At 40.2% G+C, this 144,179-nt stretch overlaps 1 protein-coding gene and 1 pseudogene across 1 annotated transcript; one reads left to right on the top strand and one right to left on the bottom strand.

The window, feature by feature from the left end:
• Window positions 1–58,666: 58,666 nt before the first annotated feature.
• On the bottom strand, window positions 58,667–130,280 carry LOC148016979 (zinc metalloproteinase aureolysin). Its single transcript, XM_087663298.1, has 4 exons — window positions 129,957–130,280; window positions 128,109–128,438; window positions 59,208–59,270; window positions 58,667–58,969 (listed from the first exon to the last, which is right to left on the bottom strand). Exons 2-4 carry the CDS (start codon window positions 128,171–128,173, stop codon window positions 58,804–58,806), a joined length of 294 nt encoding a protein of 97 aa, XP_087519424.1. The 5' UTR covers window positions 128,174–128,438; window positions 129,957–130,280; the 3' UTR covers window positions 58,667–58,803.
• On the top strand, window positions 87,816–89,925 carry LOC148016980 (uncharacterized; annotated as a pseudogene).
• Window positions 130,281–144,179: the final 13,899 nt, after the last annotated feature.

Genomic DNA, 144,179 nt, shown 5'->3' with positions numbered 1-144,179 from the left:
CACACACACACACACACACACACAATGCAAGGAGGTTGAAGAAAATATATAATTATTGTCAATACAGATACAAGTTTAGATACTATAGCAAATTGATATTTTCTTTCTTTATGATCTACATAGCTGAGATTTTACAAGACAATATACAAAAGCTATTTCTTTTTGTGAGGAACATTCTTTTTAGAAGTTATTTTTTCCTTCTTTGATACTTTGCTTGCCTTAGGTATTGATGGTCCCTCCTTCTCTACTTCCACACTCTCTACTTCCTCCTCTAGGCCCTTCTTATCTATGCCCTCCTCCTTGTCTCCTTGTTCTTGTTGTATGTAATTGACAAGTATGTACTTGAATTTAGTTGCTCATACATACCAAACATGCTCATTGTTATAATGATCATTGAAAAACTGTCATACATTTGAAAGAAAAGAATGTTAGTCCAATGCTATTTAACAATGCACTCTCTTTTGAGTGAAACAATATCTTAAAATCAAACATATTCCACATTTCCTTTATAAATTTGTCATTATTTAGATACATAAATTGACCAATCTCTTGGCATTTACAATTACCCTCAATTAAGGACTCTATACATAACAACATGAAGCAAAATTGGACAACTTATTCATGGTAGTTTATGGAATAAAGGATCTTGATGTATTTGATAAAAAACTTACCACAACTTGTCTATACTCCATTTGTGCAAGTAGATCAAAAGGCATATGAGGTTTCTTTTGTAAAACTTTAATCAATCTTTTTGTAGCTCTATATTAAAAAATACTAAAATTTAGAGTACTTACAGAAAATAAAGGTTCAAATAATCATGGAACCTTTGGATAATTCAACTTATATCTTAGCACTTCCATATAACCCTTTTGAAGAATTGATTAAAAAACACTGCTATTCACATAGTTTATAGTGGCAATCAAGCTCTAATGATATCTGAAAATAATCATGGGTAAATAATTTAGTAGAATGAAGAATTTTGAAACTAGAAAGAATACCAAACAACTTACTTTTTATGGCATGGAATCATAACAAGCTCTAAGATATCAAAATCAATTGTATCGAGCCAATGGTCAAATGCATTTGCTTCAAACTCACTCTCATATTGTGGAAGATTGAAGGATCAGAAACTCAACCTTTGTTGTATATTAGAAGGGAGTTCATACATCATACACCTAATAAAAGTAGTAAAATAGTGAGTATATAGGAAAAAAATTATTACTAGAAAAATATCATTCTTAAGAATAAACAAATTTAAATATGTTGTATCTCAATCCAGTAAGAAGGATGGAGTCATTTACTTCTCTCCTTCTATTCTTAAGGATATGTACACATTTTGAGTCCAAAGCAGTAACATCATTTTTCTTGGCTCTGTCACCAAGTAAGAAGCAATTTGCATTGAAACCTGTTGGGTTGACACTATCAAGTATATCAAAAAGCTCATCTTCTAGAGGTCCTAATTACTTTCTTTCTCTTATGGTCCCTCCATTTCTTAGCTTATTCCTATGTAGCCTTTTCCTCTACCTCATGCCATCTTGTGTCTCTCTCATGTGTGACAACCTCCACTTTAGGACTTGTGTCCTCCTCCTTCATGTATGGTGGTACATTAAAAATATTATATGTCTTCCCACTGTAAGAGGAATCAACTCTAAAACCTCTTAGAAAATCTATATCTCAATCTTCATAAGATAATTGTATCCTTATCCATAAGTATCACCTTATGTTTGTGGGTAACACATATGTATGCATCTTGAAAACAGTCAATTAAGAAATCCTCTGTAGCCTCTTGATGCAAGTAAGGGTACTTCTTGTCCACTTGTGACTATCAAGACTGTGCTTATCACATATCTCCATCACCACCCTTTGGAATGGAAGCTTTGGAATTGCAGTATCAAGAGCTTTCATTACTTTCTAGATCTCCCTAAGACATCTCACACCCTATGAGAGAATCTCCTTTTATGCTCTTTTGGTGGCTTGGATGGCTTGGAGGATTGATGGATTTTCTCAACAATGTTCCTAGGATCAATCTTTTGCTTCCTTGTGGTAGCCTTAGTTCTAGCCATAGCTCAACAAAATCAAGCACAAGAAAATGATAGGACAATAGAGTTATCAATCACAAAATTCTATTGTAACATATGAAATGTAAAAATGTTACAATCCAATAAAAAGAAGCCCAAAAATCACATTTCATTTGACAGAATAGAAAAATCGACCAACAAATGTATGAAATACGAAAATAGAGCACTTGAAGAATGAACTGGGTAAGCAAATTTGCGATTTACATGACAATAGAAAATCAAGTGAAAATCAACTAGACTGCAACGTATTAAATGAGAGCATTATACTGCATGATGAAGATTGGCTAGTATATTGCATTCCATTCAATAGTTTCATATCAAAAGATTAAAAAAATTAGATTTGTGTATGCATACCTAGTTGATTGCTAAAAATTTTAGCTTGGCATATCGAGTTCTATTTGTAGAGGGGGTTGATCTTGTTTGAATACTCTTGGTAGAGATGGAAAGCTTATTGTATTCAAAATGAGTTTCTCTTGGAATAGCTAGATGAAAGTGGATCTTTACTAGACAGGTTGGGATTAAATCTAAAGTTAACATTGTAGTTATTAATTGGGGTGGTACTTAGTAAGACTTGCTCTCATTAATCAATTTTTGTAGGCCCAAAAAGGAGTCTCATATGTGAAAAGTTGCCTTAAAAATAGCAAAAAATTTAGAGCCCTCATTTTGGGTGAAATAATGTTCTTTTTGGCACAAATTTCAAGAACAATGGCTCTATTATTAAATGACTTTTTTGGAGTCTTTTTAAGAGTAGCATCTTGTAATCATCGCGATAAATTTCATGTGTAATCTCTTCTATCTCCATCAAATTGAAGCTAAGACCTTCTATCTCTATTGAGATGTGATTTTTTCAGCCTTGGATGTGCTTTAGTGACTTATAATAGTGTTTCATCTAAAGTTTTAGTTTGTTAAGATGCTTAGGATTATGCCATCTAAAATGCAAATTCAATGGTGTTGTTGTTTGTTGGGTACTACTAAACTCCTGTTTCACATATCAGACCTTTGTTCAATGCATATATAATATTTGATTTTTCAAAAATTTTTGCTCATAAGAGTATGCTTTGTATTTATTTTCTTTTGCAAAGTTAGGATGCTAAAGAGAAAGCTATCTCTTGAGGGAATGGGGCAAGAGGAGTTGGAGGATAATTATGATGATAGGATTTTTGATTTTTTGCAGAAGACAAGGAACTCATCCAAATTTATATATGTTAGGGATATGCTCAATGTCCTTTTTGATTTGCAAGAGCTCCTGGGAGATTTTAATTAAAATCTTAATGACTACAAAGAATTCTATGTTAGACGTGTTGAATTTCCCACAATTGAAAATTATGTTCAATTTAATGATGTGATCCAAGCAACCAATGCTCTTAGGACACCTTTGATTACCATGTATTATCTTATTGATGAAGAGTTTAGAAGTGTGAAACGAACTACTTTTTCCATAGGGATTAGCAACAATTTCTTTTGATTCAAAAAGACATATGTTTTCTTGTGTTTCTCTAATATATGAATGATTTTCGTTCAGAGAAAGTGTAAGAGAACAAGATTGAAGATGTTGCATATATAGATAAGGAGGTTGAAGAGAAGGTAAATAAATTTCTAGAAGATGTTGAGAACTAGCTGGTGCAAGGTTTTGATCCTGCTATGTTCAAGAGTCAGAAACATTACAAATGTAGAAGAAGAGAAGATGGAACTGAATACAAAGATTAAAGAAGGCCCTCTAGATTATATCCTTACATTTCCTACCTACCTTATCAACAAAAAGAGATATGTATTACTCAATAATATTCAACATCTTTTTGATCTTAGAGAAGTTTACTGCTTAGCCATCCTACAACATGGGGCCAGGATGGATAAGGATTTCATAAGTTGTGAACCATGCCCACTAGTAGCTCTAGATATAAAGGTGGAGAAATTTCAAGACAGCTCCATGGCCTTACACACATGTATTAATGAGATTGTGGAAAATGAAAAGAAAGGGCTACCCATAGAAGAATAGTCATTTGGGGCGCAAAAAAGGTGCGGCATTGAGGGCATGGGATATGAAGACACACTAAAGCAACAGTTAGAGGAGAAGCCAAAGAACTCAATAAATCTTTATGATGAGAACCTTCTTGAAGATGATGAAACCCCAAAGCTATTAAAGATATTTCCAAGATCTTCATAGGCTTAATAGTAGAGTTTTGTTGTGCTTAATGAATAAGTGACCTAAATATTTTCATCTATACTAACAAGGAAAACTATTTTGTTTCTTATGAAGATTGAAATTAAAGATCCTAATAGCTTTCTTGGAAAAGCCAAGGATTCTAGACCATTGAAGCTTGGGAAAAATCAAGGACTTGGCTACTATATTGAAAGCTTAAATAATCAAAACTAGTACAATTTATCACAACAGATTCTCAAGTCTCCAAGTTTGCCAATGATGGATTTGAAAGCTATTTCTAAAGTCATTGGATTTGAAGTTTTTAATAAAGGAGCAGAGAATATAATTTTGGTGGAGAAGGAAGAATCCTTTTTGGCTACATGCTTGGCTACAACGGGTCTAGAGCTAGATACTTTGGAGTTCTTAGCTCCTATTTACTCTCTTATGTAGGAGATGCAAAATATTTGAAGCTTCTCACTGGCTATAGAAAGCAAAAGTTTTCAAAATATAGAGGTCCTATTGAGTGGAATAAAGCCAAGGATTCCTTTGCAATAGAAACCGATTGAAGGATCTTGAAGAATCAAGGGTATGTTTTGCCCTCTCTTTGTGTAGTTTATAACCATTCTAAAAATCTCTGCTTTGAAAAAGAGTTTAGATATCCCTCTTTTCTTTTCTGGGTAACCATTCGTATGGATTTTGCCAAAGATGATGTATTGCATGATGTGGTTGTATCTCTAAGCTGAAATTTATGTCAAATTTGTCTATAAGACCATTAAAAGATTTGTAATATATTGTTTGCTTTGAATCTTCCTCATCCATGTCTTGTGTGCCTAAGGTAATTTGTTCTTTCTTGATAATGTGATTTTTCTATGCGTTGGGTTGACCAAATAGATAGGTTTCCATATTGTTTGATGAAATACGGAGCATGGTTGTATAAAATATGTTGCACAGTTTTAAAAAAACAGTGTTAGTTAAAAATATTATATGAGATAGACAATGAAGAAATATAACATTTTCTTATTGTACAAACATAACAACTTCTTACCACATAGGAAGTGAAGTATTGATTACTCCAAGCTTTTATCATTACCTTTTGAAAAGGTTCAATTGATCTTTGAAGTCTTTGAGATCATCATTTTTTCAATCAATTTTATCATAATTAAAAAATATTTTATCTACTGTTTCTCAAACTTTGGCTTTTCTATTTTGGGCCTATCCATTATCTGTACCTTTTTAGAAAATCTTACCAAGATTTCCATGAAATCCTAGGAACCTTCTAGCCTTCACTCTACCAATATATGGCTATTTGGGGACGCGGTTTACATCCTTGGACTTTTGAAGATCTACTTTAATAACAATATTATCTCCATGTAACCCAATTGCAGATAAAACTTGCTCAGTCTTTGCTATAGCACTTTGTCTAACTGATAAGGGTTTTAGCTTCCAAGAAAACTCTATATAAAGATGAATGAGCTTTTCAATTATTCTAGAGAGAGTACATGAAGTGTACATATATGAGCATCGGCCAAAGGAATATAAGAAACTAGCTTGAAGTGTGGGTCTTTGATATGCCTAGCGGGGGCTCCATTCTAGTTGCTTGAGCTCAATTGTGTAGCTGGGAACATGCAATATAGGCAAGAACATCTTGAGTTTGCTCCTCTAGATACATTGTACATGCATTTGAGTTTCTTTAAGCCACCACCTATGTGCCATTTGACCTTGTAGTTGCTAAATCTCTTGACAAATAGATCTTCTCTTGCTTGTTGGCTCTTACTTACATTAGGTATTGAAGTTTGATGGAAAACCCCCAATAAAATATATCAAAATCCTCTATGTCTACTTCAAAATCTCCTAACAACTAGATATTGTGTCAAATCACTACAATGACTTGATAAAAGTGCTCTATTCATCAAGTAATGGAGACCCTTTCTAATTTTGCACACTTTAAAATCTCACTTTCATCAAGTCTAATCACAAAATTGGCTACTCCTTATGCCTCTTCTAACGGTAAATCATAGAATCTGATCATCAAATGTTGAAAGGTAGCTAGATTAAGAAAAATGTTGTTAAATTCATTGTAAAGACTCTCTTTCTTCTTGCTCTTGAAGTTGGCCTTGATATGGAAAGGCTCACCCAAAACTTCCATCACCTTACCATTAACTCTGTGTTTGATAGTTTTCACTATAGATGGCCTTTGGAAGTAAATAGTTGCATAGCTAACCTTGTTCCATATTTGATTGTATTAGATGAAAAATTTGTGTATATGCATATTGACTAATACCAATACTATCCAAAGTCTTCTACACTAGCTTAGAATCCAAAGAATGATGCCTAATAAAAGAATCCAAGCATTGTCTCTTTACTTTTTTAAACTTATTTTTCTTGAGAATATTCTTTGGGATTGTTGAGGGCAAGAGATGATAATAAAATTGAGATGCCTTTGAAGCATCCCTCTTACTTACATTTGGCTCAAGAAGAGACCTAAACAAGATCAACATCATAACTCATATACTATTATAAGTAAATTTATATTCAATATTTCTTAAGTAAAACTATATATCTTGATGCTTAGATTCTTTTACTACAATCACCTCCTCTTGGTTTGGGATGCTTAATATTTTTTAGATTTCTATGCTTAATATTTTTTAGATTTCTATGTCAATTTTGAAGGTCTAAAATAGTTTGTTTTTGATGGTATGCTTTAATGCGTTTTTCTAATGAATGATTCTTCTATTGAAAATTCTATAGTTTTTGTAACAACTTATCTCTATGTTTTTTAAACAAGTGATTCTCAAATCTAAAAACATCCTTCTTTGTAATAAGATTAAGTGTATAGCCTAAAAATCTATTATAACAATTACCAATAAATTGCATTAGTGAAGAGCTATTATAGAAAGGAGTACTATTTTCAATAGGATCTTTGAGGTATAACCTTCCGTTCAACCAAAGATCAAATTTTTTTTCCCTTCAAATCAAAACACAGGTTTCATAGACTTTGGAAGAATATTTTGTTTTGTTCTTTTCCTTATTGGTTTATACTCATGTTTTAGCTCAACATGAAGATGATAGAGAGCTTTTTTACCAGTGTTACAAGGATCATTGGATGATTGATCCATAGCTAAAGCTGTGATTTGCAACTTTTAGTATGAATACTATGGGAGTTCAAAAAAGTAGAAGAATAAGTAAGTAACTAATAAGGAGAAGAAGGAAAAGAGAGAATGAGAATGGATGGAGGTAACCAAATATTTTTTAAAAAATTGAATATTAGATTTCACTTTTATTAAGACAAGGTAAGATCTTCATTAAGTCAATCATCATCAACTTTATGACAGCCTACATTTCTAAGTTTGATGTAAGCCACGAGAATATTACAATAATGACCTTTTAACAATTTTAGATATGTTTATTTATCAAAATATGAAAAAATTAGAAAAAATCCAAAATGATTTTTATTTCCTAAAATATATTCTCTCTCTAGAATCTCTTATAAGGTATTTTCGAGATCTCAAATCTCCCCTAATGAATAGTAAAAAGAAAAACCTACCCAAAAGACGAGACTAGACATGTCTTATATCTTTGCAAGTCCAAAAGATGAGACTAGACATGTCTTATATCTTTGCAAGTCCACTCTCATCCTTTTTTAATTTAGACATAAACTACATAAAGACTTAGTTCTATCAGATTAGTTCGATGTCTACACTAGTTTATCAAATAATTTTAATGTGATAATGGCAGGTTGGTTTCACACAAACCCATTACTCTTCAAGTCACATGAGGTGAGAGAAAAACTTCAAAATCTATGAGAAAATGTCTTCCACAAGACAACTAGCATAGGCTTGGTTAACCACAATCAAATCTATCCAAGATATTTTGAAACAAGCTAAAAAGGAAAAATAATTACAAGGAAAGAGTTGAGACTACAAAAATATTCCTAGGCTATCAAGCTAGAACATGAAATTAGCAAGGGGAGAGTGGATCTACAAAAAGAGCTATTGATCGTTAAAAGATACCTCAGGATCCTAGAAAAAGAGGAAGCTAACAATGTAATACTATTTACGAGGACATGGTAGGCAGCCAAGATAGATCGCCCAACCAAAGAAATGTTCAATATGATTAAGAAAAAAAAGGAAAAAAACTTGGTCATCATGCAGATGAAGAAAGATGGGAGTCTAGCAATAAGAAAAGAAGTTGTTGGACCATGGGAAGGGTTTTGAATTTTCACAAAAGAAACACTAAGATTTTATATTCTTCAAAATAGACATTGATAAAACCTATTATAGACTAGATTGGTGCTTTGCACTTTATTTTCTTCGCGATATGGGATTGGGCAATAAATTCATTAAATATGTGAGTATGCTTTTTGGCAATGCTAATCCCAAAGTTGTAGTAAATGGGGAATTATAATCCTTTTTCCCTCTGTTCACATCCATAATGAAAGAGTGCTCCTTACTCCCTCTACTCTTTACAATTACTCGATGCCATTTGCCGATAGATAGGTAATGCTAAAGCAAAGTCCCACACATTGGGAAGCATTGACAAAGTAGATAGATGAACTAATGCAACTAGAAGTAGCAATCATGCAAGGCCATGGTGGTGAACATGAATATACCTAGCCTAACTATAAACCCTATGTCAAGAACTCTATAAGTAAGCACCTTTTGGGAAGGGAAAAAGATGCAGCTAGTCCTTCCCATTGTTGCATTGGGGATACAATCCAAAAAAGAATTGTTGACATAGGGTCAAGAGTTAGCATTCTTGGCCATACAGTTTTGAAAGGATTAGCCTATCAAATTCGTCAGAATCTAGTTCTCTGTGAACTTCATTGTCATGAAGTGAGTGGACTATAATATCTTGATTGGTCGACCTTGGATAAGGAACACACAAGCAATCAAGGATTGGAGCAACAACCTAATTATACTTGGACAATCACATGGAGGCAGTTAGGATCAAGATAGACACATGGAAAACCTCACCATTCAACCTAGATGCCATCTCTGTAGAAGGGTGATACTAAAAGCATGCCAAACTATGATTTGTTCATGAAATACATATCTTGTCTTGATGATGAGTGCGATTGGATGCATCTACTTACTACAATTGACTTTTCCTTTTCAAATGATGAGGATGACTACAAGAGAGAAGCCAATAAAGTAAGCAATGAGGAAGAATGAAGAAAAGAAACAAACACACATAGCTAAGATCCACCATCAATCCCAATTTGTATGATGGCAAGAAGCACAGAAATAGCTCCTAGCATGACCTATCATGTGCCTACAAACAAACTAGATTTTATCAATATTTTAGAATTCTTGAAATGTAAACTATGAAACAACCTTGGTGCAAACATGAGACCACTCAATGAGCTCTTGGAAGTTCAATATTGGAAGTGGACTAAAGTACACTACCCAAATCTACTCTATAATTGGGTTCTCCTAGAGCAAAAAACTATTTTGAAGAAAGAGGCAATATTTGATAATGAAATTTCCAATGCAACAAAGATAGAAAGCACTTACCCTGTCTATGAATTTGGAGCCTCAAATACTACAAAGTTTGAGATGATTGACTATGACATTGATAGATGCATGCTAGAGTGAACTATTGTTGATTCAAAACCTAGGGAGACATGAAAGGGTGAGCAAAAGCAAGAGAGAAGAGTAAAGAGAAAGCAAGAGCACGAGCTATAAGGGTTGAACTAAAGAGAGCAAGACTAGTGTGTGGAAACTTCTAATAGTCACAATGTGTGACTTGCCTTCCTTTATTATTCTATCAAAATAAAGATGATAATAATGGGTAGTCACCATGTGCAATGTACATGTATACAACACTGATTACAAGGTAAACACATGCAACTAGGCACAAGCGGCATTTAACCCCTAACAACCTCCCACTTAAAGGCAAATGTGCATGAAGTAAGGACATAAGTACAATATATGCATATGAATACAACTCAATAGGGGAAATCATCATCTTGTCCTATGTTGATTGTCCTATGCTGAAGGAAGGCATAACATTCCACTGGGAGACTTTTAAGATTCTCATCTATAGAGATCTTGACAATCTCTATGTGCTTGTCCAATCACCTCTCTAATGAAGTGATAACACACCTCAATGTGCTTGGTTTGTGCATGAAAGACTGGATTGCATGCCAACTGGATGGCATTCATAGAATTTGAATATAAGTTAGAAGTCACAGAAATAATACCAAGGTCTACAACCAAATGGCCTAACCATAGGGCCTCATTGCAAGCCTTAATGGATTAATTTACTACAAGGGAAGATCTCATTAAAGGCAACTTTCTTTTCTTATTTAAAACCCTTTGCAACCAAACGGGCTGTATATGCTAGCTTAGGACGACCAGGGGTGCTCTTCGGCTCTTACACCCACTTGCATGGAAACACATATTTTCCACTAGGTATGGTTTTTCTACAATGAGTTAAACTTAGATTGCATAGCCCTCTCCCAAGAAGAATTGTCATCTGTATACATAGCCTCCTCAAAAGTAAGAGATCCGAAGAAGACATAATTCATAGAGGTCTCATAACGATCACGAGGATGCAAGGCTCCAATAGTTTGTCAAAAAACTAATTGTGGAGTTTATACTCATGTCCTCTATGTTCAATACCAATATAATCTTGTACAATAGGCATATCCTAGGCCATTGGAGCATCAACAATAACTGAAAGTTGTCCAATGGAGATTGGTTGTACATTAACAAGAGGTTCCTCCTAAAAGATAATCCTACACACCTCAATCACCTACTTAGTTTCTTTCTTATGCATCTTATCCTCATGTAACATAACATCATGGTTGTGGATAAGTGTCCTAGTCTACAAATCCCAAAGATGTGAGCCCATCTCACCTGCATCACCAAATCTAAGAAAGATGCATTTGATAGACTTTGAATTTAATTTGTTGCGCTTGTCTTTGGAAATATGGAAAAATGCCCCACATCTAAAGACGAGTAAGTCTGCTTATGAAGAGGGTTTATTAGACCATACCCCCTCCGCAACTCTAGACCAAGAGCAGTGCATGGGGATGTGTTAATCAAATGAATTGTAGTAATATAATTGCCTCAATCCAAAATGTATGGGGTAAGATAACATGACTATGGACCCTCTTCTGATGAATGGCCCTATTCATGCGCTTGACCACACCTTTCTGAGGTGTGATATGAGGAGCAATCAATTAACGCTTAATGCCTCAATCATCATAGAATTTTTGAAAAGCATGGGACACATACTCACCCCTATTATTTGATCTTAGGCGTTTCAGCTTATGCCCATATTGCTTCTCAACCAAAGTAACAACGTGCTGAAAAAGTAGCTAAAACATCTGTTTTTTGTTTATGGGATAGACCTAGATTTTATGTGAACAATCATCAATGAGCATGACAAAATACTTAGCACCAACCAAAGATTGATAGGGCATGGGACCACAAACACCAAAATAAACAAGAACCAGCAACTCACCTGTGTGTGTAGAACTAGACTTATTATGAGCATTACGAGCCTGCTTACCATATAAGCAATGATTGCAAGAATCAAAACAAGAATAGTTTAAGAGTAGAAGATAGCACAAAATAGTTAAAACTTTCATTTCTTTAAGCAGCATGTGCCCAAGGCAACATTACATGAGGAAGATGAATGACGGCCAAAACATGCTCTACAAAGCTTGAAACAAGCAAGGAATAAAGACTGCCAACTTTGACACCTCTAGCAAAAGTGAAGTTGCCTCAGTTGCCTCAAGTAATCTTCCAAGAAGAATCACCAAAAGAGATCATGTTAACGAGCATTATCCAACTACCCAATAGAAATAAGGATTTTCCTTAAAGCCAAGACATGAAGTACTTCTTGCAAAGCGAAAGAAGTATATGTAGACAATTGCAAGTGGAGATTACTGATGCTAATGATGTCACATACACGATCATCATCTAGTTGTATATAATCTGAAATGGTATGGTAGGTGTAAAACCAATTGCGATGTGGGGTCACATAAAAAGAAGTCTCCCAAATGAACTAACCAACACTAAGAGAATGAGGAAGATTATCAGTTAAGTGTGTGATAACAAGTGAAGAAGAAACCAATATGTAGTCATATGTTTGGTACTCCAATATATTAATCTTTAACCTTGATAGTGGATTTAGTGATGCATTGATCATTCGATGATTTATCATGATCTTATAGTTTCCCTTTGCCTCCTTGATCATGCCTATCTTGGTGCAGCATATGGCACCATGGCCATATGTGCCCCTGCTACCCACAATAACACATGTAAGTGAAGACTTAGGATCGTGTGATTTATTGCAAGCCTGCTCACATGATTTTAACTTAGATCTATTTCAATATGGTCTCTATCGTGATGGTCATTACTGCCTCTAGCATCATGCTAGCCTCGAAATATGAGAGCATAAGAGGCATAGGTTGCATCAACATTCCTCTTTCTAACCTCTTCAATGAGTAAAGCTCCCTCTACATATGAGCATGTAAAAGCCACCCTCAAGAGCATTAGTGCTTATGGCAATACAATGTGTCCCATGATTCCGGAAGAGTGACAAGCAAGAACATACACTTAATATTGTCATCAAAGATAATGTTCTATGATGTAAACTTGTTGCAAATAGAATGGAACTTATTTAAATAAGTAGACATATAAATTCTTCCTTGATATGAAGGTCCACAAGCTTCTTAAGCTAGTACAACTACAAAGTCAGGTTTTGCTTATAATAAAGATCATATATCTTTTCCCATAATTACCATGCACCACTAGTAGTCTCATCGATATTGAAATAGACTTGCTCAAAGAAAGAAAAATTAATCGTGGACTTACATAGCTCATGAAGTACCTCCTAAGCATCAATATCAAAGTCTTTTGTTTTTATGCCTTTACATTTCAATGGCTTAGCCTATTTTTTTGGACCAAGACTTGCCAAATATGTGTCTTCCAGTAGTTAAAATTGTTGCCATCCAACTTGTTAATGTTGAAGATAGCACTATCATCAGGAGCACTAGAAGTACCTGCCATAACGATTGCAGAACAAAGAGAATGTGGGCTATTGTAATTTTTGTAAAATAGCTCCAAAAATGAGCCAAAAGTGGATGCAAAAGGAGGAGTACAAAGCAATGCATTGCCTTCCACAAAATAGAAGCGCTAAAGTGACCAAAACAAGTGTCTGCCTTCAAAATCACATCTCAAAGGTAAAGTACAATAGTGGTATCTATACAATTCAATAAATGAGAACTCAACTATAAGAAAATGTGCAAAAAAAGACTTCCACTGCTAGGAAAGTCTAGATAACAACCAGACTTACAATACAACTAGCAGTGAACTAGTGAAGAGCATACAACTCCATGTACCAAATACTATTAGAGAATCAAAAAAGTATTAGATACATAGATGCATCCCAAAACAAGGGGTAACAAGTACATGAGTTAATTGTGAATAAGAGATCTCCAAGCAACAAAGTGATCTACCAAGTTGCAACCAACTCATTGCTCATGAATAGTGAATCTTAGTACATAACAAAGTATGTAACCATAACTGACAACCTATCTAGTAGGGGAAAGTACCACGTAACCAAAAATCCAAGTGAAAATCAGCCCACAGCGATTAGTAATTGCAAAGACAATGTTTCATAAATTAATGAGTATATATGAGAGGCTTCCACTATCTCTAAAAGCTAAGCTCTACAATAAAATCTTAAAGTTCTCCCATTGAAAGCAAACCAAAATATCCATGTTGAAGTTCAACTTGCATCATCCACTTAGTACTTTCCACCTTAGTACTTATATGCATGTATGCATAAGTAATCATCATATGTGAAGTGACCTAGAAACATCATGTAACTTCACTTGAAAGGATGGCACATGTCTTGGTATTATTAGTTGTATCTTTTCAAATATTTTAATTGTGAAAATGATAAGATCTTTAGAAAAATGCTAGAATATGATCGACCACTTATGCCTAATTTTATCAATTTATCTTTGTCTCTTGAAAAATAATGTTGTCTATGTCAAGTTATTCATTCACGAATTGTCATGATGATAATAATCTGACTAATATTTTTCAGGAGAGTGGTGTTTTATGGATGATTATAATATGTATTTTATGTTTGCACCTTGTTCTTGAATATTAAATGCCTAATATGGTGGTAAATTGATTCAAGAAGTTGTCTACAACAAAGGGATATTTTAGGCACGTTGATGTTTCTTGTGTTTCTATTGTGGACTTGAGAGGCCATAACACTTTGGTGATACTATTGGTTTCATGGGCATAATTCTCATGATTTACGCATTAGGCCTAGAAAGAAGAAATTTGCAAGAGTAGCATGTGAAAGCACTGGACTATAATATTTAAAGACTATAATATTTAAAGATTGGGTGCAATAGATGATTCGGATCTATTCAAAGATTTTAGTCATGTCTATAAGGCAAATCATTTAAGTTTCATATTCCTTCTTGAAGTTCTTACTATGAGTTCTATTCAAATGCTCTAATTTCAAGATTCATACAATGGAAGCAATGTATTGTTGCAATGTTTTAGTCAATAGTCAGAAGATCCCAATCTATTCAAGAGTACTCAATGCACTGGGTTCAAAGCAGTCTAGTTCAAATTGAAATCTCATATCTATGACAGCCACAGTAGTTTCAAGAGTTCATTTTGGGAGTTTCAAGATGCAGCCTTAATTTCAAGTCTTGAGGTTTCTTCTTCAAAGTTGAAATGCCAATAGAAGAAGATACAAGAGTAGCAAAAGAGGGTGCAATCTATTGAGAGGCAACTGAAGACAATGAGAGAAACATGATCTTTTTTCTAGGAAGATAATATGATTCATTTCTATAAATGGAGGGTATCGAGCTATTCCTTCTTTAAAATGTCTTGCATTTAGGCTATTTTAGAGCAAACAGAGATTCAGGTAGTTTCAGGGTAGACATGCATTCAAACAAATTCTTGCAATTCAGAGAGTTTCCTGCAACTCATGCATATTCCTACAATTTAGGCTACCTGCAACTCAAGTAGTTTCCTACAATTCAGGAATATTAATATAATTTAGAAAAATTCATATAATTTAGATGTTCAGGAGATGGTGGAAAAGAATATGAAGAAGACTAACAAGAAATGTGCTACCAATAAAGAAGGAGATTAGAAGCAACTTCAAGAAAATGTAATAATAAGGAATGGAATGGAAATAAATACTTTTTAGGCTAAGATGATGAAAATAAGATATAGAAGAAGATAAGCTAAAGTATAAGGAGAAGAAATGATTTTTCTTTCAATCCTAAGGGAATAATCTAAAGTGCAAAAGTATCAAGGATTTGTAGAGATCATAAGAATAACATGAATTGCAATAGTTTTAGATATCACTTGAAGTGTAAAAGTGTTATGAGCTATAGTGATGGTAGGAATAATCTGAATTGTCAAAGATCTATTAGAGACTAGCCATGTAACACAAATAAAATAGATCAATATAGGATTTTTTAGGCAATACCTACAAAATAGTTTTTCAAGTAGCTTGAACTACAAAAATTGTAGGAATAACCTAAATATTATAGGCTAAAAACCTACTACTTCATCATGGCAAAAGTTAGGAGGTTGGTTGAAAGAAAAGTAGGTCATTTGCAAATAGTATGCATGTTTTATCATGGATAAATCTAAGAAGAAGCAAAAGAGATGCAAAGTTTGCTCTTTGAGCATGGACATACCTCAAGATGTTGTTCTCATATTTATGAGTCTTGTGAAAGAGGAAAATCCTATAAGTATTTCTACATGATTGATTTATGTAGGCAATTCAATGCTATCTGCAAGAAGCTTTCTTTGTAGCAAATAAAGGTGTAGATTCAAGAATGGATAGAGCATGGGAAAAGTTGAGTTCTTTTGAGAATGTACTTGATGGTTCTTATGAATGGCATGATGACCATAAAGGCCGTAAAGTTAAATCTTGCTCTAGTTTGAAGCATGTTCGGAGGTTGCTTAGAGTAGTTTGGAAGATCAAGGAGAAATATGAAGATGTTCTAGTCTCAAATTTAGATTCAAGTTCAAGTGATGGTTTTGTCAAAGATTGAGGTTGAGAGAGTGAGAGTGAGAGAGGACAAGAGCCAAAGTAACCAAGGATCCTCGAGTGCCCCAAACCCAACAAAGGAGCTTACCAATGAGAGAGTGGAGAATCATACACCTTGCATCAATAAATTGAAGGTATTTTCCATATTTTGGTCTCTTGCAAACTATCATAATCAATCTCCAATCAGTTTTGCTAAAGAAGGAAGAAGTAATGAAATTATCATCAAGAAGGTTAATCATTTTTGTGTTCTAGAAGATGATGTTGTCATGGATGAAAAGCATGAGGATTATGGCTTTCTCAATAAAGATGCTATTATGGATGATTTTCTTGGTTCTCATTTACTGGCTTTGAGAAGGATATTGCAATAAGGAAATCTGATTTCAGTGAAGAGGCTTTGAAAATACTTAAAATTCAATTACATGTAGTGAAAAATGCATAATTTTTAGATGTAGTTTTTTAGGGTGCCTATATTTTCGACATGTTGAATATTATTTGAAGTCATTATAATATTCAACCTAAAGAAATTTAGCAAGTTTAATATGATATTGTAAACTTTTAGGTTGATTGCTTGGTATGAGCAATTTTTAGGACAACAAGTTTCAATATAGCAAGTGATTAGTTTTTAGCCATGTTCAAGTTTACAACAACAGACTAAATGTTAGGAATTATAGAAATCACTTAGTTTTTTTTTCTTGAATATTTGCAAGGGATATGCTCTATGGATCAATCTTCAACTAAGACGGTTCAATGGCTTTCTTCTGAGTTGGAAAAGGAAAGGAATGCATTAGAAATTGCAATAGTTGAGGCTTTGTCTATTATCAATCAGCTTCAAGAAGATAAAGATTTGCTTTTCAACAAGAGGTTTCTCATGTCAAGAATGCAATGGAATTCCAAGTTTCACATTGGTTTGAGGTTATTAATGCTCTTGAGGAAGTTATTTTGCAGAAGGATAATGAAATTGCTAATTTACATACTCAATTAGCATTTTCTTATGTTCCAAGTCAAGATGTTATTCTTGAGGATCTGTATGTTTGTTAGATGATGTAGAGGGTGATGAGGAGGAGTTATTTCTTCAAGAAAATTCTTCAGTGGTTCCAATGTTTAAAATAGATGTTGATAGAATTATTCAAGGGTATCAGGAGCAGCCCAAATGTGCCAGCAAACGGAGTTTTTGGACATCAAACTATTCAACTTGTAGATAAAGTGGTTCATGACCACAGAATTAGTCATCCTAAATTTGAGTAGCAAGGAAACCCTAAAAATCAAGAAATTGAAGAGAACTAGTGTGTGGATAGTTTAGATGTGCAAGATGAGGAAGGACAGAAGGCTATTGTTTAGAGTGAGCAAAGATATGAATATACTATGAGAAGGTCTCCAAGAGTGGTGGAGGATGAAGTATGGGAGGTCAACTTGAATAAGGAAGGAGAGGCTAAACCCATCAAAATGATCATATATGTTGAGGAGGCATTCAAGAAAGATCTCATAAGGCTATGTAAGGAGTTTCAAGATATATTTGATTGGGATTACCCATATATGAGAGGGTTTGATTCCACAGTTTGTCAGCATAGAACTAACTTGAAGAAGGATGCCAAACGAATCATACAAAACTGAAAGCTAAATGTAGCAATAATTTTTTATATGTTCTCGATCCCATTCATAGATTCTCTTTTTGATGATATCATGGGACATGAGATGCTAGGTTTCCATCAAATTTTAATAATTTAGGAGTATTTAGGTTTTCTAGTAGTGTCAAAATTACAGGATGGATTCAGAAACCTGAATTCTTGCAACTTGAATTCCTAAAACAATAGCATGAGTTCTTACAACAACAATGGGAAGTGTTGCAACATTTTAAAATGTAGGATATAAAGGAGGAAGTGCTACAACAATCTTTAAAAAAACAATTAAAGCAACAACCTGAAGTTGAAAAGTTTAAAGAACCTGGAAATATACTTGAATGTCAACAAATATAGGTTCTATCAGTTTGGATCAATACCAAGCAATACTTTGCAGATGCCATGATGTAGATTGAAACTATGGAATATTATAATACAAATGCAAATGTAGTTTTGTATTGTTTTCTTTTGCAAGTTTTTTTGGATTATCTTGCATATTTATTTGGTGATGCTATTTCTTGTTCAAGATTCAAGTTGTGTGGTGCATTGCCATACATTGCTTATGATATAGATGCTAGAGTGTCATTGACATATTTCTTGATTGATTGTCATTAGCATAGTGATCTACTTATTCAGCCATGGTTCTATATCTTCATTCTCTATGATATTCTACGGATGTCATTGTACTTTATGGTTCCCAACCATGGCATGTTGTTTTGGACTGGTTTCATAATATTTCTCTTTGGATGAAGGGAGTATTCTATGTTTGCACCTTGGTCCAAATATTAAATGCTTAATGTGATGGTAAATTGATTCAAAAAGTTGTCTGCAAAAATAGGGATATTTTAGGAAGCTTGGTGTTTCTTCTGTTTTTGTTGTGGTCTTGAGAGGCCATAACAATCCAAGAGCAAAGCAAGCTCAATACATGTATGTCATAACATCCGGAAGCCCAAACATGCCAAATAATACATTCGAGATAATGTAAATAGCAAAAGCATCTAAGCTCATAAATAAGAAATCCTTGGACCATGCAACCTCTACATATTGTTCTAAGAGATCTTAGAATCAAAGGTTAGGTAGGAAATCACATCCATTCATGACTAGTAGTGTGAAGCATATATACAGTCACATTCCCATATCGCATGTAAGCATAGATTGCGCTAATATTTAAAGCATATGATTGTTGTCCACTATTTATGACAACAAATATCCTTCTAATGGATGAGCGAAATGATCTTTAATCAATCGATAGTGCATCCCCAAGAATCAATATATCCTAGCATTAAAATCTCAATGAATGAGCATCGGTGAAGCATAAATATTCAAATACTCACTTACCCAAATTGTGAACAACAGGTCTATCCACAAATGATAGTCAATGGCTAATGATTTTTTTCCCTAATAATGCCAAAGATGGAGCAAAAGTACTAGAAGAAGTTCCCAATAGTTGAGTAAAGACCAAGAGAAAGTGTTGGGGCCAAATGTTTGATGTAAGAGGAGTAGGACATGCCCCCAAAAATGCACTGAAAACTGCAGATTGCTATTTGGGGCCTTTTCTTACTGCTACTGATCATATTGGTTAGTTGGCACAAATCAAAGAAGGTCCTTTGAAAGTTAAGGAACAAGGTGGGGAGAAGATCTTTATCTCAAATGATTGAAGAAATGGCTACCATGGAAGTTGGGGGTTGAAGCTCTCTTTCTCAAGTTGAACTGAAATAGTTGAACCTCCTCAAATGCGCACACTAATACAAGTTGAAAGGGTGAGCAAGAGTGAGAGAGAAGAGCACAAGTGGAAGCAAGAGCAAGAGCAAGAGCTATGGAGCTTTGAACAACGAGAGCAAGACTAGTGTGTGGGAACTTCCAATAGTCATGATGTATGATTTGCATAGTAAAGAATACGGAATAAAGATAACAATGATGGATGGCTAGTCACTTGCAATATACAGGTGTACATGCAACACTGAGTACAAGGTAAATAAATATAGGTGGCAAGACATAAGCGGCCTTTAACCCCCAATAAGACACAAGCCTTTCTCATTAATGGAATAATTAAAATAGATTGTGATAGAACCTGGCTAGCATATCTTGAAGTGTAGATTATGAGTGAGGAGGAATCAGCCAACCAAATTCAATAGCATTATACGATGTAGGGGTTGAATCCGAGCTATGACTACTAGGGAGAGCACCCTTATCCAATGAGGACTGCAAATTCAACTCCATATTAGAAGTCTGCACTATGACCTTGAAATCCCTTTGCTATCTAAGATCAAACACACCAAGAGGGATCTTTTAGTTCACCTATGGTGCCAAAGACTGAAGGAGGAACGGAAAAAAATAGTAAGGAAGTACAACACTAAGAGATAGAAAAAACCCCAAGATCTCCCTAAATGCTTCATGAAGTTTGAGAAAGGAGATCAGATAGTGGTGCTGCTAGGTATAAAACCTCAAGACTAAACTAGCCAACCATTAGCAAAGTAAAGGAAGTCAATTTAGCTAAAGAGAGTGAAAAGCCTAAACTATTCTTTATACCCAAGGACCTTTCTAAAAAGGATGAAGAAAAAAATCTCATAAATCTATTGAAGGAAATCAATGATGTATTGGATTGGTCAATCAAAGGGCTCAAAAGATAGATCCTAGCATCATCACCCACAACATTTCCAAACATGGTCTATAAACAAGCGATACAAGTTGCCACACTCTCAAGTACCATCCAAAGAGGCCATAGTCAAAGGTACAAAAAGATTTGCAATAATAGATGCCGAATCAAAAAAGCATAAGAAATGCATAGGATTAAAGGATTATTAACCTCCATACCTTTGGTCACATTGATTCTAGTGCAATGTTTTGAAGAGCTATTAAAAGAGCTCAAAGATTAGAGAGATCAATTAGATGTAGAAAGAAAGGCGGTAGTCTTAGTCCCATAAAAAAAGAGAAAGAAACTCATGCAACATATTAGTAAAACCAATGAAAAATTTAGTCTAAAGAAGGAATTGGCAATATTGAAGGAGGGCAATGACAAAGGAAAGGGGTGCGAGGAGCTACAGGAGTAATGTGGAGTCGAGAGAGAGAGTTTTGATTGCAACTCAAGAGTCGATATACCCAAGCCATTAAGGAGAAAACCAAGGTGGAAGGAGAGCTAGATGTATTAAAAGCAATTGCAAGGGAAATTAATTATAGATTGAGAGGAGGAAAGAAAAATAACAAAAAATCCTTGCTTTGGAGGAGCAAAAGCTAGGAAGTTTCTTTTAGCACTCGTTACTGAGAGGAAGGAAATGTCACAGTTCATAGGATGTAAGATTACTTACGATATGTAGAAAAAGTTACATACTATGATTCTTGATTGAAGTAATGGAGGTAAAACAAGTTTAGCTAAAGCTAAGGTTTGGATTAGTCTCAATAGATTCACTCCCTTGCTTTGAAAGATGGTGTTTGATAGGCTAGGAAGTTTCTTTTACACCCATCAGTTGAGGAAGGAAATGTCATTGTTCGTAGGTTGCAAGATTACGATAGGTGGAAAAAGTTGAATACTACGATTCTTGATCAAAGTAATGGAGGTAAAACAAGGTTGGCCAAAGCTAAGGTTTGGATTAGTCTCAATAGATTGGCTCCCTTGCTTTGAAAGATGGTATTTGATAATGGAGATAAGCAAGAGTTTATCGATGATGTGCATAGCTTCTATGAAAACATGGTGGAAGCATGAGGCAAAAGTTCTATCACACATTACATTATGTGTCCTAAGTCAAAAATTTAAAAGTGTATGAATTGTATAAATTATTATGCATATATTTACTCATGTGTGATATGTGCGTTTGTAGCATATCCTTGAGGCACATGGGCTACACTTTGCAGAAAAGGGAAGTATCGGAGTTTGGTCCACACAAGGGATGGAATATTCACATAGGATAGCATATGGTGCATGCCAAAGAAAAACCGATCATGGTGGATGGGTGAATGGCAGTAATCCAATGATCCAATTGCTATCTTGGTGGTACATGATCATAGTAGTAGATGAAGCTTAAATCTCACATAAGTGAGCAAATGAAAGTTTTGATCAATTGGATGCAGACGTGATTGAATCACTTTGTGCCACTAAAAGAGTGGGTTATGATGCTGCAAGTGCCAAAGAAAACCATGCCATGTGGCTAGAAACAAGGCTTCAAGAAGGTAGTAAATGGTTTGAAAAGAGCTAAGATAGTAAGATGAAGAATGTATTTAGTGTGAACATAATTCATTATTTAAGAGAGAAAGAGAGAGTGCATCTCTGCGGATGAGTCTTAAAGTTTAAGCACAATATAAGAGGGTTTCACTTTCTATTTTATTCATTGAGATTTCAAATCTCTTGTTGTGTAGGAGAGATAGCTAGGTCTAAGTAGCTGTGAAAAAGCTTTTCCTTAGAGCCCCATATCATATTCAGTTTCATTGAGTATCTACTAGCTTAGATACAATCTTGGGCAATAGCACTTCACAACCTACAAATGGACCAGCCTCTTCTCAACCTAACCCAGCTTCCTCAAGCCATCCTAAGAAGGGTCCTCCTCAACATCCCCACAAAAAACTCAAGTGGAAGTGAGGTATAGTGGCCCTAAGAGAAATCAAGAAGTATTAATTCTCTTTTGATCTCGTCTTCCAAAGGTAAATTTCTCAAGACTTGTTCGCGAGATTGTACAAGACCTCTACTACATAAAAAACAAGAGATGGTTTTTGGCACAGGGTTAGGATAGACCCGATTGCTTCACAAAAGAATGTCTTCATGCTCTGCAGTGTGCTACTGTAGAGGCCTTTTTGGTAGACTTGATTATTGATGCTCAATGTTGTGCGATACATGTGAAGTGTATCACTGTAACTCCCAAGGACTTCCAACTTGTAAAAAATGTTCAAGCAGTGAAGGATGCATTATTTCCAATGGAATGAATATATTTTGTAATGTTATCTTTTTTGGAATAGTGTTCTCCTTATGCACTAGATGTGTGACTATTCCTAGTGTGAAACTATTGTACTCGCCTAAATCTATAAATTAAGTCTTTGTTCTCGTCCTTTACTCTCAACTTCAATGTGCATCTTAACGCTATCAATTTCAATAGGAAAAACATGTGAAAATTTGGAAATTCTAATTGTAAACTTTACTTCTAATACCTCTATAGTCTATGTGGTGCAAAGTTTCTAAGCACTTGCAATCACAACATTCACTTCTCAATTATCGATCCATCCATAATTTTGATGTAAAATAATTTAAAAACATTAAACTATATTGAAATGCTATGAAATTTCACACCACACTCATTAGGTGGCCAAGAGTCTCTTTTTCTTGGCAAAAAAATCCAGGAGATCCTTTGTCCGAAATTTGGCATCTAGAGCCACTTTTCTGGCCCACATGAGCACTCGTTAAGTGGCCAAGAGCCCTTTTTTTTGCCAAAAAAAAGCCAAGAGACACCTTGTCCAAAGCTAGACTTCAAACGAGGGATCTTCTAACTTTTTTTTGCCAAAAAATATGAGCAAGTGCGTGTGTGAAGTTTCATTGCATTCCAATATGAGGCTATGGATTCAGGATCACATGATGGACAATGCATATGAAGCTGCATTAACCCAGTTTTTAGATTTAAATGGGTTAAATTTTTATTATTCTTCACATGTTCACATCTTGCTTCCATTACTTCCTCCATTCTCATACCCCCAACCTTAGTCTCTCCTCCATTCCACCCTACTCGAGCTTGCATGGCATGCACCAAGCAAGCTACTCATTGTTTTACCTTGACGAAGGCACCATGGCCCACTTAGAGCACGAGGTGGATTCTCCTTTGGTGCAGTAGCAGGTGCTCCACCTCAACCACAAAGACCATAATAGGAGAGGAGATAGAGATGTGGGATTTTTTTCCCTTCGAGAGATAAGAAGAATCCAGCATGGGTATGAGCTTCTCGTACCAAAAAGTTCCTTCCAAAAGGTCATTCAAGAAATATTCCAGGACATGCGGTTAAAAGGACTTGGAAGGTTTTGGGTGTGAGTGGATGATAGCCCATTGCCATACAAGTGGACTGACGTAGCCATGGAGACCTTGCAAATAATTATAGAAGGATTTCTCATAGATTTGCATGATGATACACAACTAGTGGCCATCCATCCAAAGCGCGACAAACAATCATAAATAAAGACATGAACTTTATCGTTCCGCTTTGACACTGCAAGGGGACTCTTCTGTAGGTTTTTCCACGAGTTTTACAGAACCATCTTACTTGGAAAGCCAAAACACTTTATATACCATGTAACATTGAAATATATATGTTTTTTTTCTTATGCAATGTACACTCAATTCAGCTAGTTTAAGTAAAGTTATTTTGTTTTGTTTCTTGAAATGCACAGTGCTTATTTTTTGTTTAACATACATGCACATCAAAAATAATAATAGGTATTCAAATACGAGTTACGTTATCGCCTACGCATGATACAAGTATACATACTACATATTGACATAAGTAAATCAAATTATGTTATTGTATGCGAATGAGTCATTAACATACCACACATTATCATCACACTTACACAAACCACACAATTATTCAATGAATATTAATTTATAGGGACAAAGAAAAATGGTGTATATTCATCAAGAAAAATACATGCGATTTCGAATAATGATGACAAATACAAAGAGCCGATAGCTAGCAATAACTCTCATTTTTTCATTGGCTTTTTCATCGATGAACAGGAGAGGTCAGTTTTCCGATGAAAATAGAAGTTCCTTATTTGCTTCAAAAATGATATGCTTTCCCTTTAACTCTTTCTTCAGGAGAAGTGGATCTAACACATTTGCGAGTTCACCTAATGTAGCGAGCACATACATTGCTCAACCACATGCTTGGTCAAATAGGTAGAGAAGCTTTGATCCCTTCACTAGCACCACCTTTTCCAAGCTAGATGTCAGAGGCATTGCTCGAAAAGGTCTAAACTTGGTTAAGGATGGAATTTTCATGATTTTTTTCTCTCCTTATGGTGAGAACTTCTTGTTGAAGACCATTAAATCAATAACAAGGTTGCAAATGTACTCCTTTAGAGCTGAATCCTTCCATCGATATGCATATTGAGATCCTCCTTGCCTCAGTGAAAACTCATATATAGTATTAGTAATTGATCTAGAGTTATTGGGACACAATAAAACTTGACAATAAGGTGCATCGAGCCCCTCAAGGTCCATCAATGAAATATTGATAAGAAAAGTGGCCCCAAATGCTAGACTTCGAATAGCAAGGCAACTACATGCATCATCTTAGCAAGGAAAGTGGTCCCACGTGCTAGTTGCATGCATAATTTTTTGGCAAGATTTCTAGAAAAGTGGCCCTAGATGTTAGACTTCGAACATGGTAGTTGCACGCATCATTTTTTGGCAAGATTTCATTGATGCACTCCACTGGACTTGATGCACCCTAGGGTCAAGTTTCATAATGTAAAAATGTATGATAGTTAGAAATCCCACCTTTTATAGATCATCATGTATCTTTGTTTCCTTGTGTGTCATCGAGGTACCTCTCTAGGTAGAGGAATCCACAAACTCCTTGGTAGGAAATTGGGGCCTTGGTTCGAATAGATCGTGTTGTAGTGCTTGAAACTCAATATTTGATACAACGTAATATTCTTCAAGCAAGGCAATCTGTTCATGTACTACTATGATGGCACTCACTGCACAGCTAAGCTTGTACCATCATGTCTTCTAGCCTCTACCATCATTGGGTCCATATCCACATAATCATAATTGATGAGATCTTCCATCGAATCCCTGAGTATGATGGAAAGCGACTATTTTTTATTCATTTTCAAGTATTGTAGCACATCCAAGAGAAGCAATTACTACATGCCATCTACTTCAATGGGTGTCAAGGAGGCAAGGTTGGGTTTGTCGACTTGTGGCTCTTCCAAAGAGGATGGCACGGTGAGAGCCAACCCTTGCTCCACCCCACCTGGCATTTCTCTTGAATATTTCAGAATTTATTGGCTAATGGAATATTATTTCTTTTTGAAATCATACACTTGTAATATTTTAACTTTTTATTATATTTTGACTTGTCATTATTTATATAATTATATTCAAAACTATTCGAACATGTGTATGTGTCTATATACTTGAAATTTTGAGATAAGATACATACACCCAATTGCACACTAAAGGAGAGAAACGCCTACCTTAACCTTGATTCTTTTGAACACATGTACACATTTTTTGAATTGAGATAAGATGCATACATCCAAGCATCCACTTGGGGATGGGGAGAAGGTGCTCCCTTTCCATGTTAATTGATAGAGAGTGTGTGTATTCTTGCAATTTACAATGAAAATTTTAAACATGTATAACACCATTTTATTGGCATTTAATATACTTACACATGTCTACGTAATGGGGGACAAGGGGGCTCCTTGTAGATCATAGCAAATACAACATGCAATTGCCATATCGATATGTTACATATGCATGTGAACTTTACAAATAGATTAAGTAAAGCCATATGTAAACATCATATGCAAATAGTCCTTTAATACTTTTAAAATTAGGGCCTTTAAGGTGGAACTAATTTTATTTTTGTTTCTTTGTTTCATTTTACACTTTCTCTCTACATCTAGTATATCCCTTCTCTTGCTACTGCTGCAATGAAAGCTCGCATACAATTTGATGCATGGATCCATGAGACTCTCTTTGCCAGCTAGAGTGACGAGATCTTGAGGACTTCTCAAAGAATTTCAACCTTGAATGTGTACTCTCACTGTTGGATCCCCCCTTTAGGTCTTGACAGGTTGTTGCTATCACGTGCAAGGGAGAAGAGCTTATTATCTTGGATATTACAACTTGTGGAGTTGAAATTTTAAGGATACTCTATAATTTCTAAAATATGTGGAGCCACACACTTTCCACTAGGAATAATACCCTAAACTCAACTTCAAATGTTTCTACCATCTAATTTAAAATAGAAGCTAGCAATTGGATTCTCCTTTAATATCATGATTTCTTGGCATATTATACTCAAGGACCAATCACCCTCCATATGCAACACTTGGGGTTCGTAGCCCTCATAGATGATAGTAACATCCACATTTGTACTTTCACAAGTGTCTAATCAAGGCACAAACCATTCACCCTTGAGTATCCTCCATCTATGATACTTAAACACTAGGCATAAAGTTTGTCGTAATGAATGACAAATATGTGCAATTGGGAAGGAAAGTTAGTTTATCAATCCCAAAGTAAAAAAATGGTCAACCAAGAGAGTAGAACTTTACCTAAAAGCCATGTTCCTTGTTGTGACTCAATATTCTGTCGTGTTAAGACTGTGAGTAATTTTCGATATCCAAGTTTTGCCTAGAATCCTTGTTACATAATCCTCTGATGCACTTTTCATGACGTACATGTTTTTGGTATGTCTTATACCCTCATATTCCTTGAACATATGCACAAAAAGTGCAATTGGTATGAACCAACTTAGGTGCACATTCTTTGAGCTAGTGTTTGGCTTTATAAAGTTCAATATGTCTACCAATATTTTTGTGCTACACATGTGCAAAATGTTACTACTACACAATGGCCATTCTATACTATTGAAATTTGGTACATATATAGACTCAAGGGTTTCATATTCTTGACCCCCCCCCCCCCCCCCCCTTAGGGAATATGTATTTGGAGTCATACAAAAATACAAGGTTCTTTGTGAGTTCCTTGGCTATATGCCCCTTAAAGAGAAATCTACCAATTTCAAGGTGGTAATACGTAAAAGAACATGTGAAACTCTCAATATTTTTCCACTCACAACAATTCAAAGAGTATACTTCTATAAATAGAAGACAATCAATTACATAGATGTCATGAAATCACTCGTTCTCAATGTGCTACAAAGACTTACTATTTGCAATGTTTTATTGAACGCTTACAATGGATACAATATATATTTGCTTTTGCATGAATACATATTGTATCTAGACCTGTGTTACAAGGTAAGAATCAACCTTTCTTTGTTTGAGAACTAAAATTTTACTCTTGCAGTGCTTTGATATATCTACAATTGCAAATGCTTTTACCCCAAAAGTTCCCTTCATACTTGGATGCATAAGCAATGATACGTGTATGTGATTCAATTTTCTTCTTCATCTTTCCCGTTACATACTTCTATCAAGAGAATGCTTGTTCGTCTATCAAGAATTATAACCTAGGCAATAGATATAAAGAAGTATGGGTTAAGTCCTAAACAATACAGTCCATAATCACCAATATGCCATATAGATCAACATGGCATTAAGAGATGTTTACACTTTTGTAAATAGATACAAACATTGATATGAAAACATATATAGGTATGTACATCGATACAAAGTAAGGATTCAGTTTCAGGGCATTGCTTTACTCATATCATTTACGTGAAATAGAATGGAAAGAGTAGTACAATAATACTCATAGAATTTCATAAAAAGAAATTGCATTATAATGAATAGGAGTGTGATCCAACTCAATACATTTCATAAAAATGTAAGTATTAAAGAGTAGTTGATACGAGGATGTTAGCCACATGACATGAAAATGTGAATAGGCACATTTTGGATTGACACCTGAGATATTCTATGACTCAATACACAACATGTAGGATAAAAAAATCAAAGGATTTTTGAACCTCGACTTCCAGCAGATCCATATCGTCCAGCACAAAGAATCACTCACCATAACAAAATAGTTGATCAAGAGTTTTGTGCTTTACTTTAACCTTACATAATACCTTCATGTCATAGAAACATAACACTTCAAGTATAACTAAAATAACTATTTATTCATGAGTTCTTGCAATATAAAAGAGAGAATTTACCTATAATGTAGAATATCTATATTATGGATGGAAATAACAACAACAGATTTGAAACTTATAATCATAAAAGCCATGAGAAGAATATGTCTAGATTGTTGAATAAAAGTAACACAAAATTGGGAAAATTTACCTATAAGCTAATCTGCTGAAGATAAAATTGAATTGTTGTTGATCAAAACCTAGAGCTATAGAATCTTTATTCTACATTTTATATTGTGTTGCAACAACAATTGATCTGAAAGTTAGAACTAGCTTCAAACCCTACTGTAAAGATAGTAAAGAAGGGAAAACATAGAGAGGGAGAAAGAGAGAGAGAGAGTGTGTGTGTGTGTATGCATGTGAATGGGAGAGAGAAAGCAATGAGCACCTATCCAATCTTACCCAAATTGATCTCTGCAAAAAGACAATAGCAAGAGTTAGTATTTACATGAAGGTATACTGAAAAAACAATAGAAAATAGAGAGATATATATATATATATATATATATATATGCCTTCATCTCTTGCTCAAAATGAGCTCTACAAGAAAACAATAACAATTAGAACCAATATCAAGGTCTATTGAAAACACAACAGAAAAGAGAACACACACATAAGAACATATATCTCCTACTCAAAACAACCTCTATAACAAAATAAAAATAATAGTAAGAAACAACAGAAAAGAGAACACACACACATAAGAACATATGTCTCCTACTCAAAACAACCTCTATAACAACATAAAAATAATAGTAAATAAATAGCGAACAAGAGAAAACACAAAGAGAGATGAGCACCTATGTTTTGCCCAAATTTTGGAGTTGCAAGAAGAAGAAAGTGGAGAGGTAAGTAGAATACTCAAAATCCTAATTATTCTCACCAAAGAATTTCAATTACTAGAATGGAGAAGAGAGGGAAAATAATCTACTGCTAAATTTTTTGGTCAGACTGATTTTGTGATGGGGAAAATCGCCAAAAAATAGGGAGAAAATATGAGGTGGAAGAAACTCAAATTTTGTGTTTTATGCATTAACAGTGAAGATATGACGGAAGTCATACCCACTATGCTTTTTGGAGTCATAGTCAACCTCACAGCTTTTGGGATAAGGCATATAGTTGGGATCCCCTCTTTCACAAAAGATAGCACACTATAGAGTGCTACCCATGCTTCCTTGTTTCCATCCAATACATTCCTCCTCCATCTTGGTTGGAAGTCATAGCTCCTCACAATCCTTGGTACCTTAAACACATTGTCCTATCCTAGTAGTGGAGCCCCGAGAGGAACACCAAGGAAAAGGGAATTCTCTTGCAAGAAAATCTATCTTGTAACATCAACAAGCTTGTTTATCATGTTTCATATGATCACAATGAAGAAAAGAACACCAGGCACAACAAATCTTCATGCAGCATCATGTAGATCTCCCACGGATTTTAATAGAATCAACCATATTCTTCAACATCTTCACAAAATCCATCAATGGAACAAAGAAAGCAAAGGAATACACCATCTTAGAATGGAAATACATCACATAGTATTCATCTTCAATATCTTCATAGTCTTTTCTCTCAATCTCTCATATACAATCACTCTGTTTCAGTAGAATTGGCTATCTCTGACTCTCTCTCTCTCTCTCTCCATCAATAATACATCATATCCTCACTACAATCTCTCAAAATTACTCTCAATAATCACTCTTAGGTCGTGGATACCCCTCCCAAGAGGTATGTCTGATATGAAGGGTCACCAGAGCCACTACAGTGTCTCTTCACAGCTCACTACTATCACTTCACTCTAGTCTTCTCTTGAGTCTTCAGCAGCTACTTCTTCCACTTCTTTTAGCTCTTTTGCACTTGTATTCACCACTTTCCAAGGCTAGAAAACTTTCCCAAGGTCACACATACATTCCACAGAACACTTACAGAAGCATACATAACAGTCTACAGAACAGTACCAGAACAGCTACAGTACAGAACAGAACAGAAGCAGAAGCTCTACAGAAGACCTACAGAAGATTACAGAAGATCATCAAAACCTCATAACTCACTCTCAAACCATTTCAAACTCTCACAAACCATTCAATAAGCTTTCTCAATATCTCATTCTTCATAAATCAATACTTCATCCCTCCTTACAGAAGACAATCAGAACAAAATAAACCAAAACAGAACAAAACAGAAGGTATACAGAACCAATCAGAACCTATCAGAACATCATAGAACCATCAACAAACATCATGAACTTCCAAAACACCATCATTATCATCTAAAACACTCTCAAACCACTTCCAAATCAATCAATCATCCCATAAAATCAACCATTCAGCTCTCAAAACCAACAAAAATCAGCCAAAAAACAAGTCATTTCAACACTCAACATATCCCCACACTTAATAAGGAAGTGTCCTCGCGACCCAGGAAAAAGGGAATACAAGTTTAGGAAAAAGCTCAACTTTGATCTTCAATATCTTTTCACAAAGAATCCATCCACCATGACCCCAACTTATAACCTGCTTCGAAGATAAACATACAAAGAAAGGAAAACCCTTTATACATTAACACCTCTTATCAAACTAAAAATCACAACAAATTTGTAAAGGATATAAGAGTTTGCTTCTTCTTCATCAACATCAGCTTCAACTCTCCATCCACGAACCCATCTCTACAAATCTCCAAAACATAGCTCGTACACGAAATCCAATAGGAAACCACCACGTTCGTTTGACATAAAGGAACTCACAACACAAACACTAATACACAACACAACCATCTGAATGACTTCTTCAAAAAGAGAGTTTTGTATTAAAAGCTTCCACCATCCATTGAAAAGGCATCAATGAAGATGATCCCTCTTAAAAGATTGATGTTGTCGGAATCGATCCATAGATAAGGATTCATCTACAAAGTTTTTGGGAGGATTTTGAAAAATTGGAGACAGCACATCCTTTCCAACAGGACCAGGTATCTGCTAGGCAAACAGAGGGCATGAAAATACAATATCTCCAGCTGCTGGGAATCAATGCTAACATTGACATTCATGCACAACTTTGGAATAGGCTTTGAATCAGTATGAGAGTGCCTATGCATATATGCCAGGTACCAAGCAAAGTGAGCAGTTAATCTCACTGAGGGATCTGCAGACTGTGAATATTGTTGGGCAAAAAGAACATAATTTTGATAAGCTTGACTGGAAGCTGTCCATTCTCCTGGAATTACTGGCCAATTAATCTGCGGTCCTGTAAGGCAATCATCCGAACTCCATCCCCTTCTTCTGGAAATCTGATTATCAAACCCGTCACAGTCACTAACCAACTGAGGTGGATGAGATATGGAAGTGTTAGGAGAGGGTAGTGGAATAAGGGAAAGTGGATGAAGGGAAGGATAGGAAAAATCATAAAAGGAAGAAAAGGTTAAAGAAGGAGTGGCAGAAATTTGTAAGGAATCACTAAGGAACGGTGTTAACTGATAAATAGGAAATGTGGAGGGTACATTAATGAGGGGTGAAGAACAGGGTGGAGAAGGGGAAAATACCCTATCCTCAATAAAGGAACAGTAAGTGAAAATAGGAATTTGAGGGAAATTTGAAGGTTGGAAAAGAAGTGGTAAAATAATTGTGGAATTAGATTGACAAAGGGAAAGATATATAGCATAGCGGTGAGCCATTTGTTGGTAATAGAGGAGAGTAGGAACAGAAGGTCCCAAGAGAGACCGTCTATGATAGGCATCAAAGAAGGTAGCATCAAATGGATTATGTTTGGAAAGATAGGTTAAGAGATCCATCCTCAGTTGGTTAGTACTCTGGGCAAAGGTAGGAGCTGTGTTTTGTCTTTGATTTAGGACCACCGAATCAATCATGGGATGCCACGAATTATCATGACAATCAGCTACTTTGGAGGAATAACTCTGAAACATGTCAGCTATGCGCAACTCCAAATGATGGACATATAAAACAGCCTGTAAGACCACATCCCCCACATACCATGCCATATCTACCTCATCTGGAATTAACAAATCTCCTCGGAGATACATGTATGACATCAACATGGTATCTAGTGTGACATAATCTTCAAAGACCATTCTGACTACCTCTGTCAACAACTCAGCAAACCAAGCCCCACTCCAGCCATCCTCTGGAAAAGGTAAATCCATCGTGGAAAGCTTCATATAGAAAACCAACTTCTGTAAGTGGTAGTGGACAAAGAAAGAATGGTCTGGTAAGACATAGTCCTGAAACTGTTCAAAGGTAGACCATAACAAGTCCATTCTGGACTGCAATCTTTCCACTTTATCTTGGAATAGAGGGCACAAAGTAGCCTGTCTCTGTAGAGCAGCCAAATCCTGCTGTGAAAGAGAAGAAATTAATGGAACAGGAGGGCTTGGAGGAACAGAGCGGGACTTTGCAAGCTGATCTTGCAACTGCTGGATTTGGGAGGCTTGGTTGGCCACTATGTCATTAGCCATCTGTAAAGCTGAAAGCTTGTCATCTAAGATAGCTTGGAATTTCTTCACTTCGCTGGACATCCTCTCCTTCTCGTCTGAAAGGCTAGTAACTTGTGACTGAGCCTCGAATAACTGGGTCTTCAATGAAGAAATCTCATCGCTTTGGATGGCAACCAGTTGGGTTTGCTGTTCCATTTGCCTAAATAAATCTGCTAGGGTATCCTTAGCAGAAGCTAACTCAGATGTTGCCTTATGCAACTGGTCTTTGGACTGCATGAGCTCCTCATAAAAAGACGCGTACAGTTGTTGAACATAGGCTGTCACTGACAACTCAATGGAACTTTGAATATCCTTGCAGAGGAAAGGAATGGCATCTCCTGAGACGAGACTGTTCAGGGAAGGAACTGAGATCTCCAAGGATCCTTCTCGATGTGCTCTGAACAGGTTATTGCAAGTGAGATACCCAGGGAGTTCACGGCCAGAAGTAGCAGGGATAGGCACTGAGGGAAGTACAGTAGGGGCTTTATCCGCTACCCTCTTCAAGCGTTTGCGCTGTATGACCAGGGGAGGCGGAGAATCATCATCCTCAATATCAATGGGTTCTGACTCGTCTGAAGGTGGAGGAGGAGGTACTGGATCTGATGGAGGAGGTGGAGGCACAGTCTTCTGTAAACCTGAATAGGTCAAGAAGGCAGACAAATATGATCCATATGTGACATTGGTAATATTACCCCTGGTGACTTTAACAAAATGCTGATCCATTTTAGTAAGGAGGTAAGTACTCCAATCAATAGCAACTCCTTTCAGCACCATCCTGGAAGCTGTGAAAAGCTCTTTGGACAAATAGTGGGATGGCGTTTTGGCAGGCATAAACATGTCCTGAAGGAACTGACACATCGTCTTCCATACGAGATCAGTGATCATAGAAAAAGAAACTCCTGAAGAGTTTATCACTTTCTTAACATCAAGGACTTCCCTTGTCTGCTTCTGCAACAGCTTTAGAATCTCTACATTAGAGAAGAGCTGACGAGTGGTCACAAAAGGTTCTCCTTTAAAGGGTAAAGATAGAGCCTTCCCTAAGCCTCGAGATGTTAATGTCATAGACAGGCCTTGGACTACGCCTGTCTTCTTGCTGTAAGAGGCCAGGAACTCATCACATAACGACGGATCCTCCGGAAGCAATGGAAAAGGAGTGGCCACAAAAGCAGCAAGTCCCGCCTTCGTGAGAGGCTCAAAAGTAAGTAGGGAAGAGTAATCCCTACTAACTACTGGGACGTACTGGATAGGGGGAGGAGCATGAGAAGGTGCCATTCAGATGGTTACACACACACCACAAACACAGACAATCAAGGAGAATGCCTGCAAAGCAACAGACAAAAACCAAGGATAAGAGAATTACCAATAAAACGTGACTCGACCTACTAACCCCAAGCAAACCACATCCTAGAAAAAATTTGACATGACCTTGAGACAAATGCGACCGAAAGCTTCATGCGATGCATCAGACAAACACCCTGAACCCCGTATCAGGCAACAAAAGAAGAAAAAAAAAACTGCATACCGTACCTGTAACCGTAACTAAGACAGGAAACCAAAATAAGACCACATCCGATACATATCAAGACCATATCTGTGATAAACTAAGACTGGACCATGGAAAACAACTCTAATGACTGCGCAAACCCATCCCACGAAACGGTTCATTAAAAAAAAGGAATTAAGTGCAGTGAGGGGGAATTAATTTAATGAAGGGTTCATTTTAATTAATTATTAAAAATGGGTGAATTTTTATTAGGTGATAAACCTTAGCATGAAAACGGCGGTTCCTTATTATAAATTAAATTACCAATTATTAGGTGAAGCGGTTCTGGTATTCGATTCCCGGACTTCGATTCCCGACTGGGTCTCTAAATGCAATTCATTGATTGCAAATTAAAGTGATGTGGAGCGCTTTTTTGCCAGCGCATGCTCATGTGACGGCTGGTTCTTTTTAATTTAAAATTTAAAGTGCCTCTTTAGCGCACGTAGCGCGTGCTAAGTGAACGGCTGGTTTATTTTAATTAAAAAGTATGTGTGTTTAGCGCGAATGCACGTGGAAACTGTGGGTGAATTAAAGGGTTCATTTTAACAATTAATTTGTGATTAAGGGGGAAAATAAAAATAAATAAAGCACATAAAATAAATACTTGGAAGGGGTGTGTATGTAATGCAGAAATGCGCACGGAAGAGTCCACCAAAAGAAGGGAATCCAGGAAAGGAAAAGTAAAGATCACTGATGAAACAACAAACAACACCTTAGCGGATGTGTGGATTTGATTGTGGTTGGTTTTTGATTTTTTGTTATTTTTATTTTTATTATTTGTTAGGAGTTTTTTATTTATTAATTATTATTATTATTATTATTATTTTGGTGTTAAGTTGTGATTATTTATGGTGGAATAAAGGGAAAATGATGAAGTGAGGTAAGGGGAATTTTTTAGAATTTTTTTAGAATTTTTTAGAATTTTTTTAATGAATTTTCTACATTTATTGGCAATTTGGAGGTGAAATTAGGAAATATTGAATTTTCAGAAATTATAGGGTAGACAATTTCCAGCGGACAAACTCCCAAAAATTGGCAAAAGGCAAAAGGAATTTTTAGAAATTTTTCTGAATTTTTTAGGGAAAAATTAATGTAGTGATTAATTAAATCACCTGAATCACATTAATCAGATAAGTTAGTTAGGCATAAGTCAGTTAAGTCTGGTTAGTGGGGGTAAGTCATGTTAGTCTGTCCAAGTCAAGTCAGGTAGGTTAGGCAGGTTAGGTTAAGTTATTTAGGTTAAGTTAACTAGGTAGGGGTTAATCAACGAGGTTAAGTTAGTTAGGTTAGGGGTTAGGTTAGTTAGGTTAAGTTAGCTAGGTTACTAGGGGTTAATCAACGAGGTTAAGTTAGTTAGGTTAGGGGTTAGGTTAGTTAGGTTAAGTTAGCTAGGTTACCAGGGTTAGTTAACTAGGTTAAGGTTGGGGGGTAGTAACTAACCTAGTTAGGGTTAACTAGGTTAGGGGTTGACTAGCTAGGGTTAACTAGGTTAGGGTTGGGGGGTAGTAACTAACCTAGTTAGGGTTAAGTAGGTTAGGGGTAACTAGCTAGGGGGTGGGGTTAGTTAACTAGGTTAGGTTTAACTAACCTAAGGTGAAGTTAATTTAACTGAGGTTAGGGGAATTAATTAAGATTAATTAAATGAAAAAAAAAACTAACTAACTTGCAGTTAAGGGGGTGGAAGAGGAGGAGGAGGAGGAAGAGAGGGAAGGAGGGGCGGCGGACGCAGGCGAGGTCGGCAGTGGCGGCGACGTTGGAGCTGGCGGCGGCGGCGACGATGTTTCTGGCGCGTTTCTGGGGCGACGGCGGCGTGCCCGGCGCGTTTCTGGGGCGACGGCGGGCTGGAGGATACAGGGCGGGGCCAGAGGCATAGAGGAGGGAGAGGAAGAAGGGCGGGGGGGGTCGGAGCGCTGGGGGGAGGAGGGGAGAAGAAGGGCGGGGGGGGAAGCAGAAGGACGGCGGGGGGGGGGGGGGGGGGGGGGGGGGGCAGGACGAGGGGGGTCGAATGGAGGAGGAGAGGGAGGAGGAGGGGAGGCGGTCGGCGGAAGAGAAGGGGAAGGAGGAGAGGGAGATCGGCTGGGGGAAGGGGAAGGAGGAGAGGGAGAGAGAGAGAGACGCACAGAGAGAGAGAGAGGGAGAGAGAGAGAGAGACGGGCAGTTGGGGGGAAGGGGTGGGCAGTTAGGGGAAAGGGGTGGGGGGCCCATGGGGGGGCCATGGGTTGGGCAGGTGGGGGACAGGGTAGGGGGCAAGGGGGTAAGGGGTGGGTAGGGACAAGGGCGCGTACCCCCGTCCCGCGCACGTGCGCGGGGCGGGGTAAAAAAATTTGTCGTGACGGGATTTAAATGACGTTGGGAAGACGGTACGGGTTATGCGGACACGACCGGGGCGCGTGGAGATTCGTAAAATCGAAAAAGGGCGCGGTCATGCGCAAAACGGGCGCGAGAAAAAACGTAAAAATAAAGAAAAATTAATAACTCCCAATCGGGATGTCAAAACGACATAGTGTAAAAACAAAAAGTGGGCAAGACGACAGAGGGAAAACAACAAAAATATATGAAGGAGCTTCCGGGAGGGGTAAAGGCGGTCACGTGCAAAAAACACAAAAAACGAACCAAAAAACGCAATTAAAAATTAATAGCGAAAAATCCGTACATCGGAATGAGGTGCAAAAAAAAGGAAAACTGTGCAGAAACATGTGCCCGACAATCCTATCACATCAAAACATAATTCCGACGGAGATAAGACGTGTTCACATGGGAAAAACCCAAAAAACAAACCCGAAAATGGGATCGGAAATTAATATCGGACAACCCATTCACCGGAATGACATGCAGTAAGAAGGAAAAATGTCCGCAGGGAGGGGTGGCACAGGGTTATCACGTTAAACCGCAGTTTCGGTGGAAGTAAGAGGGGTTCACATGTGAAAAACTCCAAAAATACTCCCGAAAACTCATTTAAAATTTAATAAGTAAAAATTCGGAAGTCGAAAAAGGGTGGAGGAAAAAGGAAAAAGGTAGGGGAAGGCACAGGGGACACGGCTGTCAAATCAAATTGGAATTCCGATACAAATAGGGCAGGTTCACATGGAAAAATGTCAAAAATACACACGAAAAAAAGTCTTAAAAATCGAAAAATTAATAATGGACAAACCGTGTATCGGAATGATGCCGTATAAAAAGGAAAAATGTCAGGGGAAAAGTGGTTGGCAGGGCTAGGGCGTCAGATCCTAGTTTCGAAGCAAGAAAAGCGTGTTCACATGGGAAACCGGCTAATTTGCGCAAAATGCTTCAAAAATTAATAACTCAAAAACCATGCACCGGAACAGGGGTAGGTAAAAAGAAAAAATTGTCAGTTCAATGGGGGGATCAGGGCTATAAGGTTAGATTTGGATTTTGGTGAACGTAGGGTACATTCACATGGAAAAACCTCAAAATCAGGGAATGAAGAAAAACTGCAAGGGAACAGTCCCAAGAGTGGGTGGAACATAACCGGATGGGTCGAAGGGACCCCAGGAGGGTAAAAGCAAGTCATGGCATTCATGCATGAGCAAGATAAGGCATATGCAGAGGGGTATGCAACATAGACGCGCAGGGACGCGTCCCCACACTTAAGACCTTAACGGATAGGGTTAACCGAGCAACAGGGACCTAGGACCACGCCACAGACCATCCACTAACTTCCCCACACTTAAAACATGACTGGCACGAAGAAACCAAAGTGTAGGGTTAGAAAAACTTGGCCCGTTTCGTCAAGAATCAAGGTTGAGTATTGATGGCACGTCCAGTGTGGTTGTCGGCGCTGGAGGGACCAAGGCATCTTTACAGCGCACGTTCATCATGGCAGGGACCACGCGGCAGTACCCAGGGAGGTAGCTGATGGAAGGAATTGCAGGAAATTCGTCGATGATGAGGGATACTACACTCAACTCACAATCACTCAATTGGAATGAAAGAACAGTCACTCGCCCCATGACTAATATCACTCGCGGAAGAATGATTAAAACCCATATCTCATACCCGGTTGAGAAATCAACAAGGGGGAAATGGTGCAAAGGGAGTATGCCAAGGTGCACAGTTGATGGTGCATTAGTGCGTCTAACCCGTCTGGCATAAATGCAAGGAGGAAGGCAAGGGAGCCTTACAGTGCAGTGTACAGAACAGGGTGATGTGTCTTGAAAGGACGGCAAAGACCCATCCCGTGGGTGCATAGGGAAAGTGGAACATACCTGACTCCAAGTGTCGTAACGCCCCTCAATCTCACCTCTCGGTAATTGATTGAAGAAACTCCAGTCACACTCAGCCCACCCTCTGTCTCACTCTCTGTTGATAGATACAGAAGGGCAGCCTTTTCCTAAAACCCATTGATGTAATCCTCACGGTCGCTTGTGCAAAGGTTGTATGCCTTGTGCGCATTTGATGGTGCAACTGTGCATCCCACCCTGTGCCGGCATACGGTGCAAGAAGGAAGGCAAGGGAGCCTTATGGTGTAGTGCACAGAAACAAATTGTGCTTTGTGCATTGAGAGGCCCATCCCATGCGTGCAACACTTCATTCACACTTCTCACCTCTCATTCGATTTGAAGGGAAAAGACTGGTCTCTCGCCCCACCCTCTGTCTCACGCTGTGTTGATAGATACAGAGGGCAACCGTACTCACTTCCCCATCCGGTTAGGATGAAAGCTCACATCACTCAAGGGGTTGTCGATGAAGATCGCGTCATCAGTTGTTGAAGAGGCGTACCCAGGGAGGTAGCCATCAAATCGATTATTGTATTGGATAGGAACATGTTGCCTGCTAGAGGACAGTTAGACGCTTTGCAGAGAGACCCAGGACGCAGTGTACCAAGGGAGGCAGCTTTGGAATTGGATCCTGGAAATATCAATTAATGAATCCCTTTCTGGACTGCTGGGTGTTACCACCTTTTCCACAGCCAGCTTCTCACCCAAGGGTGTTTACCACCTTTTCCTAGAACGAGGCCTGCTATGACAGGGAATTGCTTCCTTTTCTCTCAGAACAGATTTGTTTTTTTTTTCTTTTTCTTTTTCTTGTTTTCCCCTATTCCCGAGGGTGTTTCCACCTTTTCTCGAAGAAGAGGTCGGCATGACAGGGACCTAAGTCCTTTTCTCCCATGATCGATATGTTTTGTTTTTTTTTTCTTCTTTTTTTTTTTTCAATATTGAGCAAGGGAATGGTAGAAAGACCATTTGTCAGAATCCACCTCGCCACTGTCGCTGGTGGAAAATAGAGGATAAGAGATCAAGGCTGGAAGGGGGGTTTGAGGAGATAGAGGGTTGCGTCCACCTCATCAGAAGTGACTGAAGAACGGCTATCAGAAGTAGCATCATAACAAGTACAGTGCCGCGCCAATGAGGGAAAAGATCAAGTGACCGTAATTGTCAAGATCCCCAAGGAGGGAAGTACTTCTTCAGGCGATATCCATTGATCAGAAAGGGATCATCAGAGGCATCAATGGTCTGTACTTGGACAGAGCCATTAGAGTTGACTGCAAGTACCTTATAGGGGCCCATCCACCGCTGCTGGAGCTTGCCAGGAAACTTGCCAAATCGTGAATCATAGGCTAGGACCAAATCACCTTCTTTGAACTCCTAATGCTTGATGAAACGGTCATGGTAAGCCTTACGTCGAGCTTGCGTGGCTTCCATGCACTGTAGAGCCATCCTACGAATTTCGTCCAAACATTCCAAATGCAGGAGACGGCGTTGCAGTGAATCATCCTCCCCCAAACGCTCTTTGATAGCCACTCTCAAAGAGGGTAGTTCTAGTTCAACAGGAAAAACTGCTTCTGTACCATACACCAACTGGAAAGGTGTCTGTCCCGTTGCTGCTTTATGGGAGGTTCTGTATGCCCAGAGGGCCTCTGTAAGTCGATCATCCCAATCACGATGATGTGCGGCAATTGTTCTTGTCAAAATCGAGCAGAGGATGCGATTGGTGACTTCGACTTGGCCGTTGGCTCTGGGGTAATAAGGAGTGGACTTGCGATGGCGGATCTTATACAACTCTGTCAACTCTTCCATGACTTTGTTAAGGAAATGAGTGCCTCTGTCACTTACCAGCTCGAAGGGACTACCAAAACGGGTGATGATATTCTCGTACATGAACAAGGCCACGCTGTTACCATCGTCCCGCTTTAGGGCTTTAGCTTCACACCACTTTGTGACATAATCCGTACATACGAGGATGTATCTGTTCTGTTTCCTTCTGGTGGGAGGGTCGATCGGACCTACAAAGTCAATGCCCCACTTCTCAAACGGCTTCAACGGAAGGATAGGTTGCAATGGCATGGCACTTGTCTTCGTGGGTTTCCCCATTCTTTGACAAGCATCACATCTTTTACAGTAATCATAGGCATCCTTATGAATGGTAGGCCACCAATAACCTGCTAGCAGAGCCTTCTTGGCTGTAGCTTCTCCTACAAAGTGACCTCCACATGGCTCGTTGTGGCAAGCCTTCAGAACAATCCCAATCTCATCTCCTGCAACACATCTTCTGAGTACTTCATCTTTGTCTTTCTTGTACAGTGCACCGCCTAGCAGGGTGTATGGGGTTGATTCTAGCATGAGCTTCTTCCTTTCCCGACTAGAAATACCAGGAGGGTACTGTTGGGTTGCCAGCAGATTGGCAATGTCTGCATACCAGGGAGTTACAGTTTCTACCAAGAATAGGGAAGCATCAAGGAGGTCTGGATCATCTTGCTCCTCGTCTGCAGTTTGTGGGATGCGCGACAGATGATCAGCCAGAACATGGGAACGACCAGGCTTAGTAATCACCTCAAAGTCGAACTCCTGGAATAAAAGGAGCCATCTCATCATTCGTCCTTTCACATCTGCTTTGTTCATCAAGAAGGACAGGGCCTCATGATCCACATAAAATTTAAAGTGGGTAGATAGGAGGTAATGGCGAAACGTCTCCAGGGCAAACACCATTGCCAAGCACTCCAGCTCGGTCACTGTATAGTTCCGTTCCCTATCAGTGACTTTTTGGCTTGCATAATAGATCGGTTGATCCAGCTTCGAGGAGCCCTTCTGGCATAGGACTGCGCCTAAGCCTTCAATAGATGCATCAGTGTGTACATGGAACTCTTTCGTCCAATCAGGAGGTTGCAGAATGGGTGCCTCTATCAGACACTGCTTCAGAGTGTGAAAGGCTTTGTCACATTCTTCTGTCCAAGTAAACTCTGCATCTTTCCTCATGAGCTTGTGCAAGGAGGTTGCCTTTGTTGCAAAGTGGGCTATGAACCTTCTGTAGTAACCCACATGGCCTAGGAATCCCCTCAACTGTTTGAGGTTGGTGGGTGCTGCTAGAGCTGCGATCTTTTCAATCTTTGCATGGTCTGTTGATATCCCTTGTGCAGAGACAATGTGGCCCAACAGAACTCCAGAAGAAACCCCAAAGATGCATTTGTCAGGGTTGAGGGAAATCCCATACTCCCGGCATCGGTCAAAGCATTGTTCCAAATGTCCCCAGTATTCACTGATCAAACTATAGACACAGAAGTCATCCAAATATACCTCAATAAAGTCGTGTAGATGATTTTGAAATGCAGCCATCATGACTCGTTGGAACGTAGCAGGGGCATTGCAGAGCCCAAATGGCATCACTCGGTAAGCATAGGTCCTCCATTCTGTGGTGAAGGTTATTTTGGATTGGTCTTCTTCTGTGATTTGGACTTGGTTGTATCCGCTGAATCCATCCAAAAGAGAATAAAGCTCATGTCCTGCCACTGTGTCCAACAGTTGGTCTGTGAAAGGGATAGGAAAATGATCCTTCTTCGTTTTGGAATTAAGCTTTCTGAAATCCACACATATTCGCAATTTGCCATTCTTCTTGGGTACAACCACGATGGGTGAAACCCATTCACTATTTGCCACTGGATAGATGAACTCGGCTTCCAGAAGCTTGAGCAGCTCCGCTTTCACCAATGTGGAATAATTCGGGTTCATTTGCCTCTGTCGTTGCCGTACTGGCTTGGCATCAGGCTCCAAGTCAATATGATGTTGACATATTGTGGGATCAATCCCCTTTAGGTCTTTGTAAGACCATGCAAACACGTCCAAATTCTCTTTCAACAAGTTGTACAAGGTTGACAACTCCTCTTCTGGGAGGCTGCTACCCACCTTCAAGTGGCGTTCAGTGCCTTCTGAATCCACAAAGGTTAACTACCTTTCACCTTCTACTTCACGAATGAAGGTCCCACGGACTGCTTCTGGGTACAGATCTGACTCCTTCAAGGGAGTGGTATCCTCTTCTGATGTTCCACTAGAACCGATTTCTTCTTTTGGTGGAGACTTAGGTTGCTCTTTAAGACGTTGGAATGGGATAAGAGCTGTTCCGGGTTTGGTTTCGAAACTAATTACCTCCTGGCTTGAAGACTCCTCTTCTGATGATACATCCAGGAACATCACATAACAGGGACCCTGTGACGCCTGTTGGGTTGGTGGGACTGGTGCTTGTTGGCATGGTGCATCATCATCATCTTTCTTTGGCAAGGATAGGTTAGGACGGCATGAGCCACTGCTAAAAGACGGCTTTTTCTTCTTAATCCACGTCTTATAAAGGTTTTGCATATGAGAAGATCCATTTACCAGACCAAATGGTACCATCACCATTATGTCCCATATCATGAGCTCGTCGGCTTCTGATGCTTCTGGAACTTCTTCCTCAAATATATCCTCTTTAGGTGGGATAGACCCTTCTGGCTCACTTTCATCATTCTCTTCGTCCATATCATATCCATCCTCTTCTGTCTCTGTCTCTGCTTCTGCTTCTGCTTCTGGCTCTGTAGGAGCTCTGTAACAGAAGAACAGATTCTCTGTTTCCTCTCCTGCCTCTGTCTCTGCTTCTGCTTCTGTTCCTGCTTCTGCTTCTGTTCCTGCTGTGACCATGTAATAGGGAGAGCAGTGCATTCATGCTTCTATCTCACTGTCAGAAGTGATTTTAGAAGTCATGCTTGGTTCAAGCAGGAAGTATTCACCCATTGATAATGGCTTTGTCTCTTTTGGAAGTCGGCTTACAGTATCCACTGTTAAGGAATGTGCCACTATTTTCTTGGGAAGGATCTGTTTGACAGCATCTTCGTCTGCTGATGTTCCATCTGTAGCCTCATTAGGGGAATCAGAAGATAATTCCAAGGAGGTGGATCTATGTCCTTTTTGAGAACCATACAGTTTCAGCGCCACTTTGTTGAGTCCTCTACCCAAGGTCAAAGTTCCTTTAAACCAATCCGTCCTTGCTCGGGCTTCAAAAAGCCATGGTCTACCCAGTAACAGAGGATAGGATGTACCATAAGAGTTTGGCTTCACCACCAGATAGGTGAGCCAATAATCTTTCCCAGCCACTGTAGTCTTCACATATGGAAGAATGCCCAAAGGCTTGATTCTACTCTAATCCGCCAGTCTGATGAGCCATTGGGTTGGTTGCACACCTTGTAAGCCTAGATCCTTCATTGTGACATCCGTCATAATGTTTACTGATGAACCTCCATCAATCAGTGCATTTGCAATGAAAGAGCCTTCTATCCATACGCCAGTCTCTGGAGTACCTGGATCTAGGAAAGCATTAGCCACATCCACTTCTTTTACAGGCTCTGGAGCCTTGTTGGACTTTGTCGCTGTTGAGGGAGCAATCCTTAAGCCACGTCTTCTTGTCAGTATACTTTTGAACCTTTTCCAGCAACTGGGAGACAACATCAATAATTGACGGAATGTAAGATTTGGTCTAAAGGTATCTAGATCTCTGACCAGATCGTATTCCTTAATAGGATCCACTGGCTTCTCTAACCGATTAGGGAATGGGGCAACACCTATTTTCATTTTCCCTCTTTCTTCCAACAGAGGAATTACAGGAACTTCTTCTGCCACTTGTGGCACTTCCTCCTCTTCTGTATCCTGGACCTCTGGTCCTATCTCTGTAACTGTCTCTGTAACTCTCTGTGGCACTGTAGGGCTCTGTACGGCACTGTTAGGCTCTGTTCTGTTCTGTTCTTCTGGTGGAAGATTGAACTTCACTGTTCTGACAGGAGGGTTATTTTCTTTCTGGATAGGTGGTTCCTTCTGCTTTGCACGCGTGATGGCAGCAACTTCCAATTCCACCAAATTGAAGGTAGGCTCTTGAGCCTTGGACGGACTATCAATAGCACTGTTTTTCACTGGGGCTGGGCTTGGACAGTCTTTTGCAGTGTGGCCTTCTCCTTTGCATCGACTGCATAAGGGCTTGTAATCCACTGACCTTCGAGGATTTGGACAATTTGGTGAAATGTGTCCCTTTTCTCCGCATCTGTAACACTCCACTTCTGATCTCTGACCACCGCCAGACTGTCTTTCTCTGTAACTTTGAGAGGGAAATCTTCTGGGTCCGAAATTAGGACCAAACTCTCTAGGCTTGGGTCCAATATCTTGTGTTGTCATTTTGGATTCCAGCAAGTTGAATCTTGCGTCTTCTTCCTTCCTTCTCCTATCATGAATCTCCTTCAGAGAGCAAATGTCCTCTGTATAGTTCTTCCGCAAACAGTAGGAATAGAAGGCCCCAGGAATAGTTGGTTTTCGTGTACGTTCAGTGGCTAAATGGCCTGCTTGATGACACTTACCACACCAAGTATTTGGCCGCATCACATCTCTTCCTGCTCCTGCAACGTTGGATATGCTCGTGGTATTCACTTTCAACGTCTGTAGTTGCTCTGTAATCACATCCATCAACTCCTTTTTTATGTTTGCAACTGAGTTGGATAAATAATCCTTCAAGCTTTCTCCTCCTGACGTACTGGTAGGAGGGTTTTGAGGAGTCTCTGTAATCACTGCATAAACTGGTTGGACTGGTACAGAGGGATCTCTGTTCTGGTTCTGATTTAGAGCTCCTGTTTGAACTCTTGGCTGTTGGCTCCAGTTGGTAGGGTTCCACTGTTGCTGCTGATTTGATAATGAAGAAATTGGTTGGGACCATTGTTGTTGTGGTTGAACCATCATTTGAGGCATGGATTGTGGCCACTGTGGATTTGGTGCATTGTACTGTGATACCGAGGGCATCTGTTGGTAGGGGTAGGGAACAGTCCCAGGGACTGCATTAGGTGGGTACATCATTCCTAGCATCAGAGGAGGTAGGACTCCTCTTCCTGTATTCATTGCTAATCGAGCTTCCACTTCATCGTACAGTCTTGCACCTTCTGTTGCAGCTTGCAGGGTGGCTGGTCTTTGTAGCTCCACAAACTTACGGACTTCTGGTTGTAATCCTCTGAGAAACACCCCCTTCTGAATGCCATCATCTAGATTATGGTTAGTCCATCTCTTCAGGATGGATTCCATTCGTGAGACATAGGCTTCTACTCTTTCTCCAGAGGACTGACTTAGGTTCATAAATTCCTCTCGCATCCGCTCTTCAAAACCTTCACGCCTGAATTTAGTGAGGAAGGCCAACTTCAGGTCGTCCCATGTGCCAAAAGTTCCTGCTGCTTGTCTCTCATACCACTGAAACGCCGCGCCCTTGAAAGTGGCGGGGAATATTGCCAACCAATGCTCAGGGGTTCTGGCATTGTTAGCCACACACGCTACCATAAACTCTGCTACATGAAGATCGGGGTCTTCATTGTACTCTCCCTTAAAAACTGGCAATGGGACTACATTCGCTGGCCTGTCATCAATATTTCCAGGACGGATCTGGCTTGGAAGTGGACCTCCAGCAGGAGGAGGAAGGGCTTGATGTGCCATTGGGACTTCTGTAAAGAGTTCCGCAAGGGCATCAAAGGCGACTTCTGCTGCGAGCTTGCTCTCGGCTCTGATTCTTGCTTTCTCTCTTCTCACGTACCTCTGGACTCGTTCTAACGCTTGCCTCTTTATTGCGTCATTCATCAGGGGGTTGGCTCCACTATGTTGTTAGCGCTCCACAGAGGGTTAACAGAAGGCTTCAGTCTCTGGAGGACTCTCTTGCCAACATTTCTTCTACTTCTTTCTTTTCAACGTCCCTGAATTCTGCTTTCATGCCACTGCACAGAGGAAGGTATTCGGTTCTGAAGGTGTCAAAATGCATACGTCTGAGCATTGTGGTGGTGCCATCATCATAGTAATGCCAACTTCTGATGGTTTCAACAGTGTATGTTGTGAAAAACACTCTGTCTACCAGCTTCCAGTGGGTTGCTAATTGAACAAACAGAAGATTATCAGTACACCAAGCATCCCATGTATCTTGCTGTTGAGCATCCACGAACAAATTCCAACTCTTTTCCTTCTTATCTTTGTGAACCTCTACAGACCAAGACTCCTGAAGCTTCTTCACAATCTCCCACTTGATGTTGTCTGGAAACTTCTCAACGAATGCCAAATCTTCCATGGATGTTCATTCTCTCTGTTTCTTCTCTTCAGTTTGTTCCCAAACAGTTTGCCACCAAGATGCAAGTTTCTGCTGCTTCAACAGAAAGAGGAAACTGTCCACCACATAGAGCATGCATCATGATGGTGATGTGTTTCCGCCATTGTGGGATGAACTTCTTGTGGAAAGTGGCTTTGATTATGAGAAATTCCAACTCTTCAGTGGAAGAAGGAACTTTACAAACATCCATTGAATTCTTCTCTTCTTGACAATGCCATTTCCTTCATTTTCAGCCTCTTTTGGTGCTTGTTGATGGCAAGCTTCCCCGGCTGCGCACCAAAAACATGGAGCCCCGAGAGGAACACCAAGGAAAATGGAATTCTCTTGCAAGAAAATCTATCTTGTAACATCAACAAGCTTGTTTATCATGTTTCATATGATCACAATGAAGAAAAGAACACCAGGCACAACAAATCTTCATGTAGCATCATGTAGATCTCCCACGATTTTAATAGAATCAACCATATTCTTCAACATCTTCACAAAATCCATCAATGGAACAAAGAAAGCAAAGGAATACACCATCTTAGAATGGAAATACATCACATAGTATTCATCTTCAATATCTTCATAGTCTTTTCTCTCAATCTCTCATATACAATCACTCTGTTTCAGTAGAATTGGCTATCTCTGACTCTCTCTCTCTCTCTCTCCATCAATAATACATCATATCCTCACTACAATCTCTCAAAATTACTCTCAATAATCACTCTTAGGTCGTGGATACCCCTCCCAAGAGGTATGTCTGATATGAAGGGTCACCAGAGCCACTACAGTGTCTCTTCACAGCTCACTACTGTCACTTCACTCTAGTCTTCTCTTGAGTCTTCAGCAGCTACTTCTTCCACTTCTTTCAGCTCTTTTGCACTTGTATTCACCTCTTTCCAAGGCTAGAAAACTTTCCCAAAGTCACACATACATTCCACAGAACACTTACAGAAGCATACAAAACAGTCTACAGAACAGTACCAGAACAGCTACAGTACAGAACAGAACAGAAGCAGAAGCAGAAGCTCTACAGAAGACCTACAGAAGATCATCAAAACCTCATAACTCACTCTCAAACCATTTCAAACTCTCACAAACCATTCAATAAGCTTTCTCAATATCTCATTCTTCATAAATCAATACTTCATCCCTCCTTACAGAAGACAATCAGAACAAAACAGACCAAAACAGAACAAAACAGAAGGTATACAGAACCTATCAGAACATCATAGAACCATCAACAAACATCATGAACTTCCAAAACACCATCATTATCATCTAAAACACTCTCAAACCACTTCCAAATCAATCAATCATCCCATAAAATCAACCATTCAGCTCTCAAAAACAACAAAAATCAGCCAAAAAACAAGTCATTTCAACACTCAACAAGTAGTCAACTAGTTTTTGCTGCTACTACCACAATTCAAAGACTTGAGTTTTTCACTCAAATTATCTCTTCTCCAATTGTGAGGACACGTGAATCGCTTTTTGCATTATAGTCAATGGTAGCACCTTTTTAAGCCCATGTGGAAAATTGAAGGAGAACTACATTGGGGTTTCTTGGGTCCCCCACTACTCCTATGTGGAGATCTTTCTATCCCAACTAATTGAAATATACTCTCCTCTTTAAGGAAAGGGCACATCTGGTACTAGTAGTAGTAGCTGAGAGGTGGCAATGAGTCTTCTCTTGCTTCTTTATGCCTTCTCTCTTCTTCTTTGTATAGCTTATGTTATTCCTTCTAAGGGAGTGGGTTCCTCTTCATCCCCTACAATGATTTTTGGCTCTTGTGATGTTAGCTCTTTGGGTTCCTCTAGCTTCTAGTTTATCTCAAGTATAAGAGGTGATGCTAGTGGCTCTTTTGTGGCCAAAGTAAGTTCTTTACTAGTCACAACCTCAATTAGTGTTAGGTTTTTGGTCAAGAGTTTGGCTTTTCTCAACCGCCACAACACCTAATCTTCCTTTGTCATCTTGTATTTAGGCTAGGGTATTTTTGTTTCCAAGTTGTGCTTAAGTGCCTTCCTAGTGAGTTGCAACAACATTTTATGATTTTTAATAGAGTCCTCCTCACATGGCTCTAACTCTTCAAGCAATGTGTTGGTGAAGCTTTGCTATTGTATTCACATCACCTTTCTAATGCGCTAGCCTTTGCATTTGCTGAATTCTTCTCACATTCGGCTTAAGCTAGGTAGGTAGCTAAGTCACGCATGGCATCAACATATCTCTCCTCCCATTGGCCTACCTTATCCTTCACCTACTCTAGCCCCCAATTCTACCACTTTGTGAGGATTTCTAGTGTGGTCACTTGCTCCCTCTAGGTTTGTGACTTAAGGTTTTCCTATGTTGCATTTTATATTCTAATTGCATCTGAAGTTGCGTGTAGCTATGTGAGGCTTTTTCTTTTTCTTTTTCTAGCTCCAAGTGATCTCTATTCATGTGTTGCACCATTTTTTCCTAATCTCTTCTCACATTTTTCAATCATTACTTGATGATTGTGTAGCCCAATTTCTTATAACACTCACTCCACATTCCTACACGTTGCAATGGCTTCTTTTTCTTATTACATCTTGTAAGCAAAGCAAATATACTCATATACAATTTTCTCCATGATTGTGACAAAAGCATGCAATGAAAAAATACGAACACGATCCAATGGAATATTCAAAATGGGCTTCTAAGTGGGATCTTATTTATCAAGCATTGGTGCAACACTTGTCACCCTTTGTTAGTTCTTCTTCCTCTCTTTTCCTTCCACCCTCTTTGCCAAGCAAAATAGGCATGGATGCTTTGTATTTTAAAGTTTTCAAGTCTCCTACAAGATACCATTCCACCAAGTATTGACCATACCCTTCAATTGAGAGCATCACGTCGTGTTTTCGATGATGGATGATGATTGAAATGCTTATGTGCATAAAGAATAGTTGTAGCATCTCATATGTTTCATTAGGAACCTCGAGCCACCACACATGGCACTCTGATTGAGCACTTAAGTTCCCCGGGTTGCTCTTGTCGAATTGTAAAGCTCTATTCATCAAAGTTACACTAACTCTTTCAAGATTTACTCCTTTGACAACCTCACTTTCATCTAAGTTTATGACCAATTGCAATTTACTATTACATTCCTCAACTAACATATTGTAGTACATTACCATTGTCATCTACACCTTGTGTAGATCCATATAATAATTGTTGAGTTCAGTGAACTTCACCTCGTATGCATTTTTTGTCCCAACCTTTAGTGTTTCCACACCTTGAGCATGCATGGGATCTCCTATCAGCTCCAAAACTTTTGCATTAAGTTACTATCGGGCCTCTATCAACTTTGATGGTCTAAAAGGAGGCATGATTCTATTTCTCTTCAACACACAACCAAACCTAGACTTCACACTCTTGAATATTTTTTAGTAAGTCATTGTACTCACTATACTGATACCAAACCTATCACAAATGGATTGTGCATCTATTAGTTGAGAAGTTTGATATATCTTTCAATGTGGACTCAATTATCTTCTCCTTCACAACCTTGAACTTTGGATTGCTCAAAGTGTTTTTCCAATATACTTGCATTTAGCAATCTTCTAATGGATGATCCAAGCTTGTACTCACCTAGGTTTTCATTCGAAGCTTCCTTGTGAGCTTTAATACGTCGCTTCTACTGGCCACTATTCATAATTAACTCATTGATTGGCTTCTTTTTTCATTTACGCTCTTGCATTAGCTTGTCGTTGATTTTCATAAGGCCATCCAATTGTGCCTTTACCTCCTCATATGAGATACCAATGTCATGGATAGTGTCATGCATTGTGACAATTTGATTATTTTGTTGAACTATAGTCTCATTTAGCTACACCACTTGTCGTATGAGTTGTTGTATATGAAGTTGATGTGTAACACTTACATCATGACATTTTTTAATGATTGCTTGATAGGTTGTAAACACTTTGAATGCCTGATCATTGAGCCGCTTAGTATAATCAAGCAACATGTTATCACCCTCGTACACATACTTTAAAAATTTTATAATTCTCGAGAAAGTTTGAGGTTTATTGGTTACGGGATCAATCGAGTAGATTCCCCCATCAACCCACAAGTCCATGTGCTTCAATCCCATTTGCATGTAACTGTGTAGAACCTGATGATTGTCACTGGTATGTTTGGTTCCTTTAAACAATGGGGCATATTCTCGGCCTCTATTGCAATATGTAGCTTCTTCTTTCCTATATGCATTTTATTTATTACTTGTGCCCCAGTTTTGTGAATTGATTACACAAAGATGCTAATGAGACTATAAGATTTAGTATTTAGAGAGTTAGCCGCAAGAGGAGCCAAATGACACACTTATATGTTAATAGGAATATGGCTATTGAGTTTACAATGATAAACTAGAGAGGCATAGGCAAAGACACTGAGATAGAAACATAAAGGCATTAATGAAAATAATTGGTTTGGTATCTATATGGAGATAGGTTGGAGGGGATATATAGATATATTAATAGAAATGGAGAGCTAGGCTCGGTTGTCATAGAAGATAGAGTAGAGATGCATGAAAAGCCACACAAAGGTATCAATAGGAAGGAGGTAGGTTAATGTAGTGAGGGAGGATAGATAGATAAACATAGATGGATTACATACAATGATTATGCATGAGTGATTGTGAGCCAAAGAGGTGTAAGAAGTTCTCTATGTTAATGAAGGTTGCATAATCACCAAGAAGAGGTCATAGTAGAGTCATGACAAAGTAAACAAATGGGGGAGAATGGCTTAGAGAGTTCTTGTATTTCAAAAAAATCAATTTTACCTCTAAAAACATCTCCAAAAAATGAAAAAAAATGACCAACTGGTTTTGTTTTTTTACCAAAATCTATGATATAAAAAATCCACAAAATATCTTAAAAGGAACTTCTAAAATTTTATTTTTCTCCTTTTTGATTGAAATATCAATTACTTCGTGTCTACTAATCATTTTGCATTGAAAATCAAGCACTACACTTTCATAACTAACTCATTTTTTAATATAAAGTTTGGTTGAAAAATGGTTCTTGAATGAGAAGAGAGAAAGATTCTGAGCAAATCCTTTGTGGATGATATAAAAAAGGCAAAACAAGATTGCAAAAGTGGAGAGAGAATATGATTATTTTACTATTCTTATCTCCTCTTTTCGTTGTTTTAAGGAGAAGAGGGGATAAAATGCCCATTTTTTAGTTCATTTTTTTCTAATGTTTAATTACCACATGCAAGTACCTATGGTTACTTCTCTAGTTATGTAATCAAAAGAAGGTGACAAAAAAAGAAAGCTTATATCCACTCTTTTTTGACATAAATGTAGGGATAGATAGATATACCATGGTGAGACTACTTCTTTGAGCCTCTCTACTACTTGCATACTGTTTTGAGCTACTAAAGAATATGAATACTAGCAAGCTTACTAGTTGTAGTCACCCCTTCCTTCTAACTACACCCTTAGCTACAAGGGCAGCACGAAAGACCTACACTATAAGTAGGGCATTGTCTGGAAAGATAATTGTGACCACTTCCTTGGCCAACACAAGGGAAATAAAAGGAGACACAATTAAGTTTCTTTTTTTTTAAGAAAAATAATAAAAGAGTGCAAAATCTCCACTATAGGCTAAGTACATCCACAATCACATCACCTAGGGATCCTCAAGTTGAGCACGCCTCATGGCATTAGTAGTTAGTGAGCTCCACTCCCAATCCCCTAGCCCTTCCCCACTTGGACTCAAAGCACATCAAGGGCAAGATGTTCCAAGCCCATTGGCAAATGTCCCATTGTGGGCTTTACACCGCACCTTCCCTTGCACCAACTAGGTCCTCAAGTGTGGCAACACTCCAAGCTCACTTAGGGTTCGACCCATCTCCTAGTTGCACTCTCATTTGCACGAGTAGTCACAATATAATAAGTCATACACACAGCCTTAAGTAGTGTACATTCTTTCCTATTGCAGAATTATGGCTTGAAGATGTGCTTGACTAAACAAACAACATTGGTAGCCCTCGTCATTCAGTTCCCTTCCTTCTCTCCCTTGACTTATAAGACGTCTGCTGAAAATCAAAGCAAGAAATATAACCCCATCCACACCAACAAAAATCCAAGATTGCAATATCATTACTAGTCGCGGGGGGAGGGGGGAGAGAGAGAGAGAGAGAGAGAGAGAGAGAGAGAGAGAGAGGGTATTGATATTAACCCTCTCAAAGAAAGCAAGTAACCCTCTCTGAGAAAGCAAGGACAAAGATAAGATGCACAAGGAGAACTAAAATTTTTTGAAAAAGAGACGCAAAAATAAGCATGTTAATCAAGTGCTTGTAACTTCAATAAGGAAATTGTTTTTTATAAATTATTCAAGATATTCGAGCTCGCTCTCATGCAAACTAGAATAATATTTTGAGTGAGACATGAGCATAATACCCTCGTCTCAATAAGCTGGAAAGGATTTGCAACCAACAGAGTATGCACAAAGTGAAAAAGTACCGATTTAGGACAATAAGTTGAGAGGCTACCCAAAAAATCAAGGCAATGTATAAAAACTAAGAAATGAAAGAATAAGCTCATCCTTGTGGTGTGCAATCTTGTGGAGCTAAGCTCTCTTCTTGCTTGTTGCTTGCATGTTGCATGTGTGTGAGAGAGAGTGTGTGAGGTAGAGTGAGGAACTAGGGTGGAAGAAGCAGCTCTTGCTTCCTCTCCTCCTCCTCCTCCTCCTCCTCCTCCTATGCAAAGCTTGTGTGGCGTTCGAACCATGGAGGTGAAGCTTGCTTAAGGTGCTTTGCTTGAGTCATGGAGCAATCGACAAACCTTATGAAAAATTATTTTTGTAAATTATTTAGGAGTGCCAAGTTTACTCTTGGAAAAAGTGTTAGAATATTTCAAGTGAGGCACCATCATAACACCCTCGACTTAATAAGCTAGAAAGTATTGTAACCAATAGAACATGCACAAAATGGAAAAGAATCAATTTGAGCCAATAAGATGGGAGAGTTTCTAAAATATTAAGGCCATTTATAAAAACTAAGAAATAAATGGATATGCTCATTCTTGTGGTGTGCAATCTTGTGGAGTATATGTGTAAGATAGAGAGAGACTGGTGTGGGAGAAACTCTTTATTCATTTCATCCTTCTTCTCTTACTAAAGCTTGTGTGGTGATCAAGGCCATGGAGGTGATGCTTTCTTGAGGCACATTGCTTGAGTCATAGAGCCATCGACAAACCTTGAAAATAACCTACAATGAGAAGGTAAATCAATGAGTGTGTTATGTTTATTTTGAGAGCATGCAATGGTTATGTGAGAGATAGCCATAGCCACATTGTTCAAAGCACTTAAAATAATAATTGTGCCGTCAAGTTCGATATTCATAGCTTATGAAAGCAATGACAAGATTATACAAGGCCGAAAGGAGGAGGTTTGGGCTTGCCTAACCTTCTTAAAATGGCAAAAAAGCTAGTTGCCTAATGGATAATATGGGCATTCCACCACAAGAAGGAACATTGGGGCATTCTCATTGTGAACAACTGCACTATTTTCCATCTTCATGACTTTCTTAGATGAAAAAACCATGATATAAGAAGAATAGCTTTTAGCTAGATCAAAGTCGCAATCAACGCATGCTCAAGGAGTCTATATAAAAGACAGATTCCTTTTAAACATAGTTTCCCAAAATGGCATTTCAAACTGCCCAAAATGTTTTGTTCCCGAAACGCATTTCAGGGCAAGCGTTTCAACAGACATGGATTTTCAGCCAGTTTCAGGTCCACCACATCGTTTCGCCTTCTGGTATGAGTATTCCGCCTTCTTTCCCTTGATATCCACTCTTTTTCTCAATCAAGTATTCTTCCTACCTACTATTTACTTTTTTCCTTTCACATCAAGTGTTGCCTACATCCCTGAAACTCCACATTCTTGGTTGTCCATTGTATTTCTAACTGATTCTCATTGTTTCCAACGAGCAATCCCTCCCCTCTTCATCCTTTGTTGTCCATATTCATTTGAGTAAGTTTTTCCCACTTTTGTTTTTGGTTTCCTCTATTTTCAACAAGGTACAGCCTCCTCTTCCTCTAGTAGCAGTACTAGTGCTCTTGCTAATAGCCTTGAAGAGGCTAAGACAAAGATGGCTTTGGATGATGTTGAGTGACTCTCATGAGTCACTACATCATAGATCATGATATGATGAATCATAGACTTGTACTTTGCTGACTTGTTAGTTGATCATGTAAATTGATATTTATGGTTTAGTGGCATTTGGATGACTCATGAGATACTATGATACATCATACATCATAGTTTTTTTTATTTTTCATGCATTGTTTACTAAGTTACAACTCACGAGTACTCTCTTTTTTGAGTCTATATGACATAATACAAGTCTATGACTATTCACTTTTGAGCCTTCAATCTTGAGTTTACTTTCTATGACAAGTTATAGAATACTATCTCAATTTTGAATCATGATTCTTGTATACTTTAAACTTGTCAAATCTCAATTCTCTTCTAAGTTCTAATGTTGTATTGTTGAGGAATTTAAGTGTTTTGATGCAGAGGTTCAACTAACAAGGGGGAGTTACTCCATCATATATTTATAGTTTTACTTATTTATTTAATTACTTATACCTACATTTTTTGGATTTCCATTTTGCCATTTCAAACTGGGGTCAAAACTCGATTTCACAACTTTGAAACAAGTTTCTGTTTTGCCATTTTCAAAAATCTTGGAAACTGTGCTTTTAAAGTCTTCATGGCCATTTCCCCATTCACGAACTTTACATTACCCTAGTGTGCGATCTTGTTTAGTTTCTTTCATGGCCGTATGTAACCTGAGAGCTTACCACTAGCCTTTAAAATCTGTAAGATAGGGATTAGAGTTTGTCCAAGACCTAACAAGGGATGATGAGCTCCAACAAATTCAAGAGAGGCTGAGTTGTTGGTGGGGCCCATTTAGCTAGACAAGGGATTTAATCCCCAAGGCTTTTGTTGGTTGAGTGGCCACACCTCAATCTAATATAAGAACCGAATAGAGTGTTAAACACACAAAATGGAGACCACCAAAGTGGAATCATCATTAGTGGAGCCATACATCTTAAACAATTTGGAGCAGCAACATACAACCTAAGGCCTCACCTCATGTCTAATGTGGTGGATCCTCATACACGCAATCTGGACAAACTTAGTACTAGCAACGATCAGTGTGCCCAATTCTCGTCTGTCTCTGAATTCCAAAGCTAACTCTAACCTTCTAAGTTTGCTACAAGTAATGATACTTTCCTTCCATCCTACAAGTCCATCATGCAAAGAAGGATTGCTAGGGGAGAGTTATGAGATACCACCAGTAGTCCAGAACTAGCTCACAAGTTTATGCTTGTGGAATGTGTGGACTTGCAGGACAAAAGCTATATATTTGAGCAGGTTTGGATTGATCCCATTCACAGTTTTATTCGGACTGATCCACACTTGTGGAACGTGTGGATATGCAAGAACCAAGCCATATTCAAGTAGGAACAAAAGCCATGCTGCAAACAAAGGGCTTGCAGAGATTGACATTAAGCAAACTATAGGCCTGGTTGATCTACCATTTGATAGAATATCAACTTCGCAATGTTGAACCTCGACCGGAGTTACGACTTCCTAGCAAAAAGTCTTAAAGTAATGTTCCTACTACAACTCAACATTCCCTTCGCTTGCTTATTTAATATATAGATATAGATTCTCATAAGCACACGCATGTGCTGCGTGCACGCCCCCGAAAGAAAAGTTTAGAGGATGTCAAGCTGGGCCTTCTTGGGATCTGTAAAAGACAGGACTCAATCATACCTTTCATCAACATGAAATTAAAAATTGAAACCTGAAGACATCAATGTGATAGAAACTTCTTACATACTCTAATTTAGTAATGAGATAATCCCAGATGTTGTGTTTTGGCATATAACACATAAGCTTATGCAAATAGCATAATAGTCAATAACTAACCTATCAAAGACTAGAAGCCATGGAATTGCATAACTTACAACCAATGGCATGAGCTAGACAAAGGGCCTATCAACCCTGTTCAAAGTACTATCAAATGGTGTTAGAAATGCATTTCACACGCCATATTGCCATCCAACATCATCTCTTGCTGTATTATAAACCATCGAATATACCAAAAAGTTTCATATCCCTTCATGAGAATGTAGGAACTTTAAAGGCCACGATATCCTTCTTGATGCACTCCATGACTTGAGCGATGACAAAATCAATAGGAATGAATCACATTCTAGTTGGACTTCTCTTCAGTTAGTAACACTTGCACCTCCCCTTTTGTTGGTTCTACAATGTCATCAACATGTGGAGATTTCCCAAAACGAGAGAATGCGAGTCAACAATAAGAGTGATCAAAAACATAAATAGCCCTACAAAGTAGAGATAGATGGCTTAGAATATAGTACTCCCATGATTCTCATTGTTAATCATAGTCATTATGTAAGGAGGCATATGCACATTTCTAAAACCCTACACAACCTTGACACAAAAACAAAAAAAAAATGCATCTTCTTTTTAGATATTGCACCTTAAAAGCCAAAACCTCAAATAAGAGTACATAACATCTCACAAGGAGATGAGAGCCTGAACTTTTTGCCCCTTATTTTGCATGGCCACTACCTAGTGAAAAGAAAAGCATACTCGTCTAATAAAATTAGAGGCATCCTCCTCCCCTATTGCAAACAACCTATGTATAGATATTTTTTAACCAAACATCTGTACTAGTTCCAAGTCTAAGAGTGTAGAAGAATGGGGATATGAAATTAGAATTGTTGCTAGTCTCATATTTTCATGGGTTTTTTTGGAAAAAAAAGCGCACGCACACACGTGTAGCATACAAGTAGCACAAGTAAATTTTTGTCACCAACACTAAAATATTTGAGTTACCAAAGACAAAGTAAAAGGCATAACTAAGTACAATCACTCGCAAGCCATCACAAGTTTGCAAATTTGCGAAGCATTACCATATCGGTATACTATGCTCTACATTACATGCACTAAAAGATATTCCTTCTGCACCAATCCTTATGCAAATTGCCATTCCATAACTTCTGAAAATGACTTGCAGTTTACTTAAATACTGATGAGTAAGCTTTACAGACCAAATGTGACAAGAAACATGTGTACATAGGTACGTAGTGTGTGAGTGTGTTGTGTGTGCATATGTATTTATACACGTACATTCATATGTATGTATATGTGCATGTCTTTAGTGCAACCTCCTCTAACATTACATCCTTATGCAGAGCTTTCATCTCAAGGTGCTTTGGATATACATCTGCTCCAAAATTTGGCTTCTATGGGCATGGGCCAACATGCACCTACGACAAGCAAGTCATCAAACACCTAGACAACGTAATGTTTTCAGATGCAGGATGATTTTCAACATTTCTGCAAAGGTCTAGAGGACACTTCATGCGCTGTAATAGGATCAAAGTGACCTTATCACCTTGCAAGATACTCCTAGTTTTGGCTTTGGTCTTTAGGGCTTCATTCAAGACATATCAGGAGAGTGTGTGGGGGTGTCTTATATCAGGAGAAAATACATGTGACAGAGGGATCGGTGAATGCTTAACATTGAGGCAAGTTGATTTACAGCTAGAAAACTAAACACATTGAGGCAAGTTGATTTAGAGCTAGATATTTTCTTGTTAGCCTGTTTTTGAACTAAGTTGGATTGACTTATTTGACATGGCCTTAGCTTGACTTTTTTAACACGGCCTGTTCTTTCCATCTTTGAACAGCCTTTGTCGCTGCATCTTTGGCCCTTACAAGATTCATGTCAGAGAACTTGTGTTCCAGAATACCCAAAGGCCCAGGTTGCAGCACATTGACCACCTTTTCCAAGTCCTGTTCCCACTGCCTGAAAATAAAGGGGGAAAACATATGAATCATTTCTTCATAAAACAGAATCCAGATATCTAATATCACAGCTGGCTTGTTTAAGATCTGTCCACAAATTGATCAAAAAAGAAAAACTGGCATCCCAGTTTCCATGAACTTCTCTTCTCCCCCCTCCTTGGGGTTGGGGGTTTGTCTGCACAGTTATAATGAACATTGGCATGAACAAATTTTAAACAACAGATGAGTCACACACTTACTTCATGGATGAAGCTGTGATAGAAACACACTGACGCAACAATCTCAGCATCCTCCTCTCGTACCTGTTATGAAACGATCAATCACATTTCATGTTCAATTTGTAATGTTTTATGTTAACTTAACATAAGAAATGCTGCTCAAATAAGTGTAAGCAAGCTATGCCCAGTAACATCTTATGTTGCATTTATGTAATCAGCTAATGTGTATCTCATTAACAGTGATCGACTGCACATCGGACCCCAACAATGTGCAGATATAAGATAACTCCTATGCATAAGGCATGACCACTAAGCAGACACAATGAGATCACGGACTGACTGACTGCACAATTGATTGTGTAGACAGCAGGACCAAGTGGCAAGCAGACCTAGATGACCAGCCAAGATTAGAAGGTTCAATTGCCAGGACAGGGCTAGAACCTTGCCACAAAGGAACCACCATATGTGGATACGTATCTTATAGACCAAGGTTCTTAACCTTATGAGAAATTAGGCCTATACAAAGCTCAGCTTCCTCCTGCATTTGTTTCAGTCTGATCACCATGATCAGACTGAAATTAGGCCTATACAAAGGTTCTTAACCTTATGAGAAATTAGGCCTATACAAAGCTCAGCTTCCTCCTGCATTTGTTTCAGTCTGATCACCATGATCTCAACCTGATACTCCAGGCCTGTAACCATACTGTTGTTTCTCATGCTACTGTGTCCCTGTGTTTTCCTACGGGAATCAAGTGCAAAGGTTGGTACTTCTGAGATGCTTCAGGCCAAAACTGCAAACAGACGGACCTCCCAATTTCTTACCATGAAGAAGCTAATACTCTACTTTTGATCAAGTTTTGCTGGTCATGGTACATGTGCACACAGCAAATTTAGTAGCTAATGACTTTAGGAATAAACCTGTGCATAGTGTGACTTCTCAGTCAGCAGATTATCTGACCAGCTGCTGGCAACCATGAAGCAATCTGTTCAAATATATTCGGTATGAATGTCATCCATAATGCTTCAAATGCACTCAACTGCAGAAGAGCTTATGCTTATAGATTGTGATAGTATGCGTAAGTCCACCATTTTGGGAGTAGCAGAATATCCCTGAAACTGCTCCCACCAAGACACAAGAAGAACCATAAACTATCCCGTTCTTTTGCTATCTATCTTCTGGGTGAGCATTTCAACCTACTAAGACATTCAGTACGAATGTAACCCATAATGCTCCGAAGGCAATCTACTAAGACCTTCAGTACGAATGTAACTCATAATGCTCCAAAGTCACTTGGTTGCAATGGAATTATTGGAGTACAAAAAACAATTTCATCTAAACTTAGATATTTGAAACATAGTGGAAACCTATACAATTGGAAGAGTCGAGTTATGAGTCATGAATAAGAGCACTCCCAATTTTAAGAGTACAATGTCATTATTCACATAACATCATCAATCATGATCCACAACTCAGTTTTCACACCTATGAACTAGCAATTAATTGCAGTCTCAACAATGATTCAAAGCCTCTTTAAAAACCCATATAGAGGACCCAGGTCCCATGGTCATTCCATCTATAATTCACTTGAGCACAGCCCACATTCAAGTAGTCATATGTAGGGTACACATTGTGAAGACAGGAGGATAATGGGCTGTGTGATGCATGACAGGCATGCTACAAGAGCATAAGGTAGCATGCCACGTGGCTAGTTGGCACATGTTGAAACAGGCCTCAGTAAACCAAAGGCAGTGGACTAATGAATCTACTCAAACCTTGGTTCTTGTCAGTTTCTCCATCTACATTGCTACAAAACCCCAGACTAGATAAGATCTCTACTGTTGAGAAACCCATCTCCTCAGTTCATTCTGTTCACTTCTTTCCCTTCAGTTTTAGGGTTTCACTGTGTGTACAGCCCCAAAAAGGGGTTGGGGGCCATTTCTGGGCACCACCCTAGACTGTCTTGGGAGAAACCCTAGACAGTGTTGGCCTATTTATAGGTTGCCTCTGTCATTCATTATTCACAGCTGATTCATTCAGTCAGTCACTCCCACACACACTCCCATCATTATCTCTCTCCTCCCACCGTCTTCGTCTCTTGCTATCAAGAGCCAACCTCCACCATCTCTTGGGCTGTGTTTTGGTGGCAGACACCCTCCTCTTCAGCTAGGTCATCTTCCCTATAGTTAGCAATAGCACTCCTCTCTTGGCATCAGTCCTCCATCGTAGCTGGTGACCAAATCCACCCATCAAGCGTCACCCTTCCCATTGCGTTTGGCAGCTTGGAGGAGTTCTCCTGCAGCGGCTGGGGGCCTCCCTCCATTGTGGCATCAGCATTCTTCATCAGTCTTCATTGTCAAAGTGAGCTGGTGGCTGCGTTTAGCACACTGGCCACCTTCTTCTCCTGGTGACCTCCATCAGACATTAACATTTTCAGCATTTTGGCCTCTGGGATTTGTGTTTCCTGCCCAAGCCATCTTCCTAGTGTAGGACTATGCTTCACTCCCTCGACAGCTGGTGATCATTTTCCTCATCTCCAACAACATCGGAGATGATAAAGTCAAATGTGTGCAAAGAGATTTGCTTGATCTTAAAGAGAAATGGAAAAGATATGGTGCTAGCATTGTTTGTGATGGATGGTCTGATGCGCATCATCAACCCATTATCAATGTAATAATGGTTTTATGCATGTTTGGTTCCACATTCTTGATCAATTGATACAAGTGGTGAGTACAAGTCAAGAGAGTATGTCTTTGAGATTCTTGAGAGTGCCATTCTTGAAGTGGGGCCTCAAAATGCAATCCAAGTGTGCATGGGCAATGTAGTTGTGTTCGTGCTAGTCACTTGGTTGAACAAGAGTTGCCAACCATTTTTTACCCCCGTTGCACATGCCACTGCCTTGATTTGTTGTTTGAGGATATTGGAGAACTTTCTTAGGTGAAGCTTGTTTTGGAAGAAGTTGTGAAAGTGATGACATTTTTCACACCCAAAAATACAGCTCTTGCTTTGTATAGAAAGTTCAGTTAAAAAGAATTCCTTACAGAATCAAAAACTCAGCTTGCATATATGTTTAGCATTTTGGCAAACATGTTAGATGAGAGAGTCTTGACTAGATTGCACCTTATGGTTGTTCGTGATGAGTATTGTAAAAAGAAAGTGAGCAGCAGTACCAAGGCTTTGCAAGTTTCGTCTATTATCTTGGATTCTTCATTTTGAACCAATGCCAAGATGATTGTGAAGCTATGTTCTCCAATTTTAAAGATTTTGCACCTTGCTAATAGAGAGGGTGTCACCATGGGGTTGGTATATGAGCTCACTAATCGCACGATAGAAAAAATTGAGAGTCTTGAGGTTTTTGAAGCTTCTAAGCTACAGCAAGTCAAGGCACTTTGTGTAGACTGATGGAACATAATGCTCTCTCCATTGCATGTTGCTACTTTTGTGCTCCATCCTATTTGGAAAGCAAAGAATCTTGACACTAATAGAGAGGTGAGTAAGGGTTGCATGGATCTGGTTGAAACTGTTTTAAACTATGATGCAAGTGCTCCAGGGGAGTTATATGATGAACCAAATAAGTATAAGTCTGAGTCAAGGGCATTAGTGTTGAGTGTAAAGGCCCTTTGTTCACTTCCCGTGTGTTGCACATATATTATTTATTTGTACATGTTAATGCACCCTTGTGGGTAAAACCCATAAACCCTAACTATAATACATCCTTTAAACTTTGTGTACCAACACACAAAATCATGGAGTCTACACACACACACACACATACTCTCTCTCTCTCTCTTTTTTCGTAATGGATGTTATAATTATAAAGTACTAAACAACAAAAGAGTTACAAAAGTCATGGCAAAGACGCAGAGGAAATTGCCATATGCCAGGGAAGTAAGTCCTCCCGAGGGAGTAAGACAGAGTGCTGAATGAGATCTATCTACCAATGCAAGAGACCTTTAAGCCTAGCAATATGTCCCTGAACATTAGAGGCCGAATCAAAAAGGAAAGCATTCCAAATGGTCCAATTGTGCCAACAACCCCAGTATCTAAGAAAGTGAAACAAGATCTTCATATGCGACTGTGCTTGTGTGGGGTATTTGGGCCGCACAAAAACCTAATCAAAAGGGCTTAGCGAGAAACCAACCACCACTCGCCAAACTGCTGACAAGAGTGACCAAATTTTCTTAGCGAGAGGGCAAGAAATAAATCGATGACGGGCCGATTCCACACTGGTGGTGCAAAAGAAACAATTGCCATTGGAGATTCGACGCTTGGAAAGGGCTGAAGCAAGAGGAAGACCACCAATCATCACCCTCCAAAGAAAGACCTTGCATTTGAAAGGTGTTGTCTTATTCAACCAGCCCTCCATCACGGTTACCTTCCACCATGACTGAGATTTACGCAATCCCCATACAGTATCAGCTTTAGTAACCAGCCATTGATGATCTTTAATCAGAAGATGATACACCTGGTTAGCTGAAGCCTTTTCTAAATTCAGCCGGCCTGCAAGGTCCCAGTCCTGCCACGGACGATCCGAAGCAAGGGCAGGAAAGGGTTGTCTGCTCTGGAGCACCATGAAAAGCTGTCCCCATAAATCACGATATCTACGAGGGATCCTGAAAAGCTGCCTGGCTGTACAAAACGATATCAACACATTGTGACTGGCAAGGGTGGCATCTGCAACTGAAGTCAAGCCCAAACGTGCCATGCGGTTAAATTTTGGTCTGAGCTCATGTTTGCCTTCCCAAGAAAGTAACTGCGAGGCTGCCAACAATTCCAGTTGAAAAGAGTTAGTAGCTAAGCGGTCCTCCGCTGGATGCCACTGAGCCTTCTGGAGAACCAGTTTCCAGGAACATACCAAATGAGTAAGCAGAGATGATGAAGGACTAGAAAACCGAGAGTCTGCATTAAAAACATGCCACCAAGAACTCTGAATTTGGGTATTACCATGCACAAGCCCGTGATCCTCAAGAAAATAACGGGCTATAAAGACCCACGGGTGATGATCCAAGCACATGGCACAAAAAAGAGACCAACGGAGTACCAGCATATGAGTTTCGGCATCTAAAATAGCCCCACCACCCATACGTTTGGGGGTACATGCATGCGACCAAGAAATCCACGAAATGCCTACATACAAGGAGTCCTTCCATAACATGAAACGAATATACTGAGTAAGAGCATTCAATGTAGTAGTAGTCCAAGGCAGCAATGGTAAGAAATATGTGAGCATTGGCAACATAATTGTCTGAGCCACTTTGAGGTGAACATGAAAGGGCCAAGCCTGTGACTTCCAATACAGAAACTTGTCAGAGTGCAGCGGTGCGGAAGCATAGGATTGAGAGAGAGAGAACGCAGAGAGAGGAGAGAGAAAGAGACAGTGAAAGATGAAGATCTGCTATATAAAGTGTGCTGAATACAAAGATATGCAGATATATACACGGGCGCAGTGCGCTGGACTGCGTGTCTCCACCTCGACGATGCAACCTGCTATTCACCTCGAAGTCCGCTACAGTCTGCACTGTCTCCTGTCTGAAATCTGCGAACAGAAACGGAATCTGCACGTGTCACCAGTCTGTAATCTGCAAGCAGAGAAGTGTTGGAGACTGCTGGGGATGTCGGCTATATATAGCCAAAATCTGGACAAAACAAGGCGCCAGAAATATCCTGTCGGCTGCATTAAATGCAGCCGACTGCCCACAGGTCGGACTGCCACGTGGCAGTCCGACTCCACACTGTCTGACTGCACCTGCCTGCCTGCCTGTCTGTCATCTCTAACAAAACTTAGCTGCCAGTTTCTGTGAAATCCACTCTAGTAGTTGCTTTGGCCGAACATCAACACCCAAAGGGTACCCAAGATGCTTGACAATGGAACCACGGGAAACAACCATTCCCTGCTAGTCCAATGACTGCAAATCTGACTCCATGCAGCTGAGAATGGCTGATTTCAAAGCATTGATACGAAGACCAAAAGCATGACCAAAGAGAGTCCAAACATCTAATGCTTTGCGAAGATTATCCTTGTCCGCACGCAAAATCATAAAGCTGTCATCAGCCAAGGATTGACTAATGAAGTGCTGTTCAAAAGGAAGAGACAATCCAGCTAATTGAGTAGAAGCTGCCATATGAGATAACATCGAAAGAACTAGATGAGTCGCAAGGGCAAAAAAGAGAGGACTCAAAGGACAACCCTGTCTCACAGAGCGGGCAAGGACAAATGGCTCGGTAACACCACCATTCAGCATAACTCGCGAAGAAGCTGCAACACTAATGGTGTAGATCAGATGAGACATCCGAGTACCAAAGCCCATAGTAGACATAAGTTCTGCAATGAAAGACCAGTCTAGATAATCAAAAGCCTTTTCCAAGTCCAATTGAATCAGTACCACCTCCTGATTAGAGTGCCTTGCATAGTCAATAGCCAGTTGCACATTTAAGACATTATGTAGAATGTTTCGGCCCTTAATGAAACCATATTGAAGAGGATGCACAATGGCCGGAAGATGCTTGTGGAGCCGATTCGCCATCACTTTGGAAAAGATTTTATACATAGAACCCATCAAAGAAATTGGTCGCCAATGTTTCAACATAGACGGCGAAGGGACTTTTGGAAGCAATTTAATAAGTCCTTTCCATGAGGAAGGCATGAACCCCGTTTCCCAAACCTATTGAAACATAGCCGTCAATGGTTTCACCAGTTGGGTAGCAAAAACCTCAAAGAATTCATTGGTGAGACCATCCCAACTGGGACTTTTATCCTTGGGCAAGTGTAACAAAACATCCATAACCTCCACCTCACAAATATCTATCTCCAAAGTAGTTTGCATGTCATGTGGAACTTAATTGCGGACCAAATCATAGAAAACTGAGCGGGCATGAGAAATTTGGTTTGAAGGTGGAGGAATAGAACCAAGGTCTAGAAAATAATTCCTACACATATTCACAATAGTCTGCGGATCAATGACCATTTGACCTTCTGAATCCTGGAGTCTAGTCATATTCTCTCGAGCAAGAGAGGCATGGAGAGCTCGAAAGAACTTATGAGTCTGACAAGCACTATCTTGCAAATTCTCCGTCGGATTTTGCAATTTGGCTTGCTGATAAGATTTCAACTGAAACTCTTTAATAAGAGCAGAAATCCATCATCTGGAGTCTCCACCAGTAGAGAACGAACCAAAGCCAGTAATTCCTCCACTGCTTGTCGACGCCGCCGACAAAGAGAGGCATGATGGATCCCATACTGCCGAACAACCCGCTGCACATTAGAGAGCAATCGTTCAAAAGAAGCATTGCCCTCCGAGGAGAAGTCCAATAAAAATCTATCAATCAGTTGCTGCATATAACCCTGAAAGATTGAATGCTTCAAATAAGACAAGTTGAAACGCAAAGGGAGTCTATCCAGAAATTGCTTAAAAGGTGCAATGGGTTGTACAAGCATCTCAAGCTGTACAGGAAAATGGTCCAACAAGGCATATTGCTGCAACACTTTCATTTCCAGCATCTCAGGAAGAAAAGCATCACCCTACATAATGTACATGCGGTCCAACCGCGACCAGGTAGCTATATACTGCGCAGAATGAAAAGTAAACCCTGTAGAAGAAGGGTGTAGCCATGACCAGAGATCTTGCTTAAGTACGGCACGAGCAAACGCATTCCACACACGGCTTTCCGGAGCGTCCATCACCGAATGCTCTGATGTGGACTGTCAAGAATCAACACACATATTGAAATCCCCCATCAAAAAACCCCGTCTGCCAAGTGACAAGGAGGTCTGCAAAGTATTCCAAAGATCCCAGCGGGATAAAGGGTCATTTGGAGCATAGAGCCCAAGTAACCATAAGATCTCTCCTTCAAATAAAACTTCAATCACCACAAAACGACCATGTACATCATTTTTAATAAGAATAGACTGATATTTCTCATGTACAATCATACGCACACCACAATAATGCATGGCATGTGTCCCGGCATAAAACAAGCGAAACCCATGGCAATCCACAACTTTTCCTGCTTCACCATGACTCTTGTGCTCAACAGCACACAAGACATCCCACTGATTCTCATGCAATAAACTCCACATGGCATGTTGTTTATTGCGAGAACAAATGCCTCGCACATTCCACGTGGCTATCTTCATGTGTATTCAAAAAGAAAATCAGGAACGAGGCAAAGCTTGCCTCAATTTAACCTTTTCTGCTAAAATGTCAAGGACTCCCTCATCCAAAAAATCAGCTAACACAGCAAAAGAGTTCCAACGGCCAGATTTAGAAGTAGACAGTGTATCCATTGTCTTGGGGATGGAACGGGGATAACGACGATCCCATGGGGTAATCACGTTACCTTTAGCATCAAAAGCCAACTTAGTAGGTAGGCCCTTCGGACCATCCGTATATACTTTCCTAGTGGGCTGATTGCGAGGAGCAGCAGAAACCATAGCATGAGTAGTGTGCTTTGAAGACAACATATCTTTCCTGCGCATATAAGTACGCAAGGAATAAGCATTAGGCACAATATCCACCATGCCAGCATCAAACCTTTTACCATTTTTGGCACGTACATCTACCCAGTCATTGTCACGGGAATCCAAACCCGAAACATGTTGCTTGCCTTTATCCAAAACTTTAGGTGGCTGGGTCGCATCCTGCGACGGAGCATCAAGCACCATATCTTCCATGGGAGGCAAAACATGCTCAACATCTGAAGTCAATTGCTTCGCTGGACACTGGGCCATAAAATGCCCCAATTTTCCACACGAAAAATAATGCCCTGCAAAGTTACCCCATTTCAGACGAAAGTACAAAGGATACATGCCAGAACAATTAAGACGTAACCAAGCAGGCCTTTTCCGATCCATGTCCCATAACATACACAAACGGTTACGATTCGTGGCCCTTAGGCTCGGCAGAACCAAAACAGTGCCCACAACGGCCATGGCATCCTTTAACAATGGCCAATAGATAACCGGACAGTTTTCCACTTCAACCCACACCGGACATTCGCGTTGAAGCAAGCACTGAAAATCTGCCATTGGGCGCCATGGCATAACATGGACCAAATGGCGATCAAAGAACACTGGCAGTTTAGTCAGCAGATCGGCACGATGCTTCTCGGATTTCAACAGCACCTCGTAAAAGCCTCAAGGCCCAACAAAAATCTCTTCAACACACTCCCCTTGTAGGAGACTTTGCAACCACTGGCGAATATAGGACAGCACTGGGATCCGACCAGTAAAGAAGAGTATAACAGCACTTCATAAAACACTAAGAATGAGCACATAACATTTTTAGGATCCACAGTGGCTTCCAGAATAGCTTCAGTTCTCGAGTCAGAGAACGCTTCATGATTATGTTGAACATAATCACCAAGAAAAGTGTTGGCAAACTCCAACAAATGCTCCCAGTCAACATCCTGAGAATCCACAAAATCAGAGGCAACCTGAGCATAAGAACGTTCCTAATGATCCATTGTAGCTTCCGAAGTATGCTTGGTGCGTTTACCCGCAGGTTGGAAGTCAGGACCAAATGGCATCTCCTCTGTGCAAGAAACCATATCGTCTAGTTCCTCTATTTCAGAATCTAGACCAAGGGCTGCCACTGCAGAGTCAATAAAGGCCATGTCCAGACCAGCCATGTTGTATCACCCCTTTAACCAGAGATCTGAAACTATTTGCAAGGCATTTTCTCTCTCTCTCTGCTGCCACAGTCTCTCTCTGCTGCCACAGTCTTCCTGCTGTCCTGTGCATGGTCACAGTCACGCGCTCCCAAATCCTGACAGTTCTCTGATACGCCAACTCCCCCCTCTCTCTCTCTCTCTCTCTCTCTCTCTCTCTCTCTCTCTCTCTCTCTCTCTCTCTCTCTCTCTCTCTCTCTCTCTCTCTCTCTCTCTCTCTCTCTCTCTCTCTCTCTCTCTCTCTCTCTCTCTCTCTCTCTCTCTCTCTCTCTCTCTCTCTCTCTCTCTCTCTCTCAATCGCAAAGTAGGGCTCCCCAGGAAGGATCGACGCACGCCAGATTGCACGATAGGTCAACCAGCTGTTCACAAGCAGGCGAGGGCAGGGCACGAACAGGGCAGAACGGACCCTGCACTAGTCTGATGGAGGCACAGGCAGCGCACGAGACAGGAACACACGTCTGCTAGGCAGGGGAAGCACGTCCGCACGCAGGTAAGCACGTCGCCTCTCTCTCGCTCGCTCGCTCACTTTCTCGTTGTGTGGCTACCTCAGCCTGCGTGCAAAAGCGGGGCAGAATAGCGCAGGCGCAGGCCCGATAGAGCCAGCACACGAGGTCAGGTCGCTGCAGTAGAAGGGTCACGGCAGGTCTCTCTCTCTCTCTCTCTCTCTCTCTCTCTCTCTCTCTCTCTCTCTCTCTCTCTCTCTATCTCTCTCTATCTATATATATATATATATATATATATATATATATATGCCTATCACTTTCACTCCTGCACTTCACACCTGCACATTGCTTCACATTTTGTTGCTACCATTCTCTCTGTTGGGAATAAAGGGCACTCATGCCTTTTATATGTGCTCGGGTGTGAACACACCCTTACTTGTACTTTCAAGTATGTATGTATGTATGTATGTATGTATGTATGTATATATATATAAGTATAAACCTAAAGAGGTACACTCGTCATTGAACCCACAAGTCGTACTCACTCTCCTCTCTACTCTACACACTCTCTCACTCTCTCTGTTGCTAGCAAGCACTGCGTGTCTCGATCCTCGCGCTCCCTCGGAGATCAACAAACTACTATCAGAGTTACGGCTAAGGGGTTCGCACCTCTCGGAGTCCGTGCACGTCAACTTGTCATTGTTCTTCCACGTTTTTCAATCAAGCGACAATCAGAGCATGAGAGAGTTAGAGCAAGTTGAGGAGGAGACGTCAGGTTGCAGGCGGACACGACAGGCAAGCGGACAGGAAGATCGCAAAGGGACGGACAGACTGGACACATCAGCAAGCAGCAAGCAGTCGAAGGCTAGTAGTCAAGTCGTGGGCTGCAGATGGCGACAGCGTGAGTCAGGTGCAGGCATGTGACGGAGCAAGCAACAGCAACACTTGCACGTCGACGGAGCAATAGTCGCGACCAACAAGGCGACACACAACCTAGTTTAGGCTGCCGACGAGATGGCTGACGAGATGGTAGCCACGCTGACGCGGACTAGCAACCAACACCAATTGCCACGAGCGTGGCACATAAGGCTAAGGGACGATAGGCACGTCAACGATTTTTTTTCTCCAGAATTCCTTTTGAATTTTTCCTTGGCTTGACGGGCGTTCACGCGCATAAGCACAGAGTGCAAATTTGTGCAATCTTGGCCCAGAAATTTGGGGCTTTTCTCGGATTTGGGGATTGTAATGCAAGGCAAGACCATTTGTCTCAAAAATTGCAAAAACTTGTAACATTTTGCCTCCGACATTTAGGGCTTTTCATGTACATGCAAAAATTGGGCTGAAATTTACCCAATTTCTCGACATTGATGCACATTGGACCCTGTGCAATTTGGGGCTTTTGCTATTTGGGCAAAATTTGTGTGCCATTTGGTCATTTTATGTACATGTGGGTTTAATTCCATGCAATTTGGACATCTACCACTTGGAAAAATTTGGGGGTTTTGTTGAAATTGCTCTATTTTGGTAAAATTGGTCTATTCTATGCATGTCAATGACAGCGCAGATGTATGGTTGATGCTTTGAGCACAAAAAATTTTGCGGCTTTTGACAGTGCATGTCAAATTTTCTGCCTGTGGGTGCATATACAACAAAAATTGCAGCCAAAATTTGGGACTTCTCATGTAATGTGATATATTTGTCCTTGGAACAGCTGTAATCAGTTGAGTGTTGTAGCACAAGGTTTGATGCTTCTGAAAATTTACTTAGAGATCTGAAATTTCTGTTTCTACCTGGTCATTTATTAATGGTTAGTACTTATTTGTACCTTGGTCACTTGTGTGACAGTTTGGGCTTGCATTTGCTGAATTTTTTGGTCACATTTGGACTGAAAGTCATGGCTGGCAGCAATGACAGCAATAATCTCATGCACATTAAATTGCTCTATTTTGGTAAAATTGGTCTATTCTATGCATGTCAATGACAGCGCAGATGTATGGTTGATGCTTTGAGCACAAAAAATTTTGCGGCTTTTGACAGTGCATGTCAAATTTTCTGCCTGTGGGTGCATATACAACAAAAATTGCAGCCAAAATTTGGGACTTCTCATGTAATGTGATATATTTGTCCTTGGAACAGCTGTAATCAGTTGAGTGTTGTAGCACAAGGTTTGATGCTTCTGAAAATTTACTTAGAGATCTGAAATTTCTGTTTCTACCTGGTCATTTATTAATGGTTAGTACTTATTTGTACCTTGGTCACTTGTGTGACAGTTTGGGCTTGCATTTGCTGAATTTTTTGGTCACATTTGGACTGAAAGTCATGGCTGGCAGCAATGACAGCAATAATCTCATGCACATTAAGAAGCTTGAAGGACCACATAATTTTGCAATCCAGCAAAAACAGTGCTACAATATCCTATTGTAGAAGAAGCAAGCAAAGCCGATTAAGACCGAAGGGGCATAGCCTGCAGACATGGAACAGGATGATTGGGATGAGTTAAAGGAGCTTGCACACACAACCATCGAGCTATCGATTTCTGATGCCTTGTTGTTTAACATTGAAGGTTTGGATTCTGCATATGCTATTTGCACTTGACTGGAAAAACTGTATGCATAGAAGAGTGCCGCAAGCAAAGTGTATTGGCTGAAAAAGCCTATGGATTTACGTATGAAAGAGGGTACAACAATGTCTACTCAATTGAGTGACTTTAACTCCATTTTCAGCCAGCCAGTTGCCCTGAAGTTCTTCATTGATGAAGAATTTAAGGCTACATTCTTGCTTTGCACTTTGCTAGAGAGTTGGGATACATTCAAGACTGCTATGAGCAATTCTAATGTGATTCTTTTGTATACTGATGAGTAGAGAGTGCTCTACTAATGGAAGAAATGAATCGGCAGAACAATACATCCAATAAGTCTTCCAGTGCTTTGCATACTAGGGGCAAATCACAGCAGAAAGGCAAATCTGATAGCAAGGGACGCAGTAAATCACATGGTAAGGATGTTGAATGCCATCATTGTGGCAAGAACGGTCACTTTAACCGTGATTGCTACAAATGGAAGAAAGAGAAAGGAAAGGGCAATAAGACAGATGATAGCAAAGAAGAAAAGAAAGAGAGTCAACCTAAGAAGAGAAGTGTCAAAATTGAAGAGGTGAATGTGGTCACTCATGACTGTGACAATGGGAATGACATACTCTTTGTCTCTTCACACTTTGGTACACATGCTTTACTTGCAAATACGAATGATGACATGCATACTTGGATTCTAGATTCAGGTGCTTCTTTTCATGTCAACCCCTCATCGTGAGTGGTTTTGTGACTATACAGGGGGTTGACATAGTGTTGTTCGTCTTGGGGACAACTATACATGTGACATTGCACGTATTGGCAGTGTGCAATTGCAGTTTCTGCATGGTTCTATCTTCACACTTCAACATGTACGGCATGTACCTCAACTCAAGAGGAGCTTGATTAGCACAAGGCAGCTAGATGACGATGGATTTTATACCACCTTTGGTGATGGGAAATGGAAAATCTGTAAGGGATCTAGAGTGATACAAGAGGTTGTAAAAGTGATACCTTGTATCCCCTCCATATATCTGGTGTGAGTGATCATGTTGCCGTGACCGAGCAGCCAAGTGTTTCTTTGTGGCATGACCGGTTGGAACACATGAGTCAAACTAGAATGAAAGTGCTTTCTCGTTTGGGTTACTTGCATTGTCTTCGTTATGCTGATTTTGAGCATTGTGATCATTGTGTTTATGATAAACATGCACAGATGTCTCATAAGAAGTCTCTTTTGTTGAAATCTTCTCCTCTAGAGTTAGTACATTCCGATATATGTCAGATGCCAGGGTTATCTTTAGGGGGAAAGAAATACTTTGTCACCTTTGTCGATGATGCTACAAGGAAAGTATGGGTTTACCCTGTTTGTGGCAAGGATGAAGTGCTTGACAAGTTTAAAAAATTCTTGGCATTGGTTGAAAATCAGACTGATAAAACACTTAAAGTGTCCTCCCTTTGACAATGGTGGGGAATATGTGTCCAAGGCCTTTCAGGTATTTTGTGACAGCAAAGGGATAAAGAGGAAGCTCACTTCCCATCATAATCCACCCCAAAATGGATTTGCAGAGCGTATGAATCGAACCATACAAAATAAGATCCATACGATGCTATCTCATGCTGCATTACCCCATGGTTTTTGGGCAGAGGCTGTTATGACAACAATTCACTTGATTAATCAATTACCAAACAAGTCTTTTGGGGGAGGGGGGGAGTGTTCCCAAGAAGCGTGGTCACGCAAGCCACCTTAGTATACACACTTGAAAGTGTTTGGCTATGAAGCATTTGTGCACATTCGTAAAGAAAAACGCAACAAACTTGAGCCAAAGTCCTGTAAATGCATTTTCCTAGGATATGGTGACAAGGGTGAAATGGGGTATAGATTACAAGATCCCGAGAAAAGGAAAGTAGTATGCAACAATGATATTATCTTCGAGGAAAATCGCATGCATAAACAGCCCGAAAAGACAGAGGTCCGTAGAATTGTATTCCAGGAAGAAATACCTTTTGGACAGCAAAATGTGCCCGCTATACAGCAACAAATACTTGCTGTAAATGAACCTGTAAATGCAGGAAATGATGCCGGAAATGAGCAGCCAGCTATTGCCCATGAAAATAAGCCATTAATGATTACATGTGCAGGAACAGCCAGGACAGCAAGCTGTTAATACTGATTTGCAAGCTGAAAATGCTCAACAGCCAACAAACAATGATCATTGGGTTAGAAGATCATCTAGGCTACTAGACAACCTGATAGATTTGTTCCTGGTGCAAACAATGTGGCTAATTACGTCATGTTGACAGACTGTGGTGAACCGTCTTGCTTCAAGGAAGCAATGGACAAACAGGACAGCAAGAAATGGTATAAAGCCATGTTGTCAGAGATGAAATCTCTTGAAAAAACTGGCACTTGGGACTTGGTACAGTTGCCTAAAGGGCAGAAAACCCTTCCATGCAAATGGGTTTGCAAATGGGTTTACAAGATGAAGGTCACTTCTGGTTCCTCACCAAAGTACAAAGCAAGATTGGTTGCGAAGGGGTACAAGCAGGAACATGGAGTTGACTTTGATGAGATCTTCTCTCCTATAGTCGAGATGACTACATTGAGAACCATTTTGGGCTTGCTTGCATCTGAAGATATGGAGCTCATATAGATGGATGTAAAGACTGCATTCTTACATGGTGATCTGCATGAAGAAATATATATACAACAGAGCCTGAAGGGTTTGTGGAAAAAGGGAAAGAGAAGACATATATATGCAACAGCCTGAACAGTTTGTATGGGCTGAAACAAGCACCAAGAGAATGGTATCATAAGTTTGATACATTTATGCAGTCTCAAGGTTTTCATCGAAGTCGAGCGGATCACTGCTTGTACACCAAGAAGGCAACAGATGGCAACCTGATTATCTTGGTTCTGTATGTTGATGACATGCTGATTGCTAGCAGGGATACTCAGAGAACAGCCCTACATCTGATGATGAGAAGGCTGAAATGGCCAAGATACCATATGCTTCGGCTATTGGCAGTTTGATGTGTGCTAAGATTGCTATACGTCCTAACATTACCTTTGCAGTGAGAGTGGTTAGCAATTACATGGCAAACCCTGGTAAAAAGCATTGGGAAGCAGTGAAAGGTATTATAAGATATCTCAAAGGCACAAAGAATCTATGCATCTGCTTTGGAAAGCAAAAGGCATCTGTCGTTGGCTTTACGGATGCAAAATATGCTAGTTATGCGGATTGCAGAAAGTCCACTTCTGGGCATGTGTTTACCTTCACAGGAGGAGCAGTCTCTTGGATCCCCAAGCTACAAAAGTGTGTTGCATTGTCTACTACAGAGCAAAGTATGTGGCTGCCACTAAGGCATGCAAGGAGGCTTTATGGCTTTCGCGTCTGGTGGGAGAGCTTGGCATTACAGAGTTATCTATTCTCCATTGTGATAGTCAGAGTGCTATCATGCTAGCACAAAATCCCGTCTTTCATGCAAAGGCAAAGCACATACAAGTGAAGTACCACTTCATTAGGGATGTTCTTGATAGCAAGAGCATTGAGCTTGTCAAAGTGCATACAAATGATAATCCTACACACCTTCTCACAAAGGGTCTTCCAACGGAGCGGTTTGCTCATTGCCGATAGATGATGGGAGTTGGCTAGATATATGTATTTCAGCTTTGTACATACCTAGACTTAGCTGATTCTTTTCTCTCTTAAGGCACATTGCCTTTAGGTGGGAGGTTGTTGGGAATAAAGGACACTCCTGTCTTTTATATGTGCTCGAGTGTTAACACACCCCTAGCACACTTGTACTTTCATAAATATATATCTATCTAAAAACCTAAAGAGGTACACTAATCATTCCTCTCTACTCTGCACTCTCTCTCTCACTCTCTTTGCTACTAGCAAGCACTGCGTGTCTCGATCCTCGCACTCCCTCGGAGCTCAACATCTCTCTTCCACCTTCAACTCGTATCAAAGCACACATTTCGAAGCAATTGGTAGGTATAGCTGTGTATTTGGTAGGTATAGTTGTGTACTTGTTGGTTCAGCCTCTGTATTGGCTGGTTGTGCATAAACAACAATGGTTTATAGAGCAAGGACAGCAAGTGTATTGGTGGTTAAGCTTGGGTATTTGCAATTACTTTCATTGATATATGTAATTTGCAGTTCTCACACAAAAAGTTTAATGGAAATCAAACGATTTGATGGTCAAGGTTTTGATCTTTGGAAAGATGATATGCAAGGTATTCTTTTCCTGAAAGATTGTGAAGATGCTTTGCAACAAAACAAGCCTGCACAAATGTCTGATAAATACTGGACCAAGGTGAACAAGAAAGCCGTGGCCTATATCGAAATGGGTGTCATTGATGATATCCTTACAGATATCAAAGGCTTAAATACAGGTTATGCTATATAGCAAAAGTAGAAGACCACATATGAGATCACCACACCTATCAATTAGGTACATCTGATGCGGAAGTTGGTGAACATGTGGTTGGATGAGTCCAAGCCGGCTACTCATCACTTCAATGCATTTACACGTATTCTAAATCAACTAAAGGATGCAAATCTTGATTTTGATGATAAGCTCAGAGCTATTTTCTTGATCATAACATTGCTAGACTCATGGGAAACACTTGTGGTTTCTTTGAGTAACAATCCTAGCCTCACATATGATGGTGTGAGAGAATCTATTCTCGATGAAGAGATTAGACGAAAATCCGATGGGGAAGGCAGTAGTTCAACATACAATGTCAGAGGCAAAGCTGATAAGAAAAATGCAAATGCAAGACAAAGAAGCAAAAGTAAGAGTAGAGGGAAAGAAAAGCAGCAAGATGTTACATGTTATCAGTGTGGCCGTAAAGTTCATAAGAAGCCTGATTGTAGATACTTTAAGAAGGAACAAGAAAAAAAGAAGAATGCAGGAGACAAGAAGAAGAAAGAGGACAAGGCTGATGAATCTGAGGCTTCGAAGGACAAAGAGAAGATCAATGTGACCTCCATGTTGTCATTGAAGAACTATCTGATGGAGATGGTGATGTACTTTGTGCTATCAACGATGCCCTTGCACTTCATGTTCAGGACATGCAGATTACCAAAGCGGATGTTATTGATGCATTACTAGCAGTCGATGATGGATTGACATAGACATGGATAGTAGACTCTAGTGCTTCATTTCATGTGGCTCCATGCCTGGAGTAATTTGCTATCTTTAATGCACGCAACTATGGCAAGGTTTACCTTGGTAATAATCATGCTTGAAGTATTGATGGGATTGGCACCATACATTTGTCTTTGGACAACGGTCAGGAGCTTGTACTCAGAGATGTTAGATATGCACCTGGTATCAAGAAAAGTTTGTTATCTGTGGAACAACTGGATCTACATGGCTACACCACAATGTTTGGTGGTGGTTTATGAAAACTTAAGAAGGGCTCTATGCTTGTTGTAAAGGGCTGCAAAAAGGGCACACTCTATTGCTTACAATGCAAAGCCTTACCTGGAAAATTACTTGCTATTGCTGAAATCGGCTCTCATTTAGAGCTTTGGCATAAGAGATTGGATCACATGAGCCAAAAAGGACTTGAAGTTCTTTCCTCTTTTAAAAGACTTGATGCTAAGGGCTCAAAGCTCGACTTTTGTAATGATTGTCAATTTGGTAAAGTGAGTGAGAAATTCTTATTATTCTAGTGTCTTTCGGAAACAAAATGTTTTGAATTTCGTGCATTCTAATGTGTGTAGTATGCCTATAAAATCTATGGGAGGTGCTGCATATTTTGTTTCATTCATTGATGACTGTTCTAGAAAAATTTGGGTGTATTTGTTGAAAAAGAAAAGTTATGTATTCGCTACATTTAAGTCATTTCATGCATTTGTGGCCACTCAAACAGAGAAAAAGACGAAATGTCTTAGAACAAATAATGGGGGTGAGTTCACATCTATTGAATTTAAGTCCTTTTGTGATTTCCATGGTATCAAAAGGGAGCTTACAACTTCATACAGCCCTTCTTTGAATGGTGTGGAAGAAAGATATAACAAGACATTGTGTGAGAGAGTGTGGTGCATGATGTCCACTACTAATCTCCCTCATGAATTTTAGGGAGAGGCATTAATCTAGCTAAGAATGCCATGTTTCATTCGTGCACCAAACATATTGATGTGTGGTTCCACTTTATCAAATAGGTTCTGAAAGATGGCCTAGTCACACTAACCAAGATCAAAACACACGATAACCTTGTAGACGTTCTCAATAAAATTCTTGGCAAGGCTCAGCATGAGCATTGCATACAACTAGTGGGAGTTGGTTAAAGGTTCACTTCAGACCTTTAAGTGGAAGGTTGTTGGGTGTAAAAGCCCTTTGTTCACTTCCCATGTATTACACGTGTATTATTTTTTATACATGTGCATGCACCCTTGTGGGTAGAACCCATAAACCCTAAAGTATAAATACATCCTTTAATCTGTGTACCAACACATTGTTGGTACACACACATGCACACACACACGCTCGCTCTCTCTCTCTCTCTCTCTCTCTCTCTCTCTGTCGCTTTCACTCCTACACTTCAAGCATGCACATTACTTCACGTTTTGTCGCTGTCATACTCTCTTCTGCCTTCAATTTGCACATCCAATTGCCAAGGATGAGAAAAGTGTACATCAAGGTGTAAAATGGTGGGAAACTTTTGGGGCAAAGACACCAAATTTACAATGCTTGGCACTTATGAAATTGTCTGGAGGCATTTTTGCTTCACCATGTGAGAGAAATTGGAGCACTTTTTCTCTCATTCATACAAACAAAAGAAATAGGCTTAAGCCAAAGAATACAGAGAAGCTTGTTTTTATATACACCAATTTGTGTCTCATGAGCAAGTTGAAGAAAAGAGGATTTGAGAAGATAGAAGTGACCCTGAAAATACTAAATAAGAAAAAGGATGATGAAAGGCTGCTTGCTTTATAGGAAATGAGAGATGATGAAAATTTAGCTCCTATGACAGTAGATGCATCAAGTGCTAGTACCTCTGGTGTGCCAAAGGATGAGGTCAAGGAGGAGGAGGAGGAGGAGTAGGAGATGAAAATGACTTTATGAGTCAACTTGAGTAGCACATGCCACAGCAAGTCTACAATCTTGAGTCTTGACCCTTGTCTCTTCAATCTCTTGGGTTGTCTCTACAAAGTCTAGAGTACTATGATGTATCATGAGTCATGACATTTTGTGATCTTTGTGGACTCATTATAATCTCAAGATTCACATAGTCCCCTTATCAAATTTCAACGTCTTTTATGCTTGTTTTTCAAAGCTTTGTTGAAATGTCTACAATTCATATTAAGATTCAACATATCATTCTTATATTTTTCTAGTCATTTAAGAAAAAAATTAGTGCAACATATGATTCGGTTGGGGGGTCTAAATCATACTTTCATACTTATATACGTATGGAAGTATGAGACATATGTTATCAACTATGTGTGCAAGTCACATTTGCACAATTGATTAACTGTTAATCGAATGCTAAACAAAGCAATAAAATTTCATGTCCCTATGACACATGGTGATGTGTCAATGGATATATATGTAAAAATTCAGCTAAAGGTTGACGAGTTGGATGAGAAATTGGTATCTGAACAGATTTGGGCACACAAAGAGAGAAAAATTAGAGATAAAGTTTCCAAGAGATACTTGGTGAAATTTCAAAATTATTCACCAATGGATGCTAAATGGATGGAAGACAATCACTTGGCAAGCCATCCAAAGTTGTCCTAGCTTTATCTTGATGCTTTTCAAATAGAGCCGACTTTGGATCACGCTCAATCAGGTTCAACAAAGTAAGGGTCCAAAGTTTTGCTTGATGCTCAAGAGGGAGCACTTCCACTCCCCTAGTGATGGACAACTCAATTATATAGTGGTTCTTGGATGTACACAATTTGCATCCAAGGCACTGTGTGCTGATAATATTTATGCCATGAGGACACTATTCATTCAGTGTACTAGTCATTGCAGTCGATATGCTTATGGATATAGTTCTCACCACAGCTCTCAAACTATACATTTGCATTTGTTTATGATCATCACAAATTCATTACCATTTGTTGGTTTTGCAATGGATGATCATTAGTTTTTAGTAGTATTCAGCTGATCTAATGGACAGCAATGTATTTTATGGATGTCATTGATAGTTCAACTATGGCTTATGCTCAATTTATGCTTTACTATGGTTATTTCATCAGAATAGTCACATATCTTAGTAATGTGTGCATCTTATGGATTTCTAGCAATAGTTTTGGATCCTTTTTTAGTCTTATGTTTCCATTATGCTGGCTAGAAATTTTCGGCAAGTATTTGGCAATAGCGTCTTTAGGCACCAATGGCCAATGTTGTTTTTACAACAATCCAAGCTCAGATTGGGTCTTTGATCTCTTGCATCCATGCCACAATAATTGGTGAATGGGCTACTCCTTGGTTGCACTACAAATCTCTTTCTTGACCTACAACACAAGTGTTGGGTCTTCAGTAATTAGGCATAAATCCCAAGGTGGTTGTGGTTTCCAAGGTTTCCATCTAGTACAACCCCGCATTGCGAATATCCATTATGGTAGATTGGGTAGGGTTTCTAACATGTTTTGTTGTGTTACTATGGAGAAAGTCGACTATTATCAAATGAAGATGGATCCACCTTGTCTCTTCGTTCTTCCTCAAGGCCTTTCATGACTCTGTGTGTGTGTGTGTGTGTGTGGTTGTGGTTTCCAAGGTTTCAATCTAGTACAACCCCGCATTGCGAATATCCATTATGGTAGATTGGGTAGGGCTTCTAACATATTTTGTTGTGTTACTATGGAGGATGTCGACTATTATCAAATGAAGATGGATCCACCTTGTCTCTTTGTTCTTCCTCAAAGCCTTTGACTCTCTCTCTCTCTCTTCCATTTGACATATCATGATGTATTGCCCGGGCGGGGCAGTTTTTGTGAGTCCAACTTGTAGGCTTTTGATGTAGGGGATGGGGAGTTGGGAGTCAGGGAAAGATGCTTTGGGTGGGAGGAAGCATGAAGTATTTGAGATGTGGTTAGGTTTTGAATGGAAAGTTAGGTTGGGGGCTCTAGAATTTTGGATGGGAAGGGAGCATTAAGTGTGGTTAGGTTACCCTAATTTTTTCTCTAAATTAGGGTTTTCAGCAGCAATTTTTGCCTTCATTCTTGGCAAGGGTGGTGATAACCTGCTTTAACTCAAATTATAGCAAGCCTTAAATACACAAATCGGAAAATACACACTTTACCACTTAATCTTGGACAGTTGACACATGATTGGCCCCAACAACTAGCGCCCCTTGCTATATTTCTTAAATCTAGTATTGCTCTAAGGTTGATATACAATAAGATATAATAGATGCAAAGAGAGAAAATTAGCTAAAAGGAGTATTTTTTATCACTAATTTTGATGGCACCAACTTAAGAAAGGGGGGTAAAACCCTAGTACGACTCTAAAGCGCTCCTCTTCTACTCCTGCCTCTCATTGGGGCAGAGAAGAAAACCTGCTACCACTGTCCTGTTGCGCTATGCGATCAGCTCCTCTCTCAACCTCTCAATGCTAGAATGACCCTTAGCAACCACCAAACAACCCTCCTCCAACTTGCATGGGAAGTTTTGACAAGTGGCAGCCTATTTTGTCACTTGGTGGCTTTCGAAAAATAATTTTCAACTTTAATTAATTAATATTCAAATTTGAATTTCTGAAAAGTAATTAATTATTCTTTTGACCCTACCCAAGAATTGGCTAGTACCCATCCACAATTGATGTGCTAATCCCGGTGGAACATTCAATGTCCCAACATTAATTTGTCCTTTGACTTAGCATTAATTTATTAATTAATGCTTAGTCTCTCAAATGTCACCATTAGACATTGAATGGCCTAGACCCAAACTGACATAGAGCACCCACAAGTACCTATCTAGCATAACTTTGTACACCTTTTGCCAATGTCACCCCCACTAATCACCAAGTTACTAAGGTCTCACGGTCACTTAACTAGCTTGCACCTCCCATGTGCACAAATTAAAAATGTCACTAAGCATTAGAAATACACATCATCATGACACCATCTCACATTCCATGGGTCACTGAGATGCAACGATTCTCATACTCCAATTATCATGCAACTATCCATATACCTACTATGTTTCTATGTTAGGGTATTTCTTTACATTAACCAAGGCTAGATCCATTTCTCCACCTTGCAACGAGTTCCTTGACATTTGTAGATAGACATGTGCATTGGTGGCCACACCCTTCAACTAGCACCTTCTAGGTCCCTTAGGGTACACAAGTTAGAATACCCTTAGGCTAGTGACTGTTCTAGTATTACTTATTACTCTTATCTCATTAGACTAATTGAGTCAGGCCCATAAGCTAATTTGTCCTTATGCTACTTCAGGATGTTTATTTATCTTCCACAACACACACATTAAGTTATTTGTTCATCTTTAATTTTCCATTGCGTCTTACTCTTACATTAGCTTTGCAAAAGACAAGCCAATAAAAATTAAAATGCTTGGGCTCCTTAGGAAAGATAGTCATCATCTCGATAGTCTCTGTAGATTCTTGGGCAATTGATGTGCATAAAAGATTGATATCCTAGTTACTTTTGGGTGGGACCTCTTGAGGTACGTACAAGTACCATCCTCATCACCTCGATAGGCTTGGTAGACCATTGGGCAGCCAACATGTAACCTTTGTCCGATACTCTCACTAATTTGGGGTGAGACCTCTCTCAAGAAATGACCAAGCAACCAAAGAGATAGTAGGGTTGGCAAGGAGAAACACAAAGTGTGTACGGCAAACACTGAGAGGAGAAAAGAAGAGAAACTCAAATCAATGAATGAAATAATGAAGTGAATCTATACAAGGGTGCCGTAGCACAAAGGATGCCCTAGAGTAGGGAGACTGCCGAAGAAGTCTCTAAATCTACAAACGCATGGATGATAAGGTGTCGCCTAGACTAGGGAGACTGTCATTGAAGCCTCTGAATCTACGAATGCAAGGATGAAGGTTGGCTAATAAAGTTGACCTCCCGAACAACCCAAACACAAGGTTGGATGCTGCCAAGGACTAGTGCACTGTCACCACATGATGGAGAAGACCCAAAAGCTACAAATACAAGGATGAGCCTTTGATAATGGAAACACCAGATGTGATGTGACACTAAATAGTGGAGCAACCACCAAATGCTCTGAACGCAAACTCCAATAGCCAAGAAAGATGATGCCTAAAGAAGATGAAGGAAGGAGAGAGGAGAGAGAAGAGATGCAAGTCTCAAAAGAAGTGAGTGTGGTGAGATGTTAAGCATGGGGGATGTACCGTATATATAGACACGCAGAAGGATCAAAAGCTGAGGAGCACCCAAAGGTATCTTCTTGAATCTGAGTAGAAGAGGATAGGGTAGAAGGAGGCTCAAGGTGAGCCAATGGTAGGGAACAATCACGAGCACTCAATGGAGTGGATTGTCGAGGAGATGGGGCCATGGAAGCCATTGTATCCAAAAATGGGTGGGGGAAACAGCCATGCAATGTGGTGGTCTCCAAGAGGACTTATCACTGCATGAGGTCTTAAAGCCTCCATCTACTCAAAAGGACTTAGTGAGCGTCAGATGCAGCTTATTGCCTTGAGAATAGTAAGCTAAGAGTTGATGTAAAAGTTAGAACAATCTATGTGGCCCAAAAATGATAGATAGCATAAGAAGTGCCCAGTGGAAGATGTATATACTCCAGTGGGGATAGGGAGCAAAGATGGATGTTGACAAGCTTCGAGGGTGTGACCGTTCTTGCCACAATAGGAGCACCCAGTAGACAAGCAATTGGACAATGGAGATGCCATGATATCATAGGACCAACCTGTAAAAGGGAGGGTCGGAAGGAGAAGAAGGATATCTCTCAGTGACACAATGGAAGTAGAGTAATAATTAGATGTTGATGCCAATCCTACAACCTATAATTGTGTTCACTAATGCAAAGGATCTTCGCAACTCACTAAGCACCTCTAGCTCTGATCACATGTCAAGAAATGACTGAGTAACCAAAGAGACAGTAGGGTTTGCAAGGAGAAACACAGTGTGTGTACGGCAAACACTAAGAGAAGAAAAGAAAAGAAACTCAAATGAATGAATGAAATAATGAAGTGAATCTTATACAAGGGTACTGTAGCACGAAGGATGCCCTAGAGGGCAAGGAGACTCTCGAAGAAGTCTCTAAATTGGCAAACGCAAGGATGATGAGGTGTCGCCTGGAGCAAGGAAACTGTCATTGAAGACTCTGCATCTGCAAACGCAAGGATGAAGAGTGGTTGATAAAGATGACCTCCCGGACAGCCCAAACACAAAGGCTGGATGCTACCAAGGACTAGTGTACTATCGTAGATGATAGAGGAGGGCCAAAACCTGCAAATGCAAGGAGGAAGAGACTCTAATGATGGAAACGCCAGTTGTGATGTGATGCTAGATGGTGGAGCAACTGCCAGATGCTACAAACCCAAAGTAGCCAAGAAAGATGACGCTTGAAGAAGATTAAGGAAGAAGAGAGGAGGGAGAAGAGACGAAAGCCTCAAAAGAAGTGAATGCAGTGAGATGCTAAGAATAGGGGATGTGCCATATATATAGACACGAACTATCTGGAGTCTCGCCCATTAAAATCTCTTGTACAGTGCTCCGACACTCTCAAAAGACCTTAGAAAGCCTTTCTGGGCCTAGAAACTAAAACCAAAAATGGGAATGAAGGAAAACTATACAGAATGATGTGGTTTCTCAACAATCTCTTGGACGAGCTTTGCTTTGCAACCCCTCTTAGCTTGAGTTTCTAGGCTAAGAGGGGGTGTTAAGCAACAAAGGGTTAATTAACTTTAATCCCCTTTTCTCCACTCCTTAAACATCCCCAAACTCAAATATTACATGTACCCAAAGTGTCTTTGCGCCATTAGACACACCTTACACATTACCCTAGACATTTGATTGGCTAATATGTCTATAAATAGAGGGTCTATCTAAGGACCTTTTTTTAGAGTTCTACAGCCCCTCTTTTGAGTGTTCCCATCTGCCACTGTCACAAGACTGTGACAACTAGTACCTTTTTGTTGATTTCTTTATTACATATTTTATTTGGTTTTTCTTTTTGAAAGGATCCCTCTTGAAATCTAAACGCCTGAGTTGCATGGCCGGTTTGTGAAACGGGCAGGAATGTCTAGTGAGTCAAGACTGGACAGTTAAGGTCTAGTATAAGCCTGGAAGAGACAGATGGCACTGTAGATTGACAAGTCTGGAAGAGACTTGTGAAAGTGTATATGGACAAGTGTGTTGAAGAACTAGCCTGGAAGAGACTAGTTCAAAGTGAAGATGGACAAATCTTCAAGAGATTAGTCCATGTGGGGTCATCAGTGGAAATTCACTTTCAGTTGAGCTACATTACAGATTTGGATGTAGTCATAGTCTGCAAAGATGGTCAGAAGACTAGTTGGATGCAATGGAAGCAACTCCTAAAATTTAGGGAGTTACAATTTTTGGACCTCAGAATCTGTTCGCGTCATTATCTTCGTTTTTGCTCGAGGATTAATCCTCTGGTCTGTACCGAGGTCAAATTTTGAACCGAGGATGGAGAATTTTAGACCGAAAGGTTTAAACAGGAAAATTATTACATGTATGCCATGTGTCACAATTTGGGCATAAATTCCCAAAAGAGAGAGAGAGGGCAGCACAAAAACGAGTTTCAATGCATGGGGGGCTCATTTTTGTGAAAGGGAGATGGATTGCTACAGATGGAGAGCTCTTGAGAGCTAGTCTATCTTGTCTATGATGCACAGAGGCTTGAGCCTGCTTCCTACTCTCTCTCTCTCTCTCTCCCTGACAGTTTGGTTATGCTGCAGAATCAAGGGCCTTTCTTCTGATTCAGGTACAGCTGTGTGGAATATGCTGATTTTGCACGAGGCAAGAGCCTCCTTTCTCCAGGAACAGGAGCAGTTGTATGCTGTCCCAGCAAGGACTGGTGAGGGTGGTAACCTCACCAAGCAAGTGCATGAAACAGCACTAAACCAGAACTGATTCTGAACTGTTCAGAGGCTATTTCAGAGCCCAATTGATGCCAGAATCAAGGGGCACTTGGCCCAGATGATGCAGGACAGTGCAGGTGTCAGAACAGGTCTGAACCAGTATTTACAGTGGGCTGAACAGTACAGGGAACAGTATGTGTTGTAAACAGGTCTCGGAACAGGTCTGAACCAGTAATTACAGCAGACTGAAATGGTCAATTCTGCACTCCAACCAGAAGATTCAGACTTGGGCAGAGTTTCCCCTCTTGGTCGGCTTGTTTTGGGTCAGTAATTGTACTGTTATGCTGCCAAATTTCACCTAGAATAGGTGAAAGACAGCCCATTGCACTTTCTCTTTTTCTAAAGATAAAGAAATACCGAAAGGGGCGCCTAACTTAGGGGCCAACAAGGTGTCTGTGTGACAACAGGAGCATTTTAGCTTCCTGTATGTCTTCTTGATTCTGTCTTTAATTTCAGGTAAAGTGGGTGGCTGTTAATTGGGTGAAAGCATTTATGTATTTTGGTTGTACACTACCGCCCTTCCCAGTGAACAGGCCGGTTACATGGTTCCATTGCCGGGATCGAATCACTTTTTCCCTAAAGAGTGAGCCAAGGTTTGTTTGGGTGTAGACACAGAATTGTGCATTATGGCTGATAGAAAGGAAGACACCAGAGAGGAAGCGTCTTCATCACAGGAGATCCCTGTTGTTCATGAGGTGGGAGAGTCTTCTAGACCTCCACAGCTTGTTACTCCTCCTGTTATGGTTGAGCCACAAGTTCTTATGACTTCTTCTATGGATGAAGACATTTTCAAGACTCAGTTAGTTGCTGCTGTGAGTATGTTTACACAAGTGATGCAGAATCCAAGGTTTTTGGCATTTTTGCAGCCATCTGCAAAGATTTTGGATCCAGTAGAAGTCCAGGAGAAGGGTAAGCATGCTGCAGATTCAGTGGAAACACCAAGGCAGCTTGCGGAGTCAATGGAGACTCCAAGATTGGTTCCAACTGTCCAGGAACAGGAGGCGGAAATGCTAGTTACACAGGCGTTGCCAGTTCAGCTCGCCACTTTACAACAGCCAAATGTTGGCTTAAATGGACAGGGAAATTGTTTTCAGGCTTTACCATAGGTTTTCCCACGACCTTTGTACATCCTGGGTACTTTGGAGATGGATCTGTATTTCAGAGTATGGCTGTTTATGCACCTAGAAATCAGATTTATGTACCAGGAACAGTGTTTGGGGGTACACAGGGTTTTATGCCAAACCCCATGTATGGTAATATAGGCATGCAACATGGATTTCAGGGAGTCCAGGGCAGTTTTGGCATGCCACAGGGCCCTTTTGGTATGCCTGGTTATCAAAACCAGCAAGCAAGTATTGTGTCTACAAGCCCTGTAGTAGTCAATGGTCCGGCAACTCCTATGCCACCTGTTAGTGTTCCTATGTTGCACGTTTAGCAAACAGGCTCATTTCATTCCTGTCAGAAAGAAGATAAAACTAGATCAGATGGCACGTTTGTTTATGTGCAATGTCTTCAAGTATCATGGTATGCCACAGTCTGTTGTCAGTGACCGTGATCCACGGATGACAAGTCTATTCTGGAGAGGCATATTTGAGAACATGGGCACAACGCTTAAGATCTCATCGTCATTTCATCCACAGACTGATGGACAGTCAGAAGAGGAAAATTCTACTGTCTTGGATCTGCTTAAGTGCTATGTGTCAGAACACAAGTCAAAGTGGGAGCAGTATTTGCCTTTGGTCGAGTATGCATACAATAATATTGTGCATTCGTCAACAGGCAAAGCCCCTTTTGAAATTGTTGAAGGTGGTAAAAAGGCTCCTCCCATCTTGCATACAAAGGATAAGATCTTTCATGCAGATCAATATGTGCAGAGTATGGGTGAAATGTATCAGAAAGTTAAGCATGCCCTTGAAAGGACTCAGGCAAAGCAAAAGAAAGCTGCTGATCATCACCGTCGTGAATTGATATTTTCACTTGGTGATTGGGTACTGTTGCGGTTTGAAAAGGCACGCTTAAAGAAGCGGAAAGGCAAGGAAAGTCTTTTCACTAAGCTTAGTATGTGATACTATGGGCCTTTTCAAGTAACAGAGAAGATTAGTGATGTCAGCTATAGGCTGAAATTGCCTAACAATTGGAAGATTCATAATGCTTTCCATGTAAGTCTTCTTAGACCATATGTGGGTGATGTGCCAAAAGATATGCCAGCTGAGGAACAGCCCGAAGTTGAGGAACTTGATGAAATTCTTGTTCCAGAACAAGTATTGGCACACAAGGAAAGGAAAGTGAAAGACAAAGTTGCTAGAAGGTATTTGGTTAAGTTCAAGAACTATCCAGCTATAGATGCTAAGTGGATGGACGAAGGTGAACTTGCAGAATCACCTAATGTGTTGGAACTTTACCTTGAAGCATTTTGCTTGCAACCTACCTTGACCCCTTGTATCTCTAAGCTGAAATAGATTGTCAAAGTGACAATTGCTCAAGAAAGAAATTATGTACAGAAACAGATTTTGTACAGCTTAGGACTTATTGTGTCCATATGGTTTTCTCAGTGCTAAAGAAGTAAGTATTGCTTGCAAGAATACAGTTTTTACTTCTATTGAATTGAATACATGTAACAATGGTTACTCGATCGAGCATGTATTTTGTAAATTGACTCAGTGGGGATATCATTTTGATGTACCAACCACTAGATCTCTAGTCAGAGTGATGTGGAGTCATCAAATGAGAATCTGCCACTATGGGGATATCATTGTGGTGTACCGGCCACTATATCTGTAAATAGTGATGTGGAGTCACATAATGATAGTCTGCCATGTTTCACAGTTAGAACATACATGTGTTAACAGTGTGTTCAGTACACAATGTTGACTGATAGCATGTATGTGTTGTACATGTGCTGCCAAGTGTAAGTTCACTGGGTTAGCTGGAAGCATGTATGACATTCATGCAAACGAGGACGTTTGCGATTTCGAGAGGGAGGTATGTCACAAGACTGTGACAACTAGTACCTTTTTGTTGATTTCTTTATTACATACTTTATTTGGTTTTTCTTTTTGGAAAGATCCCTCTTGAAATCTAAACGCCTGAGTTGCATGGCCAGTTTGTGAAACGGACAGGAATGTCTAGTGAGTCAAGATTGGACAGTTAAGGTCCAGTATAAGCCTGGAAGAGACAAATGGCACTGTAGATTGACAAGTCTGGAAGAGACTTGTGAAAGTGTATATGGACAAGTGTGTTGAAGAACTAGCCTGGAAGAGACTAGTTCAAAGTGAAGATGGACAAATCTTTAAGAGACTAGTCCATGTGGGGTCATCAGTGGAAATTCACTTTCAGTTGAGCTACATTACAGATTTGGATATAGCCATAGTCTGCAAAGATGGTTAGAAGACTAGTGGGATGCAATGGAAGCAACTCCTAAAATTTAGGGAGTTACTATTTTTGGACCTCAGAATCTGTTCGCGTCATTATCTTCGTTTTTGCTCGAGGATTAATCCTCTGGTCTGTGCCGAGGTCAAATTTTGAACCGAGGATAGAGAATTTTAGACCGAAAGGTTTAAACAGGAAAATTGTTACATGTATGCCATGTGTCACAATTTGGGTATAAATTTCCAAAAGAGAGAGAGAGGGCAGCACAAAAACGAGTTTCAATGCATGGGGGGCTCATTTTTGTGAAAGAAAGATATGCATGGGGGGCTCATTTTTCAGATGGAGAGCTCTTGAGAGCTGGTCTACCTTGTCTATGATGCACAGAGGCTTGAGCCTGCTTCCTACTCTCTCTCTCTCTCCCTGACAGTTTGGTTATGCTGCAGAATCAAGGGCCTTTCTTCTGATTCAGGTACAACTGTGTGGAATATGCTGATTTTGCACGAGGCAAGAGCCTCCTTTCTCCAGGAACAGGAGCAGTTGTATGCTGTCCCAGCAGGGACTGGTGAGGGTGGTAACCTCACCAAGCAAGTGCCTGAAACAGCACTAAACCAGAACTGATTCTGAACTGTTCAGAGGCTATTTCAGAGCCCAATTGATGCCAGAATCAAGGGGCACTTGGCCCAGATGATGCAGGACAGTGCAGGGAACAATATGAGCTGAGAACAGGTGTCAGAACAGGTCTGAACCAGTATTTACAGTGGGCTGAACAGTACAGGGAACAGTATGTGTTGTAAACAGGTCTCGGAACAGGTCTGAACCAGTAATTACAGCAGACTGAAATGGTCAATTCTGCACTCCAACCAGAAGATTCAGACTTGGGCAGAGTTTCCCCTCCTGGTCGGCTTGTTTTGGGTCAGTAATTGTACTGCTATGCTGCCAAATTTCACCCAAAATAGGTGAAAGACAGCCCATTGCACTTTCTCTTTTTCTAAAAATAAAGAAATACCGAAAGGGGCCAACACGGTGTCTGTGTGACAACAGGAACATTTTAGCTTCCTGTATGTCTTCTTGATTCTGTGTCTTTAAGTTCAGGTAAAGTGGGCGACTGTTAATTGGGTGAAAGCATTTATGTATTTTGGTTGTACACTACCGCCCTTCCCAGTGAACAGGCCGGTTACAGCTACACTTATCATTACAAACCTCATGCTTCCTCCCGATAGGCCCCCCATTGTTGTTTGTCATTTGGAACACCTTTTCAACATCTGCTCAATCTACATGAAATCTCCTGAACTTTCTCTTTCTCCTTTTCTTTGCGCTTATCATCACACATCTTATGGCAGTATGGCCCTATGTGTCCTGCTTTCCCACAATAATAGCATGTAAGATCTGACTTACGTCCATAGGACTTGCTGCGTCCACGTGACATAGACTAGGGCATCTGAGAGTCCTTCCCATGATTATCATTATCTTTCTTGCCACTTCTGCCACCTCTAACGAATAAAGCATATGAACTGCAAGAAGCATCATTGTTTTTCCTGTTAATTTCTTCAATCAAAAGAGCACTCTCTTCATCTTTCAATTTCAGCCCATCAAGTTTGTTGGTACAAATCGCAATGTAAAATGCATCCCAAGACTTAGGTAAAGTGCCAAGTAGAAACAAAGGATGCAGATTATCATGAAACTCGATACCCTGTTGAAGCAAATTCTTTATGATAGAATTGAACTGGCTAAAGTGAACAGACAATGGGGTCCCCTCCTTCATGGGGAGATCCATCAACTATTTAAGCTAATACATCTATGAATCAGGGCTCTGCTTTGCATAAAGTTCCTGAATCTTTTCCCATAGATTCCACACACTCTGATCTTCATCTTCAACAACATTATTGTGGACCTCTTCAGAGAGTGATAAAATGATAGTGGACTTCCATAGTGCATCTAAATCAGCCCAGTCATCATTATCCACATGTTCTCGATTTAATACCCTTGTTTCTTAGTGGCTTAATCTGCAATTTCTACACCAAAATCTGCCATATTTGAGACTTCCAGTAGCCATAGTTGGTGCCATCCAAGTTGGCGATGTTAAAAAAAGCTATACCTTTGAGATGACCAGTCATAACGAGTCAAACAGAGGCAAACTATGCAGAAAACAGGCTGCTGCAATTCACAGTAAATAGGCCAAAACCACTGCCAAAACAAGCTGAAAATAAGAGAAATTGCTAACATGACCAGCTGTCCACCAAATATGACCAAAAGGGTGTCAAACAATAATGATTGCCCTCAATAAATGCTCACAATCTGCAATTTACAGCTTGCTGTAATAAATCACAGCAGTAGGTAAAAGAAGCCAAAAGCGAAGCTATCACTGATACATGACCAACAATAACTGCCAGGAAACAAATACATCTAACACTGAGTAAAAAGGAGCAATGGGCACCAAGAACTGTCAACCAAGCAAGGTGTTAGACAAGATACATCTCATAGACATAAAAGTCATGTATGTAACAAGTCTCGAGGTAACAAAAGAGACCAAGCATAGGCACAACTAAAAGAGCAGTGTAAGTAAAGCTCAATAAAGAGCCATTCAAGATGCATACATAACTGACAACACCATGACAGAGATAGGTGCTTGCCCCAAGAGTAAGGTCAAATCAGCCCACTAAGCATGAACTACATACACGAAGCACAAAGAGAGCAGATACATGTCAATGTCCCACGATCTCAAGCTCAACTACAAAGTCAAAGCTTTATGTACATCTAAATAGGCCAAAATCTCCCATTGGAAGGAAAGTCAAATGCAAACTGAGCAAGCACTGCTCAAATACATCAAGTACATATCATCAGACATCCAACATCCAAGTAGGATACATTTGGAGCATAAATCCCAAAGTAACTCAAGCCCGTAAAGCATTAAGCACTGAAGCTTCCAAAGTCGAGTAGTTGGCAACTAAATAGAGTGTCCAAGTTCTCCAAAATACTCAAATGCAATCAAAGATGAAGCCCAGAAATGTGAGTCAAACATAGACATTCCAAGTAGCATGCTTTTCTAACATAAGCATCAAAGCATGAAGCCTAGATGTCAAGCATAGACAATGGGCATAAACTATCACAAGGAATGCCAATTGTAGTCCATGCCAATTAGTGTAGACCAAAATAGAGCTTAATCACTACTCAAAAGCATTCCATAATCATTGCTCAAAAGCATTCCAAAACCAAAACAAAGCATTTTCCAACCTCCATATGCATCCATATGGTCAAATGAATCACCCGAGAAACACCCATAAGCAATAGGTAGAGCATACACTAACCAAATAGGCTTCAGCCCCTGGGTATTACAACAGTAAATTCACTGTCAAAACTAAGTAAATCAGTCCTCAAATCAAGTTCAAAGCCACCTCAAATCGTGGGCATATGGTATACCAATGTACTAGCATCAATGGTACATATCACTAGTGCATATAGAACACCTAAATCGTAGCCAAGAGCAATAGGCATATAAAATCCATGTTAAAAGAGGTTCAGCCCTGCTGTATATAGGAGTGAATACACTATCAAACCAAGCTATTTCAATACCAAATTCAGCTCCAAATCCAACCCATAACACAAGCATAGCATTCCCACACATGTAGACATCACCCAAGCATAACCGAGCATCATAAGACTAACAAAACTGACCATAGAAGTATCAAACAGGGTGCTGCCTTGTTTTATGATAGTCTATGGATTGTTATAATAGTCCAAAATTAAAGCTTAATGCTCAAATCAAATGCTAAGAGTGGAAAGATCAATACCAAGCATCAAAACTAAGTGTATAAGTGCTTGTATAGCTGCCCAATGAAGAAGATATGTTGTAGGAGATGAAAAACGCGAGTTGCTCCTAGAAAAGCGCATGTTCCACGCAAGTGATGCTACACTAGTAAGGTGAGGGCTCTAGGGGGCTGCTCCAACTTGCTTGAGAAAGCTCAAACAGTGCCCAAGAAGAATACAACTGATAGGAAGCTTGAACGGAGTGGCTATGGCTACCAACAAAGAGATGACTACTGTAAGTATTCGAATGGAAACTGATTGAGAGTGTGCCAGACCAAGCTCAGCTTGCAAAGAAGAAGGCACTGATACCAATTTAAGGAAGGTGAGCCTTGAAGTGGAAGCACGGGCAAGAGCAAAAGCTATGGTGGAAGGAGCAAGAGCAATTTAGAGAGAGAGACTCCAAATGTGGAAACTCCAACAATCACAATGTGTGACATGCCTTCCCTTTATTCAAATGCAATTGAAAGAATAAAGAATGAAGTGACAGTGATGGGTACCCGCCACTTGTAGTGTGCAAGCACGGATACTGTCAATGTAGTAATACACGGGTGGCTAGGCAGAGGCGCCTTTTACCCCCCCCAACAAAATGCACATTAAATACATGGGAAATAATAAATACAAGTGTTTAAAAAGTACATTGAAAATAGAATTTTGCACTTAAATTTTGTATTGACTGAGAATTAAGTAAATAAAGTCCAAGAGAGCCTCATATCAACTTTAGATGCCACTTCTCTTTCAAGAATGAGAAATTGTATTGGCCCATACACCACATGGTCATTTAATATTTCATTTCTGCTTTCTATCTGTGGTATGATTGCTTTTAGTTTTGATTGCAAGTAAGATTCTCTTACATCGAATCTGTGCTTGTGATATGGATGGAAAAAGCATATATTGCCATATACTATTGGGATCCCCACACCACGATGAGTCTTGACCATCTTTTGGGATGCTTAAAAAACACATCTTTCAAGATGAGGATCTTACACTCTTGCGTGAGTAATAAGTGTTTTGTTTGGTTTGATCGCTTGAGTACTTGTTAGGGCAAAGAACCAAGTTGTAAATGCCCTAGTGATGCAAGACAACTCTAGAGGCATAGGAGAGTTTAGGGAGGCTATGAGCTCATAAATCCCCTATGATTGTAGAAGAAATGCAATCACATACAATCAATCATCAAACCCATGCAAGGTTAGAAGGTCCCATCCTAGGTAGGATAGTTTTGGCCACTCTTGCAAAAGTGATGATTTGGTAATAAACGTGTTTATTAATACATTATTGTTTTTTTAAGTGTCTTTTCATGTGATTAGAGATTGTACTAACAAATCCTCTATAACAAATCAGTATAAAGAAGTTGCTTTTGTATATGCTTTGCTTTAATGAGATAACTAGACCAACCCAATTTTAAAAAGTGGAAGATCTTGGTCTTAACTGCTAAGAATTTATGGCTAGATGGACCAAATAAATCAAGTAACTTTTCTAAAGGCAAGATCGAGCTACTAGAATGTGACCTGCCCAATTTTAGTGGAACAGAGACAACTTAACATCATTTTAGGAGACCAGAGTGGAGTTGAGTATTGGCCCTAGTAGACATGGAAGCTTAAAAGGTAGTTCCACTCTCTCTGAACCAATTGTGGTACTCATTCACACTCATCGTTGATTGGTTGCAAAGTGACCCTTCTTAGATGGATGCTAGATTGCTATTAGGAGTGACTATAGCCCATGCACTCTCTATGAAGTAGAACCAAAACTCCCATGTCCAATTATGCTCGTTATTTCTGAAGGGGAGATAAATGGTGTTGTGCATGGACTTGAAGTTTTAATTGACGATTAAAGAGCTCCTATGGGTTTCAAAGGAGGCACATCACACTTTTGGTTGCTAACATTAGCCAATGAAGCAAACAGGGCATGGAAAAATCGATGGACACATGTCTCGAGATCTTCCATAAGAGCAAGACAAAGATTAGGAAAAATCACTCAATTATCCACACTTCGAACTCCTAGAGCCCTACTCTACCATGTGCAATGGTAGATCATCATTTGGAGGTCGACCCCTTGTCTAGATGGAAAACATGTTACAAATACTAGTTTCTATGGGCATGGAAAAATCGATGGACACATGTCTCGAGATCTTCCATAAGAGCAAGACAAAGATTGGGAAAAATCACTCAAATTATCCACACTTCGAACTCCTAGAGCCCTACTCTACCATGTGCAATGGTAGATCATCATTTGGAGGTTGACCCCTTGTCTAGGTGGAAAACATGTTACAAATACTAGTTTCTATGGCCCCAAAGTGATGTAGAGAGATCCTACATGAACCCATCATCATCAAACCATTGCCTAAAGATGAGGCACAACCTAAGGTTGAAGTGCAACTTGAGGATGCTATGGAAGTCCCACAACCTGAAATCACCCAACTCACTTATTAAAAGCCCCATTTTTTCACTGGACCATTTGGAGGCAATCAAAACAACTAAAGGATATCAAAACAAGCCACAAAAATTTAAGCATGCTATTGTAGCCTTGCTCTATCATATGCGATAGTAGATCGTCATTTGGAAGCCAATTCTTTGCATGCATGTAAAAGGAAACTTGAAAACTAGTCTCTACGGCCTAAACAATATAGGGAGATCTTGCACGAACCCATCATCAATAGAATGTTGGTTGATGTAGAGGCACAACTTGATGCTAAAGTGTAACTAAGAGACCATAGAAACCCCACAATCGAACATCACAGCAACCATGCATCAACCCAAGGTTGTGGTAATTTTGCATAGCAACCATTGGCTTGACAATGACAATCAAGTGGGAATAAATTATGGATAAATAATTTTCTATTAATTTCTACTAGTAAATCCTCAATTCTCTCACTTAAATTGATGCAATTGCTCACACACACACATTAAACTAGTGGAAAAATGAGAATATAAGTGTTAGAAAAGCACATTAAAAATATGATTTTGCCTTTAAAATTTATACTGATTGAGAATTAAGTTAAATAAAATTCAAGGGTCTTAGAAAAAAGTTTAGATGTCACCAAGGAGTGACCTTTGTAGTATTTCAAAGGATAATAAACATGTGGAAGTGGATTTCATGTGATTACAACTCCTTTTTGTGGAGGATTTAAGGTGCAAAAATAGGCTGACCCTACACATTCTCTTTTATTACCATGATTACGTACTACCTATTAAGCACCTTTTTTACAATGCTCAATGTTACAATTTAATATAAATCAAGCATAAGAATTTGTAACTATGCTAGGAAGAAGGCTAAATTTTGATACACAAATCTACACACATGTCACAATAATAAATGTCAAGGGCAAAGTTTTTGCTTTATGTATGAAGCTCCCTGTTATACTAGTTGCATAGAACCTATTACACTTTTATGAATTATTGTTATTTTTATATCTAAAAGGCCTTGAATTTTTCAATTTTATTTTTCTAATGCAAAATACACTAGACCAATACAAAGATATTTACATAATCACACTGATGCAACATGGGAAAAAACTACTCAAGCTCTATTTTTCCTAGCTAGAGAAAACCAATTAAAGGCATAAGATTGCTTCCCAAGGTTTCTCAAAGAAAGAAAATTTTTCTCTAGTACAATCAATAAAGAGCTTATTGGTAGACAACCTAGGGAGCTTCTTTTAGAAGTACTCTATTTTTGCATTAGTAAAAAGTGTAGGATCACCATGACCCTTGTTAAGTTCCAAATCTCAAGTGAAGCAAAATTAAGGCTCGAGGGGTTGCCAAAAAGGGCTAGCCTCATAGGTATGTTGGCTTTAAAGTCCTACCCTATTAAGCAACTCCTTTATCTTTTCTAGAGAGCATATGCACCATAGAGTCAAAATAAGTGTGGGATGGATTCTCTCTTGAGAGAGTACATGGGACACAAAGGAGAGATGCTTTTGAACTTAGACAGACTACCTTTGGTTGGTTAACTTGTAGCTACGAGCTTCCACAATAAGAAATTTAGCTTGAGAGAGAGGGTGCATTTCCATGCTCTTTTGCACTTGAACTTACAAGTCAGTACCCACATTTGGACAAGGGTTCTTCCAATCTTCTTTCGTCTTTAAAAAGAGCCAATTGTCACTACTATCAAATACTTCAACGATTTAGGTTTAAGGACTACTTTATCTCCATGATTGATAAAGAACTTGAGTAGGTGAGCCCATTATTTTGCAATGGAAGTGGCCCAAATCCTCTTATTTACACCCTAAATATTCTACCACCTAATCATGCATGTATTGTCAATGGCTTTGGCTAGCTTGCGAATTCATTGCTACATGTGTTTATTGAAGGTAATTAAGGTTGGTTCTAAAGTCCTATAGAAGGGAGGAATAACCTTTTCTACCACCTTTTGACAACCATTGCATGTCCTTCAAGAGGCCGTGCCACTCAAAGAAGATCTTTTCGGCCACCTTAAATTGACAAATTTTGATAGGAAAATCAAGGGGGGTGAAAAATATATCACCCTGATTAAGATAATTCATTTTTCCGCCAACAATTCTAGCTTTGGAAATCCACTTGCTTAGTATGCATGTCCAAGGATGGATCCTTTCAATGTCGTTGAGAAAATAATAAGGGAAATCTCTTATTTCTCATATTTAAATCCTCCATACCTACACCTCTAGTTTCCTTGCAATTTTGCAAGATTTTCTCACAAAATATACCATTTGTGGGATTCTCCAAAGCTCCACAAAAAATCTTTGCACACCTTTTGTTTACATCTAGCCTTTGAAAAGAAACAAACAGTAAAGAGAAAAGAGATTGAGGGGCTCGGTTTACTATAAATAATTATCATATTACTATGATTATTGATAGAAAGAATCCTATATATTTGCACGTTTTCTATTACAAATTATCCAATAATTAACTAAATATTTGCAAAGATGTAACTCCCACTCCAAATGAATAGCCTAAACATTTGAATAGGTAGCCAAGGGTGATTTACTTAAAGCCATACTATGCGATTCACTCTAATAGATCATTGCATGACATGTATATCATCTTCATCTTCAACTTACTTATGGCTAAGTTTGAGACCTCTATGAAGTGCTCATAGATTTCAAGCAACCTATCATGATTACTCTATCAGCTTCTAGAATATTAAAAATATTATCTACGAATAGTTGAGCCTAGAGTTATGATCCAAAAGTGGGAGTCCTCTTAGGTCTCTTGTTTGGTATCTAAACTCAATCATTCTTAGGAGATGGTCAATAGCAATGGCAAACAACAATGGGACTAGGGGACACCCTTGTCCCACTAATCTAGCCAACTCACCCTCCATTTTTGTCAACACAAATTCTGGCTCCTCTATAGTGGAGAGGCAAGATATGAGTAGGGCTATATCAGTAGAGATACATAGTTTGCAAGGGGGCAAGAAATTCTGCAACCTTAGATCATAGTTTTTGTCTCCATAAGCTAAGATCCTACTATGGAGGAGAGATGTTTAATAAATACTCAAGCAATAAGAAGATCATCCATTTGAAGAACCTGTTGCTCATCTTAAATGGAGACAATCATCTCCTTCCTCTAATTGGACTTCCGGGATCAAAATATCACTATCAATCTTTCACCTTGCTTTCAATTATACCCTAAAACCCTTGATTCTATAATCTTCATACATTTTAATATAGTTTTTACATCTTGTGAGAAAGACACGAGATACTTATTAGAAGGATATAGAGTACTAGCATTAAGTTTGTTCTACATGCAACAACATGATAGATATAATTTTCAACCTCTTGTAAGAAAGGCCCAAGATACTTATTAGAAGAATATAGAGTACTAGCACTAAGTTTCTTGTGCACGCAACAACATGAAACATATAAATCTTTCTTCTTTGACCTTTAGTAACTCCATGTTTCTTAGAGAAACCAATCACATCTTCGATACATCTTTACAGTCTAGCTGCCAATGAGGAGGTAGAAGATCTCTTCTCCTACCAAACCTTTTTGGCACCATGAAGATAGATTTGACATCTTAACAAGGTGTTGAGACAAAAAGATGGTGGCTTGCAATCATGAGAGCTAGTGGCTAGTAAGGGACTTGAAATTTCCATAAGGTAATGATCAAAATCAATCCATTGAATACAACCAATAAGTACCTTCAACTTAAATTTCAACCCCATGATCCAACCCCCCTGATTAATGCACATTTCCTACATCTAGCTACCTCCAAGCATCCCCACATTGTCAATTATGCCAAGTTAAGTGATAATCATTATGACATTCTACAATCATGTTGCTATCAAGGGGATTTTCTTTCCACTCCACTCATCAATCATTAGTATTAAAAAATAATTATGGATCAAATGTCAGAACAAGTCCAATTTTTTAAAAGGTTAAAAATCGCTCTTTTGTTTTGTACTAGATCAACGATAGAGAAGATCCCGACTAGCATTTCTTCATAAATAATCATAGTTGCCCCATGGAATATGTCTTTAGTGACTATCTTCTTTTTTTAAGTCTATGGTTGTCCTTGTCATTGATCGATAGCCAAGTGATGACTCACTAGTTTTTTCTTTCTCTAGGCAAGTGAATCCTTTGAAATAGGGGCTCGTTTTGTGGCATAGGTAGCACAAATCACAAAAATAAGTAGACTTCACCTCCACCATGATTTCAAATGTGTTAACATCATAGACTTCTAAAAAGTCTAAAATCTATGCTCTTCAATCTCTTAGTGCACACACTTTTTTTTGTCCAATGACACCATTAAAAGCAATAGATACATAAAGTGCCTTTCCCGAAGCTTAGGTTAATGAGGAAGCTTAAAATCCATTTAGTCAAGTTTGGAGAAGGTAATCCAAATAAGGCACTCATGCATAAGAGAGCCATTAAGAGATAAATGAGAAGACCATGATATTACATGGACATAATTACCTCGGTATCCAATTGAGGAAGCTAGAATATAATCATGCTCTTGTTTGGATGAGAGAAAAGTGATTTAGAAACCTCGACCAATGGATTTGAATTGTTGCAGCATTGCTCTAGCTTGATATGTTTGCTATAACCAATGGGCAAACTCATCTTCAAGGGGAATATGCCCCATGAAGAACAAGTAAACTCCTCTTGCTAAGAAATTAGTATATCTATGCTTAAGCTTGTTGAGGGAGAATGCAATAAGGGCTTTCTTGACTCTAGATTTACCTTCAACTACCTAGGCTTATGCTTCTTAGAAAACAATTTGACATCGTGTCACAATGAGCTCTCCACTTTGCTCGTCAATGCCATAGTCCCTTGTGAAAGACGAATAGTCCAATTCCATTGCTTCATAGCTACACTATGCCTTCCTTTGCTCACCCTTCTACTTTATCACCTAACTATTAGGCAACCTTTTGACCAACAAGGTAAGATGCATGAGGCACTTAAGTTGCCCAATGAGGCAAGACGCATGAGACCCTCTCATATATGTCGTACTGCCGCATTCCCTCTCCACTTCTGTGGAATACAAGTCTCTGAGAATGCCTTATTCAGTGGAAGGATTTCGAAGAGAAGGATGTAATTGCAAGTGACTTTACCCTAACATCAAGGATCTTTTCACTTTGCATTTGTAGGACGTGCCTTGTGTGGGCAGTTCAAAGATTGTCAATCGAGTATATGCTCTACCCTCCAAGTCTCGTCCCTTGTGGAGCATGAAATGCATCTGCTGAATCAAGCTGCCCATTTTGAACTTTCCTTGGAAGCAGAGTTTCGGCTTCATTCGGTTGAGAATCTAGCACAACGACATTCAAGCGACTTCATTCCTAAGACTCGTGCGAGGACTGTGCTAGGAGTGACCTTTGCAATCACCTTCCGCTGTGTGATCAGGTACATATGGAAGAAATTGGGTTGGCATGAAATTACAAATTACAGCATAAATGAACGATCAGTATGATCTATGGAATTTGTGTGGCCTATCTAATCTCCTGTGGCTTTACAAGTCGTGATTTATAAGCTTACAAAACCTAGAGAGACTGAATATTGAAGTAGGCTAGAAGCAGCTTGGTTAAGTACAGTTCGGCCATAAAACCAACTCTTCCTTTAGAGAAAAATAAAAAAGTAGTCCTAAAGCAGGTTAGAACATAATACAAATCCTTGCAAGAAGCATGAATGGGAATCTGTTACACTGTCCCAAGGCAAGACGCTGTTGTGAGCAAAATCAATCACTGTTCACAACCTAGAAGCGTTTTATGTCCAACAAAATATATTTTTGACACTTTTCCATGTGGGAAAGGGGGCTCCTTTCTTTGTTTTCCCTATAGTATAGTTGGCTGGGGCCTAGCAGTCTCCGCCCCCAACTGCACCTAATTAGGTATGTGGTCCTTCACTTGCTCATAATGTTGTTGTAATTCACAAAATGGAAATTATAGCGGGAATTTGTCAAAAATCTCTTGTGCAAAGAGGAACTTCTCTTTAGCTGTTTTGAACTTGGCATATCTGGTCTCAAGGATAAAGTTTAACAATACAAAAAAGAAAGTAAGCAGTAGTAAATTCCACTTTTAAGTTCCTTTGCTCTTAGTTCTATGTGGGAACTCTGAACTAGCTAATAAGCCAATTTCCAAAGGTAACTTGACAAACTTCCAAGGATTTGAACTAGACACAAGACTTGAAGTAGAGATTGCTCAAACTAGCTAATGTACAAGATGATAGTTTGTTTCAAGGACTGTTCTATGTTCTTTCACTTCTAGCAGGTGATTCTCATGCCAACTCTCAAAAGGTAAGGCACCACTTCAAGTCTTAATATTAGAGATGAGCTGCCAAATCTCTCTTTGGTATCCATGTATCACTATTATGACACATTCACATGGTGCAGACAATGTCATAGTAGACGACCAACTAGAGCACAAGAAACCAACTACCACTGACTGAATCCACTTGGTACTCATTGCAGATGTAACCATAGATGTAAGTTTGGGCTTTTTAAGACAAAATGTAAAAAAAACTCAAAGCATAAGTGCTAGTACTATTTTTTGGTGGATTATTACTTTGGAAGTGCTTCAATGTATTATTTTTGGGCACTTTTATTATTTGTGGAAATTCATGGACGTATGATTATCAGGGTTAAATTATTTTGTGAGAGCTAGGCTGCCAGCTCACACCTGAGCACATTATATTAATACACGCAGTTGTATTTGTCACAATCAGATAGGTTGTGTGGACTGTACATATGGAAATATAGTTGCAATAGCATGAGCTAGGTCCAGTTAGGCTAAGGTCGAAGCATGCATCAAGCAAGGACTAGGCTTGAGTCCACAAAGTGAATAGAATGTCCAAAAGAGCACATAAATCCTAATTCATAGTGGCAAAAACCCTAAAACACAAAATGGGCACAAATTCTAGAGCACAAACATGGCTTCACCCTATAAAATGGATCTAACCCTAAGGGTGGGAGTTCTCAAAAAATAACAAAGAGACTAGAGAGGTAGTAGGGTTTGTAGGGAGAAACACGGAGTGTTGATGCATAGAATCGAGCTATAAGAAGAAAAATAACAAAGAGACTAGAGAGGCAGTAGGGTTTGTAGGGAGAAACACAGAACGTGTATGGCAAAAAGACACAAAAGAAACTCAGAAACACAAAAGAACACGATGATGATGCATTGAATCATGCTAGAAGAAGAAAAGCTGATACAACGGAGCTGAAGCTCAAAAGATGATTGCACTGCTCTGTTTCAATCAAGTGGCATCACTTATGGGAATTTGCACAATGAAGGTAGCGAAAGCAGTCCTCCAGGAAATGGTCTATCGAAGTAATCACTAGAAAGAGAAGAATAACTGTCAAGGGAGCGAACCGTAGTCCTCTGATGCTGTCAAAGATGTGGAAGATGATCACCAGCTGTTGTCGAGGGAGCGAACCCCGGTCCTCAACTGCCGAGGCCCGAGGAGTTGAGCTAGGGGAGAAAAACGCCATATGAATGATGATGCTTGAGTCTTGAGAGCTGCAAACACAAATGTCTGAAGTAATGGGCTGCAAAACACAGATCAAGAACAGCCCAGAAGTCAACGACTATTGCCAGGGAAGATCACCAAGTGGTAGGAAGTTATTGCAAGGTGCATGATACTGTTGCAAAGCAAAGGACGTTGTTGCCAAGTGATGTGGAGTGGCGCTAGGCAAAAGAAAGCTCCAAAACGCAAAACTTGATGATGTGGAATAGAGTGCTTGAAGCAAAAGAGGAAGGGTAACCACTGTTGGGTATTTGACTCACGCCTCACTTACGCCTACGCTCATATGGGAGTGTCGGTGATCAGTAGGACACTGGGGCACTTTTTACTCTCGGTAGGAGAGGTTTTTTCCCCCAGACTTATGGTCTTATTATCGTATGTACTTATGTGCTTATGTTACACACTTATGGGCACTTAGTGTGTGTCGAGTGTGAACACCCCCTACAACCCTAAGGTTTAAGGGTTGTACTTTGTACTTTCAGGTTACACTCTTTCAGTCTATTCTCTTGGGTGTCGAGTTTCACTCTGTCTCTCACTCTCACACTGTCTACTAAATCCCGACTGCACCTCGATCCTTCCACCTCACATTTGGTATCAGAGCTCAGCTCTGAGCTTAGCTCCTACCTGCAGTGTGCAGTCCTGACCGCACCCGAGCCACCTCTGCTCTGCGTCTGCTCCAAGTCGTCAGTCCTCAGCACGCCAGTGCTGTTCGTCAACAGTCGCCAACGTCAAAGAGCCGCTCGCCTGCTGAGCGCTGCCCACCCGACTGCCCCGTCAGACAACGACCCGTCGTTTCACCGTCTGCCTAGCCACATCAGTCCTCAAGCGTCACGTCAGCTGCTGCAGGTGCAGACGTCTGCCAGCGCGCAGGTTCAGACGACACACGTCCGCTCGCTAGTTGCAGCCATCCTGTTCGTCAGCGCCCAAACGGCCGCCCGTCTGCCCAGTCCACGTCAGCACTGTCGCTTGCTGCACGTCAGCCGTAAAAACGTCTGCTCAACTGTTTGCCCGCCCGACTTCCGTCAGACCAGTGCCCGCCTGTCAGTTTGCCGCCAGTTGCAGACGTTACGCCATCACGTCCTGTCCGCCCGCTGCAGTCCACCTCAGGTGTGTTTTTTTTTTTAACAAAAATATTTAATTTTAGCCCAGAACAAAGTTCTGGAACAGGAGGTTCATATGCGGCACGCACAGCACGAATACATGCGACAAATTTGATGCAAATTTCTAGACTGGATCATCAAAAATTTTGGGGCTTTTGTGTATTTTGAGGATAGTTGCATATGAACTGCTGATACAGTCACAAAAAGACTGTTTTGACAAACATTTTGGCAAAAATTTTGGGGATTTTGATATAACAGTGTTGCTGAGCATTGTTTGCACCTTGGGAAGCGTGCATTAAAAGACAGTTTTTTACAGAGTACGCCCTTGCACATTAATTGCAGAAGCGTGTTTGCTGCAATTTTTGGAAATTTGCAGATTTCCAGTCCATACTGCTTTGACATTGCTCATTTTGTCTTTGGAAATTTGGCATCATGGCAAATCAAGGAGGTGATGTCTTTACGTATGTATCCAAGGAAGACAAATTGGACAGAAACAATTATTCGCTATGGTCATTCATGATGAAATGTATTAGTGGCCAAGAATTTATGGGATTATGTCAGTGGAGAGGAAACTCGACCGGGAGTTGTAGCTCCCATTACTCCTCCCCATGGCGCACGTGAACAACGGGGACTTCAGCCCGCTCCACCTCAGCCACTTCCTCCAAGAACTGCAGCTCAAAAAGCTTGGGATACGCGTGATGCACAAGCCTTGTCGCTGATTGCTCTGGCAGTTCAGCGGTCCATCATCCCTCACATTCGTTCGGCATCTTCTTCATGAGATGCATGGTTGACTTTGGAGCATATGTTTGCAGGAAAGAATGAGACTCGGATCTCTTTCTTGAAGAAAGAGTTGGAAACTTTGAAGATGCATGAGGGTGATTCTATGCAGGATCACTTAAATAAGATTCAGGACTTGAGAGAGCAGCTCATGAATGTAGATGAGTATTTTTCGGATGCACAAATGATATCCACCACCTTGAATTCCTTACCTCCTTCGTACTTGTCTTTTCATACTGCATTGAACCTCACCATGAGGATTGCTGAGCAACCACTCACTTTTATTCAGCTGGTTAGTTTGCTTCTAGAGGAAGAGCAAACATGAAAAAATAGTGGTGTGGATGCTATAGTCTCTGAGCAGGCTTTTGTGGCAAGACAGAAAGGCAAAAACAGCAAGGTGAAAAATGCCCCACAGAGTTCTGGCACTTCGGGCACATCACAGAATCATACACAAGGGGGGACGCAAGCTAAAAAAGGCAAATGTCACTATTGTAAGAAGCCCGGCCACTATATCACTGAGTGCAAGAAGCGTATTGCCAAAGAGAAGAAGAAGGAGTCACGAATGTCTGTTTCTACTACTCCTTCCACTGCTAGTGAGTCCGCGTCCTTTGTTGTGGACAGGGACTATTGTTTTTACACTTGCAGTTATGACATCTCTTGGGCCGATAGAGCACTTAGCTCTACAGAGGATGTTGACACTTGGTTCTTTGACAGTGGTGCTTCTAGACATATTACATCTCGCAGAGATTTGTTTGCCTCAGTTAGTGCACCTCCCGTTGGGAAACCCGTACAGTGTGCCAATAATGCATCATACCCTGTTCGTGGTATTGGGGAGATTCAGCTCATAACCATTGATGGCTCTATTCTCCGCATGCAGGATGCTTTGTTTGTGCCTGGAATCAAGAAGAATTTGCTTTCTATTTCTTCTTTGGCACGTTGTGGTTTGCAGGTCACATTTGATGATGACCGTTGCATGGTTAGAGATAAAGAACACATGACTTTGGTCTTGACAGGATCTTTGTGTCATGATTTATATGAGTTGGATGCTCTTTCAGTAGATCAATCGGCATACTTGACATCCACTCTTACTCTTGCTATGATACAGGCGGAGTTATGGCATGCTCATTTGGGGCATGTAAACTTTGGCAGCTTGATGCTTTTGCAGCGTACTCAGATGCTAGATGGCTTACCTCTCTTGGAGAGACCTCCTGAGCACTTATGCGAGGGATGCATTTTGGGAAAAATGCATCGTTTCTCATTTCCCCGTGATGTTGCTTTCAGAGCAACAACCAAATTGCAGTTGGTGCATTCAGATGTTTGTGGGCCTATGCAAACAATGTCATTGGGCGGTTGTTATTATTTTGTGACATTCATAGATGACTTTACACGTTTTTGCTGGGTCTACTGTTTGAAAAAGAAGTCAGAAGTGTATGATGCATTTTTGGCTTTCAGTGCACTTGTTGAAAATCAATCTGGATGCAAGATTAAGACTCTCTATTCGGACCAAGGGGGGGAATACATGTCCTCTATGCTGAATTCCTTTTTGCAGCAGAAGAGCATAGTCCATCACTATACTACAGCCTATACTCCACAGCAGAATGGGGTAGCAGAGAGAAAGAATCGGTCACTCATGGAGATGGCCAGATGTATGCTGAAGGCAAAGAGCTTGCCTCATAGTTTTTAGATGGAAGCAGTCATGCGTGCTTGCCATATTTTGAACAGATGCCCTACCAAAGCCTTGAAGACCATCACACCTTTTGAGGCTTGGAACAACCGTAAACCTTCTGTTGGTCACTTTCGTACCTTTGGGTGTCTTGCCTACACCTATATTCCACAGGTACTTAGAAAAAAATTGGACAACAAGGCTGTTAAGTGCATTTTCATGGGATATAGCAATGAGAGCAAAGGCTACAGACTCTATGATCCCGTTACAAAGAAGGTTTTTGTCAGCAGGGATGTTGTTTTTGATGAAAAATCAGAATTATCCTTGGCTAGTTTGGACACATATCAAGCTGCCCGTGATGTTTTTGAAGGACTGTTGCCCATTACTTTTGGTGATTCAGCTGGAGCTTCAGAAAATGAACCTAATGTTCAGCCAGCTGCTCCTATGGAAAGTGCAGAAATTCAGCCATTGGCTGATCGGAATATTCAGCATCATGCTGAAACTGAAATTCAGCAAGAGCTTGCACACAATCAGGATGCTAGACAGTTACCTAGATGGTATTTGCAGACTATGCAAGATAGTCCTTTGGATGCACCCATGGCTGGTCGTACTAGAAGGCAAACTCGGTTGCATGATTCAGCACATACCATGGAGTTTGTTATGGCAGCAAGTACTTTTGATAATGAAGAGCCTGAATGTTATGAGGATGCACAACACAATGTGCATTGGATGGCAGCAAAGCAAGCTGAATTAGATTCTATTACTAAGAATCAAACTTGGGATTTGGTGTCCTTGCCATTTGGGAAGAAAGCCATTGGAACGAAATGGGTCTACAAACTCAAAAGAAAAGCAGATGGATCCATTGATAAATACAAGGCACGGCTTGTAGCTAAAGGCTACGCACAGAAAAAGGGCATTGATTATGAGGAGACATTTGCTCCTACTTCCCGTATGACGACCATCAGGTCTATGATTGCTTTGGCTGCACATTATGGTTGGACAGTACAGCAGCCCATTGGTTTTACAGTTGAAGGCTCAGAACATTTGGTATGCAAGCTCAAAAAGGCACGATATGGTTTGAAACAAGCTCCACCTAGAGCTTGGTATGCAAAAATAGATGCTTTCTTGCTTGGTCAGGGGGTTTCTAAACAGCTCATCTGAGTCTACCCTTTACGTATGTAAAGAAGGGGAATCTATGCTGATTATATGTCTTTATGTTGATGACCTTTTGCTCACTAGAACACATGCTGATCAGATTTCAGCATTCAAACAAAATTTGCAACAAACTTTTGACATGTCTGACTTGGGAGTTTTGCATTACTACTTGGGCATCCAGTTCATACATAATGCTCGAGGTATTGGGCTATCACAGTCAAGGTATATTGGGCAGCTTCTTGAGAAGTTTGGCTTACAGGATTGCAAGCCAGTTTGTACTCCCATGGAACCTGGACTGAAACTGTCATTACATGATGACAGTAATTTGTTTGATATACATACATATGCTCCTGCAGTTGGATGTCTTATCTATCTATGCAACACTAGGCCGGACATACAGTTTGTAGTTTCAGCTTTGAGCAGGTATGTCACATTGGCAAGCTGTCAAGCGTGTTTTTCGCTATTTGCAGGGTACTCGATCTCTTGGGTTGCTTTATGCCAAGGGGGGACCACTGCAGTTACATGCTTACAGTGATTCTGATTGGGCTGGTGATTATGATACACGTCACTCCACTAGTGGCAATTGTTTCTTTCTTGGCTCTTCTTGCATTTCTTGGCTTAGCAAGAAACAATCCACTGTTGCCACATCGTCATGTGAAACTGAATACAAGGCAGCTTTCACTACCACAATTGAATGCGTATGGCTTAGACGCTTGCTAGCTGATTTGGATGTATCTGTTACGGGGCTCTTCTTGCATTTCTTGGCTTAGCAAGAAACAATCCACTGTTGCCACATCGTCATGTGAAACTGAATACAAGGCAGCTTTCACTACCACAATTGAATGCGTATGGCTTAGACGCTTGCTAGCTGATTTGGATGTATCTGTTACGGAGCCTACTCCTTTGTTCACTGACAGTCAGAGTGCCATTGCAGTGGCACAGAACCCAGTGTTTCATGCTCGCACGCAACAATCACTTTGTCAAAGAGAGGCTACATGCAGGTGATATCAGCCTTGTCTATTGTCCTACCACCAGTAATGTGGCAGACATCTTCACCAAAGCTCTTCCTCGTGACAAATTTGAAGCATTTCGCGATGCTTTAAATTTGATATCCTTTGGTGGCGGATGATCCTTGTACTCTTGATCACTCTTCACTCCAGGGGGGTTTGTTGGGTATTTGACTCACGCCTCACTTACGCCTACGCTCATATGGGAGTGTCGGTGATCAGTAGGACACTGGGGCACTTTTTACTCTCGGTAGGAGAGGTTTTTTCCCCCAGACTTATGGTCTTCTTGTCGTATGTACTTATGTGCTTATGTTACACACTTATGGGCACTTAGTGTGTGTCGGGTGTGAACACCCCCTACAACCCTAAGGTTTAAGGGTTGTACTTTGTACTTTCAGGTTACACTCTTTCAGTCTATTCTCTTGGGTGTCGTGCTTCACTCTGTCTCTCGCTCTCACACTGTCTACTGAATCCCGACTACACCTCGATCCTTCCACCTCACAACCACGAACTGCAATGTCCTTCAGCAAGGGTATGGGTAGCCATGGAGTGGAGAGAGAAGAGTGTCGAAGTGAGGAAAAAAGAGGGGTAAGTATGATTGAAGTGGGATTAAAGGTGGTGAGGAATGAATGAAGTGATTGCTTATTTAAAGGCATAAGCTATCTAGGGTAGCACACCAGTATGTGGGTACCCACTGAAACAATGGCCAAAATGTAGACACTAGCACTTTTTGGGGCTGTCAGTGCAAAACCCTAAACAAAGTGTGTAAAGTGAAGAAGTGGTTTCTTAACACTCCCTCTCAAGCCCAAAAAGGGATGAAGAAAGAGGAGCAAAGAGAGATACAAAGAAGATGCAGAGGATCGCAGAGATCCAAGATTTCGACCTGCAAGGTAACATGTAGTAAACAATAGTAGATGGGATGAATTGTAGAATCTGACTCCACCTGGAGAGAGAAGCCACTAGCTTTGTAACTCTATGCTCGAAGGAATTCAAAGAGGGCCTCGTCACCAAGTTGTGGCTGAGCCTCCAAGGCCCCAATCTAGGCGGTACCTAAAGATCCTGGGTATTAGTAGGAGTGATGATTGCTCGAAGACAACCATCCCCAAAGAGTAAATTGTGGGTGACAAACTTCATGATGAGTAGGTACCCCCCTAAGGATGGAGACATACAAGTAGAAGCTGCCCTCTTAAAGACCAAAAAAGAGTGTGTCCCCCCTTGGAATCCCCCTCTACGAGAGAGGGAATCTAAAAATTCATGGGTCACACACTCTGAATCATCAGATGAGGAAGGTAGTACTGTTGGTCATTCTAAAGAAGATATTTGGGGTATTGAAGATGTTGAAGAACTCCTAGAGATGGCCTCTTGAACCTATGTAGTCGAGGTTGGGAAAGGTGACCTCTTGAAGACCAAAAAAGAGTGCATCCCCCTTGGAATACCCCTCTATAAGAGAGAGAGAATCTAAAAACTCATGGATCACAGACTCTGAATCATCGGATTAGAAAAGTAGTACTATTGGTCGTGCTAAAGAAGGTATTTGGGGTATTGAAAATGTCGAAGAACTCCTAGAGATGGCCTCTTGAACCAGAGTAGTCGAGGCTGGGGAAAGGTGAGGCTCATGTTGAGCCAAGGGTGGGGAATAGACCATGTCTCTCAATGGAGTGGACTACAGAGCCGAAGTAATGGAAGGTGTCGAATAGGTATTGCCTTGTGAAAGCGCAGATTGCTGAGGGGATGATATCCAACATTCACTATCTCTTGATGAAGCAAACTATAGGACAGTAGGGCATCTAAGTGGCATTCTTGAAACCCTAGAAAAAGTAGAAGCAACCTCCGTAACGCATTGTGGCAGTCGCAAGGAGGCCGTCGTACCAGTTGATCCTCGTGGCTTGAAAGGGCTTAGTGCATATTGGATACGTCTTATTGCCTTGAGCATAAAATAGAAAAGCCGATGCAGAATAAACTTTGTGGCCCAAAAGGGAGAGATGGCACAACGGTGCATCAGATACATCTTATTGCCTCGAGCATAAAATTTTGAAAGCCGATGCAGAATAAAATCTATGGCCCAAAATTTTTTGAAAGCCGATGCAGAATAAAATCTATGGCCCAAAAGGAAGAGGTGGCACAATGAGTGCATCCCCCTTGGAATACCCCTCTACAAGAGATAGAGAATCTAAAAACTCGTGGATCACAGACTTTGAATCATCGGATGAGAAAAGTAGTACTATTGGTCATGCTAAAGAAGGTATTTGGGGTATTGAAGATGTCGAAGAACTCCTAGAGATAGCCTCTTGAGCGAGAGTAGTCGAGGGTGGGGAAAGGTGAGGCTCATGCTGAGCCAAGGGTGGGGAATAGACCATGTCTCTCAATGGAGTGGACTGCAGAGCCAAAGTAATGGAAGGTGTCGAATAGGTATTGCCTTGTGAAAGAGCAGATTGCTGAGGGGATGATATCCAACATTCACTATCTCTTGATGGAGTAGACTATAGGACCGTAGGGCATCTAAGTGGCATTCTTGAAACCCTAGAAGAAGTAGAAGCAACCTCCATAACGCATTGTGGCAGTCGCAAGGAGGCCATCGTACCAGTTGATCCTCATGGCTTGAAAGGGCTTAGTGCATATTGGATACGTCTTATTGCCTTGAGCATAAAAATTTGAAAGCCGATGCAGAATAAACTTTGTGGCCCAAAAGGGAGAGATGGCACAACGGTGCATCGGATACATCTTATTGCCTCGAGCATAAAATTTTGAAAGCCGATGCAGAATAAAATCTATGGCCCAAAAGGAAGAGGTGGCACAATGAGTGCATGGGGGTAGACACATATACTCTAGCAATGTACAAAGCAAAGGTCTATGTCAACAAGCATTGGTGGGGTTTTTGGTGATGCTAGAAGAGAAGCACCTAGTGGTTTGTGCATCTGCTTGTGAAGAAGTCATAGCACTGAAGTGTCAACCTCTAAAAGGGAGGGTGGGTAGGAGAGGAAAAGAAGGTATCTCTGTCTCCTATTGGCTGCAACGGAAATGAAGGGGTGTCAACCTCTAAAAGGGAGGGTGGGTAGGAGAGGAAAAGAAGGTATCTCTGTCTCCTACTGCTGCAACGGAAATGAAGGGGGAAATTAGTAGATGATGTTGAATCCGCAACCTATCTTTGCCTTCTCTAATGAAAAGGATCTTCGTGGCTCACTAAGTGCCTCTAGCTTTGATACCATGTGAAAAAATGACAAAGACCAAAGAGACAATAGGATTTGTGGGGAGAAACACAGAGTGTGTACAGTAAACACTAAGGAAAAAAAGAAACTTAAAAACACGAAAGAATATAATGGTGGTACATTGAATCATGCTATGAGAAGAAAAGTTGATATAGCGGAGCTGAAGCTTAAAAGATAACTGCACTTTCCTGTCTTAATGAGATGGCAGCGCCTGTGATGTTGGGATGTAAAGGTCCTTTATTCACCTCCGTGTATCATACAAGTATATTATTATGTTGTACATGTGAATACACCCTTACGTACCCTAAGTATAAATACATTTTATTCTTTGTGTACCAACACATTTTTGGTACATCTAAAATCATATCGTACTCTCTCTATGTCACTCTCACTCACCTGCACACTGCTCCTACAAATCTTCACGCTTCCTTTATCGGTGCGCTCACAATTGATATCAAAGCACAAGTTGTGCACGCTTCCCGAGGCCGGTAGTTAGGTCGCAACTCAACAAGTCAAGCATGACTTGGCAGGACCAACGACAGGCGCATGCACACCAGACGAACTGCTCGACAAGTCAAGTGTGACCTAACGGGACCGACTGACGAGGCTAATGGCTGATGACCATCGTACGGGTCGATGGGTGGACCAACGACAAAAACAGGAAACACGGGCTACACATACGTGTGACAAGCCGGCACCAACGGGCGATGTGGGTTCCAAGCGATAGGAGGTGTCGCATGACTAACGCAACAGGACGGCGGATTGGACCCGAAAAATTGAGGCTTTTCATGTATTAATGAAATTTTGCTTAGCTAGTGTTATATTAATACCGTAATTATGGGACACAGGCATGAGGGATGACCATCCGGGCCCGAATGGGGACTAGGGGAGCCTAGAGAGTTAGAGAGTCCAAGAATAGTAGGACTCACCTGAAGTGGACGGCTGGCAGAGGAAATGGGGAGAAAGGTGCCAGCACTTATCTAGGCGAGGTTGGGAGGAGAAACAAGCACTCATGCCATTATTTTCAAGATCAGTGAGTTCGTTATCGAGAATTGGTCTGCTACTCATCTGACTGGTTACCACGTCACACTGGTATCAGAGCCGCCGAGTCCTCACGAAGAGTCGCCAGGTCTTTACGAAGAGCTATCAGGTCCTGCTTTCGCCTGTCTCCCATGAAAGCTTTCGACTGTCCTCACATGAAGGCTTTCTCCCATCCGGATGCGAAACAAGACTCGAGACGAGAAGACGGCGCCCACACATCACACGGGTATCAGACTCGAGAAAACGGCACCCACACGTCACACGTCACCCTGGCCCGTACCTCGTCATACACGATTGAGTTCGTGTAGCACAATCGGACGGCAGTATTAAGCCAGTCGAGCGAAGTCCCGTTTGACACATCGCTGGGGTACAGCTGGTTCACGTGACCTGTTAGGAAGGGGGGGTGTTTAGTCCCCTCCTTATTCGGTGTTCCTACCAACAGTCTTCATTTTCAACGCGACTGGCTCAGTTTTGGGAAAGACGAACTATTCCTCACTCTTTGGGGTTATTACTAAAAGCCATCAACAGCTGCCCTATCACTATAATCAGGGAAGTACTTCACTTTGTACGCAAATTTCTTATATTTGCTTTCCAATACCAGTGTATTAATGGAGGGGAAAGGGAGAGAGGGAGTAATTGAGGTTTCTAGTTCTGGGGACCACCCTATGGTAGATCCCCATGAAACGGAGATACAAGAAGAACAATGGGAAGAATTTTTTGCCACACGAGAACAATTTGATGATCTAATTGCTCGTGTGCAAGCACAGGGTATACTCACTAGTCTCGCTGATACGGAACCCAAGACTAAGGAATTGGAAACCTCAAAATTTGTAGGCAAATTTAAAATGAAAATGCCATTTCTTAAGGGCAAGAAACAACCCTTTGAAAAGAAACAATATGTAAGGCCAAAGTTAAGTCCAAATGCCTTTGATAAGGCCAAAAAAGAAAGCTTGTTCTTCAATTGCCTATCCCTAAACCATGCTGCCTGGAATTGCCCTCAAAGGAAAAAGCGGAAAAATAAAGGAAAGAATAAGGACAAGGGTAAGGGTAAGGGAAAAGAAAAATAAATCCATGTAGTGCAGACCCTGGAATTAAAGGGGAATGAAAAGTATAAATCTTTAGAGGTTTTGCACAAGGATGTACAACACAGGTGTTGTATGTCAACTTCTATGTGGCAGCCTACTTTTGGGCCACAAGATTTGGAGTGCATGGATTGATAGCTGGAAAGAGGGTTAGAATCATGATTGATGACTCTGCTACCCACAATTTCATAAATTATACACTTGTCAAAAAATTAAAACTTTCCCAACAAAAAAGTGGGCATCAATATGTTGTTCGTATGATGCAAGGTCAAGATAATAAAATATGGAAATTGAGATCCAAGGATATAAAGATAAACTTGATATCCAAATTATGAATATGGAAATAGCCGATATTGCTTTAGGGAGGGAGTGGCTATGGGGATTGGAACCAGCTTAAAACATAGTTATCATCATAATACACTCAAATTTGAAAGGGATGGTAAGACTTTTGTGATTCAAGGTGAACATGAAGTATCTAATAATCCTTTGCTGTGTTCCACTGAAGTTTAGAAACTGATAAAGAAGGAAGCTTGTGAGGTATATATGTTATGGTCTCTTCCTGTACAAAACACTTTTACTTTCTATAATATAAAGCAATAATTTTCTTATGTTTGTGAGTTGAATGCAAGTAATGAATGTTAGATGAATTTCAAGATGTGTTTCCTTCTGATTTACCAAGTAGCCTTCTACCAGATAGGGGTGATATAAATCACCCAATTGACACAAATAAAGATACACACCCTATTTCTAAACCACCTTATAAGTTAAGTGAAACACAGCACCAAGAAGTTGAAAGACAAATTAAGGATTACCTTAATAAAGGGTTTATACAACCCAGCAATTCACCTTGGGCTTCGCCAATTTTATTGGTAAAGAAAAAAGATGGTTCTATACGACTTTGTGTTGATTATAGAGCACTTAACAAGATGACAGTGAATAATAAATTTCCTATACCCAGAATGGAAGATCTTTTTGATCAATTACAAGGGGCAAATTTCTTCACAAAGATAGACTTAAGATCAGGCTATCACCACGTAAGAATTAAGGCACAGGATGTTCCTAAGACAGCATTTCGTACTAGATACGGGTATTATGATTTTTTGGTGATGCCTTTTTGCCTCACTAATGCACCAGCTACTTTTATGAAGCTGATGAATAGTGTGTTACGGCCCTATCTAGGACATTTTGTAGTAGTCTTCTTGGATGATATCTTGATCTTTAGTAAATCAAGAGAAGAATATTTGGAACACTTACGATTAGTATTCCAATTGTTAAGAACACATTCCCTTTATGCGAAGAAAACTAAATGTGAATTCTTCGCACAAGAGGTCAAATATTTGGGGCATATTATCTCGAAAGAGGGAATCAAGATGGATCCAGAAAAAGTAAGAGCAATTATTGAATGGCCATCTCAAAGGAACTTGGAAGAGATGCAGATCTTCCTAGGAATATCTGGATTTTATCGTAGATTCATTCGAGATTATGCCAAAATAGCTGTTCCAATGGCAGACCAACTTAAAGGGAAAGGAAAGAGCTTTAATTGGGGAACATACCAAAATGAAAGTTTTCAAAAACTTAAGATAGCTATTGCTACAGCTCCAGTACTATTAATTGTGGATCCCAATAAACCATTTGTGGTTGAAGCTAATGCCAGTGATAAGGCGATAAGCGCGGTTTTATTACAAGAACGTCAACCAATTGCTTTTGAAAGCAAGAAGTTAGACCGTGCAAAACGGAATTATTCTGTTTACGAGAGGGAGTTGTATGCAATAGTACATGCAATGAAGAAATCAAGGCACTATCTGTACGGTGCCAAACTTTTGATCTTGTCGGATCATGAAAGCATTAGGTGGCTTAATGACCAACTGGATCTACAAGGGCATAAAGCAAGATGAGCTGAACTCCTCCAAGAGTTCGACTATGAGATAAGGTATAGAAAATGGAAGTATGATATAGTGGCTGATGCACTCAGCAGAATGCCCATCATAAATTAATTGAGTTTTACTCAATTCACTTCTGATTTGTTTGAATCCTTAAACAGGAAATGCCAGGTTGATCCGGTATATTCCAACATATGGAAAGCAATAGTAAATGGGGATCCAAATGGAAGGGCCTCCACTGAGGAAGGAATATCTGAGGATGTTCAACAAGGAAATGAAGCATCAGGGGTTGCTCAAATGAGATTCAAGTGGAAGAATTTTACCATTGATAATGGTCATTTACTCTACAAGGGTAGGGTATGTGTCCCGAAAGATGAAGAAATAAGGCGCCAGATACTCTTTGAGTGTCATGATACCCCTAGCGCGGGACATCCAAGAGTTAATAAGACTTATTGTCTTATTAAAAGGCAGTTCTATTGGCCTGGAATGAATAAGGACGTCCTTGACTATGTGGTCAAATGTAATAAATGCCAGGTTAATAAAGCTGAAAGATTGAAAATGGAAGGACTTCTCCACCCATTAGAGATTTCTTTGGGAAAATGGAAGAGCATCTCCATGGACTTTATTGTTGCATTACCCATAACACAGAGGGGGCACGACTCTGTGTAGGTGATTGTGGATAGGTTAGCCAAAATGGCTAGGTTTATTCCAACTTCAACTGATATTAAAACACCAGAATTGGCTAGATTGTTCGTAGAGAACATATACCGATTGTATGGCCTTCCGACAAATATAGTTTCTGATCGGGATAGAAAATTTAATAGTCAATTTTGGCGTGCGGTATTTAGGAAGTTGGATACTAAACTTAGCATGAGTACGGCAAACCACCCGCAAACTGATGAGCAAACTGAAAGGGTTAACCAAATTTTTGAAGATATGCTTAGGGCATATGTAAGTAAAAGGCAAACTAATTGGGAAGAGTATCTACCGATAGCAAAGTTTGCATATAATAGTACCAAGCACTCTTCCACTGGATATAGTCCATTTATGCTAATGTATGGGTTTCAGCCCAGAGCTCCTCATGCAGTGGGACTGCATAAGGAAAAGGTTCAGGCAGCCAAGGACTTTTTGGATGATATGAATAATATGTTAAAATTTGCTCAAGAAAATATTAAGAAAGCTCAAAATCGAGATAGAGCTTATGCAGATCCTCAGCGAAGAGACATCTCCTTTGAAGAAGGAGAATTGGTCTATCTTAAAGTGCCTGAACAAACTAAAACCATGAAAACAGGACAATGTCCAAAGCTTTCACCCAGGTATTGTGGTCCTTTCACAATACTTAAAAAGGTGGGAGAACAGGCTTACAAGCTCTAACTACTTGCTGGTAGTAAAATACATCCAGTTTTTCATGTAAGTAAGTTAAGGAGGAAGCTGGGTGATTTGGATAATTTGATCTTAAATGATAACATTGAGGAGCTATTAGATGACCAATCTAATCCACATGAACCAGAAAGAATATTAAACGTAACAGACGAACAAGGAATACTATTTATCAAGAATGTTTGGTCAAATGGAAAGATTGTTCAGAAGAAAGCTCAACATGGGAGCGAGTAAGTACCCTAAGGAAAAGGTTTTTCAATTTACAGTTGGACCTTTGAAGTATCATTTTCGAGGACGAAACCAATTCTTAAGGGGAAGGAAATGTTACATTAATACAGTAATTATGGGAGACAGGCGCGAGGGATGACAGTCCGGGGGCCTTGGGCACCCGAACAAGTCTAGGGGAGCGTAGAGAGTTAGAGAGTCCAAGAATAGTAGAACTCACCTAAAGTGGACGGCTGGCAGAGGAAACGGTGAGAGAGGTGCCAGCACTTATCTAGGCGAGGTTGGGAGGAGAAACGAGCACTTGTGCCATTGTTTTCAAGATCAGTGAGTTCGTCATCGAGAATTGGTCTACTGCTCGTCAGACTAGTTACCACATCACAACTGGGTTAGATTGGCTGACATTTATGCATTGTTGGACCTGGAAATTTGGGATTTTGTGCAGCTTTTGGTAAATTTATGTAGTATTTGCCCGTGTGGTGGCTGGTTTATGTAAAAACAGTGGAGGTTTATTTCTAGTTGGGCAAGAACAGCAGTGTATTTGCTGGTTCAGGAAATTTGGGATTTTGTGCAGCTTTTGGTAAATTTATGTAGTATTTGCCCGTGTGGTGGCTGATTTATGTAAAAACAGTAGAGGTTTATTTCTAGTTGGGCAAGAACAGCAGTGTATTTGCTGGTTCAGCTTATGCTCTTGCAATTCATTGCATTTACACTTGGGTTTGTGATAAAAATGGCTGCAACTTCTTCCAATTCTGAAATTAAGAGTTTAATCGAAATCAAACGCTTTGATGGTTAGGGCTTTGACCTTTGAAAAGACCATATTCAGGGCATATTTTTCTTAAAAGATTGTGAGGATGCTTTGTAGGAAGATAAACCCGCACAGATGTTTGATGCAGATTGGGCGAGAGTCAACAAAAAGGCTATGGCTTATATAAAGGTGGGTGTCACTAATGACATTTTGACAGACATTAAGGGCTTAGATACTAGTCACGCAATATGGGAGAAGTTGAAAATACTACCTATGAGATCACAACGCCTGTTAATCAGGTGCATTTAATGCGCCAGTTAGTGAGTATGCGGCTGGACGAGTCCAAGTCTGCAGCTGAGCACTTGAGTGCATTTACTGGTATTTTAAATCATCTCAAGGATGCTAATTTGGATTTTGATGATAAGTTGGCAGCGATCTTTTTGATCATGACACTGTCTGATTCCCGGGAGACCTTGGTAGTTTCTCTTAGTAATAACCCCAATCTCTCATATAATGGTGTGAGGGGTTCAATCTTGAATGAAGGAATCAGATGTAAGTCTAGTGGAGAAGACAGCAACTCAACTTACAATGTTAGAGGCAAGGCTGAAAACAAAAATGCAAAAGTTGGAATTGAAGCAGAAGCAGGAGCAAAGGAAAGGAAAAAAGTGATCTTACTTGGGTGGTCGAAAGGGCCACAAGAAGCCTGATCGCAGGTACTACAAGAAGGAACAAGAGAGAATGAAGAATGCAGGAGACAAAAAGAAGAAAGAGGATTAGACAAATGTATTTGAGGCAGCCAAAGGCACGAAAAAGGCCAATGTGGCCTCCAGTGTAGTCATAGAGGAGCTCTCGGATGCAGAGGCTGATGTATTATGTGCAATAGATTATGATGCCCTTGTATGTCACATGCAGGACATGCAAATTACCAAGGCTGATGTGATTGATGCACTTTTGTCAATTGATGATGATGTCACTCAAACTTGGATTGGAGGCTCTAGTGCCTCTTTCCATGTAACTCCTTGCTTGGAGTGTTTTGCTATGTTCAATGCAGGCAGTTATGGAAAAGTATATATTGGAAATAACCATGTTTGCGGCATTGATGGGATAGACATTGTACACTTGTCTTTGGATAATGGGCACAAGCTTGTGTTGAAAGATGTCAGATATGTGTTTGGCATCAAGAAGAGTTTACCATTTGTTGGTCAACTTGACTTGCATGGTTACACTACACTATTTGGCGATGGTTTATGGAAATTGAAAAAGGATTCCATGCGACTTACAAAAGGAACCAAGAAGGGCACTTTGTATTGTCTCCACTGTAAAGCTTTGAATGGAAAATTTCTTGCAATTGCTGAAATTGGCTATCATTTGGAGTTGTGGCACAAGAGATTAGGCCATATGAGCCAGAAAGGACTTGATGTCCTTACCTCTTTGAAGAGAATTGATGAAAAAGGCTCTAAACATGATCTTTGTAATGACTGTCAGTTTGGAAAGCAAATGAAATTTTCATTCTACTATGGTGTCTCCTATAAGTCCGATGTCTTGGACTTAGTGTGTTCTGCTGTATGTAGTATGCCCGTGAATCATTTGGTGGTGCTACATATTTTCTCTCTTTTATTGATGATTGTTCCGAGACGATTTGGGTTTATCTGTTAAGAAAGAAAAATGAAGCGTTTGCTATTTTTAAAACTTTTCATGCATTTGTGATTTGTGACCACTTAAACAGGTAGAAAGCTGAACTGCTTGAGAACTGATAATGTGGGTGAGTTCACATCAACTGAGTTTAAGTCTTTTTGTGACTTGCATGGAATCAAGAGGGAGCTTACAGCTCCTTACACCCCTTCTTCAAATGGGGTGGCTGAAAGATACAATAGGACTTTATGTAAAAGAGTGCGGTGCAAGTTGTCCATTGCTAATCTCCCTCGTGAATTTTGGGGAGAGGCACTTTAAACCGCAGTTCACCTTTGCAACCACTCTGCAAGCAGGTCCTTAAATAATGGCATCCATGAGGAGGTTTGGTCTGGCAAATCGGCCTCAGATGACCATTTACGAATATTCGGTTGTGATGCTTTTGTGCATGTTAGAGGTGAGTTGAGGAGTAAACTTGACACAAAATCCACCAAAGGCATTTTAATGGGCTATGATGATGAGGGTGAATTTGGCTATAGAGTGTGGTTACCACAGTCCAAGAAATTTGTCAGCAACCGTAATGTTGTGTTTAATGAGGCAAAGTTGCTGAAAAATACTTTGGCCTCTGATGAAGACATGAAAAAGGTTAAATTTCAGAATTCGCAGGCACCTATTCCTTCAAATGATGAGCCTCATGATACTGTACCATAAGCTGAAACTGATGATCAGTCGGTTATTTTTGAGCCAGATGATGATGGACAGCAAATAGAAGCACAAGGAGGTCATGGACAACAAGATAGACTTGCTGATTATGAAAATACAGGTGCTGGAAATGAAAATGAAGGTGCTGTATAGAATGAACAGCATGCTGAAAATGGCTTACAGCAGCCAATAAATGCTGAAATTAACATACCTCCAAATGTAGACCCAATTCCTGAGAATGTAGATCATTGGGTACGCAAGTCTACACGCTTAAGAAGGTAACCACATAGGTATGACCCCTCTTTGCACTATGTGATGCTTACAGATGAAGGCGAGCCCCTTACATATGAAGAGGCCAAGTCATGCAAATTCAGCAGTAAGTGGGAGCTAGCTATGCAGGAAGAGATTAAATCTCTATATGCTAATGATACTTGGGATCTTGTATCGTTGCCCAAAGGAAGAAAGCCTCTTCCAAACAAATGGGTTTACAAAGTAAAGACAGTTGATGGGAAACCCAAGTACAAGGCAAGACTAGTTGCCAAAGCATATGCACAAAAGGAAGGGATTGACTTCCAAGAGGCCTTCTCATCTATTGTGAAGATGACCACTCTACGTGTGCTTTTTGCTCTCACTACTGTATTGGATTTAGAGCTGTACCAAATGGATGTGAAAACAACTTTTCTGCATGGTGACATTGATGAGGAGATCTACATGAAACAGCAAGAGGGCTTTGTAGTTCCTGGAAAAGAGCAGTTGGTGTGTAAACTAAAACGCAGCTAAACGCAGCTTGTATGGGCTGAAGCAAGCACCACGGTAGTAGTAAAAGAAGTTTGACACTTTTATGCTCTCTCATGGGTTTACACGCAACCATGCAAATCATTATTTGTGCATGAAAAAGGATATAGATGGCAACCCCATCATACTTATTTTGTATGTGGATGATATGTTGCTAGCTAGGAAAAGAAAGACTAGCTTGGATGCTCTCAAAGATCAGCTGAAATCAGCTTTCTCCAGGAAAGATTTGGGAAACACAGAGCATATATTGGGCACGAGGATTCGCAGGGATAGAACACAAAAATTCTTGTTCTTATCTCAAGAGAAGTACATTGAAAAGGTACTGGACAAATTAACATGGTTGAAGCTACGTATCTTGGGATGCCCTTACCTCCATATCTTAAGCTTAGTAAAGCCAACAACCCATAAGATGACATGGAAGCCAATGCTATGAAAGGAGTCCCTTATGCATCAGCTTGTGGCTCTCTTATATATGCTATGGTCGTTACTCCTCCAAACATTGCTCATGTAGTGGGAGTTGTCAGCAGGTTTATGTCAAGTCCTAGCAAAACACATTGGGAGGCTGTCAAGTGTATTCTTCGATATCTAAAGGGTACACAAGAAAATGTATTTGCTATGGGCAGGGTGCACTTAGTCTTTAGGGTTATTGTGATGCAAACATAGCAGGTGACTTGGACACTTGTAGGTCCACTAGCGGGTATGTCTTTACAATTACTGGTGGGGCAGTTTCTTGGTGCTCCAGGTTGCAGAACATCGTAGCACTGAGTACTACTGAAGCTAAATACATATCAGCTACTGAAGCTTCTAAGGAAGCCATATTAAAGCACAAAGCATATAGATGTGCAGTATCACTTTATCAGACAAATTCTGAAAGATGGTCAAATCACATTGACCAAGATCAAAACACAAGACAACCCTGCAGATGCACTAAAAGTCTAAGCAAGGCTCAACATGAGCATTGCATACGACTAGTGGGAGTCGGTTAAAGATTCACTTCGGACCTTTAAGTGGGAGGTTGTTGGGATGTAAAGGTCGTTTATTCACCTCTGTGTATCGTACACGTGTATTATTATGTTGTACATGTGAATGCACCCTTACGTTAAGCAAGGCTCAACATGAGCATTGCATACGACTAGTGGGAGTCGGTTAAAGATTCACTTCAGACCTTTAAGTGGGAGGTTGTTGGGATGTAAAGGTCGTTTATTCACCTCTGTGTATCGTACACGTGTATTATTATGTTGTACATGTGAATGCACCCTTACGTGCCCTAAGTATAAATACATTTTATTCTTTGTGTACCAACACAGATGGTACATCTAAAATCATATCGTACTCTCTCTGTCACTCTCACTCACCTACACACTGCCCCTACTACAATGTTGGGGCACCCAAAATCATATCGTACTCTCTCTGTCACTCTCACTCACCTACACACTGCCCCTGCTGCAAATCTTCACGCTTCCTTTGTTTGCGCGTTCACATGTGGGAATGTGCACAATGAAGAGAGTGAAACACAATCCTCCTTGCAATGGGCTATCAATGTAATCACTAGAAAGAGAAGGATAGCTATCGAGGGAGTGAATTGCAGTCCTCTAGTGTCATCAAAGATATGGAAGATGATCACTAGTTGTCAAGGGAGCGAACTACAATCTTCAAATACCGGGGACATGAGCTAGGGCAGCAAAATGCCATATCATAGTTACCTGGAACAGGAACGGGAACAGGAACGAGAACGGGAACGGGGGGAACGTCCAAAGTCAGGGAACGGGGACAAGGGGAACGGTATGTCTTAAGTGCCCCAAATATGCCTTGCATGACCCAAATTGCCCCAAAGAATGTCCCTCTAATTGCTCCAATACGCCTCAATGCTTGAAATTGACCCAAATGTCCCAAAATTGCCCCAATTATCCCAAGTTCCCTTGAAATTAGACAATATAAATGGATGAATACCTTGGAATTGAGGATAGGCTGAAATTTGATTGTGATTTGCAAGAGTTGATAGTGCATCAAATTTGAACTTTGCATGGACTTCTACTTAGCTTGTGGGTTGTCTTGACACATTGAATCTTCAACCCGAGAGAGAGAGAGAGAGAGAGAGAGAGAGAGATTAGTGTGTGCACATTAGGCAATGGAGATGGGTGAACATGTGGTAGGAGTGTGACACATGTTCACCCGTGTGACCCAAGCAAAAAGGAAAAACTGCAAAAAAGGTCAATTTTCCGTCAACAGGCCTGGAACGGCCGTTCCAAACAGGGAACAGCAGGAAACGGTAGGGAACGGCCTTGGGAACGGCAGGGAACATTCCCTGGCCGTTTCACCTCCTTGGAGGGTTTGGAACACATTAGGCCATTCCTACCGGCCGGAACGGCCATTCCCTGTTTCTATGCACCATATGAATGATGTTGCTTGAGTCTTCGGAGTTGCAAACACAAATGTTTGTAGTGATGGGCTGCAAAACATAGATGAGGAATAGCCCAGAAGCTGATGATTGTTGCCAAGGAAGGTTGCCAAGTGAAAGGGAGTGAAAGGTAGTCCTTTGGGTAGTGGACCACCGAAGTAATCGCTGGAAGGAGAAGTCTGAAGGATAGATGTCGAGGGAGCAACCGCAATCCCCTGCTGCTGTCAGAGATATGGAAGATAATCACCAATTGTTGAGGGACGAACCATTGTCTTTAGATACCAAGGAGATGAACCAAGGCAGCAAAAGGCCATATGAACGATGACGCGTGAGTCCTCGCAATTGCAAATGGAGATGTCTATGGCCTCTTGAACCTAAGAAGTCAAGGGTGGAGAAACAGCCCAGAAGCTGATGATTGTTGCCAGGGAAGGTTGCCAAGTGAAAGGGAGTGAAAGGTAGTCCTTTAGGTAGTGGACCACCGAAGTAATCGCTGGAAGGAGAAGGATAGATGTCGAGGGAGCAAACCGCAATCCCCTACTGCTGTCAGAGATATGGAAGATAATCACCAATTGTTGAGGGACGAACCATTGTCTTTAGATACCAAGGAGATGAACCAAGGCAGCAAAAGGCCTGACGCGTGAGTCCTCGCAACTGCAAATGGAGATGTCTATGACCTCTTGAACCTAAGAAGTCAAGGGTGGAGAAAGGTGAGGCTTATGCTAATGGGCAACACGTGATGTCCCTCAATGGAGTGGATTGCAAATCCAAAGTAATGGAAGGTGTTGAGCAACCGCTGTCTCACGTAGGAGTGGACTACCGAGGGAATGGTATCCAACAATCACAGTCTCTCGATGGAGCAGACTATAGAACCACAGGTTGTTGACGTAGTGTTTTGGAAACCCTAGAAAAAGTAGAAGCAACCTCTGTAGCGCATTGCGACAATTGTGAGAGAGTTGTGGTACCAGCCGATCCTCCTAAGGCTCGAAAGGGTTTAATGTGCACTAGATGCATCTTATTGCCTTGAGTATAAAAATCTGAAAGCCAATGTAAAATAAACTTTGTGGCCCAAAAGGGAGAGGTGGCATGATGAGTGCATGAGGGTAGATTCACATACTCCGATGGTGTAGGGAACAAAGGTCTATGTCAGCAAGTATCGATAGGGGTTCCGGTGACGTTGCAAAGAAGCACTCAGTGGTCTCTCCATCTGCTTTTGCACATGCCACCTTGAAGCTCAAAAGATAACTACACTGTCCTGTTTGAATCGGGCAACACCTATGGGAATGTGCACAATGAAGGGAGAGAAACGCAACCCTCCGGGTAGTGGGTTATCGAAGTAATCACTGAAAGGAGAATGATAGCTATCAAGGGAGCGAACTGAAGTCCTCTGGTGCCGTCAAAGATATGGAAGATGATCACTAGCTACTACTGAGGGAGCGAACCATTGTCTTTAGATACCAGGGAGATAAACCAAGGCAACAAAAGACCATATGAATGATGACACCTGAGTCCTAGTTGCAAATGCAAATGTGTGGAGTGACGGGCTGCAAAATGCAAATGAGGAATAGCCTAAAAGCTGGTGATTGTTGCTAGAGAAGGTCGCTAGGTGGTAGGAAGCTGTTGCCAAGTGCAGGATACTATCGCTAGGCAAAGAATGTTGTCGCCAGGTGATGTGGATTGACGTGAGTTAGAAAGGCTCCAAAACACAAAACGGGATGATGTGGAACAAGGTGCCTAAAGTAGAAGAGAGAGGGTGGCCACGAATTGCAATGTCCTCCAATAGGGGTATGGGCAATAGTGGAGTGAAGAGGGAAAAGTGTCGAAGTGACGCAAGCAGAGGGGTGAAGAATGCCTGAAGTGGGGTTCATGTTGGTGAAGAATGAATGGAGTGACTACCTATTTATAGGCATAAGCTGTCTAAGATGATGCACCACTGTGTAGGTGCCCTCTAAAAAAGTGGACAAAATGCAAACACAACCCTTTTTTGGGGCTGTCAATGAGAAATCCTAAATAAAGTGTGGAAAGTAAAGAAGTGATTTCTCAACACCCCCCTCTCAAGCCCAAAAAGGGATGAAGAAAGAGGAGTGAAGAGAGATATGAAGAAGATGTAGAGGATTCTGGAGATCCAAGATTTCCACTTGAAAGGTAACGTGTAGTAAACAATAGTAGACGAGATAAAGTGTGGAACCTGACTCCACCTTGGGAGAGAAGCCACTAGCTTCTTAACTCCATATTGGAAGGAATTTGAAGGCCTTGTTAATCCAAGGCTCCAATCCAGGCGGTACCTGAAGATCTTGCATATCAGTAGTAGTAAGGATTGCTCGAAGACAACCATCATCAATGAGTAAAAGGTAGGTGACGAACGTCATGATGAGTAGGTACCCCCTTGAGAGTGGAGATGTAGGCAGCCCCTCTGAAGCCAAATAAGTAAAAGAAGCCCCCTCGAAGAAAAAAAAGAATACATCCGCCTTGGAATCCCCCTTTACGAGAGAGAGAATCTAAAAGCTCATGGATCAAAGACTCCAAATCATTGGATGAGAAAGGAAGTATTATCAGTCATGCTGAAGAAGCTATCTGGGGTGTCGAAGATGTCGAAGAACTCCTTGAGGTGGCCTCTCAAACCTAAGTAGTTGAGGGTGGGGAAATGTAAGGTTCATGCTAAGCCAAGGATGGGCAATAGGTGATGTCTCTCAATGGAGTGGATTGCGGAGCCAAAGTAATGGAAGGCGTCAAATAGCCACTGTCTCGCGAAGGAGTGGACTATCAAGGGGATGGTATCCAACAGTCACTGTCTCTTGGTGGAGTGGATTGTAGAACTGCCGCTTGTTAAGGCTGCATTCTAGAAACCCTAGAAGAAGCAGAAGCAACCTCCATAGCGCATTTCGACAATCGTGAGAAGACTGTGATACCAGTCGATCCTCCTGTGGCTCAAAAGAGTTTAGTGTGCATCAGATGCATCTCATTCCCTTAAACATAAAAATCTAAAAGCCGATGTAGAATAAACTCTGTGGCACAAAAGGGAGAGGTGGTACAATGAGTGCATGGGGGTAGACACATATACTCCAATGGTGTAGAGAACAAAGGTCTATGTCAACAAGCATCGATGGGGGTTACCATGATGCCAGAAGAGGAGCACCCAGTGGTCTCTCCATCTACCTATGCAGAAGTCATAGCACCAAAGTATCAAGGTGTAAAAGGAAAGGTGGGTGGGAGAGGAAGAGAAGATTATCTCTGTCTTTAGTTGATGCAACAGAAATGAAGGGAAAAATCAGTAGATGATGCTGAATGGGCAATCCTCTTTGCCTTCTTTCATGCAAAGAATCTTCCTGGCTCATTGAGTGCCTCTAGCTTTGATACCATGTCAAAAAATGACAAAGAGACCAACGAGACAGTGGGTTTTGCAAGGAAAAACACAAAGTGTGAACGGCAAACACCAAGGGAGAAGAGAAACCTAGAAACACAAAACAATACGATGATGATGCACTAAATCATGCTGCTATAAGAAGAAACACAAAAACACAAAAGAACATGATGATGATACATTGAATCATGTTATGAGAAGAAAAGCTGATACAGTGGAGTTGAAGCTCAAAAGATAACTGCACTATCCTATCTGAGTCAAACGGTAGCTTTAGTGGGAATCTGCACAGCGAAGGGAGCGATATGCAATCCTTTAGGTAGTGGGCTATTGAAGTAATCACTAGAAGGAGAAGGATAGCTGTCAAGGGAGCGACCGTAGTCCTCTAGTGCCGTCCAAGATATGGAAGATGATTATTAGCTGTCGAGGGAGCGAACCATTGCCCTCGGATACTAGGGAGATGAGCCAAGGCAGCAAAAGGCCATATGAATGATGACGCTTGAGTCGTCAGAGCTGCAAGTGCAGATGTCTGGAGTGATGGGCTGGAAAATGCAGATGAGGAACAACCCAGAAACTGATGATTGTTGCCAAGGAAGGTCGTTAGGTGGTAGGATGCTGTTGCCAAGTGCAGGATACTGTCACAAGGCAAAGGATATTGTCACTAGGTGATGTGGATTGATGCAACACAAAAAGAAGCTCCAAAACGCAAAAGCTGATAATGTGGAACAGGGCACCTGAAGCAGAAGAGGAAGGGTTGTCACCCTTGAACATCTGCTATTGTGGAATCTGCACCATGACTAAGCAGGACCTTAATAGTCTCAATCACATTACTGGATGCACCAGCAGCTGCACAGTGGAGAGCTGTGCTTCCATCTGGACCACCCACTTGATTTATATTACCACCATGAACAGAGATGTGCTTCAAAATGTACCTCAGGACATCCAAACTACCATGTAAGGCAGCAATCATTGCCGGTGTCCTCTGAAGCCACACCATCTTTTTAGATCCATATGACTGGCAGTACCAGATTCCAAAAACATCCACAGGAGTATGATTGTCCTCCACTGCTTCTCAGAATGCTTCAAGGTCATTATTGGCAGCAAGCTCCAACAAATATGATACAGATTCTCCATCAAAAGAGTTTACACTTTCATTGGGGGCTGGGGAAGTATTGCTATCACTATCTGCAGCAGAACTTGAACAGCCCTGAATGCCACACATGCTTTCTTCAGTTCTTGGACACTACTATCAAACTTCGTACCTGCAATGGAAACAGAGCATCAAATACATATACACACAGAGAGTTGAGGCTCTAAAAAATGTATCGATGACCAAGTATGTGGCTGTCAAAAATACATGTTATCTCTTCTAAATCGAAGTTGATTTTCAAGCCAAATAAGTCAGGGACTCCTACTACACCAAATCAACTTCCGCTCAAATTTTATAGGCTATTTACAAGAGCACTTGGAGAATGTCATCATTGCGCTATCCCACCCCAGGTCTTGTATCTTCAATTTCACACCCTGCTGTCCCAGGCAGAAGTCACCAGCTTTATGATATAGAGCTGGTCCGGGAAAATACAAGTTGACACGAACTCACTACAGCCTTATATAAATAGTATAATAGGTAGTAAGTAATCAGGCACATAAAAGAGAATGCGTAGCATCAACCTATTTCTGGGCATTGAATCCCTCACAAAACAGGAGCTGTAATCATATGAACGCTGCTCCCACAGGAGAGTGATCCTCTGCAAGTACAGAGGTCGCTCATCGATGACAAGAGTAACACAACAGAAGATACCCTAAGCTCAGTGATAACAACAGGCTCCGAATGCACGTCATGCAAAATGTTCTAGGCAATCGAACTATGGCCATAAGAATGCATCCAGCTGCAGAGCAGATAAAACATGGCTCAGAAAATAACAGATTTGAGCATATGATCTGATGAAGGAGAAAGCCTGTGAAGTGAGGCAGCTAATAAGTAAAATGGTAGATATGAACAAGCAAGTGTCTCTGGTTTATTAAGATCAAACGGTCTAAAGAAAAATATCGGTTAATAAACCTAGGATTGCTTTGCAATAAGAAATTAACGTATTGCAGTCGCATGAAAACAAAAACTGTTCCCACTTTGGAAGCACCTACAAACCTTGAAGAGGCACAAAGGTGATTAAGCTTGTGCCTGTAGACAAAGGAAAGACGTTTGACGTGAAACAAGATATATGCTTCAAAAATGTAAGAAAGACATAATAAGCTTGTGGCAAGTGGACAAACGCACTAGCTATGCACTGCATAAAGGGAGATGCTATAGAAAAGAGTTTCAAGATTAAACCGATTAAGGGTAGATTTTACGACAGAATACACTGTGATAGGAGCAGAGGTTTAAAGAGTTTCAAGATTAAACCAGTTAAGGGTAAATACTCATGAATTAGGGCAGATTACGCTGATAGGAACAGATGTTTAAAGAGTTTCAAGTTTAAACCAGTTAAGGTCAAATTTTCATGGATTAGGGCAGAGCACACTGTGATAGGAACAGAGGTTGAATGAGTTTCAAGATTAAACCATTCAAAGGTAAATTTTTGAGGATTAGGGCAGAGTACTCTATAACAGGAGCAGAACAGGGCATTTCATGCACTGAAACAGGGGAAATAAGACACGACTATGGCACGCAATGACCTGAGAATTATCAAACACAAACTATAACGAGCAAATACATGAGGATCATCACACCCCGAAAATGTTAGGGTGCAGACTTGCTTGCAAAAAAACTGTGAGTTGGGTACCTGATATTAGAGGCTGTCTGGCCTCTCTCTCTCTCTCTCTCTCTCTCTCTCTCTCTCTGTTTGTGAGTCGGCTAGTTCTGTGTTGTCTGTTTCTTCTTTTGTGAGTCGGCTAGTTCTGTGTTGTCTGCTTCTTCCCTTTTCTCCTTTCTTCCTCTCTGATCTAGTCTTACTCTGTTCCGCCCGCCCTTTCTCGCTCACATAGGCCAACAGTAGCCTTTCAGCTTTCCCAAGACGTGGGTCGCTCCATTATCAACAGTGCAGGCGTGGGTTGACCGTTGGACTCCTTTTTCCGCACACGCAGACGCAGTGACACGTGCACAGGGGTGAATCCCTCTCTCTCTCATGCTACAGAAGAATATTTGAAAAATGGAACGAGATCTGCAGAGCTAAAGTCTAATTCATGAAATTTGACGGCTCTTTTTCCTGTCAAGGGCGATTTTGCCTGTCAAAACAAGCATTTTTGAAAATAGCTTGTCATAATACATGTTCAAGCTTTAAATTTACCTTTTATTTTTCTTAGTATATATATTATACATACGTATACATACATACAAATTACAATAATTTTTCACATTATATAATTTACCTTTCATTTTTCTTAGTATATATATTATACATACGTATACATACATACAAATTACAATAATACATATATACATAATCAAGTTAACTTATTCAATATATTTAAAAAATAGTATTGGTCGGTCTTATTGTGGATTTTTAATTTTAAATACTTGAAGTTAAGGTATTTGCCTGCAATCCCAGACTCCAGTCTCCAGACTTAAAGTTAAGGTATTTGCTCGAGACTCAGGAGTCAGACGCTCTCGAGTCTCCATCTCGCCAGTAGACGAGCAAGGTGTGTGCTCGTAGTCTGCAGAGTCGCAGGTTGCAGGCTGCAGCTCGCTCGCCTGAGTCGCTGCTCCACCATCCAGATTCCACTATCCACTAAGAGTCAAGACTGCCCGCAGCCCGTCTGAGCCTCTCGAGTTCCTGGTGCCACCCTCCCCACGTGAGGGATAGCGGACACCAGGCTCCAGCCACAGACTCACTGAGTCGCCGGCGGCTCCTGGAGTGGCGAATCTCCAGTGTCCGACGTCGGGACTCGGCTATCCAGCCTTCCAGGCTCGAGACTCAGACTCAGACCGTGGTCCGTCAGACACTCCATCTCGCGAGTCACCAGCCGCGTGTCATTCCTGCTGCCGTAGACGAGGAAGGTGTGTGACGTGTCACTGTGTAGTGTAACCGTTAACGTGTTCACTATTCACTGTTCTTCATCCGCCAAGCCCCCTTTGTGTTAAATTTTAATGCACTGCACTCGTTCATAAGACCGTAAGCACTGCACTACCGCATAACATAACCCCTCCATAGTGAGTCGAAGTTGATAAAAACTGGACTGATGCAAGAACTTAAAGGAGTTGCCTAAGCAACCATCAGTCCGCCTGTAGGTGGACTATCTTGTTTGTAAGTAGCTGGCGGATTTGCAATGCATTAAGCACTTGAAAAGGGACTACGAACACTATTCTATGAACTTGAATAATTAAATAATTAAGTTTCAATGAAAATAACTAAATGATGTATTTCTTGTAGATACTATTGCATTTGAGTTTCAATTTCAAAATTTGGACTCGAGAGTTCCTTGTGGATTCAACTACTTTATCAGTTTATCGAGTACAAATCTATATCTCATTTGCTTATTGCCATGCCATTTTCTTAATGCCATGCATGAGATCTATTCGAAAGTGTTTGTATTAACTTTGATAGAAAAGAATTATGTGATACATATACTTATATATTAGATATATGTTACAAAGTTCTTTTATTATGTAGTATGAGATTTATTCAAAGTGCTTATGTATATCAACAAAATGTAATATTTATTTTATGGCTTGTTTATGTACAATTAGATAAATCAAGGATGGATGTATCTGGATCTCAAAAGGGTGCAACTAGAAAAAGAAAGCAAGATCCTTCTATCACATCTTTCTTTTCTAGAACTCAAAATATTTCTGCAAGACAAGAGGATACATTGTTGGGGGGGGAATAGTGACAAGTCTCAAGGGGAATCCAGTGTCGATTTTACTCAAGAAGGATCTAATGTAGAGGATCTAAGTGCAATTATGGAAAATGAGCAAACAAAGAGTGCATCTCATGGTGATCCTTCTTCTAAAAGGGTCAAAAGAAAGTGGCAACACCAATGGACTTTGCTTCATCCATGGGCTTATATATGCAAAAGCATATGTAATGAAGAAAGGATAAAATGTCAGTGGTGTGAAGATGCTGGTAAAGTGAATACCTACACTCAAGCAGGTTCTCAAAGCATCCAACTATCTGCATTAAATGATCATGCGAAAACTTATGATCATCTTAATGCTTCACGTACTCGAATTGCTAAAACAAAAATGAGCAATGATGGCAAAGGACCTATGGATCATGGACTATACACAATAGTCCATAGTGAGCAAAAGTGCATTATATCATGCATGAAGCTCGTATACTTTTGTGCATGTGAAGATTTGCCACAATAGAAATATCCACAATTGTACAGGTTGCAAAGAGAGCTTTCTACTCCAGATATGCCTGCATCCAATGAATATGGATCATATGTCAATCCCGTTTCAGGAAGAGAGATGTTATTGGCTATGAGAGACCATGTAAGGAAGCAAATGTATGCAGAAGTATGCAAAAGTCCCTTCTTTTCTATGCTCATTGATGGGAGCATTGATCACACATTGGAGAAACATTTGATTATTTATATTTTGTATATCAGTGATGGGGGCAAAGGGCATGCATTTTGCAGATTTATGCGATTATTGCCAATGGAAAATGGGACAACAGAGGCAATGTATGATGCTATCAATGCATTCTTTCTAGAGAGCAACTTGGATATGTCTAAACTTGTTGCAATAGCAACAGACGGTGCTTCATCTATGACAGGGCATCGGACTGGAGTTATGGCACGCTTTCAAGCACTAATTCCACGTATTATGGGGATACATTGTATTGCACACCAACAAGCATTAGCAACAAAGGATGGACTTATTTCACATCCTCATGTATTTTCTTTTGTAGATAAAGTTGCAAATAAAGTGTATGCATGGTTAGGTAGATCAACAAACTGCCACTTGGAGCTATGGAAGATCATGCATGAGTATGATATTATGGATGCAAAGATGTTGCAAATTCATGTAGTTCGATGGCTCTCTAGAGGTCAAGTGATGGAAAGGTTTGTGAAGATCATGCATGCTATCCTTGAGCAATGGAAAAGACATGAAAAGAAGTGGTATGGATATGCTACAACTTTTATGGTGCAATTTATCATACATCTTTTGGCAAATGTGCTTGCAAAGTTAAATAAGTTAAACTTCGAATTTCAAAGGCAAGAGATGGATGTCACTATGATTGGTGCACTTATTGACTTGACTTTTGAAAAATTTAAAAGAAGGTATCTTATATGTGAGGATAATCAGTTTGGTGTTGGGTCAAAGCATTTGACTGAATTTCTAAAGATGACAAGCAATGGAAAGCTAGAGTATAAGGATGCAAATGGTGTCGTACATACACATGTATTGAAGTACATTCCAATTCCCAAAGCGTCAAAAAAGAAGGAAAAATCTAAGGCTACAAGTGATTCGAAAAGTGAACATGAGGGATTGAACTTGAATATATCACTTGAATGTGATGCAAGCGAAACAGGTTCTCTAACTGAATGTATCTCTATTGCACAAGCATATGTGCAAAACATTTTGGATGCTCTAACTAGTAGGTTTTTACCGGTCTTCAATGCATTCAAGATATTCAATCCTTCTTCATATCCTATGGATTCAATTGAGAGGGATAAAATCACTCAACAATGGTTAGAAAGACTTATAAACAAACTTAATGTTGACAGTCAAACCGTTGATATTAAAAGGTGTATGAATGAACGGGAGGATTTCATTGGCATGTTATATCGAGTTGCTCGAAATAGAGTTATGCATGATGCTTGGGAAGTATGCAGCACTACAAAGACATGGTGGGACTTATATCCAGGTATGATGCATCTATGGCAGACTAGCATGGTTATCCCAGCAAGCACAGCTTCATGCGAGTGTGGATTTTCACGGCAAAATCTAATAAAAAGTAACTCAAGGTGTAGCTTATGCCTTGACACTTTGGATGCCTTAATGTTGCTATCCATTGATGCATGTGATAGCTCTCAAATTGACTGGAAAGATGTTTGGGACATTTGGATGGGAGCAAAGAATAGGAGGGCAATGCCATTAGAATGATTGAATGGATTATGGATTCATGTTATTGTTAGTTCACCCATGGATTTCATTGAGTAGCTGGATTCATGTTGTTCCTACTAGGATGATTAAATGGAATCGTGTTATTGCTAATATGCAATCGTGTTCATTTTAAAGTCTGAATCATCTAATGTCTATATTGTTACTGAAGTATTAATAGTAAGCTATATAGTTATGCGATTTAAATTGGATTGTTCATTTGATGTTATGACCTATGAACTTTAAAAATCATGAGTATGTCTAGGCATTTGTGAGAAAAGCGTTGGTCAAGTACGATTCGAAGAGAGAGCAACACATCCAGCGCATGAAAAGGCATATTGCCAAGGGGTATGGAGCACATGTAAGTATCTAATCTATTTATCTCGCATGAGTATTGTGATGGTTTTTTTAAATCTTACATGGATTGTGTCGTATGGACTATCTCTTTCTTCTTGCATGAATAATGTCTAATCTCTTTTTTCTCGCATGAATAGTGTAATGTTTTGTTGAAACCTTGGACATAAATTATTCTCATGTATATGTGTTTGTGAATAATTTTCTTGCCTCAGAGACGGCCTCGCACACAGGAGAGGGCGCAGGTTGAGAGACTGATAAGGTGGCTCACAATGAGGGTCATGTCATTAACCCTCATCATGAGTTGCAAACGGTGGAACATCACCCTGATACAATTTTGGAAGGCTTACTTGAGGATGGGTCCCCCCACGCTATTGAGGATGTTGCATTGCAGGTTAGTGGTGAAATATGTTGCTTATTATTTCGAAATGGTCTAATGCTTTTTGGCATCATGTTGCATTTTATTGGTTGCATTGTGTTATGAAAATATAATGCATGACATTGCAAGGTGAGGGGAAGTGGTACACATCACACCTCTTGTCACCGCGATCCTCCCCTATCATTGTCTATTCCCCTCTTGAGCCGACAAGCCTCCCCTCCCATTGTGTGTTCACGATCGGGGGTAGCACCGTTATGTGATCAAGGATGGATCCCTCGCAAAGACAAGGGGGCAAAAGAGTACCACCTCAAGGTGTGTACCTAGAAGCTATGTTGCTTATGATGGCACAAGTTCTGTTTTGTAATCTGATTTGTTTTTTTTTTTTTTTTGCATTTTAGGTTGGATTGTGGTGTGCACATTGAGTTCGTAGCTTGTGTGTCGAAGCTTCGCGTGGACATTGATAGTGGCTTGATAGCTGCATTGGTGAGTGTAGAACAGTCGAGTACTAGGACCATGAATGTATATGCCATGTAAGTAAGGGTTTAGGCATAGTGCATGTTTTCGGCTTTAGGCTTCGAAAGTTTATGTTACTAAATGATGTTTCCTTTCATAGTTGGATGGAGTATGTGCTCCCAAGAGAGCACGTTTTCAATGTTTGCTTCATTGATTCTCTTTGGTATCAATATCTAAACATGATCGAGGAAAATGACAAGGATGTGGCATTACAGAACTCCTTTGATGGTGTTGGCCCTACGCGAGTGATATTTATTTTCATGCTAGTGGTCTTGAGGTACACAATGCTCAATTGCATTCTACTTTTGTGTGGTCTAATTGCACTTGTGGCTCATGTGATTGAAATACTTTCATGTTTCTTAAGGGTTGCAATGTGCTTTTACGTTCACGTAACTCAATTGGCTACATATGAGCTTAGGGCTTGCATCTTGCGCTTACTTGCACATGGCTTGGTTGGTTTCATAAGTAGGGTTTGCAATGTTAATATATGTCTCAATTGCAAAGGGCATTAGACCCTATACATGGTTCATAATCCACGCATCAAAAGAGTGGACCGATTACCCAACAATCGAGGTGTGATCATGTACCTTGATTCATTGGGATGCATGAATGCGATGCAGTGTCTGCAAACCATGCAGAGGTACCTTCAACCCTATACACATCCACATAGCATGTGTTATTGTCATGGATAAATATTTTCTCTAATATGTCTGCATGTTAGGGCCATCATCGCCTTATCAAAGCGTTGTCTAGACCCATAGTGTTTCAAGACATTATTTGCCATTGATGAGATGAAGCTGATCCATATAAAGGTCCTGCAACTAGAGAATGGCATAAAGCTCATTTGCATAAAGCTCACCAACATTGTCTATTGCTTTACTTTTCACTAACCCATCGTCTTATAGTTTCATTCGCATGTCCCCCAACAAACAAATGCGGTTAACTGTGGGTTTTACGTGATGGCATACATGAAGGCCTTTAGTGATAGTGGTGTGGTGGGGAAGCCAACGAGGAATTGGGTATGCATTACTTGTTTTTTAGTATATGTTTTCTTTTGGATTTGTAGCTTGCCTTGCTTAGTTGTTGTAGGCTTTGCTCATTGCAGGAAAGGAGGACATGGTTCGATAGTATGTATGTGGCCAAGATCAGAGAGGACCTTCACAAGTGCTCTCTTGACATGCTAGCAAAGTGAGGATGTGGTGATGGAAAATTGTTCTAGGTTTCTTTCGCATCGTGCCATGTACTTGGTGAGTATTGTTCTAGGTTTTTGCTCTCATGGTGTCTTGAGAAGTTTGGCAAGGTGTGACTTTTTGTGACATTTTTCTCTCAAGGTGTATAAAGAACTTTGAGATAAGGCATTATCTTATGCTCATATGGATTGTCTTTTGGCATGCTCAGATAGATTGTCTTATGCATTGTCTTGCCACCATGTTTACATTGCTTTGTGTGACTTGGGCATGATGCATAGAACATGGATTGAGTTGTACATTTCTACCACACCATTTCTATGACATATAGGATCTTTGACACACACATCACATCTCCCAAAAAGAGTGGACACATTTAGAACATAATTTGATCAAGCACATGATTCTTGAAAAGTAGAGTGTTGCTTGCTATGCGAGGTAATTAATGCTTAGAGTTGGGAATAACTTACCTTTTCCTCAAATTTCCTCTCCATGTTACAAAAAGTTTGATAACTCTTTTGTTCTAGAAACTAATAATACTATGTTAGTTTTAACATGTCCTAAAAATAGGTGGTTGCATGCCTTGGAAGCATAGAAAGTACAATTTAATGGGGTTTCAACCATTCAGTGGCGGATATAGTTGATTGCATGTTTCATAACTATACAAAAATACCATTCTTGATCCTTATGCAGCATGTTACTCCCACTTTATGCAAAGGATTTTCTTAGGCTTGTTACATGTAACACATATAAAAGTTATTTAGTTTACAATCACAATACTCTTCTCAACTTCAAAAGACCCAATGGGCTTGTACAACTCTTTATGGTTCTCAAAAACTACCATGCATTTCCTCCTCTAGTATAATTCCTTTGTATTTAGCTCTTTATACATGATGAGTGACTTCTCACCTAAAAATTTGTGTCCTTTTCATGGGGTTGGTATTGTATTCACATAAAAAAGTAGAACAAATTGCGCCATTGTGTAGATGTGATGCACCATGGTTGCAACAAAAATATTAGTCTTTGTAAGTCGGAGGAGAGGATTGTAGCTTTGAATAAATAAAACATGATTAACATACTAGCTTTTCTATGCATATAATAAACAGTTTAGGGTCTCACGTGCTCCTAGATATAAATGTCAAGCCAATGTAGTCCTCCACAATGCTTAAGTTCATGTACTTATTTGACTACTTGTGTTTCACTATTATGGCACTTCTATTTTATGTCCAATGGTCTACATAAATGTTGGTGGGTGGGTGGATGTTTTTCTGAGCGTACCTTAATACAAAGTGGTATGCTCACATCATTCTAAAATGTAAAGGGAGGACTTAGTACAAGTATCGTATACTTGTGAAAGCAAGTTTAGGAAACCTCTAAAGACCTTTGGAAGAGATGGTCACAAAGAAGAGCTTGTAAACTTCTATTGGCTTCCAAAATTGTTCATTTTTTATAAACCTCAATATGCTTATCTTAAGAATATCATTGGCAATAAACAGAGAGGTTGAGTAAGAACCTTCATTTAAACATTAACACAGTGCGCAGTATTTGGTATTTTATAATGAACACATATGGCTCTTTATATTTGGCAAAAAGAAGATCACAATAAGGAATTTACAAACTCTAACTTAAGAATGTATTACTTAATAGTTAATCGCTTGACATGTTGCATAATGATACTTCTCTTTCACTACTAGCAACTTAGAATTTGATGTTAAAGAGGAGAGCTTTTGAAGAAAAGGACATTATGTGCAAAAAGGTGACACATCCTTGGCTTAAGTCGTAGATTAAAAACTCGTCAATGAAAACATCTCGCTCTTCTCTTATTGAAATCAGAGAGGGCATTTATTTTCGAGGAAATTGTTTGGTTGGGGAAAAAAATGTGATATTTAATCAATGCAAACGGTTGACATATTCTAATCTGGGTTTTGTTTTTTCACATGGATAATGGAGTTGTATTCCCATGTCATACATTTTCATTAAGTTTACATGTTTATTCTCCAAAACCTATGCAAGCTAGTAAGTTCCTCCATGAAATTTTGACATAGGTTAGTTTGCAAATGCTATTATCTCTTGCTAATTCAAAACATGAGTTACATTGGATGATTTTGTCATTGGAAGAGAAGACTTTATTTAGGAGCCTAACAAGCACATGTTGCTTATAGCTTTGTACTTTGCTTTGCCTTGCATAAGCAAGCTCTACTAAGATTGCCAATGACTTGAAGGTCTCTTAAAAACTAGGTGATTTCCAACCGTCCACTTGCAAAAACGAGGGGCAGCACTATGGTTGAAATTGTTGTTTGCAAAATAATTGGTCTCTAGTGGCATACCTATGATACATGAACGCTTGCATGACCAATTATTTGTATCTCTTTGTTAGAGTTCACTTCATTATTCTTTATGATATTTGTCCTAAACAGGTTCCATGTCTTCTCCAACTCAACATTTAAGTTGCCCCTATCACCAAGTATAGCTTACTTCCAAATAATTCTGTCATGCAACCGAGCCTTCCTCACCAAGCCCGTGGTTTCTCACATTAGACATTTCTTGGCTGATTGTCAGGCAGCATACACATTGGGTCTCTTAACTTTCCAATACAGCATGCTACTCCCACTTTTGACATTTCTACCACTAATCATGTCATGCAAATCAGTAGGTCCATATCTACGTGAATCGCCCACACCAAGAAGTCTTGTGATCATCCATAACAATGCCACATTTATTTGAGAAGCACTAATCAATACTAACCATCCATCTACATTGTTGGCACCACATTGCTATATCAGCCAACCAATAAGCTCAATTTTGCATTCAAGTCACTTGATCTAGGTACCAATATGCTTCAAATTGATACATAAAACAAAGAGTGTATCTCAAGGTGAAGAGCGATAAAAAGATTTGGTGCAGGTGATATGCTTGAAAATGATACAAAATACGAAGAGAGTATGTCAACATGAAGAGAAATGAAACAATGCGGCTCATTATGTTGTGCCTTGTTTTCTCATTGTTTGGTCCATTTGGATGTAATGGTAAGAAGCTCTAATAGATGAATATGCTCCACTATATTGCCAACTTCAAGATTGCAGAAACTTAATGTGTCTTGCGTGCTTAACATGTGAAATGAATGTTTACTCAAGCTTAGCTCCGTGTGTAAAATCAACTTGATATAATTGCGTACATTCAAGTCCCGTTCATTTTGGGTTGCATATCTAATTAAGGGGTACCAATCAAGAACTAAGAACCCACCCGAAATCCTTACACAAGGGTTAACTATGCATCCAAAACTTGGCCACCCCCTTGCTTTGAAGCACTTTCAAGCTTGTAAACATTTAACACCCATGACATCATATTCACTCTTACTTGTCATTTGCATGCTTGGTAACTACAAGTACGCAACAAGATTAGCATGCATGTTGACTAGAATTCCTCGCCCACCCTAGACGAAACACACATGTGTCGTGCCAAAAATTATGTGTTGTCCTATTCATTATACACGAGTCATAAAAACAAAATATGCGATGAAATTCCAATGCAAGAGAATGATCCACATAGTAAGGTTTACTCAAGCACCAAACGACATGTGTATCGAGGACTATCCAAATTCCAAAGAGAGCCTCACACTACATCATGCTCAAGGGTGCACTGCTCATGAGTACAATACCAACATCCTGAGTCTAGAGGCCAACACATATGTCACCACTGACCCATTGGGAAATAAGAGAGTGAACTGGCGCTCCTCATTCTCACCATTGTATGCACAATCAAAAATAGTGTAGATGCCCCTATAGCTCTAGTCATAGTTGCGCCATCCTGCCAATCAGGATAGATGCCACTATATGTGGTGCATACCATAAGGTAATGGGAAGCAATGCATGGCAAGTGTGACATGAAAAAATAGCCAAAGGGTCCACCAAGAATGTTTTGGTGTAGTAGTGAGGATAGTATATGTGTGGTTTTGCATTGAATCTCACGCGGCCCCTTTCTCGTTGATGCTTACATCTCAATACACCAGTGGTGTGGGGACTCTTGGGTTGCGAGGAGGATCCACATTCCTTGTTTGGACTAGGATGGTCACTCTTGCCATGTCCCAAGCATGTCTGTGTGACATTTGCCTGGACTTGATAGATCCCACCCTTCGCAGGCATATCAATCTCATGTGGGGCAAACATGCGAACAAAAGACTCCCTCACACTTTGCAATCAACGAATATAAACTTCCCTCTGTGTTGAGGTGTAGGACGGAACCTCAACCTTTTTCAGGAGCCCTCTAAAGTGCTCAATAGAGGACACAAGATCCTCTTTTTGCACACCTCCATCCAGGCATGGCCTCTCCAAGACGGGATTTTCATCACCACAAGGACTATGTGGTGTGTCATCAAAGGCCCGTGCACTATTGATGATGGGAAGAACCTCATGAAGGTGAGGAAAATAGCTCCTCAAGATGAGTTGCAAGCCATAGAGATGTTTACAATCTGCAACCCAATCAGCACAATCACAATAGTTTGCTTGCACACTTACATTATACCATTTGCCTTGTTGTGTTGCACTTACCATTTTGAAGGGCATGCTTCCCTCGTCAATGACTTGAAGAGTCAAGGGATCGACCTTGTACCATTGGAGTATCCTCTCCCCTGCCGCCAATCTAGCTGTGTGGCTCTTGCTCAACCCATAGACTTTGAAGCGCTCAGATCAACTGCCAAAAAATAGTCACTTTCAAGAACATAATGCATCACAACAAAACGATAAATAACATTCCAACTCAAAATCAATCACATTACCTATCTCTTGCTTCTATTTGAAGAACTCAAGCGCGATTCCACCCATTCTCGATCCTGATACAAACTCGTCATCATACCACGTTCGGATGAGAGGAGTAGCTGTGTAGTAGTTGCTAAAACAACTCGTAAAATTGCAATTCTGTTGGATATTGCATGAGATTGGACAAGGATGCGTATACATGATCATGCTCATCCGATGGATCAAGGTGATCCACGAGCACATGGGACATTAATCACTACCAAGCTCATTGAAACACACGAAAAGTAGTTCTCAAAACCAAAACAACCGTAGCAATGTGTACATGTGGGAGAAGATTCTCAACCCAAGCCTTCTTTGTATGGAACCATCAGAGAATAATATGGCATGCAACTTGGTGTCTAGTGCCATCGAGGTAGTTGGCGGTCCAACAATGAGGATCGTCGAAGACAACCTTTGAGAGTGCCTCCAACTCTTGTTGAGACTTATCGATGACAAGTGCAAAAGGGCGAATGCCACCCATTCTAGAGAGAATTGTTTTCATTGTGATCTGCAAAGCGACGACCTCTTGGTTCGACCCATTGTCACATGTGCACAACATAAACCAAATAGGAATGTCCATTCCATGCTGGTTTGGTAGAACCACCGCATAGAGAGGAAGGCGAAACACATTGGTCTTAAACGTGCTATCAATTGCCTAGGCACTGTTCTTTGAGAACCTCTTGCTCATTTCTAGCATCTATTCATCTTGGACAACCAATATTAATGGTCTATCCTTGTCCTCTTTCGCATGTGGATTATATGGTTGGCAATATAGCACCTAAAGGACCCAATATTGCTTTATCAAATAGATGTACTAATCACTATAACATATAAACATTGATAGAAATATGACAAGTACCTTATTTTGGTCTCATAGACGAATCGCCTCCAAGTACATCACACTCCAATCATCTTTAGAAAGTTTGCCTGCAAGATACCAATAGCGTTGATGCTTAAGGTAGCCCAAGACCATCGAACAATAGCTTAAAGGATGAGAGCATGCCTTCATTTCGCATTTGGTAAGATAGTGTTTGCACCTCTTTTGGAATCATGAAGAATCTATATGTCGCGCGATCTAATGGAGAGGCATTTTTGAAATGAAATTTCTCTTTCATCAAGCTCATCTTGGAGACGTGGCAGCATGTCCCCACATCAACCAGATCGTCCTTGCAACAATCAACCACACATGGATGCACAGGCAAGTGATACAAATCACTACGAGAACTAGGTGTATGACCCTCATGCAAAGCATGTACCTGTAGAGTAACCTTGTGGAGACCATCTTTATACTCGATTTGCACCTTGAATGGGCAACCACATTTCTTCGATGTTCTCAATCTGCAAATTTGGGAGCCTTTGCGAGTTGCACTTCCACCACAATGATATGCATATTCCACTATTGTCTTCCCTAAACCATGCATTTTGGTTGAGCAAACCTTGACTAGCTTGGATTTGTGTTGAACCATGATCTCTTAATAAAGTTGGCACTGCATAAGAGATATGTCTAAGGTAAGCTCCAAGATAGGTACTTTTTCGTCAAACCCATTGGGCTTTGTGGATGCCTTGCAAGTACAAGCACCGATGAGCTCTTTCACATAAGTGAGATGGATGCCATGCTTTCTCATGTTTGTACACCAATTGGATTTGATGGAGTCAATTGTGGCATTAATGCATGCATGAGCACATGTAACCCTATTTATGTGATTTGCAAGGAAAATACTCTCTCAGTCCTCTATACATGCAACGTGGAATGATGGCTCCAATTTAAGGGCTAGCACAACTTGTCCATCATAGTTTGTCCCCATGCAAAGACTTTCTTTGATCCTTCTCCACTTCTTCAGGTCTAATAGCTCCCTTTTGTCGTATTGCTTGAGTACCCTCAATGTGATGACTTTTTTTCCATTCAAGTCACTTACCATCAATCCATAGCTCTCCCTGTCGAATGAGAAGTACTTTGATGAGGTGAAATTAAGCGCACTTGGTGCAATGCCATTGCTTTCTTGTATTTTTGAATCATTGCCTTTAGCAAAGAAGTCAATCATCTCAACTTCATCACTTGATGATTTATTTGATGTTTCTTCATCGTTATTGACTTCCTCAATCTCAGGATCACTCTCCATAATCCATAGCTGTTGACTATACGAGCACATATCACCCATATATCACAAAAACATCATCACAACGTTGCAATGCATCCATTGAAAACATAAGAGAAAGAAATAGAGCTATGTGTACCTTGATGGGGAATCCATGACCAACGGATCGCGAATATTTCAACTTGTGATGCCCATGTATGGTTGCGACGTGGACCTCAGAGCTCTTGCACAAAGATTCCTTCAATATGCATTGCATGCAGAGATATTATCTGGGCAATATCGAGAGCGTTTTTTGCGTCGACAGTTTCCCACTGTGCACGCGTATTTGTTGGCTAGGTTTACTATTCAGGTTGGGTTTACTTTTGGTCCCATTTGGAAGTCATACGAACAATGGACTCCCCACGCCGTTCTATTGAGCTCAAATGCGCAAATGTCTTGTTTTTAATCCACCAATCACCCCTCAACTACCATATAATAACCCAAGCCCCACCATATCCATTGAATTTTTCATATCCCCTTCTGTTGTCATGATTACCCTGCCCCATGCAATGTGCCTCGGTAAAAATCGTGGGCCCCATCCACATGCTGCATGACCCACCACCTTTTCCGACAGCCCACCTTTTCGACGGGTTGGGT

This window comes from Lygodium microphyllum, chromosome 22, assembly GCF_053477565.2.
Source record: "Lygodium microphyllum isolate KBCC chromosome 22, Lygodium_microphyllum_v1.1.10, whole genome shotgun sequence".
NCBI classification, from domain to species: domain Eukaryota; kingdom Viridiplantae; phylum Streptophyta; class Polypodiopsida; order Schizaeales; family Lygodiaceae; genus Lygodium; species Lygodium microphyllum.
Note: the sequence above shows the minus strand (reverse complement) of the source record. Positions and strands in the feature narration are given on the sequence as shown.

Coding starts and splice junctions, on each gene's coding strand:
- LOC148016979 (XM_087663298.1), bottom strand. CDS start 128,173: ATGGTGTGGCTTCAGAGGACACCGGCAATGATTGCTGCCTTACATGGT. Junction 59,271..128,108: donor GGTAGTTTGGATGTCCTGAG/GTACATTTTGAA, acceptor GTTTCATAACAG/GTACGAGAGGAGGATGCTGA. Junction 58,970..59,207: donor ATCACAGCTTCATCCATGAA/GTAAGTGTGTGA, acceptor CTTTATTTTCAG/GCAGTGGGAACAGGACTTGG.